Genomic DNA, 132,174 nt, shown 5'->3' with positions numbered 1-132,174 from the left:
AATGGCCAATACGACGGTGACGTTTACCCTCGGGGAAACCGTAGATAACGGTCGCATCCACATTGTGGATATCATGATATCCGCGGGTAGGTTGGGAGGGATGTGGTGTGATCTGCGTGGAGGTTTTGAACGCAATTAATTCCAGACTGTCCTGTGTTTTCTTTAAAAGGAAAGCAGTTGAGCATGTTCCTCATTGAGCAAGGCTATGCTGCAGAGAAAACAATTGACGTAGCACCAACGCAGCAAGAAATCCGTAAGCTGCCCTCTCCCATCTCAAATCAGTCTGCAATCCAGGTTTTTTTCTACAATTTGCTAGACTGTGCAGTTTGCCAAAATATGAAATATAGATACGTGTTTTGGATGTATTAAACGTGTTAAAGGTCATTAAATTACTATCCAGAGACATTAAAGGTGTCGCAGTACGGCAACAAATTTAGTTGCTTGCAACAGATATTGTTCAGCATCTGAGTTTTAGATTTTGATTGCAGCTTCAAAGAGCAACGGCGATGGCAATTTTTAATTCCCTCAGAAGCTATGGTGAATGCATCTTTGGAAACCTTCCGGCGTCTCAGTGATGGAATGGATAACAACACCTGGGCCGAGCCACCCCAGCCCCTGACTCAGGCAGTGGGCGACTCTTTCGCTGTTGTGGTGACCCACCTGCAGTCGCCCGGTGAAGTGATTGTGCAGAAGGTGGAAAATGCCGGTAAGAAGCGTCGGCTCTTTCGTTCACGACTTGAGCACGTATATCTTAAAACCTGCAAGCTTTTGTTTTTGAAGGAGTGATCCAGCAGTTGCAGCTGGAGCTGAGGGAACACTGCTGTCAGGTCAAAGCCCACCAGAACTTCAGGCCAGCCCCCGACACCGTTTGCTGTGCCCAGTTCTCAGGTGCAACACAACACTCATTATTTTATTACTTTTTTATTTTATTTTATTTTTTTTAAGCATGCATCGTCCTTCGAGAGTTTGCAGCACAATGCAGCTTGGGTATTGAGAATATGCCTGATGAGTTATGCCATTTAGGAAGGCAAATGAGTACCAGTAATGCACAGAATAAAAAAAATAAAGTCACTTCAGCCAAGTTTCAGGTGAAACGTTTACATCTTGAATATTTGTACTATAGATTTGAAATTGACTCAAGGGTGAACTCAATCTGAACAATTTCCTGGTTTATTATCAGCATTTCCTCTGATTTTAAGAGTCCGCCAAATTCAAACGCAATATAATGGACGTCCTTCTTGGTGAACTTTAGCTCAGAGGCCGTTGTGTTTCTTCCAGAGGACAAGCAGTGGTACAGGGCGAAGGTTCTGGCTTATTCATCCGAGGAACGTGTCTGTGTCGGCTACCTTGACTTTGGGAACTCTGAAGAGGTGGATTTAAGCCGCTTGCTGCCCATCAGTGCTTCACTGCTTTCCCTCCCCTTGCAGGCTCTGCCTTGTTCTATATCAGGTAAAGTATTTGTTATTTGTAGTACATTTTACATGGTTAGAAGGTCTATTGTCTTTGATTGCTCCTTTATACGGACAAGATCATTCAATTGTTTGCAATGTATTTTGCAGTCTAGCAACTTCTTGTTCTTTTTTTTTTAATGAAAACGACTCGAATAAACTTGTTAACCTTAGGAGCTAAATTTGACTAATGTTATTACATGGCTGTATGAACAAAATGTCCTTTTATCAGAACGTTTGTAACGCCGATGCCCCTGAACGTCGCTTTGTTTTCTCACATGCTCTCTGACATCCATCTTTGGGCTCTTTTTAGGCGTGCAGCCCATTGGGGAACACTGGTCCGAGGACTGCGTGACGGCCCTGCAGAGGAGGTTGTCCAACAGAATACTGTGGGTTGAGATCCAGGGAGAGCTGGAGGGCAAGGCTTTAGTGGCCATGAGCGACAAGGCCAGTGACCCTCAGGCCGACATTGGCGAGCTGCTGAGCTCTGCTGGTTTTGCTGCTCCTATCGCCAGAAGTAGCAAGCAGCAGGCGGATACTGGACAGCAGGGTGGGCACGGTCCTACATTTAATTTCAGTTGGTTGACATTAAAATGAAGGTAATTATCAGAGTTAAGCAGCGATGGTTCCACTTCTCAGAATCGGATCCGACGGTTACGACCGTGTCTGCCCCGGCCTGTGAGCCTCTGGCGTGGTTTTACGCGGACATTCCTTGTGACGGCAAGACGGTGTCTCTGCACATCAGCGAGGTGAAGAACCCTCACGAGTTCTACTGCTACATCGATAACCCGACAGGTCAGTCGGATCATCTCAGAGCACGATTATTGGACGGTTATACAGGGGACACTTAAAAGTGCAACAGTTTTGAGATACTTTTTTGTCGTCCAAAATGCACTCGTCACCTGTTTTATTCAAATTAAATAAAATTCAATATTGCGTAATGTATTCCTTTATTTTACTTTTTTTAAGGGTATTTTCTTCATGTTTTCGTTGTCAAAAATGCATTTACCGGTACATTTATTACCGGAGAATGTGCCGATACCCGGCGTCCGCATATCAGAGCTGATCCTTGGTAGGATTCTTCAGGAGGGAGATTAACCAAGAATTTGTTTGTTGATTTATTTATTTATTTTTTGGGGGGGGGAAACTGTTGTTTCAGATTTTACAAGTATTTCTTCACTTGAAATAAATCCTAATTAAGCTGTTTTTTTTCATGTACTTGTGTTTACAGATCATCAGCAGCTGATGGAGCTGGATGCTGCGTTGAACAAGCACTGCAAGGCGAATACGTCGGCCTTTGAGCCCAAAGCGAAAGAGCCTTGCTGTGTCATGTTTCCTGGTGAGATTGCTCGCTCTAGCTGCGATGCGCACTGCCGGCTCATTCGCACTTGCGTCTTCTGGGTTTCAGTTGTGTGTAATGTTGGTTTCCTCCCTAGCTGATGGACCGTGGCATCGCGCTATGGTGGAAGCGGTCTCTGAAGACAAGGCGGTCGTTAGCTTTGTCGATGTTGGTCATTCCAGACAAGTGGAAAAGAAGTTCCTTCGGTCCATTACGCCCGGACTCCTCACTCTACCCTTCCAGGCTATTTGCTGCAGCCTCGCAGGTATTGCGTACGTGTAAGATGGAAAAGTGTTTTCTTTTGGTTTATTATAGTTGTTACTCTTTAAGTATCACTGAAATTTAGTATGAATTTTATTCTTCCTCAAAACAAGAGCCAGGTTTTTCATCATCTCATACAAGGTGTGTGCATTTCTATTTGGATCCAGGCGCTGAGCCCCTGGATTCGGAGTGGAGCAGCGAAGCCGTGCTGTGGTTCCGGGCGCTGGTTGTGGATCAGCAGCTCTCTGCCAGCGTCCTTTCTGTCTCTGGACAAGGCTACAATCTGAAGCTGGAGACCCGAGGGCAGGATGTGGCAGCTGCCCTAATCGCCGAGCAACTCGCCAAAGCTCCTGGAGGAGGTTCTGAAGTCAAACGGCAAGAAAAAGTCAGTGAGGATGACTTTGGCCAAATAAATGTGCCAATCTCCAATTATGCCGGAGCCCGTCCTCAGGAGACGGCTACTGAAACCGCTGCAACGCCATCAGAGGGTCAGCTGGAGAGTCGGTGTGTGAATGTCATGGTTTTTGTGGTTTGAGGGATGTGATTGAAATGGTTTGCTGTCATCTTGTTTTAGCGCCTTCTTTCCCAGTGGACTGGGACGCGGTGAAGCTGCCTCTCAACAATACCTTTCGACCTTACAACGCAGCTGTCATCAGTCCCTCCCTGTTCTACCTGCTCGTCCCGAACCAGGGTAAGGACCGTCACTCGTGCCTTCCGCCAGGAGAAGATGCAGAAGCGTAAAACATGAGGAATCAAACCCTTGTAATTACCCTCGCCGAAGGGGAGGCGAGGGTGTTGCAATTGGGTCCGTTTGTCTGTTTGTCTGTCCGAGCGCATAACTCAACTAGAAAACGACAATCAGAGATTGCAGACCCTCGCCTCCAAAAGACTATTGGATCTTGTGAGACAGTAAACGGGGCTTCCGGATCAGAGGGGCCAAACCTGCTCTAGCTTGCTTCTCCGGAACGGGACAAGATACGACTACAACTGTAACATATCTGGAGCCCTGTTTGCTGTCTCACAAGATCGAACAGTCTATTGGAGGCGAGGGTCTGCGATCTCTGATTCTGTCTAGTTGTTTCAGTGAACCCGGCGAAACTTCAGGGTGTGATGACAGATCTCGCCGACTACTGCAACAAGGCGTCTTTATCCGCCGCTGTCAGAGGCAGACCAGTTCCCGGCGCTGCCTGCTGTGCCCAGTTCTCTGGTGAGCAGCGTCCTCATGATTCCATAAATACTCTGTATATTTAGTACAAGGGTAAGTTCAGAAATAAACGTTTTAGTGCTGGTCCAGGTAGATGTAGAGACATTTGGCTGACATGACATGCAGCTTCTGAGGCTAACTTAAACTTGTTGGAATAAATAAATGTGTTATAAAGAGATTGGATACTGGCAGGAAGGGGAAACGTCGTCACACTGGTGGGATCTTTATTTAGCTTTCCACTCAGACACATGCAATCTGCTATTATCACATGCCTACTGTCATTCTTCCATCCAGTTTTATACCCGTTTGCTGACTTTGTTTGAGACCCCACCTGCAGTTGCTGCTCACACAGACCTAAACTGGTCATTTTGTGTCTGCTGGTAGACGTAATTACAGAAGCGGGCACAGGAGTGGCTGATTTTTAAACACGGTGTGCGAGCAGGAGGCGATAGCTTGGTGACATTCCACAGCTAACAACAGGGCCCGTTCAATGGAGTTTCCAGCCCTCGGGGTCTCGGTGGCTGAAGGACATCCTGCTCGGGTCATAAAGGCTAGATTTAAGTGGAAGCCTTACATAGATGAGCAACCGAATGCGGAATAAAAAAAATGTATGCATATCACGGCATTTCATGTCTCTGGTTTTCTATCCAAACCCAGTTAAAAAAATCTGAAAATATTTTGTAAAGCCATGAATATACTGACAGTTTTCCTTTGTTCCTTTTTTTGTAGCTGATAATAACTGGTATCGTGCGGTAGTCCTGGGGGTGGGTGAGACTGAGGTGAGCGTCATCTATGCAGATTACGGCAACATTGAGAATGTACCCATTTCCCGCATCGTGCCCATCCCGATGCACCTGCTGCAGCTTCCCTTTCAGATTACTCGCTGCACTCTTACTGGTAAGTCGAGCGGGTCGTCACGGCGTCCTTCTGATGTAACTTCATGCGGGGCTCCAAGAGCACTTTGTAATTGACGCATAATTGCATCCTTCGAAAATGTATTCCAGCCGGTCCTCCCCCAACGACGGAGTTACGTTGTCTGTGTTTATAGATTGAGACTGAAGTACCAGTAGTTACACACAAAACTGAAGTTAATGTACCTCTTATATCACGGTATACCTGGAAAAGTATACTGCTGGAGTTTAAGAAAATAAATATTTCTGAATTCGTGGTCGTTTGTATCTGTATGACTATTGAGAAGTAATTCCTGTGTTTTCAGGTAAAGAAAACTTTCCCGTCGTGTGGTCGGAGGAAATCATTCAGATTTTTCAATGCCTTCTGTCAAATGATGTCTTCGCCACCGTAGAGTCTTTTGACGGCTCTGTTAATGTGATCTCACTCGCGCTGCAGCCTGAGAAGGGAGGCGAGCAAATCACCGCCTCGATCCTGAATGAATTCCAGTCCCGAGCCAAAAGTACCCCGAGCCCGTCTCCCACCCAGAAGGTGGAGCTGACCGACGGCGGCGCCACTTGTGCCTGGGCTGCAGTTGAGCCCGAATATCCGCAAGCAAAGGTGATGTCTGAAAACCAGAAGGAGCCAGAGAACGGAACAGCTAAACCCACCGCAGCCAAAAACCCAGAACCGGCTCGCTGGCCTCCTGAGATGACGAACGCAGCAGCCGAAAACCCAGAACCGGCCCGCTGGCCTACCGAGACGACGAACGAAGCAGCCAAAAACCCAGAACCGGCCCGCTGGCCTCCTGAGACGACGAACGGAGCAGCCAAAAACCCAGAACCGGCCCGCTGGCCTCCTGAGACGACGAACGGAGCAGCCAAAAACCCAGAACCGGCCCGCTGGCCTCCTGAGACGACGAACGGAGCAGCCAAAAACCCAGAACCGGCCCGCTGGCCTCCTGAGACGACGAACGGAGCAGCCAAAAACCCAGAACCGGCTCGCTGGCCTCCTGAGATGACGAACGAAGCAGCCAAAAACCCAGAACCGGACCGCTGGCCTCCTGAGACGACGAACGAAGCAGCCAAAAACCCAGAACCGGACCGCTGGCCTCCTGAGACGATGAACGAAGCAGCCAAAAACCCAGAACCGGCTCGCTGGCCTCCTGAGACGACGAACGGAGCAGCCAAAAACCCAGAACCGGCCCGCTGGCCTCCTGAGACGAAGAACGGAGCAGCCAAAAACCCAGAACCGGCCCGCTGGCCTCCTGAGAAGACGAACGAAGCAGCCAAAAACCCAGAACCGGCCCGCTGGCCTCCTGAGACGACGAACGAAGCAGCCAAAAACCCAGAACCGGCCCGCTGGCCTCCTGAGACGAAGGACGGAGCAGCCAAAAACCCAGAACCGGCCCGCTGGCCTCCTGAGAAAACGAACGAAGCAGCCAAAAACCCAGAACCGGCCCGCTGGCCTCCTGAGACGACGAACGGAACTCATGCAGCATCATTCAATGGTTGCTATGGTGATGGTTTAATGTTTTTTAAACTCAGCATTTTTATAATTTCTGTTACTTTGAATTAAGAGCTGAATTTGGTTTTAACTTACTTCAGAGAAATTCAATCTATTTCGCTTGTAGATTAACCCCTTCATTTGCTTTACTGATTAATCAATGAATAAAACAAATATCTTGAGGAATTATGTGAGCTACATTTAAGCGCTGCAATGGAGGGAGAGTTAAAAGACATTCTGTTTCGCAGAAGATCCAGTTCAGAAGATTGTTGTGCAGGTGGATCCTCCATGCAGCAGTCCTCAGTCTGCTGGTATGTGTGCTGTCAGGCAAGCGCATGATCGCTGACTACCTGAATCTGTGATTGTAGAATATTGATTTTTGTATTTGAATCCCAGAATCACCGACCTCTGGCTGCTGCTTCCTGAGACTGGAGGCGAAGGTCAGAACTGGTTTTACTTGACTTGGCGTTTTAAGAAGCCATGTTTGTTTTATTCGGGTTGGTCAGAACGAAATATCAACATGAAGTCTTTCTCTTGACAGATTGACCTCCTGCAGCGGCTGCTGCAGAAGCAGCTTTCCCTCACGGAGCAGTTATTGGGGCAGAAATGAGATCGACCGAGTTCTGCTGGAGCTTCACGCTTTGTTCAGCACCTTGTTAAAATCAAGCACTGTTTTCTTTCGTTATCTCTCAATGTGGCCTCCAGAAACTTGTTGCTTCGACAACATTGTGTTTGGCAACATTTCAACAAAACTGTTAACTTTTAGTTGTTGTTGTTGTTCTTTTCCCTGATTGGCCACTGTGTTCAGACTTGATTGCGGTCACTTTTTCATTTCAGCTAATAATTCTAGCGAGTTTCATAACATTCCTTGGTTTGAATTTGAGTAATTTGTAAGACTTTAAAGTTGTGTTCATTGTTCAATCTCAAATATCTGGGTCACCGGCCGTTTCATGTTTTTGTTTTTGTTTTTGTTGTTGTTGACCTGTTCTGATCAGATAGATTTTTGTTTCACATGAACGTTCTGTGATAAATGGAGTGGATGCAGTGGTTCTCCTGTATAGCCCTCTTCTGGTTATAAACTATTACATATATTGACTGTGGTGATGGTTTCATTTCGTTTTTTTTTTTTTTCCCATTCTCCAAATAGCTCGTGTAGTTTTAGGCTGCTCCCGTGAGGTGAGATCTTGCATGGAGCTCCAGCTGATTTTGTCTTTTTGGCCTTTTTTGGAGATTGTTAGAAACTGGTTCCTACGGCACGGCGCGCTTTATATACACGGTCTCCAACACATGAGAGGATCGGTTCCCGGCGCAGGTGCACCAGAGGTGGGCCGTGGCGTGGAGGTGGAGCCGCTGCGCTCCGGGTAGGCGCGCAACGCACCAGCGGATGAGCCGCGCCGCAGGAGACGACGGAGCTGTGCCGAGCCGGGGAGGAGCGCTTCCTAGAGGGGTAGATTCAGGGAGTAGCAGCGCTGAACCGCGAATGGTAAGAAATGTTTGAATCTGTCGTGAAAGGAAACGCGAATCGCAGCGCAGTCGAGGATCCTCGTAACTTTTGGTTTTCGGATCGTCTGATAAATGTTTTCCTTTTTTCTTTTGGCTCCTGTGAAAACGTGGAAAATGTAGTATTGCGATGTTAAAACGTAGTATCAGTTTCTAAGGGCTCGTATAAAATATAGATACTTAAAGAAAGTACTTTTCCATCAACCCTTCTTTACGCAGTCCTCGATCAGGTTGACATTTTAAATTAATTACCTTTTTCTTGAGTAAATTCTGTCTCCTGTTGCTTGTTAGGGTCGTGACCTCTAACCCTGACCTTTGACACATTTTAGAGTTGGAAAATAAAAGGCTTGTACTTGAGGTACCAGGAAAACCAGCAGGATTCAATGAGGATACATTTTACATAACTTTTGTTAGAATTTATGTAGAAAAAAAACCATGATAATTTACTAAGGACAGCCTAGATTTTGTTTTTATTCCACTTGTTCTAAGTTATAGTGGAAAAACTAAATGTAGTTCCCCACTGGGGGGGCCGGTGCTTCACTCCTTTGTGTGTTGCAGCGTGCTCGTGCAACGCATCCTCACACATTATGCATACTTGTGTGTGGGCAGGCAGGTTGTGGCTTTTAATCAGATATTTGTCACACAGTGGGACAAAACGTTTCTATGTTTGCTCCACGGTTGATTTTAAAAGCACCTATTTAAGGTGGATCACCCTGAAGTAATTTGAACTGTTCACGTCTCCCAAAGTTTCCGCATCAAGTACAGGTTAGGAGATTTTCAGGTTTTTGTATGAAGTTGGTCCAAAAAGAAGCACTCCTTTTTATAATTATAGACTCCAAGAGTTGAGACACTTTCCCGTCTGCCAACTTCTTCAAAAAACAGATGGCATATCTATGGCTCAGGCCTTTATCCTACCTTGCCTTAAATATCCTACTAGTTGCAGTATAACTGCAGTAAATAGTGACAGGTTTATCCCTTCAGCTCTGCATTTCAGTGAAATTATACATTACAAAATGGCATTTAGCAGAAAAGACCGAACTTCTAGCCAAACAGAGCAAAAGTATTTTGTCTGACAAGCAGAAGGTGTAGAAAGCCAAATGATGAGGGGTGGAAGGAGGAGGCGGACGAATGCTTTTGAAGAGGCAGTGTGTGCCGTTGCATGTGTGTTTAGTGTATGTTTATTTCTTTATTTTTTAATAATCTGCATGCAAGAATGCTTCATTATATCCCCTCCACCAAACCAGTAACTAAATCTCCTGCTCTGGTGACGTGCCGCCGGGTGCGCGGATAGAGAAGCAATAGCCTCTGGTGATGCTTATCTGCAGGCGCTGTGCAGATCTGCATCGCAGACACACAGGCTGCACTGAACCCGGCTCTCCGTCCCGCACACAAATCTATCTGTGTCTCAGGAATACGCAGCTTTATACCTGTGGGGAGGCTGTCGGTGCCCTTTGACCCACCCCTTGTAACACACACACAAGGAATATTATTGCCAAGCTTGTAGCTGCAGCCCCTCAACCTAGATGAACTGAGTAAGGCGGGTGGGCTTCTTGATTTAAAATGTTCAGAATGCCGATGTCTATAATTTGAGGTCAGATCTTTTGTATCCACATGCTAAACCTGTTTTTTTTTTTTTTTATGTCCCGTACGATTTACCAGAAGTCCTTCGAGTGTTTCTATAACTAACTGTGCATTAAAGGGAAAATAAGGCATGCATTATGTTCAAATCCTCGTGTCGACCCACATCCCAGATGAACACGATGACCATCATGCTGTAGAAATGATCTGACACATTCCTGTCCAAAACACGCCGTCTTCCAGACTTCCTGCCCACACAAGCATCAGAAGCAGATGAAAGCATGATACTGCTTATCTCTGTGACTTGGACAAAACACAGGATGTTCCTCATTTGAAGTCAGATAAATGTACGTCTGTATCTGGAGTCCTTTGTACAGCGGAGTTCGTTTTGGTATACATCAACGGCATGAAGAGATTTATTTTATTTTGTTGACCTGTGAGATAATAATAATAATCATAAGAACCACGTGGAACCTGTGTCGAAGTGAAAGGTAGACTAAGGCAAAAGCTGTAGCTTTAGTCTCGTTTTGTCCCCCCCCCCACGGGAGCATTCATTTCACTCCAGTAACTTCATTTTTCACTGATCATATGCTTAATCTGGATGAATGCAGCACATGTTGGAATACTGGTGACTACAGACTGAAAGTGAAATAAGAGTGCGAGTGGAACAGTCCACCTGTAGAGGTGATAATGGAGTAATTTTCATTTTGTCTCAATTTCTCTCACATTATCTCTCTCTCTTTCTCCTATGCTGTATCTCATCCCGTTTTTTTTGGTGCCAAGTGAGAGCTTTATCGTTCCAGGCGTCCCGACATGCACCTTCAGTTCCACCCCTCCCTCCTCCTACCGCTGCTGCTCCTCCAAGGTCAGTTGATTGGCTTTCTTTTAGTTTTGCATTTGAGTGTGTCTGTGGCATTCAGAGCCCTTGGATCAAGAACTGTTCTAATTAATTTCCAAAGGTGTCCATATCAGATGCATTACCAAGGCCACTTGTTATTTTAACCATGCAGGAATTAAATGAAATATGCACAATCGGTCTCTGTGACTGCTTTTGGCTTTGTGCATTAGCATTTTGCAATTATGGTGTTTTATATAATTTTACGCTTTATATTTCAGGACTTTTTTTTTAGGTAGAGTTAACATAGAGAAAAATTTACAATTGCAGATTTGGAAAAAATATATATATTTTTGATTTTCAGAATAGCATAATAATTTAAGACAATGCAAATATGTTGCAAAAAGCAAACAATTTGTTTTTGGGATTTAGCTAATGGGGAAATTTTGTAATTATAGTCTGAGGCTGAATTTATTTAGAACACAATTTTTTTGTTTTTTAATTAATAGTGGAAACAAATTTGATGAACTGTGCTGGCCTTGCATGTAAATATTATACAGTGCATTGACACCATGTTTATGCATTGTTCTGGGTGCGTTTGTCTGACATCTGTGTTGGTTGTTCCTCCTAGTCCAGCAGTGCAGCTCCATGCAGGAGATCCAAACCAGCCATGAGAACATCGTAAAGATCAACTCGGCAGGAGAAAGTGAGTTTGCATCACCCCCACAATGCACAGCTAGTCCTATCAAGGCTACATCAATATAAGCAAAACCGAAAAAAGGAAGGAGTGGAGGAAAGAGCTGTGAAGAAGCAAGCAGCAGCTTGATGTGGTTTGGGGAGAAACCTGTGAAGTCGGTGGTATGGCCTTGTTGATGTGGCGCCTTTTGTAACAGGAGTAAGTGTTTGTACGAGGGCATGCTCCTCTCCTCTCTAATGGACCTCTCCATAATCAGCAACACGCGCTAACATGACAGGAGCGCTCAGGATAATTTGCACCACCAGCAAGTACAAGCACATTTGGAGCAGCAAAAGTGTTTTTGCCCGATAATGTTTTTTAAAGAGTGTGCTCCTGCTCCTGGGAGATGGAAATACGGCTTCTGGCAGGCTATACCATGTTTTTCTCTCATGTTGAACATGACAGGACCTGGTAATTTTAAAATTAAACGTGTATAACTGTCCCCCCCCCCCGATGGGAAGTGATGCAGTGCTCGGCAGCCATGGACATCCTCTTCCTCCTGGATGGTTCTTACAGTGTGGGGAAAGGCGGCTTTGAAAGGTCCAAACACTACGCGATCAAACTCTGCCGAGCGTTGGACATCAGACCAGACAAGGTCTGTTTCCCCTCCTGCTCCTTTCTGTCTGCCTCTTCCTCTTTGTCTCGCGTCGCTCGTCACTGATGCTGCACAAACGTCTATCAGGTGCGAGTGGGCTTGATCCAGTTTGGTTCCGCTCCTCGGCTGGAGTTCGCCCTGGACTCGTACGCCACCGAGCAAGAGCTGCAGAAGCAGTTGAAGAAGGTGTCTTACAGGTTTGTTTCTCCGTGTCTCATCGTCAACCAAAGAATGTAGGGGTGCCTGATTCATTCATTCATTCATTCAGCACCTCCTTGATGTGCTTCACCTGTCAGGTGAATGGATTACGCTCACTGAAACCGCCGGGATTATTTTAAGGGGAATAAGCCTTTTGCATGCGAAGACAAAGTCTGAGAACTTTCACTTCAACGTGTGAAAAATCAATTTTATTTTCTTTGGAGGATGTATGAGCTTGGGATGAAAACAGCTGCAGAAGCTCATAAATCATATGAACCACATTTACTCCAAAGTTGAATTTTTAAATCGATTGTTCAGGTCGGCTTGATGCTCTTAAAACATCAATGAGTATCTTGAGGTCTGGCCTGTTCTCACAGTCTGTGTTGTATAACAGTGGAAGATAAAATGGATCAATGCTGTCCATAACAGAAAAATAAGTAGTAAAGATGGTGTATTGGCGCCTCTATGTCTGTTTTAATTTCAGCACTCATTGCCCTCAACAGTCCAGAGTTAACGGATCTCATTGTGTATAGCTACTGACAAAAGGAGGCTTTCGAACAGATCTAATTCTGCTGAGTCTGACGTGTCATTCTGGAGCCACTTGAGTGATGAAACTTAGCCAACACTATTCAGTCCAAGAACTACAAGGAGAATCCTGGTTTATGTTTAATGCGATAGGCCTCTGTGGTACGGTTCACGCTCTCTAATCGTTCCATCTCCGTTTCCATCTGCCTCCTCTGGACTCCCAGGGGAGGCAGCACTCAGACCGGCTTGGCTCTGAAGTATGTGCTCAGGAAGGGTTTCCCAGGCGGCCGTAATTCCTCCACTGTGGCCCGGATCGCCATCGTCTTATCTGATGGGAGGTCTCAGGGCAACGTGGTGCAAGCAGCTGCACAACTCAAACAAACAGGCGTGGTCTTGTTTGCCGTGGGACTTCGCTACCCCAGGTTTGGTGATCTTTTCTAGCAACAAATCAAAAAAACAAAATCTTTGTGTTAAAAATTTTATTTTTCAATTTCCAGATGGGAGGAGCTACATTCTTTGGCCAGCGAGCCTATAGAGAGCCACGTCTTCTTCGCCGAGGATTGCTACGATGCCGTTAATGGTCTATACACCACATTGACCACCTTCTCTGTGTGTAATGCCACGCCTCAAGGTGGGAGTTTTTGGTAACCTCTGCTGGTTCAAGGCCATCATTACTGCTACACACGCTAATTGTCTACCCCCCCTCCCTGATTAATTATCTTGCCCTGCTTTTTATAGGCTGTCAGGTGGAGTCCTTTCCCTGTGAGAGGAAAACGCTGGAGACTGTGAAAGAGCTGCAGGGGAATTTCATGTGTTGGAAAGGTTCCAAGGGGTATTCCCCATACACATCTCTCTGCCAGCACTATAGGCAAGTGCACACAAATGCAAGAGTAATGCAGATGCTCTTTCTCACATTGACGTTGCATTTCTGATACTCCATCCCTCCATTCAGTGAAGGTTAGGAATACTATTTTAGCACAAAAGTAAAATGTAAAGCGTCTTATAAATCAGGTAATGAGACACTTGACATTTGAAATATGCATTTTGTAGGTACAGCAAGGCATACAAGAGACTCCAGACAGTCTGCCACCGGTCTGTCTGTCCAGGTAACGGCTGTTTCTTTCTCTTCATACGCTAGCAGCCGACTTCCTGCCATTCTCATGCTTTGCTCCCCTGCTCTGCAGATCCCTGTGACTCTCAGCCCTGCCTGAATGGTGGAACATGTGTGTCAGAAGGTCCAGAGGGTTACCACTGCACGTGTCCACCTGGTTACGGAGGAGACCCACATTGTGGTCTGTACACTGTCTTTATATCAGATATTGGTAGGCTTTAGTGGATGCTGAATTAACTTTCCATTATAACCACCCAGCTCCAGCGTTATCGCTGGATTGCTCAGTGGACTTGCTGTTCCTGGTGGAGGGCTCTTCGACACTCACCTTGGAGGGCTTCCTCCGCTTAAAGTCCTTCTTGAAGCGCTTCCTGCAGGCTGTGATTGGGTCTGACAGCCCCGCCAAAGTCGGCCTGGCCGTATTTGGAGGACAAACCAACATTGAAGTGCAGGTGGGCACGTTTCAAGGAGACACGAGGGGACTACTTAAGGCTGTGGAGGAACTTCAGCTGATTGGCGGCGAGACCCGGACAGGCCAGGCGCTCCGCCACGTCACGCGTCACGGCTTTGTGAGCGCGCCGGTTTTCGCGGACATCGCGGATGATCTACCCCGTGTGGTGGCGCTGATCACTGCCACTTCTGCTGTGGACGATGTTTTGGAGGCCTCTAAATATGCACGAGACAGAGAGATCTTCCTGATAGGGGTGGGTCCAGAATACTTGAAAGGACAACTGAATAATATCACAGGAAATCCCCAGAGGACTATGACTTTCACGTCGCCTGAGTTCAGCGCCAAGATCCCTGAGCTCAAGGCTAAGATTTGCAGCGTGGACACACAAGGTACTGTGTAGGACGGCTGTGGAGTTAATTTATAAACACACACATTAAAAAAAACTACAATTGGGTACCATTTTTTCCCCCCCAGGTTGCCCGGGCCAGGCGATCGACTTGGTGTTTGCCCTGGATGCTTCAGGTGGCGTCGGCCTCGATAACTTTCCCACCTTGCTCGACTTTGTGCGCAGACTGACTGCCCTGTTTGACGTCAATCGTGACGTGGCCCAAGTCGCGCTTGTGGCCTACGGGCGGAGGCCTACCACCGTCTTCAACCTGGACGCCCATGACACCGGCTCTGCTGTCATCAGGGGTATAGATGATGCAAGCTATATAGGAGGAACGGCCTCAACGGGTGCAGCTTTGCTCCACATCCACTCCAGCGTCCTGACGGTGACAAAAGGGGCACGGCCAGGCGTCAACAAGGCGGTGGTGGTGTTGACGGACGGTTCAGGCGGCGATGACGCCGTTGTTCCGGCTCAGAAGATAAGAGACAACGGCGTGTCACTTTTCGTGGTTGGGATCGGAGATGTCCTGAAAGAGAGGCTGCTGCAGATTGCAGGTTCGGGGGAACACGTGATCGCCGTGCCTTCTTACGAAGATCTCAAGTACTTTGAGGATGTGCTGGTACAGATGTTGTGCTCAGGTGAGACTATTTAGACTTTTCATAGTTTGAACACCTAAAGGAATCTAATTGCAGAATAGCAGGTTTCATGTTTGTTTGTATCTATTAGAAGCTAAAATGCCGGTTGACCTGTGCAAGCCCAGCCCATGTATGAATGACGGGATCTGCATCCTGTTTGGGAAGAGCTTCCGTTGTCAGTGCCAAGGCTACGAAGGACCACACTGTGAAACACGTCAGTGGCATCAACAATTCTTCCCTCAGTATTTTCTTACCTAATTCCTTTTTTTCTACACCGATACCAATCAATACTAGCAATGGCTTTATGGCTTGTATGTGTTAAAGTTTTCTGACTTTTTTCCCCCCCTGATTTCTATCCAAGGAAGCCGCAGGGCTTCGTCTCGAGGAGACGTTCCGAGGCCGGCTGGTCACAGGACGAAGAGCAGGCAGAAGAAGAGCTACCAGGAGCTCCTGCATCACGACAAACTGCACCACAAGAGATATGCTGCCTGATAACACAAGTAAAAAATAATATTTTTATATTATATATTGGAAAAAGTAACTTAAAATACTGGGATTGGGGTAAATAGAGTGACAGGAAACATGGTTATTGTTTCAATAGCTAATCTTGCAGTGAACTTTAAAGGTGCCTTCAAAATGTTGTTGAATTTGTCAGATATCTTTTTTCTCACAGTTGTGCAATTACCTCAATATGACTCAATTCTGTTTGAATGTGTCAACTTTATACGAAATATATTACTGTATACAGTATTTTTTTGTTTTTTAAAACATTTTTACATATTGCCATCACATATTACAATGTATTTTGATATTCTTTATAAAAAATATACATAACTAAATGCAGTTGTTGTTTTTTTAAGGAGCTTGCTTGTTCCTGTGTCTATGCAGATACATTATTAGTTATATCCTATTTAACAAATGTATGGCCATTTTTGTGGGGAAAAGATTGTTAAATAATACATAATGTAAAGAAAAAACTATATTAAGAAGTAGAATTGTGTCACTTATACAGCTGCTTAACACACATTTAAGTGCTATACTAGAAACTAAATTGAAGCCACCCTTTGTCAGATGAATGTTTTATTACTTCATGAGTGAGAAGTGACTGAAGTTAATCTGCAATGACCTAAAATCCTGAGAATTTTTACCCTGAACCTTGAATTAATCTGAACAGACCAGCCACGCTGACAGATTTAATCTAAACAGTAAAACATTCTCATGAATACATTTCAAGGCAGTCCTGTTGTCAGTACGTTTTTATTTGAATAAAAAGTGCATTTTTCGCTAGCAATACAAGGCTGAATAATGGCGTAAATATATTTACATCTTGGCTATCAGCATATACGAACCAAGCTACAATCCTAGAGGGTACAAAAAGTTTTGAGAGGGGTGGATTTCTGTCTTAGACTTCAGTGGTTTTAAAAGTGTTTTTTTATTAAAATATATTTACGGATCATTATGACGAGCAGTCGTTAGACTGGCCAAAATGAATGGTCCTCAGAGAAAGAGAGAGGAGGAGGGAGGATGATGATTTAACATTCTGGTCTGAGAAGCTTGTGGCTTTGAGAGGATAAAAGGCATTCTGGTTTCCTTCTAGGTGGTGGATTTCTTCTCCCATTCCTGTTGATGCGAAAATCTTGAAATTCACAACATGAATGAATAAAACTAAAGTGGTCTCCCCGATTCATCTGCCGTCCTACCTTAGCTTTCTGCAGGACGTTGCCTTTGGTGGCCATGATAGAGGCGGGTCTAATCTTTAATGCGGATGCAGAGTTGACCGGACAGCCTGCGTCTGCGCTGGTGTTAATGTTGGAGGGTTGGAATGATGATGATGATGATGCTGATGATGTATGGGAAGCAGGCAGGGTTGCTGCTTTAGGCTTGGAGTAAAACGATAAAGCATTAGGTTAATGAAAAAAGTCAAGCGGCAGCCTTGGATGTGGCACATTTACACTTAAACCAGTACACTAACCGTAAGAGTGTCCTGGAGACTGCTGTCTAGTGTGGTTCCCAGTGTAAAAGGCCCAGCTTCCACCTTTTTCAGGCTCTCTTTAACTTCTACCAATCTTAGCTCCACCTCTACCCTACGTTGCTCCGCCTCCCGACACGCCTCCTCATTCTGCTTCAAGCAGGCCTCTATTGAGGCTTGCTGTGTGGGGTCTGAGGACAACAGATCACTGATCAGTATGCTGTCGGTGAAGCAATGCATCACAGGAAGCGAGGAAGATGTACCTTGGCAGGCGCTGAGTCCCTCTTTGATATCCCTCCTCTCTTCCTTTAGGTTTGCCATACTGCTCCTCACTTCCTCCCGCTCTTTTTCCAGGCGGTCGCGCTCATCAGTGTAGCGGCGCAGGTCTGCCTCAGTGCGGTTTTTGCCAAGCTTCCCTTCAACTGCAGTGGGAGAACCTGGGAATTTAATTTTTACCGTAGGTCAAGTTAAATAATTGATATTTATCACAAGATTTGCCAAAGAGAAACAATAGATGCATTAATTCGTTATTGACCTCCGCCCTTCTTTGACCCTTATGTCAAGGGCACTATAGACGACGTAAAAAAAAAAAACTACACAAGGGTTAAAAATAGTTTCTATTGTAAAATAAATCTGCACTGCAGTCTGACGTCAAACCTTTGAATGTAAAGGGTGCGGCATTTCACTAGAGGGAGCCATGGTGACGTAAAATCACAGTCAAGCGTCGAGGGAAATGATTTTAAAACCTCTCTCCGCTTAATTGTAACTGTGTCATTCGCAATATATTGTGAAAAGGGAGTGTGGAGGTGGAGACAAGGATGCTGATTGGCTCGACTTTTAAACAAGAACCCAGGAGGCTCTTTTGTTACATCCTCACCTATGGTATGTGCCTTGGGCCGCAGGGATTGCGGACTGTGAGGGAGGCCAGCAGAAGTCTGTATCGTTAGGCCTTTGAGAATGTGTACCCCAGAAGAAGAGTTGAAGACCGGCGGAATTCCCAGACTGGTCCTCTGGTTTTGGTTTTGACATGTGGTTTTGACTGCTTGTGCTTGTGACTGGGGTGGAGTGGGAGTGTGGGGACGCTCCGGTTCTGGTTTTTTGATAACCGAGGTTGAACTCGTTCCATTTAACACAGTTGTAGAGTTCGGTTCAGCATGGCTAGATGGAATGACCTAAAATTGGTGCGTTGGGGGGAAAAAAACAACAACACAGATCTATTTAAATATGATGGAAAAAAGCAGTGAGAAATAAAGCAAATATGCGCAAATACCTATTGCCTACCTCGTTTATTTGAGATGGCGGCTCCTTTTCATCCTCCACTGTGACTGGGGAATGTCTAGAAGCATCTTTGGCAGGAGGGGATTTAGCACCACAGGACGTATGAAGGAAGGAGCGTACGGGGGCCAGGTCCAGATAAATCCTGTTTTCATTGTCCTGCTCTGTTCCTTCTGAGTCCTCAGAGGTCTTGATGTCTGTTTCATTATTTCCCAGCAAATTGTTATGCTCTGTGTCGGGTAGGTCATTGTCCTCAGCATCCTGTGTTTCCACGGAAGTTATGCAATTAGAAAGTGGGCTGATGAACTGAGCGTGTGTAAAAATGAAACTGAAAACCGAATGCAACAAAAACGGCAAGAAAACGGCAAATATTGCAGAAAGGCTGCATGGTTTATTCCATGAAAAACATACCAGGTAATTTTCAGAATCAGATTATATATATATATAAATATAGTGTCAACATACCTCTGGATCAGCTATCGATGCCACATCATCATACAGCTCATCTGAGTTGTTAGGGATCGAGGGTGGGGTGTCTATGTAGGTGTTTGGCTCTGAATACCTCCGCTGCATCAAGCTGAGAGACGCACAAATGCACAGAGGTGTGGCTTAAATACTTAGCCTACGTATTCGCACACACACACGCCTTTTGGGATCAGTGTTCCATACAGTTAACAGGCATGTGGCTCTCACTATAAAGACGTTTTGGCCGCAGCGACGATGCTGGTGATCCTCTCGGCGTTGACGTAGTCGTACGTCAGCTCCTCCGGGTCCATCTTGCTTCCAGTTTGTGACAGCAAGAGGCCCAGCCAGTGGCCCATGTCTGCAGACGTTTTAGCCTGCGATGCACGTATGATACTATGAGATGGAAAGCAGCTCATGGATTTATGCTGCACACCAGCATAAGCAATGCTGTCGCGTTTTATGACTATTGCTATAGCATAAATTCAGATTTTTTTATCAGATAAAACATTTAATAAAAAGTAATTGTTTACAGGTAAATATGTCATGATAAACTATTAAATCCATATGTATTGTACTTGAGTAAAGTCAGCCAAATATCATATATTAAATGTTCCTCTTAGAAATCTTTTTCTGGTAATACAGTACATAAAAAGTATGAGTTAAACCACATTTAAAATATATTTACATGTATGTATGTGGCAAAAAAAATGGAAGTATACAAATACCAAAAACACTCTACTCAAGTACAGTTTAATAAATGTAACCAGTATATCACACTATAATCAATACCATAAGTCTTAATTTCTAACAACACTTTGACATTTATTTATTCTGTTTCATACCACACATTATTACTTAAGGAGATCCAAACACCCAGCAATAATCTATATTAGAATGTATTTCTCTGTATTCGGAAAGGTTATTTGTATCAGTTGGTACTGGGACTGGGAATTTGCTATTTAATTTGGAATAAAACAAACCATAAACGTTAGATATATAGCCTTCAAGACTAAATGTCACATTCCATTCCAGATGACAAAATGCTCTCTGTGGCAGGGTTGTACTGGAAGCCTAATGAAATAGGGCGTAGCCCTGGTCCCCGAAATCTCAGCACATCCCCACCCTTAATACACACTCACACGCACACACACACTCACACGCACACACACACACACACACGTGTATTACATAGGTTGATTACGGCGGTGAAAGCAGTGATTTCCAAATGAGGACATGTCGGCATTCAGGGCTCCTATAGGTTTTTTTTTTTTTTACAGAAAGGCCGATGTTTGTTTTTCTCATTCCAGACATGTTAGACATCTGAGCCTTTCTCCTAAAAAAAAAAAAAAAGAACTGAAGATGTTTCATCTGAGGCACAGCTGAACCGAGAACAGGAAGCGCGCCGCATTACACCACATAACATGGTCTGTTTTCACTCTCCCTTTGAAAACGGCTTGACCAGCTTCTAACCTTTCAGATCAGTCTGGCAACCACAACCGAATGATTCCCTTCAATTTGCTGGAAAATGTGTTCGGCCATTACGGCCATTGTTAGTCCATTCATTCAGCAATGGCTATTAAAGCATTTATCTTTGAAAAGCATTTCAAAGCAGCGGAGAATTCACAGGTTTTCTACCTCCAGGGTTGCCAGCTGTGTGCCGTCCATGTCGATTCTAAAGGAGTACAGGTGCTCAGGGCTGGGGTCGGGCAAAACGCTGCAGCCCCCCAGGGCCAAAGCCGGCTGGCTCACTTTGTTCTTGCCCTTGTCCTGGTAAAACCATAGCTGCCCGTTCTTGATTAGACACCAGCACATCCGCCACTGGCTGTTCACCAACACGTTGAGATAGCCTGAGGGAAGAAAGCCAGGCATCCTAACCATAAGGTAACAGCCTCTCTTATTTACAGTCATTTATTCAATGCATACAAAAATCACAAGAGACGATCAACATAGGACGATGGATTAGAATATACAGGTAATCCCCGTTTACCTGAGGTGTCCACACTTTTCTCCGGGCTCTCTAATGAGGAAGGTTTCTTCTTACCAATGTTCATGAGGTTGCTGAACTTCAAGCCTGCACCGTATTTTTTCTTCACTGTGGTAGGAATGAGATGATTTTTTTTATGATTAGATTTTTTTTTTTACACAATTCCTGACACTCAAAAATTAATTAAGAGCAGATTCACCATCTTTGCTTTCAGGAGTCTCGACGTGGCTGTCGGTGCTGCTGCCGCTCTCTGAAGCCACTGAGTGTCTTTCGCTTAACTCTCCCTGAAAGGCCGTATCAACAGTTCACGTCATTAATCATGCAAAGCTCGTCTGATCATCGAACGAAAGGGACTCCAAAGTGTGAAAGCTTAAAAGCGTACTTTTGTACAAATCAGCCTTGGGGAGTCGGACACGGAGTGCTGGTGGTCACAGCTATCAGCGGGCTTAGGGCTGATCTCCTGAATCACCTAATGCATAAAGAAGACGTTTATTCCATAATCAAAACTGCATAATTGACTTGATTGTGATAAAGTGTCTACCCGCAGCCACTGCTCTGTCTGCTCCTTGCTCTGCAGAGCCAGCACAATGGCCTCCCCTCCCACCGGAATGATCTTCAGTTTGTGCTCCTTCCTTTTTAGCTGCTTCTCTTTGTAAACCACACTGCAGCCCAGCAGACTCACATCCAGCAGAGGCGTCTGCTCCTTGGAGCTCTTATAGCACTGGCACGGAGAGATGCGAATGCGACATTTACTTGGTGCGGCACTTTTGATTTGCCATTTCAATGCTTATTATTTTACCCACCAGCAGGCGGTGGTCCTTGATGACACACAGCTGTTTGGCCCACTGGCCCAGCCACTTCTTCCTCCACAGGAAGGCACAGATCCGAGCATCCTTCATCAGCTCGATGGATGCCTCCGCTGACGGCCACTGGTGCTGCGCCGACGGCGACTTCCCCCTGGTCACCTCCTCCTCGTCATAGGACTCGTATGAGCTGCTGACTGCCTCGCCGTCATCTAAGAAATGAAATTCACACGGAGGTGTAGCATCGGCACGCAACATACTGTTGAATCAGTTTCCAGTTTTCATGGCTTGGGCCATGAGTGCGAGGATTTGGCTAATGATTCCAGAGTAAGTGGCTTCATAGAAATGTGTGAGTGACGCCATTAAAGTCTCCTGACAGTCAGTATAGTGATGGGCGTGAGCAGCAGAGCCGGAGATCGTGAAGCAGCTGTGTGCTTGAGGATCCCCGCGAGAAGCTGCTGCTAATATTTAAAAATGAAAAGGATAAAAACAAACCTGGCAAGCCAGGAAAAGCTAAGACTTTCCAGGAGGCCGCATTCCCCTCGCAACCGTCTTAAGATTTCTTTTTTTGCGGTCTGGGCTTCCGATGACTAAGTAGACCCTTATAAAAGGAGACTATGAAAAGTCTAAATGTGCAGAATAAATTGTGGACAGGTTGCCGCTGTGCTAAATTTGAGCCTGAACAATTATTTGCCACATTGCTGTTAAAGGACAGTCTTGGTTTTGGTCTCAGCAAATTGTAACGGCTTCTCTTTTCTGCGATTTTATACGGCAGTGCATGAGAGAAAACAACCTCGTTCCTGTTGAGAGTGTGAAACCGCGTGTCCTTATGGTGCAGTTCTGCTCATCATTAAGCAGCTGAAAAACCTTAAATAAATAAATAAAAGCAGATGTCTGTCCTCATACTTTAATGACTCATGTACGAAATTAATAGTTTTTTTGTTTGTTTAAAAAATAAAAATAAATATATGTGAGCAGCAACATGACCTTATTTTTTTAGTTCACCTCGTGAGCGTCCAAAATGACGTGGGTCAGATAGTCACGTCTGTTAAACAGGTAACGAGAAGAGGAATCAGAGTTCTTACCGTTGAAAGCTTCCCCATAGGGCTGAGCCTCCTCGTAATAACTGTCTGAAGGGTCTATACAGGCCGGGGAGGCAACTGCAGGTAGAGGGAACGGCTCCCGGCCCACAATGCCCTGACGAAAAAGGGGAAAGTTTATTGAATAGTTTTGGATTTTTTATTTTTGATATTGAGTATTTTCAACGAGCAAGAAATTGTCCACGTCAATAGTAAGATTGGCCGCATGTGTTCCCCCCCCGCTCCGCCCCGAGCTGCACATGTGGCTAATTCAGCTGCCACATCAGGAGCAAGTAGGGAATTCCTCATGTAACAAATCCTCGTCTGACCCCGCGCAAGAGAGCATTGCATTCCTGACTTCAGCAAAATATGGATGTGTGTGTGCAAGCATATGCAAGTGAGGAGTGAATTATTTGTGTGTGTGTGGTCCCTGTGGCTTTCCTGAAATCATTCAGCAGTCTGGCTTCTCTTCTGTCTTTGCTCTCATCTCCTGTGTGGTAACGACTGTCTGTCTGCTCCTTCTCTAGCGCTACAAACCACCAGACTCGCTGCTGCCCGGCTGCCTGAACAGTCACAATTCAGTTAGAATATTACGTATATTTTGGGGGGGGGGGGGGGGGGGGTCATGGCTAAAACCCCTTTTCCTTCTGTTGTCTTATGTTTCCCTCGTTTCTTATATTTTGCCTTACTAAAGGATGGCTAGTTGCGAAGTTAAACTCCATTTTATAGAACAATAGATGGATGGATGGAATTTACACGAATAAATGAATACATATATGTGCAATATACATCATCAGATAATCATACTTCACTGAAAGCTCACTATCTTTCCATCAGGAAGGTCCTCAACCTGTCCACGTGTCTCAAGTTACCTCACATCTACCAGGGTAGACTCATATCTTGAAATACTAAACATAAAAGAACCAATAAATTCTGTTCCAGTCGTGATGTCTGTCCATCCTTTCCGACATAAAGAGAGAAATTAAGGCGACAAGGAGTCCAAAGGAAGATGTCTATACAGATTATTATACTTATGCTTAAATATTCTGCTCATATTCCACAATGGTAAACAGTGTAGGCTCAGTTAACCTCATCTGATATATCCTCCCACGGCTTTCGTAAATTTCAACATCTCAAGGTATTATTAACCCTTTGGTGGATGTCCAAACAACAAAACACGGAAAAACAAATCATGTTTGTTCATTTAAAATGACTCACAACTAAGGTTGGTCTTTCTTCTACCCCATATAGCACCAGTGAACGGACACGTTTCCAGTATATATATAGCAGATGCAGTAAGCCAGCTTAATGACTGGCATCATGCAGCAGACCAACACACACTCATGGTGGTGGTGGTGACTTGTTTGTCTGATTAGCCTGCATGCCAGAAAGTTGAGCAAAGAAACCATGGAGAAATGTGTGGGACAGAGATGTTGTTGTGGTTTAAGAAAGGGTACAATTAGTTGATTTCTCCAAATCTGCAAAAGCAAAATTGTAAATTTTTATACTGCATTATTGATGTTCTTGCTATTTTATTTATATCTGAGTATTTCAGAGTTTTTAACAGCTTTGGATGCCGAGTTGCACAAAGAGAAATTATTCTGGGACCGGAAACAAAGGAGCCAACACGACTGAGCCCCATAAATGCTTTAAATAAGTTAAGGCAACAGCATTCCGCTTAATTAGCTTATTCAGATGCAGGCCGAGTGTACGCCTTCATATAAACCAGGATGGACAAGACTGGAGTGGAGCCAGCCAGACAATAATAGAAACAAACAAGTCTCCGGGTCGCAGGAATAAAAATGCATCCTGATGACTTTAATAGAGTGCTTTTTATTTCTGAATGTATGAACAATAGATTCTATGCTGTTATATGTGTAATGTTGACGACTTAATATATTTCCTCGACCGTTGAGAAGACGCTTTGGAAAGTTCATGACCTCAGAAGTAAGAGAAACAGCCACAAAACCTCAAGTGCTGAGAGGAGCATCATGAGAAGAAGCGATTCTTCTAAAGAGACTCGCATGCATACGCTAACAACACAAACCGCTCCATGGTGACCAAAAAAAAAAGCTGCTCCGGCATCTGTTATTAATTAAAACAAAGAGTCAGACATTCCAGAGTAGCAGCAGCACCCCCTCCGCTCTGCCTACCCTTATTTTTATCTTTTCTTTTCTCTATCCATTTCACTCTCATCTCCAAAAAGCTAAAGCGTGTTTTTTTTTTTTGTTCCCATGCAAAACGGTAATCCATTCCACAGACCAGCTGGACTGGCATTGAACAGGGAAGGGAACAAGACAGGTGTGTTTCTCTACGTGTATTTATTTCTCCCAGAATTCTTTGCAGTCGCTGCAGTCACTTCGCCCACTTTTCACCCACATAAACACACGCACACATCACCACAGAAACACGGGGTAGAAGCAATGGATCGAGGAGCAAGAACATAAATAACAAAGCAAGGAGAGGGGAGGCGGAGGAGGAATTGGGGTGTGGTGGAGGGGCTTTGACAAAGAGTGGGAAAAAGAGCCCAAAAATGAACAGTCAGAGAAACATGGAAAATCCCTGGTTCCCATGCCAAGAATCTGGCATTGAGAAAACACACACACACACACACACACACAGTGTATCTCAGAGAAGAGAAGGTCGTGACAAATATAATCAGTATTGGAGAACTCTGTATCCTCACTTTTTTGGTAAGAATCATTCATGTAAATATGTATATATATATATATATATATTAAGCATAGAAAGAAAGACAGCATAGATAAAATGACCCCAAAAAAATTGCTCCAGTGCATGGTGGGAAGAAAAACAAAGTCACATGACTGAACACATGCTGTTGTTATTTTTCCATTACAGTACTCTGTCTTCTTGGGAACACTCTAGCCTCCACTAAACCTTTCATATTTTTGGTTTCCACTCATTTTGAACACATAAATGTTTATAAGGGCAAGTGAATACAAATAAAAAAGAATGTCCGTGGGTAAAATAGTCGAGTAAAGCAAAACTGGATTTACAGAGGAAATGCTGTCGCACAACGAAATTAGGAATAATTCAGCAAGTACTTAAGCTAGACACTTATATTGTAATTATGGTAATGACCAGTTGCCTGCAGCCGCATCACCACTTACTATGCATGTCAAGAGTATTCCTCCCCATGCCTGACGCTTGCAAGTGGTGCAGCTGCTATCTATAGCACAGCTCTATTTTCAGACCCAGCAGACAGGACGCAATGAAACCCTCATGGACAAAATATCATACGCCCAGTTCGGGGGGGGGATATGGCCAATCTAACCGTGAGTCACACACCGTTGTGTCGTTTGAGAGCCTGTTTCAGGAAGCAAAAAGTCCTGGGGTCAACAGACCATGGCAGTGCCTGAAGGCACGGGAGCTAACCGGAGTATTCATGCTCAGAATTCAGGCCTTGCTCCGGAGCACAGAGAACAACAAGAAGACTGGGTGAGAGTGAGCGTGGAAGGGAGCTGGTTCACCGTGGAGCGGGCCTTTCTGGCGAGACACAGCAACTACTTCCATGCGCTCTTTCACTCTGGGATGGTGGAAAGTCACCAGGATGAGCTACGCCTGAAAGGAGGTGTGAGTGCAAGGGGGTTCCTTATCGCCCTGGCTGTCTGCAGGGGAGAGTTTCCCACCATCAGCGACCCAGATGCCCTTCTCGAGGCCGTGGAGTGCGCTGCTTTTCTGCAGGTTGCATGTCTGTCAGGGTATCTTTGCGACATAATGGACACAGACAATTGCCTCTTGCTTTACCATGCTGCCTCCATCTATGGGGTGCACGCACTGTTTCACAATGCTGCCCAGTTCCTTTGCGATGCTTTTGACAATTTGAAGGAAATAGCAGAGAGGACAATTCCAGAAGACCTTATAGAATATTCTCAATCGCTGTCTCCTGCTTCTTACATTGCTATAGGCACGCACTCGCCATCACTGGAGATGCTGCACGACTCCTTTAGAGTTGTTTGCTACCTTGACGAAAAGGAGGCCGAGTGGAAGCATCTGACACACCTTCCAACTCTCTGCAGCACCTCCATGGCGGGAGTGGCAGTGATTGACAATCGGCTCTACATCGTAGGGGGAGTTTGTGGTTTTGGGAAAGACGCAGTGGACAGCAGCTTCTGCTACAACCCTGAGACAGGGATTTGGACTACTCTCCCAGGTCCCCAGCAACAAAGGCATGACTTCACCCTGCTGGGTTGCGATGGCCAACTTTACGCCATTGGGGGCGAATTTCAAAAGCGTACCACTTCTACAGCAGAGAGATACGACGTTGAGAAAAGAGAGTGGTCCTTCATACATCACGCACCGAGACCTGTGGCATCGGCAGCCTGCGCTGTTGCAAGGCGCCGGATGTTTGTTTGCTTTTGGAAACCGCCAGACACCACAGATATCTATGAATACATACCAGCAAAGGATGAGTGGAAACTTGAAACCACCATGATCAAACCTCAAAGCTATGGCCACTGTATGGTGGCTCACAGGGACAATTTGTACGTGATGCGGAATGGGCCTAGTGATGACTTCCTGCGCTGTGTAATGGACTCCTACAATATCACAACGGGCCAGTGGACAGCCATGCCGGGGATTTACATCAACAGCAAAGGTGCACTGTTCACCGCAATGATAAGAGGGGACTCTGTGTTCACGGTGAAACACATGCTAACTCTTGAATACACCATTGCTGGAAATGTATGGAAGCCCCGAAGGCAGATGAAAGGATTCCCAAAGAGCGGTTCACTCTGGACGTGTTTACTCAGGCTTCCCAAGACCGGACCAGTTAGACCACAGCTGGATGCAGAAGGGAAGGAGGAACAAATGCCTTTACCAGATCCATCTGAGGGCTTTCTGGATGCTACACCACAACTGTGAAATAATGATAAACTGGAAATCAGTGCCATGCCGTTTTAGGGTTGCTCCACCAGAATATGGTGACAATAAAGCAAAACAAAACCGACAACGTTGTGGCAAAGTGACACAACTGTTCCTCATTTCTCAGCATTCACTTCCACGTGCACTCACACTTGTGCTTGCACAGATGCACATGTGGTAACCGAAGCATTTGCTCAGATTAGTAACAGCTGCTTCTGTAGTTTCTATTAGTAGAGTGTCTTGCATGTGTGTTTTATGTGCACTGAAAGGATGCTCTTCAAAAAAAGACACACACATATCAGGGGCTACTGGCCTTCCAGTCATTATCAAAACACACAACAGCTCACTTGCACACTTTCAGACACACACCTTCCCAGGTCTGTTTCCCCATGAGTGAGTGTGAAAAAAAAAAGCTTCAGGCTTGGGGCTCTTAGGATTTTGGGAAATGTTTCTGGCCAATGTTAATTCTCCAGCAACATGTGTTACCAATATATTATTTTTTATACCTATATATACTGTGCAGTAATAATAATATTTTCATTGTAACAAAAGACCAAATTATCTCAATTTTGCTTAAAATCCAAAAATGTCTTCAGGCTGCTTCTGGATACCATGGAATTTCATGACTTTCCCACATATTTAGAGTTTTGCAGCCCTACTGGGATCAATACTGCTATTACAATTCCCACCATGGAGTCAGTGGCTTAAAATATTGTGTGTGAGCCAAATACTTTCACTTGATAATCCACTCTTTTGGAATCAAGCTCTTAGTCACTTACTGCTCTGGGGGGCGGCAGGTCAGGAAGACTCTTCTGCGGGACAGATATGTGTTTTCTTGCTTTTCCGTTGACCAGGGCATCATCTGTGTCATAAAAACATGAAGAGGGAGGTCAGTGAATACCGGAAATTTCATCTCGTACATCACTCTTGACCTGTTTTAAGTGAGTTTCCAGGCATTAGGGTTAAATAAGAAAAGAAATAATTTTCCTTTTTTATTTAATACGACCTCTAGATGACCTTTAGTGTGCACATATTGTTTGCATTACAGCATCAACATCATTCAAATAAAGGAGAAGCTTCTTGTGGTACAAAATTCTTACAGAATTTTTCAGCTTTTTTTTTTTTACTTCAACTTTTTGTGAATGGAATGGTGATGACATCACTACCAGCACAATTAGTTCCTGCTCAATATTTTCAACCAATACCGATATCAATTCTGATTCTGTCTGTGTGGATTGTCTTATTAAGACGAGGCCTTGAAGGTCATTGGATGTATCTTCTCTTGGTGGATGTTTCTCTTTCTCTGGTTTTACCACATGATCAATGATCAAGGAGTTCAATTTTCACGTCTCAGCCCACACTTTCCTTCTGCCTCTGTGAAAGGAAACCTGTGGCTTTGCTAGCGTCACACTGAAAAGGTGTCTTCGGTCGCAATGCAACCGCTTTCTTTAACACTGTCCAAGCATAACAGGTCAGTCTCAGATGGAGAGGAGTTATGAAGAAACACACAGGAAGTGGGGGGGAGCTGAGGGTGTGTGTGTGTGTGGGGGGGGGGGGGGGGGGTGCTCATGGCAGCTTTCTCAGTTTGCTCATGGGAAAGATGCATCACTTTAAGCATGCACTCAAAAACTCAAACTACCTACTGTACACAATTTTGTTTAAAGTTTAGTTTCATTGTATCGCTCTTTTATCTTTCAAATATGGACACAACGTGAAATGTTGGGTTTTTTTGCAAATTATGATTCATGACCATAAGCGTCTTTGAGTTTTCAGAAAAGCGCTATATAAATAAAATGTATTATTATTATTATTAAATATGTGCTTAAGCTACACCTGAATCTAATGAAAAGCTCACTTAAAAGTACATTTTACTGAACAGTCTAGCGTCATGCAAGCAGCCCTGCAAGGCTGTGCAGTACAATGGCACAATGCGTTGAGCGAAATGCTATCACATGGGTATCTAGAAAGCATAATGCTAATAATGTGCAAATTGACAGTGCCAGCAAAACTCACCAAATTGTGTGATCTGGGGAACCTTTTCTTAAATCCACAGTACAGTTGTTAAAGTATAAAATGCGAGGCTATCATTTTTTTTTTTAATGAAAGACTGATAAATCAATTTTATTCTATTTGTCAAAAGCATTAAGTGTCGGGAATAATTTTTAGTACGCACTTTTGTCTTCTTTGTCTTTCCCACTTATAATGACTTTGTTCATGTAGATGTACTCCTCATCAGCACCTGCAGGGACAGAGACAGCAAAGGTGATGAGCACAGACAAAAGTTCAACTTTGCTGGAACTCAAGCTTTCGTAAAGATCCTATCTTCTGGAAGACAGATTTGTTGATGTCAGCACAAAACGCTTTCACTCTTAGATAGATTAGGAAAATCCAATTTCTGTACACAAAACTCAACTGTATACAATCACAAGAAGAACATGTTGCTCCTAAAGGAATTTTCTTGCAGCACTGACTCCACCTAAAACTTTCATCATGTTTGCCAAACCTCCAGAATTTTTACTCAAACAAGTAGCCTATTGTGCAGACAGATGGATCCATTATTGACAGCCACTTGCACTGAGGCTGGAATTCATTGTGCATTCGTCATAAAAACAATATAGCGCTGTGCCATATCTGAGATTGCACAGCTAAATATATAACACGGCTTCAAAAGAGTGTAAACTGCAATCAGAAGTATGATTTTGTTTCAAATTACGCCTTTTACTCAATATCTGCATTCATGTTCCATTACAAGAAGTCAGAGTGGTTCCAACAGTTTTTAGGTTTATGGCAGAAAAAGGTCAGACAGAACAGTTTTAAAGTCAAAATAAGAAAACATAATTATAGCGACCGTAAAAGCCCAGAGATTAAGGCTTTTAAGTGATTGATCAGCCATTGGAGGCTGACGAAGTTTGCTTTTCACTCCGATGTGAGCAATAATATGGAGAAGAAGATTATGAAACATTATGTTATATACCAACATTGAAGTTCCCTTTTGCGAAAAAAAAACAAAAAGAGACTGCTTTTGGTTTAGCGTCAGCCTTAACATGGTGGAGTAATTACAAGCTGGCAAAAACATCGCCATAGCGTTGCCACATAAACAGTTTGAGTGAACGTCTTCTCTCAAACAATAAACCCTGTGGTTCTGGCGAAGCAGGTTCCAGATGGAACCCGTAACCTGTTATGGGAATTTGTTTGAGGAGCCTTGTTTCACCGAATTTGATATTTTAGCTGACTAAGATTATATTCTAAAAGGAAATCAAACAAAGGTCTTACATTGGGTCGTACTCTAGAGAAGGCTTTTCCTTTGAAATGGATATCGTGAGGTGAAATCAAACAGCAGTGGAATGAAACCCTGTTTTGCCTGTACAGTGAAAACAGATTTTTCAGGGGGGGACTGAGTTTGAAATTCTATTTATATGCTGCTGCTCAAAGGAAGTTAGCATCCCCAGAGGATAAATGCAGCTTTGGAAAAATGATACAGCTTGGAGCCAGGAGAGGAAATGCAGAGAGACGAGTCCAAGACCTGAACATGGAAAAGCACGACTGCTGGGGTGTGTGTCTTAGAGACAGAAAAAGACAGAGGGAAGGAATACCAAAATCCATAGTGAGCTTTTCAGTTCAGAGATGAGCGTGTGACTGTAAAATAACTGAATAAGTGAAGCAAAGACTATAATATAAGACTTTAATCATAATAAAGGGGTTACTTAAAAGAGTAATCTAATAACGAAGTGGATTCCTTGACAGCTTCTCTGAATTCTCTGAATTATGATAAATAAAGCAAATTAACACATTACATAGGGTGCTTTAAATCAAGGCGGTTCAACAACCAGTCAAAACCTTCGGAATGTAAATCATAAATAAACCTTATTTCTGGTTACCCTTTAACCAAATGTAATTTTAATGTCATCACAAATACCCCAACATTAGCAAATATTAATAAAAAAAACCTCACAGAAAATGTCTGAGGTTGCATTTTTATTTTTTAAATAGAAATGATCCGATTTCCAGTTAGAAACAAAGTTTGTTTTAATCTAGTTAATAGTGTACCGTTAACATAAAGACAACTGACTGTGCCATACATGTCTGAGGGATTTAATAAATATAAAAATCATTTTCAAATATCTACTTAAGTTCTGGAGCCTAGCCCAGAAAATAAAAGGCACGGAACACCCTGGACAGGTCACCAATCCATTTCAGGGCAACAGGACAAATGATTCTAACTTCTAACCTCATCTATTCAACTATTATTGCTACTTGCTTTATCCTTTTCTTCAAGGGGTGCCGTTGTTATCAGATAATGCTATTCACTTCAAATTTAAATTGCTTACAGTGTCATGGCCCATCGCCGTATTGTTTTATTCTGCAATATTCCAACATACCACTGGACGCTCCATAGGACTGGAGGAGATCGGCGAGCAAGCCCTTCTGGATGGTGGCATTCCCACTGAGGGTCTCCTTATCCAGGATGAGCAGGAAACGATGGAGCTCCATCAGGAGGTCGTCCAGCACTGGAAGTAGAAGCAGACAAGATCATCTCAGAGGTGTAGCGGAATAAAAATTCAATGTAGCACACATTTCTAAAAAAACTAAATAAAAAACACAGAATTAAATTCAATCATGTTTCCAGTCCAAAATATTTAAACTTCATAGCTGAGACCAGAAAACTTCAAACACTTATCTTTTAACAATGAAGCCAAAAGCTACTGTGCTAGCTATTTAATATCACTGCCTTGCTTTTGTGCTTCACGCTGTATGCCGACATTTAACATGGGGGAGACGCTTCAGAGGTTTTTTTTAAACTGGCAACAGGAAATAGCTACTGAGACTTTATGTCATTCACTCATTACTTCCACCCAGTTGCTATTGACACTTCCAAGTCTGTCAGAGGTTGGTTTGGGAATTGCACTGGTTTAGTGAAAGGTCACGTCTAAGAGGAGGAGGAGGAGGAGGAGCCTGGACCGGAGTCAGCGGGGCCACTGTGGCTTGGGAGCAGCCCCCACACATCCTTCAGGGGTCAGTGCTGAGCTCACAGCCCTTTCGGTGTGGGGAGCTCTTTGTGTCTCCCTTCGCTGTCTCCTGCCCTCATGAATAGGTCCCTCACTACAGTGGGCCTCACTGTCTGAACGCTCCATCAAAAGATGAGGCAGAAGCAGTGGGGGGGGGATAAAGAAGAGGGACATTATTAAAAAGGTTGGTTTAAAATCAAAGGGGGGGGGGGGGGTGTCACACAGTTCTGGAATGTTGGAAATCCCCAACAGAATGCATGCACACAATGTAATTTAAGATCTAATGATTATTTAATGATATCAATAATGAGCTCAGTCTCAATGTCTTGGAGGTTTTCTAATCTGAGATAAGTTACAACTATAAGACGTCAACCACACTAATAGAGTGCATGCACTATTCTTCTTTGGTTTTTGATGTCATTTTTTTAAAGGGTGAAATTAATGTATTAATTAGTATTTATTCATATTTTAAAAATGAGGCTATTACCTACACAAATTGAAGGCTATACTGTTTGTGTTTGGGGATGTTGTTAATGCAGCAAGTGACCCTAATTATATATTTTCCTTATTGGATTCATTTCTGTTTTAATTTTTGTAACATTGCATTGATGTTTAAATGCTGAACACACCAAATGATGACAAAAGCTTTTATTTTGATTAAAATGATTGTATTATGTCGATATGATAAGCCGTCGTATGAGATGGAGGACACAATGACAAATATCAAATCCAGCTGAGGCAGTCTTTGACTTTTTCTTTATTCCGGACATAGGGATGTAAAAAGGAAAGCAGAATCAAACACTACAGAAAAACCAAATGAGCAATGATATCATCATCTGACTCAACAAAAAAAATGCCTTAGTCTCCATTTTTTAAATCGCAATTTCCTCAACAAGGAGAGCAAACGGCTCCTCTCTGCTTGGACTTCATTTAACACTGTCAGCTCGTCATTTTTATGGTATGGATCCTTCCGGCTCAAAGTGATCACTAGCTGGGCCTTGTGGGGGGGAGTAAAGTCATGCCCTCTCCCCTCCCTCCTACGCTCCTGCACATCAAAGACCCTCTGCAAAAGGGGAAATCTCTGCAAACTAAGGTTGGTAAGCTTTGCCTATGGAGATGACGAGAGGTCTTCCCAGAGCTACAAACAAGCTGGGCTGTTTTTAATGACTCCTGCTCAAGCTGAGTCAACTTCTGCAGAGAGGCCCTGTGGTGGGAGGATCTGAACCATGGAAAACATCACTGTTCTGACACACACACACCGGGGATGTAAAGTAATTAAAATATACTTGAAGAACAGCTACTGACTCCTCTGTGTGTCGAAAGGTTGCTATGATGATTAAAAACCACACACGTTTACTTGCATTACATTTCTAATGGGTGTCTGACGGCGAACGCTTTGCAGCCCAGAGCGATCCCAAACATTTTTCCAGCTTCTCCTCCTTGTGTGTTTGCACAAATTGACTCTGATGGCCTTTTGGATCGGAGGACCCTGGGAAACGGAGTCAGCTGACAGGACAGGGAGGTCTGCAGTAGGCAGTCTCTGTAGGCTAAGACTTGGCCAGACGCCCACTCCACATCCAGTGAGTGACCGCAGCGTCCACAGAATAAACAACTCACTTCTGTTGAATGGCCAAAAGGAAGTGAGAGTCCATCATCCAGCGAGAAAACTTGTTTTTTTAAAATATATATATATATATACTTATTTTGTAATCCTATAAACATGGAAGTTAAGGAGAAAATAAAGAGTGAACTGTGCAAAATTAATTTTCTGTTAATAATTAATCAAGCATGAAGGGAACGTCTCTTCCTCATGCCTGAGGTCTTACTTCCTGGTTAATAAATCCCCCCCCCCCCACCCGAGATATTCACTCATAATGTGTTTCATATGGTGATGTGATAAATCGGAATACTAGCAAGGTGTACTTTCAATGTCTGATTAGGTTAAGACATTGGGATGAAATGTCCAGGAATCTCCAACACGTCCACACAGCCCCTTGCGTGCGTGTACAATCTACATATGGATCTGATCATACGTGAATCTTTAACAGCCTTCAAGCACGGCTGATGACCTCCTGGATGCAGTCTGTGTGAGGGAGAAAATACGGTGTTCTTCAAAGACGGAACTTAAGCATGCATGAAAGATGTGATTTTGGAAGAGCGGAAAAGATAGGCAATCTTTATTGGGTTGCATAACAACGAATTTGAACACATTTTCTCCCCAACAAGGGGGGGGGGGGGGGGGGGGAGTCTTGTCAGGATCTTTGCATCATCTCTCTCTCTCTCTCTCTCTCTCTCTCTCTCTCTCTCTCTCTATGCTGCATCAGCTTTGACAATCATTTCACTTTTCATATGAACAAGGCCAGTATGTCTTCTCACTACAATCAGACTTTCTCCCAGGTTAAATGGGTTCCTGATTTAATTCTACCACTTGTTGGTATAGGAATTGTCATTTTATCTAATAAATATATTCATCATGCAATCATGGGCAAATCGTAATCTGTAAAAATACACAACAATGAAAAGAAATGCTGATGTTGCAGTTGGCAAATAACAAAAGCCCCAGTCTTTACTTGATTAACATGATTACAATATTGCTGACTCAATATAAACGCTTGGTAAAGTCATTAAACTTGTTTGCAGCATAGGCGCCACACTTACATGTTGCTTGGCTGTTTATCCGATTGCGGTTTCATCTGTTTGGTATTCTAGTTGATGAACAGCGGTTTTCAGATGCGATATTTTAACTGTCAACTTGAGAACATATGCGCCGACTCAGTAACGCAAAGTACAAATTTGACTATAAAACTGCCACAAATGCACCGATTCCACCAAACATATGCATGTGAAGATCAAAAAAGTGTTCTGCTGCCTTATGCAAATTAAATTATGTTCATGACAAATATCTAAAAGAGGCCCGTTCTCCTGAATAAGGGAAACTCCTTAAATGTTTAAAGTGAATTGGGACTAATGAACCAGTGTTTGAACAACTGGTTTATGCGTTGTCTCAGAGACGAGGTGCATCTGCTGTGGTTGAGGGACAAATTGAGAGAAGCAGAGCTCTTGCAGGCCAAATGTCTGGGATAAAACATGCAAATGGAATTAACCATTGGTCCTGTTTCAATCCACGTAAGTGGAAGAAGGCATGTGATGTGACTGGTTTGTTCCAGCCTGACATGTCTCTGGTGAGAGAGTGGCAGATAACTGGCTGATAACCAGAGCCCGAACGAAGAATCAAACGCCCATTTGATCGGTTTGATTGTCATTGGCAGGCGTTCTGGTCTTTCTCCTTGCAGCGTGCTGGGTTCAGCTGTGGGGCAGGGGATGTGTGGACATGGCTGGATTAAACCAAGCTGTGTTTTGGTGTTATTGCCGTAGAAACCTGTATAAAAAAAAGAGGTGGGGGGGGCAGGGACTCAAATTGATGACTTCAGTCGAGCGGCCCTATGAGTCTGATAGTAACGGCAAAGGAGCTAACGTGACACAAGAGAGAAATAGATAACGAAAGGATTTAACCTGGAAGTGGTGCATTTAAAATTGCAGGTAAAAAGCACAAACAACATATGAAGAATGTGCCAGCCCTGAGCCAGGAGGCAGAAACGGCTCAGTGTGGTTCCACCTCCTCTCCACCGTCTCTTTCTCTTTGCACCAGCCTGCTCCACGGGGCGCCAACCAACACTCTGCAGCCTCATCTTCTAGGTGATTTCAGGTGTGTGTTTAAGATTGCGTGTGGGCCTTAACCAGCAGTCGTTGTAGTGACAAAGAGTTGTGTTTTAATGGCCTTGTTCTGGAGCTTTACAAGGCTGCACGGTTTCGTTTCTATGAGAAAGACAGCAACAGACTTGAAGCAGCTGCTGGCAAAATAAAAACTAACTGGCAATGAATGCCCACTGAGCGGACCACATAAAAGCTCCTCCGCTTGGTTATTATGCCGCCGATAAGTAGGCAGGAGGGCTGCAGGGAGAGTGGGAACTCATATGCCTGTGATTATAAGTGCGTAAACTCCTGTTCTCCTCCTCTATGTACCTCTTCCTTCAAAAGAGCATACCTGGTGAGAAAAAAACACAATGCTGGTCTGATCCTCAGCTCCTGTATCCAATAAACGAAAGCAGCGTTTGATGTGTTGCAAACGATCACAAGAGAAACCCAGAGGGCGCAAGCGGCCCAAACTCACGCGGCGCTCTGCTCCGCTGAGGAATTGAAGGCCGCCTTTCTTTTCATCATTTTTATAGCTTCCTGAATTGCGAACACTCAGCTCACCTCTTTGTCAGGGAGTACAGCTCTCCTTGCATGTATGGGCAAACCAGCAGACCCCATGCCAGCACGGTTGGCTTATATCTTAGGCTTTCTTTTCCTAAACTTACGGGAGGTCAGAGTCATTAAAATCACCTCACTCTGTCGCGTTGTTGTGCCACACCAAAAAGCGTCTTTCGTGCTTTGAGTTGACATGAGTCAAACTGAATTCCTTTTACTCGACGGCAATTTTGATTAGCACAATCTTGGCTTTTGAAAGATACATGTATATATCTACCGGTATATCTATATATTAAATATCTATATATATATAATTGTCGTTTCGCCCACCCTGACCGGTACGGTGTCTCCTGTAAGCTTGGCTCCTCGGGTCCTGGCAGCTTGAGGGTTCTGTATATGTACTGTATATATATATAGTATATATATATAATTTTTATTTTTTCTCTCTGATTTTATTAAATATATGACTGGAGAGCATATGCATATAATAACCTCTCAGTATTGCTCCACATCAAACACATTCTTTTGCACACATGAAGAATTTACTGTAAAAACAAAAGCATTTGTCAAAGCAGGTAAAGTCCAGTCAGTTTTAAAACTATAGCTGCTTGCTTGCCAAATGAATAATAATAATACAGCCATCCAAAATGTAAAAAAATGTCAAAAAAAATGTCTGTCAGCTGCCTCCATTCGTCCTCCATTTGATTTTGGCAGGTTTCACGGGATTGCATTATTGTTGGAGAAGACGGCCGATGCTGGAGGCAAGATATAGAGTCATCATCACGGACTCCTTCCCTTCGCTGGGCGAAACCCAGCTGCAAACAATGGAGTGTATTGAACACAGACACACTGTACCAGAAACGTTTGACTTTGGAATAACATGGAAACTAAAACAAGCAGAGACATTAGGAGGAAGACGCCGATTGATGAGGAGGAAAAAATATAATAAATACTAAAGAGCATCCTGTTGAACGTAAATGTGTGTATTCCCTTTAAGAATATTACACTTCTCATGAATTCTACATGCATGCTCAGTATCATTAGTCACTCAGAGCAAGCACAGCTCCGGGGTGGTTTCACTGATTCGATGATCTGGCAGAAACTGTGAGATTTGGCGACACAAGCTGCTTAAAGTGTTCTTTTGGAACAAAACCTGTGTGAGTCAGGTTTGAGAAACACAGCAAATCCAAAATATTGAACAATGCCCATCCTTGTCACCGGTCTCCCTGCATTTTCCCATGCTTGGCTTCAATGTTCCTCCTCCACTGGCTGCCTGAGGCGATCTGATTCAGTGTCCCGGAGCTCTTGCAGGAGCTGCCAAAAACAGTGCCCTCTCATTCCAGCTTCAACCTCACGGAGCAGCTCATTCTGTGCACATTGCTACTAAAGCAAAGGATCACTATAGAGCTCTCATGAATTGCATCCACATCACGCAGGCTTTCCCCTACTCTCTCTGCAAAATGTATCCGAATTAAAAGTTAAGCATGTTTCAATTGGGACATAAGCAAGTGTAGAAATAAAACTCATGTGGTCCATAACTTCAATTTATGATCCGTCACTAATACAGTCAATGTATACTACGATAACAGCATGTTTTTGGTGGTGGGAGGAAGACGGAGAACCTGGAGAGACACACAAACACGGAGGAGAACATGCAAACTCCTCACAGAAAGGCCCCAAAGGTTGGATTTGAACCTGTGACCTTCTTGCTGTGGGAAACAATTCCTCAGAGTCAAAACCAACATCTTGTCTGAAAATGGAATCCAGATAATAATACAGTCAAATTTGCTTCCAATTAGAGAAGCTGGAACCAGAGAATATTTGACATTATTTCTTGACGATAACCTAAATAATTTAATTTCATCAGGTCTTGTTTCAGATGTAATTTGAATGAATTAAATGAAAGAACGAATCAAAGAGCTGAATTCAGGCCAATCAAAAGCCTCTGCTGCCCCCTCAGAAGTCCCAGGTGCACAGGACACCTCTGTGTTTGGCTGCTTACATTACTGGATATCTAATCTGAGTGCAGTATGGGAGTAAACCGATCGGGCTGTCCAGTCAGCTGGGGAACGGGAATGCCGTGGAAAGACTGCTTCCTTTCAAATTGCGGCGATCCCATTCCAGCTAAACTAGTTGCAGTTGTTTTTCGATCCAGCTGCTTCACCCAGCTGCCTCACCCAGCCCACTGACTGTGGTCGGGGGGGGGTTCTTCGTATGTTGATGGTCATCAGCAATAACACACCTCCCCAGATGTTCTGTCAGCTATAGGTGAAGTGTGCATCATGCCAACCACCCTACCAGTACTAACTAACTGAGTCTGCCCGTCAGGAACTTATGAAGGCTTAGCTCATCCCTCATGAACAAGCCACAGGAATCTGAGGAATTTTTGGAGTACAATGTTGCTGCTATTGGCAAGAATCAGTGGCCACAGTGCAGACTTGAAGGGGAGGCATATGGAGATAACCCTTAGGCTGCATATTCAAATGTTTTTGGTGACACAGGGTGCATCCGATTCATGTATTCAGCAGTTCCAGTCTGGAATCTTTGCCCAAAGGCAGTTTACAATTTAACAAGAGACCCTGCCTAACCCATCAGCCAAGGGATTTCAATCATCTGTGTGAGCCCCAACGAGGAGACCCGTATCCAAGCCTGAATGGGAAGCAATAACAAACACAAGATCTGATTTCCACTCCTTCTACTTGGTGTTTAAAACATGCAAACTACTCATATTCGTCCCAAAAGCATGATAGTCAAAATAGGATTCGTCATTTATATATCCGGAAAAGCAATTAGAACCAAAAAACGAATATAAATGAGGAATGACATGAGCAGCCAGCAGCTGTTTGTCATGTCATTGGCAGAGTTCAAAAGCCTCTCGTACCTTTGTGCTGCTCCATTGCCTCGCAGTTTCACCTTCCTGCCCTTCGCTTTGCGCCGCTCATATAAAACCAAAACAATCCCAGAAGTATTGATGACACGTTTTCAAGATGATAGAAAACAGCCAGAAAAGTTCTCGGGAGTGCAGCGCTCCCGTTTGCAACAATGCACTGACTGATTCACTTACTGACTTCCCCTCCGACAGGCTGACTTTGTGACGGAACAACAGCGCTCTCCTCTTCTTCCAAATCGGACTCGCCGCACCTCCTCCTCCTCCTCCTCCTCCAGCATCCAGTACGCAGCTTGGCTAAGTACTCCTGCAAAGTGGAGGTACCCTCGGGTATCATTCAAAGGATCCCACGGGTATCCTAATAAACCTTTCCACTTTCGCCTCTTAAAAAAGTGTTCTTTTCTTACCGACTAATCCGCGTAAAGTTGTGCGTAAAACCGCAAAAAAAAAAAAAAAAAAAGGTCTGCAGGAAGCCAAACCCCCAGAGGAAAGGCTTTTAACTAAATCTATTAATCTCGGTTTGAAATGAAGAGGTTTATTTAGTGGCATTAGTTTTAATTCAGGGTTTAGAGAAAAAGCGATGCGTTCTGTAAAACGCATGTCCGTTGGAGAGGCGTGACCGGGTCGAGGTATGAGAGGAATGCCGCAGAAACAAGTTCCGGCAGAATGGACATCAAAGTGTTTGGGATGAATACATGGATCACTACAGCTGCACTTCAGGAAATGAAGGTGTTCCAAGCAGGTACACATCACTGCAGTGACGTCATCTGGCGCTGGTTAATTATCAAAGAACCCCAGGTCTCTTTCCAATTTGCTCTAAAAACACAGACACACACAAGAAAAATTGAGATTAATGGCATGATCTCATCAACTCAGTCACAGAGTTGGCCCACCGATGACAAATTCAAAGGAGTTTCATAGAGATGACTTGAAAAGGATGGATGAGATTGACCTGTGTGCTGCATGGAGAGGTGGAGGGATTGTTTTCTGTTTCCTAATGCCCATTAAAGTCTTTCTTGAGATATCTATTAAGATACTTTCATTAAAATCCATTCAAAATGACTTTTTTTATTTTGCACATGCACTGTAATTGATGAAATGTTATCCTTGAACCTGTGCCGATCCGTCTGGACCACGGCACGGACCTTGCCGTGCTCCGAACGGCTCACTAAAAAGTCAGGCATGATGGCTCAGCATGAATTGAAAGCAAGGGTGGTCTGCCCATTTTCTTTTCCAGTCTTCATTCGTCCATCCACAGCAAAAAAAAAAAAAAAAAAAAAAGAAGCTCTTCGTAATCCAGCAGGGGAATTCCTGTTGTGCAGCAGACCTTCGGACGCCCCTGAGCTGTGTGGGTGGTTTCAGGTCAGGTTTTGATGATTTGGGATTGTCATACTTCTCGTTTGTGTGAGACATTGGTGTTAAACAAAAGCGCTAATGGTGGCATAAGAGATACACGCACTTTACAAGGTTAGATTTTCTTGTGTGTCAAAGTTGAAAGTGTGGTTTTGGGATTTGTTCCTTGTTTTCTGCAACTGATTAGAGCACAAAGAGATTTCCTCAGCTGTGAATCAGAGGACAGAGGGGTCACTGACTCAACCCCAGATTTGCACCGGAACCTCCTGGATTCACAGGGATTCTCCCACGTTTGTGCACATGTAAAGACACGTCATCCCCGACCAATCCCCCTGAAAACAAACACAGGTTTATTCAGGTATTTCTCATCTAATCCAGACCAAAATCTAGATTAGATGAGAAATGTGGCCATGCGGCCCCTCTGACTGTAACGTCTGGGAATTTCCCCAAGAACGCTGAATCCACTGACTTTGCTGTACCTCCCTGTTGTTTTTAGAACATTTAAACCAAGAATGTAGGGGACATGGGCTTCAGCCTCACTATAGTGATGGTGCTTGTTTCTCTGCATCCGTGAGGTTGTGCACCTGACTAAACGTCAGGAGGCTATCCCGTGGCTCGAGTGGAAGAGTCGAGATAAATATTGTTCATGTTAGATCAGGTTCAACCTCTGAGGAAAATAAACATTGCGTCTTCAGATTTCTTGTTCAAATGACTCATCTGAAGGCTAAAAAAAAAAATCTTTATTTAACAATTTGAGCCTTTTCCCACCAGGTAAGATTTGTTTGGATAATGCTGCAAGCATTTCAAACCATTCTGTGGCTTGTTAAGGGTAAGTAATGATTCATTAAGTTGTGACAGAATATTTGGAAGTTATTCAATGGGAAATAAAACCCATCACACATTTACAATAGTTGCAGGCATATTCTATGTTCAACGCCTTCAGATAGACCTTTTAGGAAACAGGTTTCATTTTGAATGGTACATATTTTTAAATGAAAATAGCTGAATTGTAAAATATATGATATGATATGATAGATGAAACCGTGTTGATCTTGCATCTGATGTGACTTAGCTTTAGAAAAGGCCAAACTGAAACCTAAAAGAATTTCAAAATCCATGATTCCAAATTCTAGGGACAGTTTTAGAGTTAAGCCATGTAATAAGGCACAAACTATTGCTGAATTATTGCTCTTGGATGCAGTGACATAATGGGGAAACTGAGCTTGCTGGGAGGTTTGGGCACTTTTTTGTGGGTTCGCTCCTCAGAGGAACTGTGTAACATTGCCATCTGTAGGTGCAAATATTGAAGTCGGGACACTCCATATAAATTCATGTTCGAGGTCTGAATCAAAATGAAAAAAAAGATAAACACAGAATATTAATGAGGTTACTTGTAACTTGTAACTTAAAGTGAATTCTTCTATTACAGTGGGTAGAAACCAGTACATTTGGATGCATTATTCATGGCCCACTCTATTTTGAAAATACTAACCCTCTTTCAGAATGTCTGTGTGTCGTCATGCCACTTAGACGGATTATTACATCCAGTCCGACACAATTTTGTATTATTATTTCTAGATGTAGGTTATGAATATTGGTTTGTGTTATTTTTTGGAGGAATCGGATTAGGTCTAACCGGAATAATCACTGTTTATGTCGGTTCTAGTGGCCTTTTTTGACACTGTACCTTTAAATAGAACTTGTCCCCACTGCGCATGCGCAGACCTTGTTTAGTTTTCTCCAACCTGAGGAACTGTCTTGTGTTGCTGCGTTAGCCACATATGTCCATGGCTGCTAGCTAACCCACCGCTGGTACTTCCTGTTATCTTTCTGCAGCTACAGCCGTGCTATTTCCCCCCTGGAATATAAGGAGACGCCGCTCCGCAGCACTTTCAACGACGCCTACTTTTGAAGGTGCTTAAATTGTCGTGGGAATTAGACCAGTAAGACCAGTTCAAAGTCCTCGTTCAGTGCCCCCCCCCCCTCCTCCAGTCGGCAAAGACTCGTCTTCCAGTACCTCCATCGCACCACATCCTGCGTTGAATGCGGCGGACTTCACGCTGGATCCGGGACTTGCTTTTATTTCACGCCACATCCCGTTTGGTTTTGTTTTTTTTTTTTTTCGTCTTCTTCCGTGAAACATCTGGGTAAATTATCACGGCTTGATGAGGGACCGCTACACGATAATATGCGCGTCCCTCTTTTTAGTCTGAAGGGATTGTTTACGCATTAAAATGGCTGCTGAAGTGGCTTTAGGAACGGGACTCTTCTTGAATCAATGTAGTAACCAAGCGGAGGCTAAACTGTAAATAAGCTCCGCAGACAATCAGAACCAGAGCTTTAATCGATGTTCGGGCTTTCTTCGGTTCGGTTCCTCCAACAAGAGGCAGGGCGAAGGGGATTCTTCTCTCTCCAAATATATGGTTAAGCAAGCAGCTTTAATCCACTATTGCTTTTTCTTAGCCATTTTGCTAGCGTGCTTAGTTAAGCCTTAATTTTAAGTATGCACAACCCACGAATATGCATGACTTGGTCATAAAAGAAACCGAGCTGTCTCCCGAAGCAGATCCATAGGCCCCGGTGCTATATGTGTGTGTGCGTAGGGGGGGTGAAATGTAAGCCCAAACTCTTTCTCTTTGGACCGACATTAGCCGCTTCCAGCGACATGCGGGGCATCAACAAATACCTGGTAGCGTGCGTTTTGTTTTATTTCGTCCTGTTCGCTCACGCCTCGCCGGCGAAATCCTGTGACAAGAGCTGTCTGTCTGGGAAATGCGTCAACGGATCCTGCCTGTGCGATCGCGGGTGGGCTGGAGACCAATGTCAGCACTGCCAAGGGAGGTTCACGTAAGTCGGACCCTTGTTGTGTTCAAAAGCGAGCCAAGTGTCATTTAGAATAATGCACGTCGCTATTTTCATAAAGGAGGATAATCAGATGGAGTATGAAAGGATCCGGAAATTCAAATGTCTTGTTTTTTTTTTTTCTTGTTCGAATAGTGTTACATTACAAGTAATTGACATTTAAGACTCTGTGACTAAGTGATCGGTATTTTTTGTTTGATCTGTTGGGGGTCACTGAGCTGAGTAAATGAATAGTCGGCTATTACTGACTTATGCTTGCATCCATTCCGTAAGCCCAGGTAGATGACATTTACCACCGACCATTGCTCCTCGTGCATTTTTGTATGGGATGTCAATCGTTGTGATCTGAAGCCAACATTATTCATGGGTCTTTTAAAATGTCCTGAGTTTAAAGTAATCCCACGTCGCATTATCCATTTATAGCAACTGTCATTACAAAAGTTCAAGCTGCTGAAAGAAATGCGGAACAAACAAAACAACCCCCCCCCCCCCCCCCCCCCCCCAGTGTTGAGTCAGTGATCTTGTTGGTGTGGCCACACAGTTTCATGAAGGGGTTGCAGAAAACCCTTCTGTAATGTCTTGTTATTAGCCGTTTATAAAGGTCCTCTAACGCTGTGACGTACTCCTATGAAACATTGTTTCTGGCATCAGACCCGTGACATGGGCAGGAAGGAGGAGCGGAGGAGCCTTTTTAAGAGATGGCTGATCGAGTCCTCTGGTTTGCGGTGACCGACCTTGGGCTGACTGCCAATTATTATTTTCTTCTTCTTCTAGTGAGATGTGAAAAACAGGACACTCAAAGATACTTTTTTTTGGGGGGGGGGGCTTCCTTTCTGATTAATTTCCGAGCTGCAACTTACAAAACAAAAATGATGAAAGGTAACGGCATTTAATGATTTGTTTCTTTCAGGCTGACGGAGCCGTCAGGATACCTCACTGACGGTCCAATCAACTACAAGTACAAAACAAAGTGCACCTGGCTCATCGAAGGCTAGTAAGTACTTTTATAAGTCAGTATGTTCTAGCGAGTCTGGGACAGCACAGGGAATCAAAGTAAACTGATTAATGCAGTCAGATTACGATGCGTGCTTCTGATGCTCACTCGGCATAACGTAAAGTAGCGACGAGCACTTCTAAGGTTCCGACTGCATCTTAATCCAGTCATTAAGGGAATCTTCTTTTCTATCAAAGTGTGTTGCGGTTAATCCGTATCCTGCATGGTTACTGCTATGCTAATCCTGATTTGATGTGTGGATGGGAGAATTGTACTGAAATGAAACAAAATACATTCAATGTTAATCTGTGAATCTGAAATCTTTGCGTTCATTGTCCCCCCCCCCCCCCCCCCTCCAGCCCAAATGCGGTTCTTCGGCTAAGATTTAACCACTTTGCCACAGAATGCGGTTGGGACCACATGTACGTCTATGATGGAGACTCAATATACGCCCCACTGGTTGCTGTCTTCAGGTGAGCGGTGCCGATGGGGGGGAGTGAAAGATAACGTAGGAGAACCATGTCTTATAGCGCTGTGTAAGCGTGCAATCCAGTATCTATGAACACGAGAAGGACAGCTAGTTCTGTGCAAACAGAGACAATACTTCGTTCCTCTGCAGCGGTCTGATTGTGCCGGAGATACGAGGAAATGAGACGGTTCCTGAGGTTGAGACGACTTCAGGCTACGCGCTACTACACTTTTTTAGTGACGCTGCCTACAACTTGACAGGATTTGAAATATTCTACTCGTAAGTGTGCGGCCTCTACATTTGAAACGCTTAAGAAACTCCTTTTATATAAGCTTACATTATTTATATAATTTTTCATGATTATCCACTCGGCCAGAGCCATTCTTTGAACTTAAATAAATGTTTTAGATTTTCAGTAATGTGTCTGAATTTTTCATAGCCTGTAGTAGGTTGGTTCCCACGTGTATGTATTTCCTCTAACTGGTAATAAATGGTAGCATGCTTCTGGTTTCCATATCATCGTAGCAAACTGCTTTATTTAATGTATCACCTCTGCTAAATGCCGAATAATCACTCTCTCAATCTCCTACAAAAGGTATTAAATGGTGCATAAAAGGTTGGCTAAATGAAAACACCTTTCTGTTCAGGATCAATTCCTGTCCCAACAACTGCTCTGGCCATGGGAAGTGCACGCCCGGCAATTCGGCTGCCAGCAGAGTTTACTGTGAATGCGACAAGTACTGGAAAGGCGAAGCCTGTGACATCCCATACTGCAGGAACAACTGTGGAAGCCCCGACCACGGCTACTGCGACCTCACCGGGGAGAAGCTGTGCGTCTGCAATGAGAGCTGGCAAGGTGAGCGGGAGCCGTGTCCGACTCCCAACCCAACGGGCTCAGATCCAAACCACTGGCTTCAAGCGTTTCTATGGGGATGATTGATTTTTGTCTGCCTATACAAGCGTCCCTCTGTAAGGGGATTATTACATTAATATTAATGCAAGGGAGTTTTGGCAGAGACAGCAGCATCAAAACGTTCACATTAATTGATTAGAATGGAGCTCTGGAGAGTCCATTGCTGCTCCAGTGATGTCTGTTTGGTTTGTTTGACCCCTGCCCCCCCACCCAACCCTCCACAACATTTGGTCAGGTCTGTGGTTTACACGTAATTAGGGAAAATGACTGAATCTGCTTCATCCATGTCTGCACCAATACTGAATTTGTTCTTTCCTGGCTGTAGCCCATCCTTCTACCGTGTTTCATGGAAATCTGGCAAGCAGTTTTTGCCAAATCCAGCCAAAAGATTTCCCAAAATATCCTTGGCATCGTAAATGTTTTACTTGCATCAAAAGAAAACCAATATTTGTTTCTATAATTTGTTTCTATTTTCCCAATTTCAAAACACTTCTGCATTCACCGGTCGGAAACTACTTTTGTCCCGTCCACGTCTGCTGCGATAATTAAGCTTGGAGATATGATTAGTTAGGAGACGAGTGTAAACAGCTGTGCAGCAACACGCTGATGAAGCCCCATGGCGTGTAGTTACACAACGCCTCCAGCTGGAAGGAAACAAATATTTTCATGCGATGCAACTTGACAGAAACACCATAGCGGCCTTCACTGACACAGCTTAGCGGTGTCCGATAAATGTCCTCCTTTATCCTTAAAGTGTGCAGATGAGAATCATTTGTTTTTGCTCCTGTGTTGTAGGTCCAGACTGCTCTCTGACCGTACCTTCAACAGAGTCCTTCTGGATCCTACCGAGCGTCAAACCCTTCGGTACATCTCTTGCCAGAGCTTCCCATAAGGCTGTGGTGCAGGACAAGGTCATGTGGGTGGTGGGCGGATACACCTTCAACTTCAGCTCTTTCCAGATGATCCTGAAGTAAGTCGAGGCTTAGCATGGCCTCGAGCACATTTCCTGCTGGCAGCTTGATAAATGAAGAAACGCCGGATCACGCGACCTTACAGAAGAACAAAATAAAAGCATGCTGTGTTTTTAGCAACACAGGCCAGACAGACATGTGTTCTGTACTAAGTTCCGTACCCACAATCTGTTGCAGCTACAACCTGGAAAGCGGCATCTGGAACACGGTGCCGATCAACAGCGGCCCTGTGCCAAGATACGCCCACTCGCTGACCGCCTACCAGGTAAATGCACCGTTTAGACTCGGCTCAGAAAGGATTTGGATAACGACGACTGTTAGCAGGGGAGAAGGACAATCAATTGGAGTGAAGAGTCAATAAACCTTTGCTCGCACAAAAAGGGGGGAAAAAAAGTGGCTCTTTTCAAAGAGGACAAACTCACGAGCAACCCCTCATGTTTGAATGACTCCGTTTTCTTCCTCATCCTCTTCAGGATGATATCTACATGTTCGGTGGCAAACTGGAGGCCGGCTGGGGGAACGTGACAGACGAGCTGTGGGTGTTCAACGTACCGAGTCGGACGTGGCAGCGAAGAAACCCTGCGGTTGGCCAGCCGGCCCAGACTCAGATCTACGCCGTGGAGGGTCACTCGGCACACTGCGTCCTGCTGGACGGAGGCGAGGCCATCATGCTGGTCATCTTTGGCTACTCCCCCATCTACAGCTACATCAGCAACATTCAGGAGTACAACCTGGGTGAGTCACAGCTGACGTGTCACTTTTGTACGGCTGCTTGTTCAGCCAGAGCGTACATTTTGTTGAGCCGAGCTGAATTTAAAATGACTTAATGGCCGTTCTATGCAGGAAGAAGGATAAAGAGAGTTATGCTTCCTATTTTTAACCTCACCATTCTTGTTTTAAAAGCCGCTGCAGTCAAACTAATTATGGTTGTGGTTTAAACTTGCAATTAGTGTTTTAAAACCGCAGTTTCTAATGTTTTTCTTCCTGAAAAGCTCTTGCTAATTCCAAAACAACAAAGTTCTCAAATGTTTGTGTATTTGAGAAGCAAAAGAAGCCACTTTCACAAAGCAACTCTACATTCGCACCAGTTTTTTGATTCCTTTCAACAACAGACCTTCTGGACGAAGAGAAAATCTGCCACTAAATAATTAAAGCTTCAAATTCGATTGTTCTGATTTCTTGTGACATTTATTTTCTCCTGTTTTAAACCCTTCCCTCGTCAGCGTCAAATACGTGGTTGGTGCCTGAGACCAAAGGTGCAGTTCCTCAGGGAGGTTTCGGTCACAGCAGCACGTATGACTCAAACAGCGGTAGCGTGTATGTGCACGGAGGCTACAAGGCGCTGCCAGCTAACAAGTACGGCCTCGTCGATGACCTCTACCGCTACGATGTCAACGCCCGGACGTGGTAAGTCAACACATAAACGGACAGGAACGCTAAGCGCTCACTCTTCCTGTCTCACTCTTACTTGACTCGATTGTCATGCATATGTTCCAGGTTCATTCTGCGAGAGAGCAGCGTTCCACGATACCTCCACTCAGCCGTGCTCCTGAGCGGCACCCTTCTCATCTTTGGCGGCAACACGCACAACGACACGTCACTCAGCAACGGTGCAAAGTGTTTCTCTGCTGACTTCCTCGCCTATGACATTGGTAGGTCCCGACATCCGCCACAGTTTGAACGGTGACCTCCGGAGCTGTCACTATGCATACCATTTATACGTTGGGGGAAAAAACAACCCGCATCTCTTTCTATTACTCAGAGTCATAATTCTGACGTCGCAAAATGCTGCTGAAGCACTTTTGACTTTCCACCGAAAGAGATTCTGAGGGCGAGAATTAAAATAAAGAATTATCAGCCAATAAAAATACGTTTATTTTATATCCCCCCGTTAATGCACGTGGAGTCGTGACACGACAAGTCGGAATTTGAACTGCTTTTCATTGTTTTAAGCCTTGTCTAAATTGATATAATAGATTTCTTCTGTTTGTGTTTTCCCCTTTTTGAATCTAGCGTATTGGTTTTATTACTAGTTCCTGATTTTTATTTGGAGAAGTTGAATAAATGCTTGAAATCCTCTAAGTGTGCGACTATTGCTCCAAATGTACACGACTTGAGCCTTGCCGTAGTTCATCATGGTTTATTTAGGGATGTAATATTTCATGTCAGTATGGATTTTTCCTTGCTTAGTTAGCTCAATAAAGTTAGCACGCAGACAAATGAAAAGCTCCGTTATATCTTCTCCAGCTTGCGATGAGTGGAGGCTCCTGCCTAAACCAGACCTTCACAGGGACGTCAACCGCTTTGGCCACTCTGCCGCGGTCAGCAATGGGTGCGTTGTTGCTTATCATATGAGTTCCCAACGTCATTTATGTCACTTAGATTCCAAAGTTGGAGTTCAGATCGTTCATAGTATACCCATCAGTCTTTATTCTGCACCGCGTTGTTTACTCTCTTTTACTTTTGCCTTGCCAGGTCCATGTATGTGTTTGGAGGCTTCTCCGGAATGCTGCTCAACGATGTGCTTGTTTACCGACCCCCCAGCTGCCAGGCCCTCTTGGCAGAGGAGGGCTGTGTGAAAGCTGGCCCGGGGGTCCGCTGCATCTGGAGCAGGGGTCGCTGTCTCCCCTGGGAATCCAGCGTGGTCAATGGAAGCCTCAGTAGCGCTCCTTTCTGCCCCGAGAAAGCGGGTAAGAAATAACCTACTTATGTATATGTCAGAGATGACTATATACACGCACAGGGTCTTATTGCTGCCGTCTGTTTTGCCTCTCCCTTTATGTTTTCAGTCACAGTGGATGAGCGGTGTTACCGTTTCTCAGACTGTGGCAGCTGCACTGCCAACACCAATGGGTGCCAGTGGTGTGATGATAAAAAATGCCTCTCTGCCTCCAGCAACTGTACCTCTGTGAGTAATCCAGCAGAGGGCATCGGAGCGCTTCTGGTCCTTTACTCAGAAACATTTTTCTGCAGTTAAGATAACTCTGTTTAAAAAGAATGAAATATAATCTCCTCGTTTCATTATCATTTTGTGTAATACGACATTTTTTTGGTTGTTGGCGGAAGGCATTTTCTCACAATAACTTTTCAAATATTTTAAAACTTTCAGATCAGTCTAAAGCTTTTGTTAACTGCCCCTCCTGCTCTCTCTGACTTTCAGAACGTGAAGAACTTCCAAGAATGTCCAGTTCGGGACGAGCAGTTGTGCAGCAAGCTCGCCAACTGCAAGAGCTGCTTGCTGAATCCCAACTGTCAGTGGGACCAGAATCAGTCAGACTGCCATGCGTTACCCGGTGAGATAAATATTGGACATTGTACAGCTACGGCTGATCGACTATGTCTGGTGACGACGTGTGTGATCAAGACATGTGTGTGGTGAGAAGCGAGCGAGCGAATCGAGCGTGTTGCAGAGCTGGGCGTGCGACAGCCTCCGCCCCAGCTCCTTGCAGTGTCAGCATCCTGCGGTCTCGCTGCGCTACAGCTATAGCTATACCACAGCATAATATACTTACAGTAATTAAACGTTGACCGACTTATGACCGGTCCCTTGGAACCAAACACAGTCATAAGTCATTGAGTATCTGTACTGCTAAACAGAGGGTACGGTATTTGCAGAGTTGTACTGTCCAGATATCATCGTGTAATTCTAACTACGCTCAATGCTTAACTTTTGACCACACTGGGCAGCTGTTCTCTGCCCAGATACAATCAAATAAAAGCTCTGAAAATGCGTTGCGTACTCGGTGCAGAACAGCAGATGCAGTTAGACTATCTGGTTAATGTCGTGGCGCGTTTAGCAGCTAAAGAGCCAGCTATTTCCCTGAGGCATCGCAGACCAAAAACTGAGCTGAAAGAGAGTGAATAATGGATTTACACTCGAATGAATGAAATCTAAATGAACGCTAATGCTGCTTTGTAATTGCCGCCTATATATATAAAAAGAGACACTGATATGCAATTGTTGTTTTCACAATTTATCTGCTATTCCCAAGTGGGCAAAAGCAGTTATTGTAGTGCTAATGATGTAATTATTGTATTTATTTTGAAGGAAGCGCTAGCTGAGAATCCTTTACTAACTTCTGGCATGTCTTGGTCCATGCGTTATCTTGTTCTTTAGCCCAGCAGTGCAGTGAGGGATGGAGTCAGGTGGGAGAGGCCTGCCTGAGGATCAACTCCAGCCGGGAGAGTTATGACAACGCCCAGCACTACTGCAAGAATCTCAACGGAAACATCGCCTCGCTCACCACTCCCAAGCAAGTTGACTTTGTGCTCGAGGAGCTGAACAAGCTTCATCGGCAAGACAAGGTACACATGCATAAAGTAAAGAATCAAGTAGACCAAATATTTCAAGGTGTTTGGAGAAGCTTGTTGATTGGGTGTGCAGCCTGGTGCTACAATGACAGGAGCGAACAGGCGTTGGTTATGCTTGATTGATTTCTGAGATGATCAGTTTTCTAATTGTGTGCCGTTCTGCTAGCTGTCTGATTGCAGCTGTCAATTTAGATTTTTACGATCTGTGTCTTTTCGTTAATATGTTTTTCCTCCTTGGCAACGCCACAAAAGTCTGTTTTGTTTTTTCACTGTGATCCAGGTTCATTGCCAGGCTTTAGTTTCTGCTGATAAATCTGACTGCCATAATCACACTTCATTTATTTTTGTTTTGTCTTGATTGGAAATGGTTTGTTCTTTGCAGCACAGTCGCATCTCTTCTTCTTCTTCTTCTTCCTTTACATCTGATTAAAATTAAGAATCAGCACGTAAAAGTATCTCAGACGTTGACAGACGGGTCTGGTTTAACTGTACTTTTGACTTTGAGTGTAACCTTCCCATTCCTTTGCTTTAATAGGATTCATATTTTACGTTTTCCCATCCATACATTCAGAGAATTGTGAGAGATGGAAATTCAAAATGTGTATGTCAGTTTGTGGTTAGTACAATTTTCAGTCCAGTCTCCCCAGCAATACAGTTGAGACCAACCCATAAATTCAGATCTGTTCATAGTCCTAGCAGCATCATAATTCAGCTCTTTATATTTTATGGAAATGTCTCGCCGCAGCTGCATTTCTGTCATGGAACCAGACGTTATTTTGCTCATACCTGCTGTATCCACGAGGATATCATTTATAGTCAGTGTGTTCCGAATACAACCTTGACATGCCATATCCCGTCATTCTCCCTATCAGATAAAAAGTTGAATCTGGAAGGCAAATCTACATGAGTTTGTAGACCCTTTTCCATGTCTCCACAGGGTCTGTCTCCTTGGGTGGGCCTGAGGAAAATCAATGTGTCCTACTGGGGTTGGGAAGACATGTCCCCCTTCACCAACAGCAGCCTGCGCTGGCTACCCGAAGAGCCCAGCGACTCCGGGTTCTGCGCCTACCTGGAGGAGCCACAGGTTTCAGGACTTCGGGCCAATCCGTGCACCGCCACCGCCCACGGCCTCATCTGTGAAAAAGCTACCGGTGAGAGACTTAAACATCCGCGTTTTATCAACGTTACATAAAATCAGTCTGGTTTGAAAAAAAAGATTCATTCTTTTGTCCCACTGTCCAGAAAACCCCAACCAAAGTTCTCGCCCATCTTGTAAGAAGCCTTGTTCGCTGCACAGCAATTGTGCCAACTGCACCAGCCAGGCCATGGAATGCATGTGGTGCGGCAGCGCGCAGCGCTGTGTCGACTCCACCGCCTACGTCATCTCTTTTCCCTACGGCCAGTGTCTGGAATGGCAAACGGGGGATTGTGTGGGTGAGTGTCCTTTCCAGAACTTCATCTAAAATAGAAAAGAATATTCTGTGGGGCTTGAAAAGTCGGGGGAAATGCGCGAAAACTGCATTTGGCTGAGCTGAAAATGTCTGGCACTCAATGAGTTAAGTGAAAGGTGTTTTTGTCAGTGTGAAAATGGTATTAGCTTCCTGTAATACCGTTATGGATGCTGTTTTTCGGTTGCAATGGCCAATCACTCTCGCTTATAGTCACCTGATTAGATCTCCCCGTTGACCACGCTGCAGATGGACTCTATCATTAGCTGCTTTTAAGTGGTTTAAAAGCGGTCACGCATCAGCAGCTTCAGAGACGCCTACAAATAACTTATGAGAAAAAGGAATAGCTGCAGTACAAGATATAGCAATGTGAGTCTTCTTGTTGAGCGAGGCAAAGACTTCTTTTGCCCAAAGGTCGATGTAGATCTTCACAGTTGGTGTTGTGCTGCACCATAATAAATGAATTACACTCGTAGGTGTGCCAGATTTGAAAGCCCCCCCCATCTCAGATCAGTTTAGTCAGAAACAAATTTAGAGAGCTGAGGGGTCTAGTCTCATTTCATTCTCATTGAGTGCACTGTGGATATTTGTCCTGTCCTTCTTGCTTGAAGGACAGAAGAGGCTGTCCTATAAAATCACTCTCTATTTTCTCTTTTTTGTTTTTTTGTACTCATCTGCTCTCAAAGCTCCAGCCACCATTAACGTACAGGTATTGGATTTTCTCACCTGATTCATTTCTTTGTATTGCACAGAGGAATGTGCTTTATCCTGAGTACAATGCATAAATATAAACATGGGATAAAAATATTCAGGAATATCACTGCCTGCAAGGGGACTTTGAAAGGGATTTAACATGCAGTTTGGCTTTTTCTTGATAGCGATGATAAGAACTATTGATTTACATCGCAGCAGCAGCTCTAAGAAGTTCTACCCATCATGTTTTCATGATTTAGAGCAGCATCTGTCAAGTGTTAATTCTGCAGTACATCAGGCGACACGTCAGGACACAGTAATATCAGATTGCACTTTGTTGTTCATCTGTGTCATCAAGATGTGTCAAGAAAAAAAAGACCCAGAGGGCGCATTTAAAATTTCAGACTGTCAAAATGGAGTTAATTCCTTTCTGGCTGGTTTATTTCCTGCATCACCGTTTTATTTCCCAAAGTTGTGCTGAATCCCGGTAAATAGCGGATGAGGTGAACTGAAACCATTTGTTGATTTATTATTTTCTGCCATTTCTGAGGCAAAATAAAACCAAGTCTAGAGAGAGCTGTTAAAATTCAGACAATTTCTCATCATTAGTTGATTAGAATTTTGTTTAATAGCGATTTCATTGCAAATTAAGCCTTTAGCGACTACTGGATGATAATCAATCTGTGTCTCTGTCACCACAATAATCACCAGCATACTTTGGTCTTTAAAACTACATTTGTGCATATTTTAATGGTGTCTGACTTCACTGCACCCTCTATGAAGAAACAGTAACATTAAAGAGAGATTAAGATGGCGTGAAAGCAGTTGAAGTTGCTGAATTCTTTGCATGTGTATCTACAAGTTCATCTCTCTACTCTAAGGGATACTTGTTGATTATGAAGCATTTGTCATCTGCCGATTTCAGGGTGCTCTAAAAGGCACGTCGAGACAGATGGCCATTTCCATCAATCAGCTTTATAGGCTCTGTGAAATCCATCAATAACACTAGTGAGCGGAGAAACGACACATAGACACAGATTTGTGGCGGCACAATAAAGCGAAAGTAAAATCTGATTACAGGAATACAAATTATATTTCCTCAGCCGGCGACAACGCTGGCTACGGCAGGACTTGTTTTGCAGAGGCAGTCATAATCACCGTGCACTTCATATAACGGCTGCAGGCACCAGATTTATGTGTTCCCGTTCGCACGTATTGATTTATCCGTCAAAATCCGATGTATAACATTTTGCTTTTATGGCAGATTTTCTATTTCAACACGGTTTCCGTGGCGAGGCGAGACAAATTTCCTCATTCAGCCGCTGCTTTTCTCCGAATGTGACGCTCCTGAGAAATCTGCCACCTGCGTCCTGTCCCCGAAACAAACTCAAATGGCTTTACTTTGTACTGATTGCGCTCGCATTGTCACGGTTTTACATCCATTAGCGGAATAGCTGAAGATTTGTGTGACATAAACTGAAGCAAAAGCACTCTGTTTGTCTCCTTAAAATAGTAATGGCACCCGGCCCCATCACTGCCTCCCGCCCTGAATTGTCTGCCTGACAGGCAAGCGGAGACGGCGAAACTTGTCGAGCAATTTCGCGGCCTAAATGTTTTGTCCCCTCGCAAGACAGCATCGCTCTCTTGTGTCTCTGTTTGCAGTGAGGTGACACTTCACACAACACATTCACGCCTTTCATTAAGCTTTTCATGGGGTCTGCTTTTTTTCTTTTAGTGCATTTTTGTTTTCAATACCTCTCTGTCATTCAGCTCTTAAATATTCAGACTTGTATCTCATCCGCGCTCAGATTTGTTGCTCCGATGGCCCAGGAGATAACCAGCTTGTCGTTCCTGGAAAAGACATATTCATGCTCTGAATATAGCGGTCCAGCAATTAAAAGTTAACATGAAAAAGACGTGGAACGATTGCAGCCGACGAAAGAATAGAAACAAAGTCGCAAAAGTTAGATTTTGAGTGTAAATCCTTTTGAAATGCGGTGAAACGGTGAAGGAAACTTCCAAACACGGCACTGGCAGGAAGTATGAAACAGTTTTCTCTCTTTTTCTGCCCTTCGCAGCCCAGAACTGTTCAGGTCTGCGGACATGTTCCCAGTGCTTGGAGCATCCGGAGTGTGGATGGTGTGGAGATCCCAGCAGCACAGGGAAGGGACTGTGCATGGAGGGTTCTTACCGTGGGCCAATGAAGAGGCCGGCCAAGCAGGGTCAGCAGGGCCCATCCCAGGACATGATCCTGGAGCCGAGCAGCTGCCCCAGAGAAAAGGGCTATGAATGGGCCTTCATACACTGCCCTGGTAAGGGATCTACTTCCTGTCCGTCGTACACCAAATGATTATCTGTCATGAGTGTACGTTCTGGAGAGGTTTCTCTGTGAAACTAATCCGTCCCTGTGGAGTCCATGCAACCAAATGCTCTTGCTCCATTTAATGGATTGAAGCTTAAATCCATTCAACCACATCATGTAACATGATATTAGATTCAATACTACGGTAGCTGTCATTTGGTAATGAGGGGTTTTTAAGTGACTTTGGATGCATCAATGGAGTAGTGTTACAAAAAAAAAAGTTAATTCATTTAAAGCTCGGATATTGTAAAGAATAATTTAATAATTTTGAAATGATAAACCTCCGGGTTAAAGTTATACCTAAAGATAGCTCTAATTGGTTGGTTCTTTTGGGCTAGATCTGATCCGTCCTTACTGTGTAGCATTACCCACAATACCGATCAAGGCCCTGGTCACATTCAGTCATTACCGATGCATCTGTTTGAGCTGTAGTCGTCCAATGAGAACGGAGAGGAGATCACCCGATCCCTGCGCTGGCATCAATCCGTAACCCCCACCTCCATTCCTTCTCGTAGCCTGCCAGTGTAACGGCCACAGCACGTGTGTGAACGGCAGCGTGTGTGAACAGTGCCGCAACCTCACCACTGGTCCCCACTGCCAGTCCTGCATGCCGGGTTTCCATGGCGACCCAACCAATGGCGGCAAATGCCAGGGTGAGTAGTTGCGCACCACAGCCGTATGTCTGGAATGACTTAATATGGTTGCTGTGAATGTTTCCAGCCCCCCGGTTGTCTACCGTAATTGATCATCTGTATGAATTTATAAGATTAAACAAATACTACACTAATGTTTTTTTTCTATTTATTTGTACCAGACCAGCTGTCTGCAAATTATACTTTTTATGTTGATCATGGAGCAATACAGCGTCATAACCAACAGATGGCACTATCACAGCTTGTCATGTTTGATCATGGGAAATATTACTCTTTGTTGGTTGACAGAGAAACAAGAGAAGGAAAAATAAAAGCCTTGCTTCTTTTTTTTGTGTGCCAATGTCCACTCTCACTAAAGACTGTAGTGAAATGTCAAGATGAACTCTCCTGACACTGCAGTGAGTGCGGAGCGAATGTGGTGCATGATTGGAAAGAACTGCAGGTGAAGCTGAAGGTCTGACTCTGACTTCTTGTATTTCTGAGGTCAAGTCAGACTTTGAATATACGATACATGTTGAGGTGAAGGAATACGCAAACAGACGCACACATGCAGTGTAAAACATTAACATTTAATGGCAGTTATTACTCTAAACCATATTTTTCAGGATGTGGCGTTGAGGTCTTCCTTCCGCAGTATGAAAGTGTTTTGATTGAGTTTTTTCTTTTTTTTTTTTTAACAATGAAAGTCAATTATCTGCTTCTGCTGTTGGATGCAGAATCCATTTTCTTGAGTGACTGTAACCCATCATTCGTAAGTATGTTTTCAAAGCGAATGCAAATTACCCTGAGTGAATTTGATTTTGAGAATATGCGCGAACATTAGGTTGCAAAGTCTTTTTATTGCATGCATAGAAGCCTGACTTGAAACTGGTAGCGGTGCAAGAGCGTTACCCTCACTAATGTCTTATGGAGCATGAATAGCATTCCTGACAAACTGCACAGAGGCTATTGTTCACACACATATACACACGCACACGCACACACACACCTGGGAGCTTTATGGTGTTTTGATACATCTGTTAATGCATAGTGTATAGCTGCATCCTGTAATATGAAACTACACAGGCAAACATCTGTCAAGTGAATAGTCTTCTTTTAGTTTGGAAGCCTGAGGACCCGACGACTCCAAAGTGTTACCTGAACATGCAGTTAAGGGGCGGGGGGGTTGTTCATTTAATACTTGTTTTATGTACCGTTGGGCCCACAATACAATTTATTTCCTGTATTACTGTCTGTCAATATCAAGACTTGCATGAGAAAAAGGTAAACGCACTCCTGTCACTTGGAATATTAATATGATGTCTTGGGAAATGTTCAGAGAAAGTTTAATATTACTAGAAAAGTACGGTACTCAGAGAGCACAAACCTCCACCAAGCATCTCGTTCCCCTCGTAATTGGATTTGCACCATCCACACCTTTCTAAAAACCATCTTAGTGTTTAACCCTTTGCCAGGTGTCCCACAGTAGCCAAATGTATATCAGAAGCACTCAAGTAACACATTCTCTTACCTCACACATCTATTGCTGCATTATTTGTATTCCAAACAAATACGCCTAGCGGGAATTGTGATGTCCCGTCGTATATCAGATTTGGAACGATCAGCCGTTCTTTTTTTGGAAATATACTTGTTTATCATCTCCCCCAGATCGATATCAATTCCATCTCGGCCTGCTCAGTGCAGCAGAAGAGGTGATGGTATTATAGCACAAACAGCACAAGCAATGTGGAATTGCTAGCCCAGTGCTTTAAAGTGGGGGGGGGGGGGGGGGGGGGGCAATTATTAGCGTGCATATTGTGTGAGTTTTAGATTTGTATATGTTTGTATATTATCTAATCAATATTATTCAGTGTTTTCACCTTTGGTGTACTTGTTCTCTTCGTCTCTCCTCTCCATCTGGGATTTGTTGCCCCATCCAGCCTGTAAGTGTAATAGTCATGCCAGTGTGTGCCAGGTGTTAACTGGCAAGTGCTTCTGCACTACTAAGGGGATCAAAGGAGACCAGTGCCAGCTGTAAGTACTCCACACACACGCACGCGCACATGCACATGCACGCACACACACAAACCTGCAACCTTGAAAAACACTGAACTCCATGTCAGACCTCTAGTGTTTTTGATTTTGCAGCATTTCCTGGACTAGCATTTTATTAGGTCGCCACAGGTCAAATGAGAGAAACTCCATCAATGCTCCAGCTAAAATTCTGGCTGACTCCAGGTGATGTCAATCAAAAGTTAATCTCTGCACCAGTAATCACTCGGAATGGGCCCCTAATGAATCGCTATATATGACGTGTGAAGTTCTGTATTATTTTCTCTATGATTTGAGCTAAAAACTCTTTAAAGAGGAAAAATCAAGATTAACAGCTGAAGTAGAACGAGTAAGTCGCTCGCTTCTGATTTTGACCATTGAACGTGAAGGAATTATGAAAGAATGAGTAATTCTTTTGAAATTAGAGGCCAACAATTGCACTTTAAGTGAAAGCACATTTTCTTTTGAATATATAAAATAAAGCCAATGGCCTTTCTCTTATGGAGGGTTGAGCGTTGTCATGATTCAGCATTATAGAATCAGAGAACCATCGGTTGGCAATAAACTCCCCAGAAACCCCACCTCCTGCAGGATTTCTGCTGACATGCTACATTCGCCCGGTGTACTGTTGGAGGACCATCTCCACTTAGCTGCTGCTTTCCTCGGCGTAAGCAGAAAGGACACTGATGTTTTTAATACCTCTAATGCAGTGAGAGTTATGGAGGGGTCATTGGCATCCATGTGTCAGCACACAAACCCACACATTTACATGCATGCATTTACATTAGCTGTTCTGTGTGGGTGTATAAATATGCATTTTAAAGAATTAGTTAAATAAAAAATAAAAAAAGATTACAGTTCCAAAATTTAGATTTAAATATTATATTCATTTTTATCCTGACCACATCAGCTGACATCGTCTCGTAACTGAAAAGAAGAGTTTTACCAATGAAGGTCATGTTTTTGAAAATACGAGTAAAATTCACAGCGACGCGATCAGAATAAGCAAATTCCTTGAGTGAACGATGAAAAGAACGTCGTGAAATTGAGAAAACAGTAGTTCTAGGAAGGACGCGTGGCTACAGGAGAGACCTCTCCAAAACCTTCAATAATTCAACAGTAAATAATTAACAGTTTGCGCAATTGTCTAAATGTCATGTTAATTTGTGTTACCAGATGGAATGCAATGTGCAGTGCAACGCTGGCGTAGCAGGTGGCTAACAACCTTAGAAACAACCTTTTTTTTTTCTACCCCACAAAATGAAAATTAGGCACCAGAACAGGCTGAGCAACCATTTAGTGGAAGAATGTGCTCATACAGGTCTGCAGACAGTTATGGGGAGACCCGTTACTGATTATTGGCTTACAGTTTAAGCCTCCAGAATATGTTGTTCATTCTGCCCCTTTGACAAACCTATCAGATTAGTGATGTATCAACAGCGGTGACTTCAATTTGTGAAATCGAGATGCGTGTTCATGGCCGAACATTTTCTAGCAATCAAAGCCATTGCTTTTTCTTTTTCAGGTGCAATCTCATAATTGCATGCGCGCATTGACTAGCGGGGCGGATTGTTTACTGTTCCCGCGTTCTAATTAAATTTCTTGTATCTCATTACATGTAATCTGTATCTCCCCGACCGCTGTCAGCCACTCACTCGCTCTCCCATGCCGTTCCCAGCAGTAACCTTTGAACAAAGACCTCTGTGCAAGGATGCTCCTTCTTTCCGGCAAAGAGCATGCACATGCACACTTTCACACATGCGTGCACCGCGACCATCCGGCACCATTAGGACCTCCGAATAATAGCTGCAGTAATGAAGAGAAAGGTGCGTCGGTGCGGAATGGAATTGTTTTTGTGAAACAATTGATGTGTTGTGTTACAATTGCGAGTCAAACAAGAGCAGTTAGGGGATATTTTGCTTATTTTATTGCTCATTTGAATATTTTATTCAGCATTTCTTTGAATCTGGGGGTAACTGCTCAGAAAGTATGCACACAGTACATGTGGAGGACATTGTATGAGTTCATGGCACATTTCTTCTGTTGCCATTTGTGTATATTTTTTTAACTGTTAAAACCCAGCGTGTCCACAAGCGTAGACAGAGATTCGTGTGTAGATCAAATTAAGATACAGCACCAGGGGATCGCCTGAAGTTCAGACGTCTGCACACACACACACACACACACATGCAGGTGTAGATTAAATTAAGATACAGCGAGGTGGAATTGCATGACACCTTTCGCAATGAGTGGCACACGTGCATTCTGCCATCTGCAAGTAGTAGAAACGTCCTAGCATCGATGTTCCGTAAGGTTTGTGGCGCCTGTGGCGTTTGTCCTCTGTGCCGTGGTTAAAGACCAGTATGGCTCAACCGTGCTGGAGCTGGCTCCTCCTCAGTGTCTCCTTTAATGTTATTCAGAACACTGATGCCTGTCTTTCAGGATTTACTTGTTAAGACACCTGCTTTGTATGCTTATATATCTTACTGTCTGGAATGTGGCAAAAATAACCACAGATCCTTTTCACTCTCTAGCTCAAATGCTTCTCCCTCGTGATATTTAACATCAGATGTGTCGCCTCCACCCGGATTGGGGTGATTTTTTTTTTGTGCACCGTCTTTGTCGATGACACCGTCTGTCTGGTGATTGCAAAGTTCCACAAAACAGTGTCAGGGTATTTTTAGAGGGAAAGTCATCCTCATTCATTGCAACATCATCATCAGCCTCCTCCTCGGTGTCGTTCGTCTCTCTCTCTCGGATGGTCTGCTCCCTCTCTGTCCGCTTGTCGTCTCCTGATGTCTTTGTCAAGTCTAACCGGTTAACTGTACAATAAATCAACTGCGGCACAACATTTATGTAATGGAGGTTTATTTTATTTCAGACAGAGAGAGAGGGATGAAAAAAGGGATAAAGAACCCGTGAATCCTTAACATCAACAGATGTTCCTCCTCAGTATTACTGGCTAAAGCAAACTGAACAAATGCAGGTCCTAAAAGAAGTGCACTTAACAGATTTTTTTTCAAGAGCTTGCATAACTGCCAGAATAAAGTTCACTTCCTGCTGTGAAGAATCAGTCTTTGTATTTTCCATTTATGAGGACAATGAAGGTAATTAAGGCACTTTCTCTAAAACCACAAACTTATTTCTTTATTAAAAATTACATGAGAAAAATATGAATAAAGTATATTTGTTTCCTCTGCCATATCCTTTTTTTTTTTTCTTCTAATGATAAGATCCAACAGGTTTTGCGACTAAATTCCAACTATTCCGACGATGCAAGGATGCAGTGTTACTGTCATAAGAAGTAGAACTAGTGTATTTTGCTTCACTGGGTCTTGAAAGAGAAAATCAAAGGGAATACTTCTTTTCTTATTGAGGCATTCAGTGCCCTTCGCATCATTTCAGTTAATAGATCTAACGGTAAAACAACGTTTCTTTAAATGCTTTAGATGTAATCCGTATTTAGACAGCGTAATTAAAAATGCCAGCATGGTTACATTTACGTCCCACGTGCATTTTTAGGAAAATACTTATAATTGCACTCAAAGTAACACAAAGTGGTCTGCCTGAGGCTACGCTTTGTTTTTGTGCCTTCCTTTTCATCTTTATTCCTCTTGCGCTTCAGCAAGATTTCCTTTTTGTGCTAATTGCTGTGAATGGTGCTCACACTTGGTTAAGAGATATTCTTTAACCTCTCTTCAACACCACACTGGATCAGGAACGGATCTGATCTGATGCCGGGTTATCTCTGAAAACGCTCCTATAAATTGAAGGTGTGTTGGCAGTTTTCTGTTACTTTGAATAATTGTATAATAAAGACACATGATTATGTAAGATTGGTCTTTAATTATTTTACCAAGGCCTTGGGGCTTCAGTCATACAAGCAGAACACCGGTTGTCCGACTGAAGCCAAGGGCAGTGAGCACATCTCGCTTATATAGGCACACATTCATTGGTTCTTGGAACAGTAGGCAGGTGTTTATACAAGGGAAACGCTAAGTAACAATGTGGGAGGAAGTCATAATTTCTAAGTGTCAAACACGGAGACTAAGTGTCAAACACGGAGACGCAGTCCAGAACTGTTTATCACGAAAACTCTGCCGCACACGAAGGTCTTTCGGTGAAGCGTGAATGGGAACCTCTGCAGACAGTTATTGTCCTACTAACCGTCCCAGTAGATCAGTTACTTAACATTGTTCAATCTCCACTTAATGATTACTTGATTGCTTTTGCAATTATCAATTATATAATTGTCATTATGCTTAGTAATTATTCTATTGCCAATACAATTTCCCCCTTTGATCACATCTAAAAGTGATCACTAAAAATGAAGAAGATAGGACAGAGAACCAAAAGCAGTGAGATGTCATACACCATACTAGTTGCGGTCTCTGCGAACCACAGACAATTCAAACATGTAGGCAAAACTCATGATTCTCGAATGGCAGAACGACGGCACCAGGAGTTATGCATGAAATGATGATTATAATGTCCTGTATCTTCGTAGTGCTGTCCCTCTCCGGCCCAGCGAAGTTGGTGAGAGCGATGAGCAGGGGCAGGAGGTCGAAAAGCAGCGGCATCAGGAAGGATGGTGTGCACAGGGGTCGGTGGAGTGATGCGTTTTTATTCACCAATCACTCTTTTCTTCCATCAGGGGCGTGTGATGAGGGGTCGGTGGAGTGATGCGTTTTTATTCACCAATCACTCTTTATTTCTGGCACAGCTTCTTCGGTCAGGAGTGTGTGTTGATGGGTCACTTTTCAGCCGTGTGGGTCGTCAGCTGAACTTAGAAGGGATTCCGCCACTGTTGGTGTGTCCAGGACTTTCGTCGGGTGTTCTTTACCCGCACGAAGTCTCTGGATCCGATGTTCAGGCAGGTGCATCTGCTGCTGCTGCTGGCAAGACGACACGTCCTCTCTCTTTGGTCTCAGTCAGTACCTGCGTCAGATTCATGCAGTATTGGGTCAGTGCATCATCACACAGTGTGCTTGGCAATAGGAACCAGTCCAGTGGTTGGAGGTCGTCCAACCAACACCTCAATTGGCGACAACGGATTATGCTGTGGTTTAGTTCTCATCCGTAATTGCATCAGTACCAAAGGTAAACATTTAATCCAGGATAATTCCAACATAACTTCGTTCAGTGTGGCGTTGTTTCGTTCTACAGCGCCACCAGAGTGCGTCTGGTAACTGCAGTGTGTCTTCAGGTCCAACTTGAGTCTGTCACTGAGTTCTGAAAGCATTTTGTTAGTCATTGTTGAACCATTGTCAGATAGAATCATTTTCTCCATCGCTGAAGCACTTTGTGTTTCTTTGTGCTTCAAACAAATTCGAAAGCAACACATCCTCCCCTTTGACACATGGTCAAACCCATGGGTCAATTTAGCACAGGGCAAAAACAGGTTCTGAGGGAGGCACGGCATCTCATCAGGGCCGAGCCAAACTGCAGTAACAAGGGAGGCCCTCGCAGGCAGCGCCCGGTGTGGAAAGAAGATTTAGGGATGAGGGAGACAGACTGACAGTTCCTTATCAGGCCGATATCATGTTTATGGGCAGCCCAGAGTGAGGGGGGAACTCGAGAGAGGAGGGGAGACACACTCCGAGGATCCACAGCAGGGCAGAGGAGCACAGGAGAAGGAGAAACAGCTGTGGAGGGCGCGTCCTCAGAGAAGAGACACAGACAGACAAAGGGAACCCGAACGTTCGGCAGGAGGCGGAGAAACGGACACCACTGGCATCAGGGGCCGACCAGTCAGCGGCCGCCACAGCAGTGTTCACAAAGAGGTCCAAGTCCTTCCAGCAAAGGCCCCCATGTCCTGACACCGAGATGTGAGGAGAAGAAAAGGCGACACCAAAAAAATTGTAGCTGAACAGGATTGAGATTCACCACAACCGCGGTGAACATAGAATTAAAGAACACATCAGTCACAGAAAGCATGTCAGAAATGACAGAAACATAAAAAAAAAGTTTCAAAGTCTAGGTCCGGACCACGAGTCACGTGTGTGGTGCAATGTAGGGCAGAGGCGGACATGACATAATGAGACGTGCCAATAAAGGGCATGACAGAGTTCAACAAGATCCGATCATCAGGTTCATTCAAAGACCAGTTGTATACAAACAAAGAACGTGCAACCATCAGAGAGACATCAGTCAACAAACAGGAAGGGTCAGAAAGGTCAGGAGGCACAGTGTCAGAGCCGTGGTCAGGACAGTCGGGGCGCATGCGCGTCATGGCGGCGAAGCCATTAGAATCACAAAAAGTTGTTTCAAAGAAGGCGTCATGAGATCATGACCAAACGAAAATAATCAGAACATAAAGAATACGTAAAAACTCTGTGATACTCTAAGTCTAAAACATTTATCACAGCTTAGATAGAGGTTTGTGTGTCACAGCATCAGAATCAACTAAACATAAAACATGAATCGCATTCATCAATAACAGAACAACAGGATGCTGTTCATAAGCTTTGTGTTTTAACGTGTATTGCTGCTGTTTGAGCTCATCTCTCTTTGCATCATTAAGTTTAAACATCAGTTGAGCTGTGTGTGTGTGTGTGTGTGTGTGTGTGTGTGTGTTTGTGTGTGTGTTTGTGTTTGCATCTCACGTGAACCGGAGGGCAATCCGTCAGTCAGTCAATCCGAGCCAGCCACAGAGAAGGAGGGACCCCCGCCCCCTCATCCACGACACCGCTGTTGATCACCCCGTATCTTCCGTCGGTCCCTCAGTGGTTCCGGTCACTCCCTCATCCAGCGTCCCCTCTGACCACAATTGAAGCATATGTCTGGGTCTTCGCTCCTCCAACGGATCAGAGCACGTTCTCTTCTTTGTTCCTGAAGATGTCTCCCACGGGACGTCCTCTCACGGGAGGCACGCTGCCTTGAGACATCGAGCGTTGCATGCTCTTTGGAGGAAAGTCTTTTTCTTCATCTCTTTCTTCTTCTTCTTGTTTGACGTGACGCATTCAATCGGTCAGTCTGTCGTTAGCCCCACATATCATGCTCGAGTAAGCAGTGTGGGCTGGTGGGGGGGGGGGCATTGGACCCTCAGTGGAGTGCACCCTGAGGTGGACGGGGACCTCTGGTCTGATGGTGATGGTGATTGATGTCTTCTGGTCGTGGGCGGTGGGAGGAGGCACCCAACCCCCAGTGGCTGGAACAGAGTGACCCGCGGGGGCCAAACTCCAGCACAGTGGAGCAGTTTGTGGAGCAAAGGAAAACAATTAGTTCCTGCATATTGACTTAATATTTCTGAATCAACTTTCTGCTTCCCACTTTTCAGACATTTTTTAACGTTTATCACCTAATATCATATCATATTACATCAACCGACTCGAACCTCTGAGCCTAGCATGCTATCATCTTTTGTAACATAGACCTGAGACATGGTAAAGCGCAGGAAGCAAACAGTAAGAGAATAACAATCACAGGAGTAATGGCTTCCAACAGAATACACATTCTTTTTTTTTTTTTATTAATTATTAGTATTAGTATTATTATTATTATTATTATTATTATGATTAAAGGCACATAGATATTTGTGCCACTATCTCTCCTCTTGAGGCGTGGCACCAGAATCGACAAGGAAGGGAACAGCGACGTCATTAACAAGAAAAGTAATTAATTGAGGGCAAAGTTTGATAAGCTGCATGTCTTAAAAAGGCATACGGGCTATAAACATCACCAGTAGCATTCGCAGGTGCCTGTGGTTTAACCGGCGATGCTAACGTGTGTGTGTGTGCATCTCACTGTCCGAGGGCTGTTCGACGGTCAGTCAGTCGGAGCCAGCAGCGAAGGAGCCCTGGCCACCTCCACGTCCACCACGGCCTAAACCATCACCTCGGAACCGTTGGCAACCATTCCGCCTTTCATTCCACCGTCGTTGGGGACAGTCAGCAGCCCAGTGTCCAAGTTTCCACAGAGGAAGCAGACATCAGAGCCATGGGCCGGAGGGGGAAAAGGGGTGAAGTCCCTCTTTCTGTTATCACTGAAAGGAGGGCCCCTCCGGGGTCCGCGTCCCCTTGAAGGAGGCATGTTGGTCTGGAGCATGGTGGTCAGTGCAGCGTTGGACGACTGCAGGACATCCAGTGTGGTCAAAGCAGATGCAGCTCCCCCCTGTCTGTTTTCTTCTTTTTTTCTTCAGTTTCTTGTGCTTCAGCATGTTTGGCGTGACGCACACACGCAAGCAGTCAGTCTATTATTAGCCCATCTCCCGATGAGACTGGTGTGAACGTAGGCTTGAAGGGGGGGGGGGGCGTCGCAGGCCAGGTGGAGGATGCAGACGGGGCGGTGGAGCAGCCGTGGACGGAGGTGCTGTCGGCCTTTGGCGGCGCGGAGGTGGGGCCCAGTCCTCCATCGGTGCCGGTCCAGAGGGACCCGCGAGTCCCAAACTCGGATAGAGATGAGAAGAAAGGAGAGGAAGAAAGGGATTATTATTAGAACAAGGTGGGGGAACGGAAGCTGCAGGTTTAGAATCAAAATTGATTTGATTAGGAGTTACCTCGGTAATTCTGGCTACCTGATCATTCACTTTAATTTCTGCTTTCCATGTTTCCTTTGGTTTCCCTTTTTCAGTACGGAGGCGGCACTCTGTCTCCCACATTTTAAGGCATTTATTACGTTCCTCCCATGCAGCCAATTCAGCAGTCTTTACTGAATTCTTCTGGAGTAGTACAGTTTTCTCCAGGTCAACCTTACTTCTTAAAACGGCCAGCTGGCGACTACTCAGGCTCCCAGTGTTCGGGAAGCCATGCCGAGATACAAAATGTGGGAAACAGTTAGCACTTTCCTTACCGTATTTCCTTTGCATGTCGACATTATTGGTGATGTCCAGACCACCTGATCATCAGAATCCTTCATTTGTCTGCCGCCTGAAGATCCCGTCTCCGGCGGTTGCCTCGGCCAGATATTCAATACCTAATCAGAATATCTCGGGCGAGCAGTGCACCAATAACCAACTAGACGTCTCTAGTGGCCGTCAGCAACGAGCGCAGTGCCTCGGCCAGATACTCAGTACCTAATCAGAATACCTCGGGCGAGCAGTGCCTCTATCTCCAGCTACCACTTTGTGTGCGTAGCGAGCTTGCTGACGTTTCCCCTTTCTCACTCAGAGGCCCCGGGGGACTTATCACTTGGAGTCCTGAAACACCGGCGTCTCGTCTGGACATCAATACCCTAGCAATTATTATGAGGAAAAATGGAAAGCAGTTAACAAGTGTAAACATTAAATTTTTCTTACCAGTAAATCGTTGGGGGCTTCCTTTTTCTTTTATTTAGACCCGTGGTGGCGACCAGAAGTCAGCGTGAACAGTCCTCTCCCCGTAACACTGATCGGACTCAGAGGCAGATCTGCTACAGATCTGGTGGCCTTCACTGTTCACCCAGACTCCGGCGGCCAGCCAGGGCATCCCACTTCTGACACCAAGTTGTGTTGGCAGTTTTCTGTTACTTTGAATAATTGTATAATAAAGACACATGATTATGTAAGATTGGTCTTTAATTATTTTACCAAGGCCTTGGGGCTTCAGTCATACAAGCAGAACACCGGTTGTCCGACTGAAGCCAAGGGCAGTGAGCACATCTCGCTTATATAGGCACACATTCATTGGTTCTTGGAACAGTAGGCAGGTGTTTATACAAGGGAAACGCTAAGTAACAATGTGGGAGGAAGTCATAATTTCTAAGTGTCAAACACGGAGACTAAGTGTCAAACACGGAGACGCAGTCCAGAACTGTTTATCACGAAAACTCTGCCGCACACGAAGGTCTTTCGGTGAAGCGTGAATGGGAACCTCTGCAGACAGTTATTGTCCTACTAACCGTCCCAGTAGATCAGTTACTTAACATTGTTCAATCTCCACTTAATGATTACTTGATTGCTTTTGCAATTATCAATTATATAATTGTCATTATGCTTAGTAATTATTCTATTGCCAATACAAAGGGACACTCAAAATGAAATGGAGTGATCATTTTGCTCTTAAAGGATTAAGTCTGATTATGAATACTCAACCCTTTAACCCCCACAGGCTTCATGGAGTCTTATCTAATTGACGCATCGAAAAGAACAATTCTGATTGGTGGTTATTCTGAAGTTGGATTTTGCATCTCAATTTAGGATGATGTATCTCCTATAACCAAGTGAGAAGTCATTTACACGAGTTGTTTGACCCACGGAGTCTTTGAGGGATGAAACATGCTGCTCTGTTTCTTTGATAAACAAAAGTTTGAAAAAGAAAAAATCCAATTAATTTTTGCAAACTATCAGATTATATTCCCGTTGTCAAAACGTAAGAGGCTTGATGAGGTGCCAACAGCAGGAGCTAATGTACTGGCACTTGGCGTACGTTGCTCCTGATAAGAGACATTCTAGCTCTCAGTCTGTTAACACTCTTCTTCGTCCTCTTCTTTCCTCTCTGTTTTCTTCACTGCAGATGTGACTCAGAAAACCGTTACCTTGGCAATCCTCTGAGAGGAACCTGTTACTGTGAGTAATTCCCCACTGGACAGCAACTTTGCTGGAGACACACACACACACACACACACATTCCACCTCCTCGAATATTCTTAGCTATCGTCTCCGCTTTTCTCTCCCTCATTCTTATTCTTTCACTCTTCCGCTCAGGGCCAGATGGAGCATTTTAGCACTTAAGCACCAGGGGCGCTTGTTCGGTGACAGAATGACTTGTTGTGAAAATGTCAAACGCATCAGAAGGAGTGAGTGATTGGGCTAATCAAGGTGACGGAGGAGTAAAAACTCCACTTGCAAACTCACTTGCTCAATCACCCACCCACTCATTCATTAGGAAAGTTGACTAAATGTTAGTTTGACTTGAGTGCAAAGTACAGAGAAATACATCAAGATGACTGATGCAGAATCCCGGGTCTTAAAAGAGAAATGACATGAAGTCGGAGGAATGCATGCAACTCCCATTTGTTCTGCGCATGCTGTGTGTGCGTTGGGTGTTTATTTGCCTTTATTGCAGTGTCCTTCACAGTGCTGCAGTACGTCTTTCTTTCAACACAACCACGACCGTCCCCTTTTGAAATGCCATAGCCTGACAGCAAGCTCACTGAGGGGAAGAGGGGGGAACTAACAGCCTGAAGCTTGTTTTAACCTCTGCGCACTAGCGAGTGTTTTTCTTTGTCTTTGTTTCACAGCGTTGTAAATATGACAGTCCTGGCTAAGAAGCCCTTCGCGTTGGATTAACGTTCAGCATTTATTCGCTGCGTTTACTCGCCGACGTCTCAGCATAACTGCTAATCTTTCATTCCGTAAACTGGTCAAAGGCGCGACTTGTGCAATCAAACAAAAAAAACAAAGGTTGACAATTTTGTTGATGCATTACAGTTTTTGTTTGTGTATATTTTATTTCCACACAAATATCCATTATGATCCTACCCTTTAGAGGTAACGATGCAGACCCGTCGGATCTCTAATATCCATTAAAGTTTGAAAGACGCACAACGTGCACTTCTACTGCACAATTTTCCACGCCCACACAAAATGATATCCGCCCAATTTGACCCAATCATCATTAAGAAACCACTTTAATCCACACAGTTGGATTGAGACAAACAGGTCACACTCGGGCTGATTTATTTATTGTATTTTCTAAGCCAAAAAATGTGCCTGCTGGAAATGTAATCATCTGCTGCCACTGATAGAGATCCAAAATGTAATTGCCTACAGTATATAGCTTATGTGTATGTTCAGACTTTTGTACTTGATCAAGATTCTATTCAAGTATTTACCGAGATGGTGCACAGAAGACCCACATGTATCCATTATTAATGAATAATTTAATACTTTCGCCGCAGGGAAAGTTTTCAACAACTTTCTGTCAAGATCAGATAACCCTGCACGTTTTTGATGAGAACATTGTGCATTATTATAGTCATTGGAATTGATTAGAGACATTTTGATTTCACTTGTCCCCATCAGTTAGTCCTTTGCTCTGCAGATTGTTATGATCACAACAGTGTTGTGATCACCTCTGCTAGTGTGCACCTCCCATCTTACTGTATTGTAGAACTACAGGAAGGGGTTTTGAGACCTTTCTTTCCTCTCTGATTTTCTGAACAGACAATCTCTTGATTGACTACCAGTTCACCTTCAGTCTCATCCAAGAAGATGATAATCACTACACTGCCATCAATTTCATGGCATCACCTGAGCAGGTAGATATATCAGCTACACCACCATGTTTAACCTTGATGTTTCACTGGCAATGCTAGAATGTTGCACTCTTATACTGTTCTTTTTACCCTCCTTAAACTATCTTTGCTTCTCTTTGTGTTTACCATAATGTGCTTTTTTATACATTCTTAGGTAAACTGCATTCAAATTGTGGTGTTTTCATTTTCTTCATCCGAAGGCTAACAAGAACTTGGACATGTCCATCAACGCATCAAACAACTTCAACCTCAACATCACTTGGTCTGTGGGATCGACAGGTAGTTTTATAATATGAATGCTCTTATATTTATTAACTTTGTACACTTCTCCTTGGTTCATGAATTAGATTTTATTTGTGGAGCGTGAAATCCAAATTAACATCACAATTTATGACATCCGCTGTCTTTATGGCAAAGATAGAGGCAAAGAAAATTGGAACCTGAAATAGGGCACGGAAAAGCTCACCACAAAGAAACACATTAGCAGAGTGAAGAATAAAAGAAGCCACACAAAGAACTATGGAGTAAGGATTTCCTTTTCCAGGCCAGACAGGCCCTATTTAGTGTGCATCTGGGTGGATCCCATTAATGTTTCACCGGTGCCGGATGACCCCGTCTCCACCACGATGACCAGGAGCAGGAATGGCCACACAAAGATTAGCAAAAATAATTCAAATGTCCACACATTTTAAAGAACCAAATACAGGTATATATAGATTGTAATACATTTATAAGCAAAAACGCTTGAGGTGACGTTGATGGAGCACTGATCCAGATCCAATGGCTGCATGAGACACTGATGAGAGAGACGGATTCCTGAGCAGTCGATGGTCCGTCAAGGATGAGCATGAGTATAGAAAATAATTTGGAGACTATCCCATCTCAATAGATTGAAGTCCATTTTTAATAAACTTTAGTGTTTTTGTTCTAATCATTGTGTTGTAAATATATCCATTACAGCCTAAAAGTACATATTCTCCGTCCTTCTGCATAGAACTGTGGAAAATAGCAAAAATAATTAACAGGTAAAAATATTTTGTTCTGAATTGCTGTTTGAAATATTTTAGGCGACAGAAATAATGTGACTTTGGACAAGTTTATCAGTCTTTTAGTCATGAGTAATATCTCTCTTGTTTAGCGTACACCGTGTCACTTTGGAGTGGATATAATACGGGTGTATTGAGGAAAGACAGCCAAGGACAACGCAGTCGTCCAGTGCCACCGTTTATCTCCCGCCCTCCCCGTTCTCTCAAGTCATCTGCCACTTTCTCCTTCCACACAAACACTGACTATTTTCAGCCACTAAAACACGTTAACCCCCCCCCCCTGTCCTCACCTGCACCACCTTCCCCTTTCGGAGCACTTCCATTAATATTTGAAGTTGGGTCCCCGTTCTCCTGCAAAGATATTGTGTCCCAGAAGGAGCGGGAGCCACTTCACAATCGACGAGAGAGCGAGACGCCTTTGGGTGGGAGGAGGAGGGTGATTTCAATTAAGATAAACATGCTCACGTCGCCTCACTCAAGCTGTCATTTTCAGTCCTTTTGTTTCAGAGCTGTGGTTTGGAATGTCAATGCTGAAGACCCCCTGACATGAGGAAGAATAAGAAATAGCTTGAAACCTTTTAGTAGATGAAATTATTCGACTTGTTTTTTTTCCCACCCAAGGGTTTATGTGAGTAATGTGTTAATTTTATTTCACGATTAGCTTATGAAAACTAGACTCTTTCTAAAGTGAACTCCTCAGTTTTAACTCCTTAGAAATGACACACTGCTCATTAATACTGACACAAACGAGTATTTATAGTGGCAAACATTATAACCCTCGGGGAAACATCCATGGATGTATAATACAAAATTCTGATTCTCAGATATACTAAATGCACATATCAGTCACCCTGTCTAGCTGTGCCTTATCATTGATGAAAATATTGTCAACATGCAATGTATAATTTCACAATAAAGCTCACCGCTGTTTTTGGTCAACCCCAAAGAAGTTTAATGGAGTGAAGACAAAATAATAACTGCCTGTACACGCATTCATGCCATCCCAAATGGCTTGTTAAAACCATTAATGGATTCATAATAATATGCTGCTGCTATCCCATTCCCCGCCTCTGCATGCATGCATGCAGAGGCAGATTGCACTGTGCTGAATATGAACTCTTTGCCCCAACAGCTGGAACGATCTCTGGAGAGGAGGTGCCCATCGTGTCCAAAACTAACATCAAAGAATACAGAGATAGTTTCTCTTGTGAAAAGTTCACCTTTAGAAGCAACCCCAATATAACCTTCTATGTGTACGTCAGCAACTTCTCGTGGCCCATCAAGATCCAGGTAAGTACTGCTGAAGCCCTTGGACTGACTCACACGTTGCACGTTACACATTTAATTAGCGACGGTTGTTATTACTCTTTCTTTTGGAGGCAATAGGTTTTGAGCTGTAATTTTGAATACATATATGGTTTTGCAAACTCTTTCACTCGAGAATTTTTCTGTCTTAACAAAAATACATCCAAGTAATGATCAAACAAAGGCCTTATTACCGTGACCTGAATCCATTTTCACCCACGGTGAGGAAGGAGCACCGTGGTTGCCATTTTAACACTGATTATGAACGTATTGCTGTGGACGTCTTCCCAGACGTCCAAGACGCCGACATCTACAACAAGAAGAACCGTATGCGTCATGACTGGCAGACAAAGTGTATAAATCCACCAGGGGGAAATAAAATAAACAAACCCGCCTTCAGTCATCGTCTGAATCAGCAGCGCCCCTCAGCCCTGTGAACATCTTTCAGCTCATTTCAGCCCACAACTGTCCTCTTTGAGGTCGCTTTCACTCATTTAATAGCGTCACAGCTGATTTCAAAAGCGGTCTAATGCACTTTGCTTTACCTGCCCAGCACCGAACAGAAGCCAGAGACGGGTTGATAAAGCAGAAGTTTGCAAATGTTCATATGAAACTCGGCTCATTGTCTAAGTCTGTAGATACACCATTTAGATGTGAGTAAAGATAGCAACATGATTTTTCGATGATGTCAATGTTATAAAAGCCCTCTAATGGAGGTACGTTGAAATCGAATTAACCCTAAGCGTAATCGTTTGGCCTCGGATCTTGTGAAATCAGGAATGTACGCTCTAAATAAACCTGTCACTCTTCAAAGGCAGCAAAACATCTGTGTAATGAGTGTTTCACATTTATGTTAGTCATGCCACTGAGCATTCCAATTCAGATCACTGGTTCTCATTGTCTACTTAAAAAGGTTGAAAAAGCAAAAGGTGGGAGAACTCTCCAGAAGATTATTGAAGTCTCAATAAAAACCATCAGCCCCATCTCATCGTGCAGCCTTTGTACAAAGTTCTTACCCGATCGATTCTCTCGCTATAGTCAATTAAAGCTAATTGAGGAATAGAAAAGTGGGATACTGTTCTTTTCCTTTGATGGTGACTCAGTGGTTCTGCCTTTTAGCCAAAGTAGTTTGATTTCTGTTCTGCCATTGCTTGGCAATTAGGTTTTGGCAACAGAACCAATGCGTCATCCGCCACTGATCGAGTCGAACGCCAACATAAGGCTTTTGAATATCTGCCTCATCAAAATTCAAAGTGTTGATTGTGCCGCCCATAATCCATTTCTAGAAGCACAATTTGCACCCTATTACCCAACCATACATTCTATTAAGCAGAAGGGATTCAATACAGCTGCAGATGACATGGTTTTGTTTGCATCTAAATGCTCTCCGGGCAAAATGCCTTCCAAATTATGTGCAGTAGATAATTACACGTCTCCACGATGTGGCCTATCAAATGTGATTATTTGCTAGCGCTACATTTAATCCGTCTTTTAACGAAGGTGAAACATGCCTTTGACCCTTTTATTTACGGACCACGCTGATGACGCAAATACACACTAAATGTTATTCGCCTTGTGTAAACAGGATGTTACTGAAAGATGATGAAAATGTATGGTTTGATTGGACTGTGACTGTTTGATTTCTTTTATTTTTTATCCTTGACCTCAAACCTTTAAACGAGAGCATGTTGGTGACCCAGAATATGGTAGATATAAGATGTATGTCAGGGCATAGATTCGGCAGTTGATAGGAAGAATTTATGAAGAGTAATAATTGCTCAAAACTTCCTGCCCTTTTCAATCTGCCCCCCCTCCTCATTTAAGTACATTTTTCTCACAGCACTGACAATCTTCTCTGTTGCATTTCAGCAGGTCTTCATTCAGGTTTAGATTGTTGCCTCTACTAAATGTGGCATCTCTCACAGCATCAGATTTTACTGAGCTAATTTTTCCTATGTTCTGAACAGATTGCCTTCTCCCAACACAACAGCATCATGGACCTTGTCCAGTTCTTTGTGACATTTTTCAGGTAAGCAGGTCGGATAATTCTACAACTTACATTCTTGTTCTAAATTGTTCTAAGTGTCCAACAGATATCCAGATTCTGACTCACACTCCACTCATTTCACTCATCGTTCAGTATTCATTAAGCCTACTGGACCAGCTCTCTTTGAAGTAAATTTGGTTTATGCTCTTTGTGTCTGAGGCTGCGACTCTTTGTTTTGAAGGGGCAAGAGAACCGGTGCTATCAATATGAATAGGTGCATATTACTGTGCGTGTGACATCAGAAGAAAAGGCACAGGCGAACAGGATACAAGGGCTCTTGGTGATTTTTTTTTTTTTTCTTTCCTGGAAGCCTCGACAGAAATATTCAAATAGTCAATTGTGTTCTCACAAAATCAGTCCAGTCAGAATAGGCTAAGAGGATGTGGGCATAATTGAAAAATTGAAGGCTTTACATTGGATACTGACATTTGTATCAGTATCAATGTTGCTGTCTTGCACAGCTGTAGTTATTCATTTTCAAAATGTAACAGTGTCACGGGCCTAAATCCAAAATGACACGCACTTTACCATGACTTCTACACAAATTAACCCACAAAATGACATGTAAGTTAACTCGGATTTAACATTGTCAGCGACTTTCAGTCCTGGCCTTACCAAAAGAGTAAAGTTTCTGTGGTCGGTTTGTTTGACGGTTTTGCCACCCAGAGTAGCAGATGGACTACCGTAGTATCTCTGTTTCTGTCAGGTTTGGAATAGAATGCAGTTTATGCCTGGGGCGCCTGCCCATCATCCCCCAGTCGACAATAGCGTTCTCCTGAAAAGCTGTCACACAATCCGTTATCTTCTGCCGCCATCCGATCAAATTACAGTTAAATAGCTAAATTTAAGATTTTTGTATTTTTTTGGGGGGGGTGCGGGGGGGTTAGGAAATGGGAGAAGGAAAGAGTTTGTTTTACCTGTAAGGTTCACACAGGTACATTCATTGTTTTTACAAGAAACCATTTTCCTCAGGGTCACATCACTGACACAGACTAAAATGATTGCTACTGTTTAAAAAATAACCAATTCACAAGTTATTTCCTTATGTCTCTAGTATTTTACTCCTTTCTCTCAAACCATCCTACTGCAGAGTTTGTGTAACTTCTTTGTGGGGGCTGGTCATTGACACAGTCCTTTGGTTCTTTTTCCATTGCTCTGTATGTTATATTAGCTCTCCTAAATCTTTCCTGTGTTCTTGGTGTCCAGTTCTCAGTGACCCTTAAACTTGGGGCGGGGGCAGGGGGGGGGGGGGGGGGGGGGAGTTAAATGCCCCGATGCAGTCGTAAGATGCTGTGTGGGAGATTTGGAGTGGATGAACCTGCGGGAAACATAATCAGCCTGATGACAAAATGTTAAATCACCCCGCAGGGCTCCCAGACCTCCTTGTGTGACAGATAGAGGGCGAAGACGTGACATCACCAAAAAGCCCTATTTTCTCCTGTTGTTTTAAGGAAGATCAGGATTATATCATAACTGTAATTTATTTATTCTAGAATAAATAATTATAGCTGTATTTAAGCTTAGAAGAATGAACGTGTGTATAATTAAAGGGAGGCATTACACATTGAGTAACCATAGCAGCATTACAGTTCATGAAAAATTCTAAATAAACTAGTTATAAATAAATAAAGATTACAGTTTATTTTTTGTCAAAAAGGCTGACAATAAAAGGAAAACATCTAAGTGATGATTTCTGTCACTTCTGTTGCATGAAAATGTCACTGAATCCCACAGAACGTTGTCCTTCATTCGCTATTATCTCCAAAGTGCCTAAGATGCTGAAAATACTTCTAAAAGAATGAAAGGTCTTTCTTTTTTTTTTTACCTTTATCTGTGTTTTGAAATCTTTATTTGCCAGGGTTCCTACGTCATGGTTCACACAGATATTATTGACTTCTACACAGATCCTGGTCAGTAGATTTACTAGGTGTGGCAGGCAAATTGAAAGCTGATTCAAGCCTAAAAGTCCAACAAATGGGGCCATGAAACCTGAGCTTGTTGTGGGTCTCTGGCGAAATGTAACACAGTTTAAACTCAACTCTTCATGGAAATAGGGAACATGTGCTTTTAGATCTCTTCGAGACATTTAGTTTAATTTCGTTTCCGCCTTTTTTTTTCTCCCCCCAGTTGCTTTTTATCACTCCTCCTGGTGGCAGCAGTTGTGTGGAAGATCAAACAGACCTGCTGGGCTTCAAGACGGCGAGAAGTAAGTCTTCTTAACATGATGTCTCGAGATAGTCTTCTGGAAAGCGTGGTAGGAAAAGAGTTTGACGAGCAAGATTGTGTTTGTTTAAACAGGGTGAAAGATGATGAAGAGATGATTGACAGCAGAAATGAAAAAGATGGGTGGGAAAGATACTATGGAGGAAGAGTGCAACTGCATTGAAACTTAACTCACTGTTCTTAAACCAGTCTGCGTGGTGGTGTTGTTGGTTTCTGTAGGAGCAACCGCCTCTTGAAAGTGAATTTTATATTCTCGATATTTTGTACTAAAATAGTGTGAGGTTTACTCACATCCATCTTGATGACTTGCAGTCTGCTAATGAAGCTCACACAAGTTATTTCCCCTTTGGGGATGACATCGATAATCATGGGATCTGAGTTTTATGTCCTCTAATTGATATATGAAAATAAACAAGACTGATAGCTAGCATGGCAGCGAATCAGTCCTATCCAAAAAATTTAACTCAATAAAATAAATTCTGCCAGGCAGATGGGCTTGCATCACTTAAATTCTGATCACCTTTCCTATCCAATCTTGGCATTCATATCATCTGTTTGTTGCTGCCTTTCAGTTTACAGAAAAGAATGGAGGACGTGAGATTTGAGTTCAAATAATCGGCTTTATCAAACCGCCGCAGCCCAGTACTATTAATGTATAAATCTTAATGTAGAGCGTTTTAGTGCAATTTCTGATTGCTCACTTGTGTTTTGACAATACCAGGTCTTGTACGGTATTAGATAAACTGAATTGGTTTTTGCCAATCTTGTTCATTGCTGAAATGATTGGCTCTTGACGGGGAATTGTGCCCAGTTAATTTGAAAGAGCCTGGGACGACAGCCTTACAATATTTGTCCAAATATGGATGGAAGGATTTGAGCGTAAAGCCATCTAATTCTCACAAACTTCCATCTGACATGAGGACATTGCCTAAATGATTCTTAATGAGGCTTCTTGAGATACAAAGGGCCACAATAAGACACTGATTGAGCCAGATGCCACATGGATATCTGGTACAAATGTTATCGACTTCTTAACATGAAATCCCTATTTGTACATCTGGATTGTGCTACGTCTAAAGGGGCAATTTAAACCACTTTGTTGGTGTAATTTAGGATTTTTATTCCAGTATATCTGACGTGAGTCTTACGTGACTCAGTCAGCATCATCAGTGTCGTTTAAAAATGGCTACAGGAAAAACAGCTTCTAAGCCTCTTGAGGCTTCTCAGAGTTGAAGGAGTAAGGTGCCATGCTGGTAACTGAATTTTATTTTTATTTACTCAATAGCACTGAGCTGATGTTTCATCACATTGACTGGTGAAGAGCCTCCTGTTTCGCTGGGACTCGAAAAGACTTGGTATCAAAGGTGCAGCTCTTGCATTAAAATAATTTTAATTGAGTACAGGTGATTGGGTACACAGTGGGGGAAAGGGGACGAAAAGACGACAGCTGTAAATGCCATGGAGGCGGCGAGGGCTGACCTCATTGAACGTACCTGTGGAGGTGGAGGGGGGGTGGGGGGGCAGATGGGAGGCGGCGCTGACATTTCCCAACACTGTGAAGCGGAGATGTTTTACTCACAAACATGTGAATGTATCTAATGAAGTTCCTGTGTTTTTATCTCCTTCGCACACTCGTACTAACACACAGGTCTACGCACATCACACTCGTTTGTAATGCACTTGTGCACAGACCACTGTGTTTTACTGGCACTCTAAAAGCACTCAGGCATTTTATTGAATTGCATTTACGATTAACGAATTGTTTTCTGTATATATTGGTGTGCCATTGATTCACTCACGCTAAGGCTAAAAGTTTTTCTATGATGTTATGTCACTACCACAGTTTGCCATTTCTTCTACCTGTACACAGCTGTAATTTGTCCAGCGTATATATGTAGTTCTTAAATAAATGACGCAAGTTAAAGCCAATGATTACATGACATTTGCATGAGTAAAGTGAGGCAAAAGTTCACTTCGCTTCTGATTTTCACACATTGGTGGGAAATCTGTCTGCAAACAGCCCTGAATTTAAAAGAGTGCAGGTCAGCGTGTTGGTGAAGAATGGTTTAATAAATAAATCCAAGCATTCGAAGACTCATCAGCAAATTTGTTTTTAGGATTTATTAGCACCCAATCACATCTTTGTTTGTTGCATATACTCTCAGCGTGGATGGCCCAGGGCTTTTGTCTGGTATACACCCTTCATTCCTGCCAGTAACCACTTAGTAATCATAAACATCATATTGTTAAAGACAAGTTGATTGTCCAATTTGCAATCTTAAAGGAACAGATTATTCCACACATAATGTTCCACATGCCCTTTAGCAGATTTGGTGTAGTCTCACATTCTGTTCCTCCCTTGAAGAGCACCAGGCATTGATTGCTATAATTATCTTATCCCACTCTTAATCCCCTGGTCACCTTGATTGTTCCTTGTTGAGTTTAAATTCGCACTCCAGTAATTTGCTCTAAAGTTAGAGAGGATGGAGCGTGACTGTGATCAGGAGTTCATGTAAATAACGCGGAATGATAGCAATAAAGTAAGGTAGGATTTAATGAATATGAAATATTCATTACATCTTTTATGTTGCCGTTGACCTAAATGAATTTTTGGTCCCTAATTAGTTCCTGCTATTTCTGCTCGTACGGAACCACTCAGCCAGCCCAGCCTTACATCAGTGTGCAGTATTCCGTTGCTGCCTTCGCTTTGTGATCTTGCAGCCATTCGTCGCTGTGTGCGTCACATAATGAAAGCGTGCATCATCGCGCAACCAGGTAGTCAAAACAAAGGCCGTCGCCAGAAAACACTGTTGTTGTTTTTCCACTGACTTGACAAACTGAATCAGATGAGACCAGATGAATAAGTGAGAACATAATTAAATGATTTGTGTTCCAAGATTTTTTTTTTTGTATGAATTTAAGTTTCATTTTTAGGATTTTCCAAGACAGCACCCAGAGGTAGAGCTGGTGACCTTTTGAAAAGGACAAAGTGACCTGCTTAGGTGCAGAATACGCTCAAAGGCGTGATGACACTTACCCTTTTACAGAATGCAATGAAGGGAGCAAAATGCAGCATCCTCAAGATGGATATTTCACACACACTTGCCAAATTAATCAAATTGCAAAGCAAGGTGCTGCACGTTCACCCTTATCACAACCATGAATGGCTGCAGCTTGTATTCTTGACAAGATCAACCCCGTCCTTGCACAAATGTTGCTCGGGTGTACAACGTTTGTGTTTGCCTTTTGTCTTTAACTGCATTCCTAGAATCTTTTCTTTTTATAGTTATACCAGTCTATAATGCCCCGACTTCCAGCACATTCTTGATTATTGTTCCGGACACAGAGCAAAGCACCTTCATGACTCACCTCACACCTCATACTTTCTTGCTTAAAATGAATTCTGCAACATGATAAATCGCATTACCGTTATCTGACATTTAGGATGAATGTTGTTTGAATTTGAAGCATTTGTGTTAGAGACCGTAATAGGCTGTGAGCTGTTTTCTTGTTTTGTAACAGCCCGCTGGGCCCTCCATCCTTTTTTTTATCTTTTCGAAAAGGGCAAAACTTTTCATTCTGACCTGTGGTGGCCCAGCAGCTCAAATCTGCAGGTGTGGTGTGGCCGGTTTGATGTTTAATAGTAGAGATGTACAACAATATAACACGGGCCATAAAAAAGAAAATCAATCATGTGATCAATCTCAATTTTGTATGGCTGTTCCCCCCAGCCCCCTCTAGCTTTACCTGCCCGAGGGGAATGTTTTCAGTGTGATTCAAGAAGGCAGTTCTTATTGACTCAAACTTTTCTTTCATTCGCTCTCCCTCTGACTTAGCCTGCACAAAAGACGAGTTGAAAAACTGTTCAAAATACATGCTTCTATTGTGCCTTGCGACCCACAATAAGGACATCATCTGTTCCATGTTTAAACATAATTGTCAGCAGCTGTAATATATTTGTTAATTATCACAGATTATTACCGTAGATCACATGTGTCAAACCTGTCCAGTGGAGGGCTGAGACACTCCAGGTTTTCTTTCCAACCATCTCTCCAGCAGCTGATCTCACTAATGAGTTCCTTCTCTCAAATCAGAGGTGTTGATAATTACAATCACCTGCTTTAGTAGCCGGCTGGAAGGACAACCTGGAGTGTCTCGGCCCTCCACCCTAACCCTGCTGTAGATTAAAATGGTAAAATTTGTTGTTTGGCATTTTGGGGCTTTCACATTTTGAAAGGTTTATAAAACATCAGTACTATTAAGGAACAATATGTTTTTGAGATATTTTGTGTTTGAGGTACTTTTTAATTTAAGCTCTATTAAAAAAACACACATAGATATTTAAAGCTTTATTTGAGAAATTCCTAATGAGTCATTGCGATCCCTGAAATATCTAATCAAGGTTTCCAATGTATCAGAACTCCTATTCAACCACAATTTCCATCCCTTTCATTATATTTTGTGTACACACTCTCAACAGAACTACAACAGTGTGAAAAATGAATACAATCGCCCTTTTGCAAACGCATCTTGTAGATGGAGTCCTTGATATTGCACATATTGATTCAAATAATTTTCTTTTATACAATACTATCAGCCTCACCAGACTTCATACAATTTTTCTAATTGATAATCGGGCTATTGAATACAAATTAATTACATTGAGTGAGTGAGGCTGGGGGATCTATGGATTTATTACTACCGGTAGACCAAGGACAAATTTCTGCTACTTCTGCTTATGCCCTTCAACCTTTTTGCCTAAATTCCTGGAAAGGTCACATGCAGTAGAGGTGTATTTATTGGATGTCCAAGAACTGCAAAGGAGAAGGGCAGGTCAGGTGGCCAATCATCACAGCCGCTTGATGTGCTCAGTAATCTGAAGTACAATTAGATCTTAATGCAGCACACTCAGGCTCATCGCAAGTCCAATACCAATCAGCGATGTCCTTGACACTGAAATGCTGGCCCGTTTGGATATTGATCATACACTACATTGCTGATTAAAGTTTAATGCTAATTGTTTTACAATATCGATTATAGGGGGAGCACGTGAGACAATTTTTTGTTTTATTGAAGCAACAGAATTAGGGCAGCATTTATTTGAAGAATCTTTTAATAGAATTATTTGCATGTTTCTCTGTGAATGTGTGGGAAATACAGATGTCGGCTTGATCATTTAGCCTTAAATTACTCAATATTCAGGTTATAATGCTATTTTTTAAATGTGCAATTTTGCATCATATCTAATAATATATACATAATGTTGGCACTGCTTTTATATTATATACTATGTAAATAATAATATTTTACGCTGCGAGAACAATGAAAATATTTTTCATCAAGTATTTCTCCTCATCGGTCTTCTGTGTGACATTTCAGCAACTGATGAGAGAGCGCCAACAGATGGCCAGTCGTCCCTTTGCCTCGGTCGCCGTTGCACTGGAAGCCAGGGGAGAACAAACAGAACTGTTGCAGCCTACGGTCGACGTAAGTCATCCTCGCACAATTTATTACACAATGGTTTGCCGTTAAAGAAAGTTGTGGTGCAACTGTAAAATTAAAAGTGTAAAACAAAACGATTACCTGATGAACACAAAAAGGTTTTGTCTTAGCTTCATCTTTCTGACAGGTGACTCTGATTCACGTGACTGTAGTAGAGTTGTGATGGTTCCTAAAGATGCAGATCTCATGCATGTTTCCATTTTATTATGTCTTGTTGAGACTCATGCCACACATTATCTTCTTTACAGCATATTAATTGTCCTTCACATTTGCAGCTACAGACCTGCAACACAATCATTTTTTAATTGATGATTCAAAAGGAAATTCTTTCATGTTTAATAATGTCATGATAACTCTGTATTTAAAGGTTTGCTTGCGTGCCTTTTCCCCCACATCAAAAACTTTCTCGACAGCCAAGTTACTGCGTCACCTAGCTCCCAGTCATATAGAAAAGGAGAGAAACCCTGACACAAAGCACACAGCCAAGAAAACACAAACAAACGTGTTTTTAATCCCAAAGGGCCTCTGCGGTTTCAAATTGACATTGGAGGACCAACAGTGTTTTCTCAGCCACGGCTGACACACCTGCTGTTGAGAGGAATAAAATCACTGTGGCAACCGGCAAAGAACCCGTGCAATAGCTATTAGTCTAGCTTAATGCACAGTGAGTGGTATTCGCTGTGCATTATGGTATTGTGAAGGGCAATATCAAGAACAAAAGAAGGGAAAAAGAGCTCTGCTTCGCTCTCCGGCTGCACTTCAAAGTAGTGAGAGTAATCTGAATTTGAATGAATAAAATGTTGGTTATGTACACATTAGTGCGTGCTAATTTGTTACTTTATCATTTATTTTAGCCCCCGAATAACCTAATATGGTGCTCTTTTTAAGCGTGATACTTTAATTCCTCAGATTGACTTACTGAGGCAAATAAATGAAGCATTGTATGATACAAGCCTCACGATTCTGCCCCCTTGATTGGGGTTCATAAATTAATAAAGTATCATATAAGCGGTGGCAAATAACATTTTATTCCAGTTATCAACTCGCCGCATCCAACATTATGATCTTCCCCGTGGAACAGACTCAATCAGCCCTTGGCAGGCTTTTCATTTTAGAGTGCCTACACGGTTTCCAATGGGGGAACGTGCCGGTGTTGGACTGTGTGCAGCTCGTGATCACATGACTTGGCAGCATCTGAAGGTGAACCATACGAAACGAGCCTAATTCTGTTTTATAAAGGTTAATTGGTTAGCATCTGGCATCACTTTGCTACGAAAATATTTGTTGATGTCAAAGAGGACAGTGACGCCACGCTTCTGTGTTTGATTGGTCCGTTTCTACTCTCATTCAATGACTTTGTCCAAGTTATAGCATCGTCAGTGAAATCAAGTTCTATTTGTGTAACACTAAATCACAAGTTAACAAAAGTCATCACAATGCACTTCACATAAAGAGCAGGCCTAGATCTAAATCACAACAGCCTTTCTGGCCGTTCCCTCTATTTTTGTTCCGTCCGAGTAAACCCTCGAGAGACGGACTTTGCTTTTAGTGACCATGATGTCAGCAGCTGTTGGACAGAGACGATCTGGGCCGGAACATTTGGAGCCGAGGCCTCGGTGTCACAGATGTCTCTGTTCACTCTGGCTGGCGTTCAACATATGGAACCGCTACCACACCACCAGAGTGATGGATGACACCTGTCAGAGGGGGAAAGAAAAGGAGATGCGTCGCGTGTGTTTGTGTGTATGCGTGTTTGTGCGTGGATGGTTACGAATGACCGTAATGCATTCCTCACGCCTGATTCATGCATAGTAGAAATGGAGGCTGTGCAAAGATAACGATAGCGGAGACGGTAATTTGAAATGCCTTGATAGAAAAATGGAACCTTATTATTGAAATTGAATGAAATAATAAATTACCGTAATGCTAATTTTATTTTATTTTTTTGCAATGCAGGAATACGCCTGTTATCCGAAAAATTGTATTTATTTCACAGAGAATATGAGAGAGAGCGCGATAGTATCTTTAACTCTGCTATTGTTGCTGCCTTTCATGCGAACAAAGTTTTTGTGACGCAGCTTCAACGCACAACAAATATTGTGATATTCAACTGCATTCTTTGATAAAAGTTGGCATTGGTCATTTAATTGAAAGATAGCTTTGGAATAAATCACATTTTGCCTCTAATTTAGCAACAATAAGGCCTCTACTGATGATATTGCTATTTTTTGTATTGTTCAAAAGACCATTGACTTTGTATAATGTGTCGTTGAAGACAAATGGCTGGATTGACAGTGGATTGAGGTGCGTTTAACACAACAGTCAACCTGCAGCGATGGAGGCGACGCTGTAAAGCTTTAAGCTCTTTGGATTTGTGCGGTGACAGATGGAACACAGAGCACTTTCTCTTTATTGAACCGGTCACTCGGCATGTACAGCTTAACAAGTGTGAGACAGAAGTTTCCAAAGGGTCCCTATCTCTTTCTGGTGACAGGTAAATGGCGCTCCAGGAGGAAAAAAAGAGCTGTCTGCAGAGTAACGTGACCGCAAACAAGCAGATCTCTCTGTAATACAAGGAATATGTTGCTTCACAGTGGCACAAATCATCTCCAACGAAAGACGTTTCTGCCTGGACCAAAACAGAAGGACGTTAATTCAAAACTGTAACGCCAGTTTAGTTTCGTTTTTTTATTCGTGCATTTACAGACTTATACAGCGATGATGCATCTGTTTGTTTCAATCGGACAAACACAAACATGCCAGCGTTACAGGTTTGCATTCAAACGGCTGTGGCGACGTTTCACGCATTCGACCGTCAGTGTAGCTCGCGGTGGATTTGGCGTTAATCAAAAATAGGCAAATTTTACTCTCTTGGTTGGCTGCGGCATTTACAGCGATCCATTAGCAGAGTCATTTAAACGCTCCTGAAATAGCTGACGATTTAATTGCTGTTATATTTCAGCATCTGGTGTACCTCTCCATCATTGCTGTACTTAAATGATGCACGTGGGTATTGTGTTTCGATCATATGTCCCAAGTAACATCGCACATAAAGAATCTGCCTCCAGGCAGGCTTGTTTTATGCAGAGTATTAGTTTTGTGTATTTTCACCACCTTTTGTTTTTGCTTTTTCTTTTGGAGTATTTGGTAAAACTGAGTAATACATGTACAATGATTATAGGTTAGATGCAGCTGGAATCAGGAAGATACTTCAGGAGCGTAGGACTAATAAATGCAGATTTTCCTCTTTTTGAGCTATAGTTTTAAGTATTACTTGCAAAAAATATATAATGTATACATTATGTTTAAATTAAACATACAGTACAGGGTGGACTTTTACAATTTTTATTTGTCTTTTATATTGAATTCCATTATATTGTTGTAGAAGTGTTGACCTTAAATAAATTGGTGTACCGCATTTATCCCCCGCTTCGGCACAAAATGAGTTTAAATAGGATTTAACATCCATTTTTAATGCAGAACTAGCTTATGAATGAATATTTGATTTCCAATATAGCGAGTCAAATTTTTCTTTCCTTTGTCAGTGTCTTGTAGACACACACATTCAGATTAGTGTTTTGTTTTTCATTGTTTTCACATGGTGAACTATAACATATATGGCACCCTGTGCCTGATTGTCTCTCGTCTCAGTCCTTGAGCTCATATTTTTCTCTACAGTTTTGCCTCATCTCCCTTTTTTTTTAATTTGGTCAGACACAGAGAAAAAAAAAGGTCAATGCTTTTCCGACATATTATTATTCCCCAATTTCCATCCCCTCACCTGAACCCCGCTGTGACATTCATTATGAGGATGGCATGTTTTTCGTGCTTGAGACAAGTGGTTTCGGCCATTATCTCCGAGGGTAGGTCACTTGCGCGACACGTGGGTGGGCCGTGTGATGGGGACACACACAAGTGTTTTTGATGTGTGACCAATTGAGGGACACTTTACAAGTGTGACAGACATTAATTTGAATTCAACTTGACATTGACAGCATGGTGGCGCAGTGGGTAGCGCTGTTGCCTCACGGGGGGCCTTTCTGTAAGGACTTTGCATGTTCACCCCCTGTCTGCGTGGGTTCTCTCCGGGTTCTCCGGCTTCCTCCCACCACCATAAAGTATCATGTACTTTGTTTGTCCCACCTTTTAACAAATGGCTGTTCTTACTGTTATGTGTTCAGGATACGTTATATCAAATCTAAATAAACCAATGAATATTGTTCTGTTTCTTGCCCGGTGATTCTGAAAACGTGTTCAAATGTTTGGTGGTTGTTTTATTTTTGGACCACATCTCTTCTCAGGGTGCCCCTAAGCCTGTTGCCATGGAGCCGTGTTCAGGAGGGAAAGCTGGTGTGTTGACTGTCCTCGTGCGTCTGCCCTCTGGACCCTCGGGCTTGCCCCCACCAGGACAGTCAGGTGACACACAGATGCACACCACACAAAGTAATGGTAACACTTGCCATATTTTATATTGATCTGGTTGAAAATATATCAGATTTGTCGCATGCAGTGAGTGTTCAGGTTTGCCATTTAAATTACCTTAAACCCATTATTATCATCGGGGTTAAATCAGATCAGGTCTTTCCAGGGCTCCGCCTCCAATCCTAGGAGAGCCCCACTGTGGTTAATTATTTTAAATTAAAATGTAAATCTGATGTCAGTGTCACAAGTTGACATAGAATAAGTTCAAACACATATACACGCTGCTCAGTGCTTTCTTGTTATTTAGCTAATAATTAGATACCACAACTCGAATGTGAAAAAAAAACTCCTTCATATCCATATGTGCTGATTTTGAGAATTGAGAATAAATATTTTGGCATCATTAGAGTGAGTCTCATTTATAACCGTTGCATATGGAAACTTTCTGTGTAAAATTTATGATCTATAAAAAACAACTTTGCTGGCATACAAACATTTTGAAGAAGGATGGGAGGGGGTTGATGAATTGAAGTCATATCGTATAATGACACCTCTCACATATTTAATTTCCCTTGATGTCAAAGATTAATTAAAGATCCTCCTTATCCTGAATATATTCAATCCAGCAGGGCATGTTTTTTTTTCCTGGGTGCTTTTAGTGAACCATCACTATTCCTTCAGTGTCTGTCAGTTTGAAAAGTCAGGAGCCAAATGAAATCTGTTTGAGAGTTATTGCTAGGATTATAAGTACATGCAACCCGTCACATTAAAACTCCAGTTACTCTTAATGTCTGATGCAGCCGCTGTCTACCTGCTGCCTCACGTTTCTTGCTGCTTCCTCCTTTCTTTAGGAATCATTGTTGCCAGCGCGCTCATCGACATTTCCCAGCAGAAACCGACAGACTTTAAGGACAAGTCCCTGGCTCTAAAGAACCGAAAAGCACTTCCTCCCGCACACCAAGGCACCTGCGTATGATCGTCAACTCCATCGGCTCCCTTATTACACCACCCGAGGTCGCAACTGTTCCAACACGCCAGTCCCAGACCCGAGGCAGTTTGTCCGGAGACGAGACACGGCTTCGTGCAGATGATTCCATTGAAACTTGCCAAGTCCCAAGAGCACAACCTTTCCTTGACCTTTCCTGCCCCTTTGCTCTCCTCCGCATGAACGGGCCTCTGGTCGGTTCACGCTGGGCCCAGTCCCTCGCCGTGGGCAGTCGTGTCATGAACTGCAGAGAGGAAGCGCACGTGATCCTTGACGATTAATGAGGCGGCTCTACACCCATTGGCGCTTCAGTCACATCATCCGACCGAGCGAAAAAGGAGGGCGGCCGTATGTTGTGGGTTTTATCAAAGTGATTTCCTTTAAACTGTTTTGGAAGTGTAACAGATGGTTTCTAAATGGCCAGTCCATGCTGCCTCCGGACCTTCTGGGTTTTTTTTGCTAGCCAACAAATTAACACAATGAGTTTATATGAGAACCTGACTCACCTTCACTGTATGGACTGAAATCATTTAGCCTTTTTTGTATGTGAAGCTACACCCTAAAGTTTCTTTTTTTGAACCCTCCATCACCAGATGATTGTGCTTTGACATCCAGGGTCTCATGTCCAATGTGTCGCTGAAGCTAAAGTCTTAAAGCTTCTGATCTTGCCCTTGGATCGGTGTGGTGGGTGGATGTGCCGTAAGAGAAAAATGTCAGTATAATAAAATAAAAGACCAGGGACATTTTGCTCCTCTGGCTGTTTACTTGCTTGTTTTCTAAGTTTTTTTTTTAAAGAGTTCTTTCAAGCTACAACTTTATTCCCCTTGTTGTGTACAAGGAGAAATGTTACCTTTTATAATGCCATGGCTTTCCATCAACTCCCAGCGTCTTGTTGGAACAAATGTGAGTCTTTGTTTCTCTTACCTCTTGTCAGGTTTTCAGGGCATTGGCAAGAGATTACTTTTCTTTTTGTTTGTTTAGGTATTGTCACCTGTTACTATTATATCTTTTGTTACATTTGTGTAAAGAACATCTGTTAATATTTTTTGTTTTTTGATATTTAACAAATTCCTCCATACCGACGGTTTTCCTGTGATTTTGCTTGACGTAAAATCACTTGATTCAAAGTCGAACCTTTTTGAATTTTCATTATTTAAGGGCTGCCTGGGCATTGTCTTTCTGTTACAAAATGGCCATTGTGATGCATTTCATCAGGATAATATGCCAGTTAATGTGTTAATAATTTGGTTTTCTCAAGTTAGCTCACAACGGTGCCGTTACGCAGGAATCAAGCGCCCCTCTACTGTGAGGGGAAATAAAAAGTGTTGATAAATTGCATATCGGTATTCTTCATTGTATTTAAAAAAATGGACAACATGCCAGAAAATAAAATAAAAAAAACACAGAACTCTATTTTGTGCACTGTATTTTTCTTTGCATACAGTATTATAGTAGTGGTGCAAACCTAAAAGCTAGTTTTGTTGAGAACAAGCATCGTGTCCTGGTCTGAAAGGAAGAAGTGGGTTCTAAAGCAAATGTATGAAACAATAATCTTGAGTCAAAGATTTGTTGCGACCACAATTGGTTTCCGAGGGTTTTTGGTCTAAGCCGACTTTGGTCATAAGTCGCCACGTTTTAAAATACTGTGAGTACGGTATATTATGCTGCGTCATGATTCTGTAAATGACGAGGAGAAAGAGACAATGTCCTCTCGCTAGACATCGAGCGTGAGGCTGCGGAAAATGTCTCACGCACCATTCGCTCACTCGCTTTCTGGTATGTCATAAAAAACACGTCGTAAACGGACAAAAAACACCAGGAGTGCGGTCGTAATGTCGTAGAGTCGCATAGGTTGTAAGTCGTCGAACTGATTCTCAAGTTAGTCTTATTAAACTATCTCTCAAGACCTTCTATTCAGGGTTTGTATTTTACACAATGAAAGTAATTTCAAATGGATTTTATGCCATGTGGTTAAAGAAAAAAAACATCTCGCCTTCAACTCTCTCATTTTGAACAGAGGGCTTTATGGCCCAATCCTTCAAACAAGAAGAGACTCTTCATGCCCTCTGCGCACGTCTGGCATGTCAAAGGGAGGTGACATGTGTTCTTAAGATTCCATTGTGCTTGGCAATTTCAGAGCACTCCTGCCTGCCAGGTCTGCTTTTGCGAAGTCATTTGCCTCTCCTCCCTTTTCAGCGATCAAGACAACGGACATGAGATGCCCTCAAAATAAGCAGCCCTTATCAGCAGCAATGTCTGCCGTCCCTGCAGCCGCCGTTGTAATGCGAAGATTAGGGAATGATGAATAAATAGAACGCAATTGGACCGAAAATTTCAGGATCCAGATACGAGTCCCAAACATGATTTGATGCAGAAGCTGCAGAAAGTGACTGAGGCTTCATGCCAAGATGTTTTCACGTCAGGAAGACAGACTTCCATCGATTCTGTTAAGAAATTATGTTTTTCCCAAAATACTTTTCTTTCTGAAGATTCTATTAATATTAATATTTCTTAATTATTTTAAATAAATAGATTTATACGTGCGATTACAAAGGTAGACTCAAAAATCTGTGTGATGAGAAAATGTGAAAGGACATTTGAGAATTCCCATTATTGATTCATGAATGTGAGTAAAGATTAGCTAAGGTGTCCGCATTATGTCGCTGGCCCTTTACGGTTAATAGAAGTGACTGCTTCTGATGGTGAGATGCAGAAATTCTCAAAGAATAAACACTTAAATTCCTGCACACGCGTCCTGCACAGGTTCTTCCCAACTGCTCATGAATTCATGTGACTCCGGGGGCCAGCTGTTAAAACCTGTAGCTGAAAAAAAAGATCCAGCAAAGCACTAAAGTCTGAAAGGCTTTTGACCAAACAAGCTGGTGGCTGTTCCAAAGTGTAACTGGCTGTTATTTTTCAAAATGACAGCTAAGTGAACGGAGGTCACCGCAAAGTACTGGAGAGGGATGTGACTGCTGTGCTGAGCCTGAATCAATGCTGCCAAATTGATGTCTAGTCTGGAACATATGACGGTCAAATTGTCTGACTGCTTCAATTGTAATTTTTATTTCCGTGTGCTTACAGTCGGCTATTCATGTTTTCCTTTTTTTTTTTGTCTCGGGTCACATACAGGATGTCTACATAATACAGATATTTATGAGTGTAGCATTCAGTGTTCTCAGGCGACAAAGTCAAATCAGAGTGCATCAGCGTCATTGCATATACCCTCCCTCTTACAAATGAGGCCTGTAATGAAGTTTCTTTCTTGTCGCCATGACAACGTTGCAAAAATGTTCCTGAGATTAATTGGATAAGCAGAGGAGACTTTGACTTTGTCTTTTGCGTGAGTCGCCACAACCGCCGGATAGCGCTGCTTTAAAAAAAAAAAAAAAAAAAGTGATTCACGAGACAATATGGCGCTTTGGTAGGGTCGGTTGCGTGCGTAGGTCACAAGCGTGCAGATCGCAGCCACGAAAAGACCACTATCCCTTTTTGTTGTTTTCCTTATGTGCCATCGTATAATATGTGAGGAAGCTTTCCTGTAATCCTCCCGACAGACAAATGCACAAACCACTGGATGCAAATAAAAACGTGACATGTTGCTCTATGAGTGCTGAATAATTACAACGAAAGAACTTCTTCTTGAAAAGTTCCTTGATGTCATTAATGTTGTAATTTGATGCTATATAAATAAAGCTGACTTGAATCGCCTGTCTGTTCGGCTCTCTTCCATGAAGGTCAAGACGACTGTGTCGGGGCCTTTAAAATGAAATCGAAGACCCTGGCTTGGCAAACATGATTGATAGGAGGTCAGACAGATGAAGAGGCTGCAGTCTTCCGCCCTCCAGCGCAAAATGAATGGCCTTCAGATCGTTCTAGGAGGCAAGAGCAGATTCTCACGTGGGGGGGAGGGGACTCATTAGATTGATTGAGAACAGCTGGCGTCTTATCCGAGGTTGCCCTTTGCAGAAACGTTACTTTCCAAGGTGCTGCAATGTTGGCAAAACAGCACGACAGAGCGCTTTAAATAATCCGAGCCATCAACCATGCTGTTACGTTTCCAGATGGTCTCAACAGGTTGCGTCCGTTTCTAACACAAGGCTGTGATTGGTGCGTTTCTTCAACATAAAGTCCTCCATTGTTCTAGTGGTTTGTGGATGTGGTCCATCATGACAGTAAAATAATTCCTCATCAACAATGTGGCCTCCCCCCCCCCCCCTCTGATTAGGGTTTGCCACAACAGAATAGGCAGATTAATTATGGAATAAATCATGTTTGGCTGCAGCTCTGCTTTACAGCTTCCAGTTTACCGTCCGTTTCGGTTCATTATGACTTAAGTGAGCAAATACTTTGAAGGTCAACACAGGTTAATTTGTCTCCCTCCAGTCCGGACGTTAAAAGCGCTGTCATGTTTTCTCCAGGCGATTTTCTTAATCCTTCCAGGAATTTAAAAAAACAACAACAATTTTTTCAATCCTCCCATCTTTTCAGTTTATGGTTTGGGCTTTAACGAACAGCTTTGTTATCTCTTATCTTTGCCCCCACCACCACCCCTGTGCTGCAGAGCAACAGGAGCAGCTGAGGATAACAAGGACTATTTATTGTGACAAGCTATACACTTTGACATTTGGACACGGCAACAGAAGAAGGTAATAAAGTTAAATATCTGCCGTTTCTCCCCATTAATGGAAAAAGGTGAAAACTACATAATGATAATAATAAAGTGAGGTCAAAGTTGCAGTAATTAGATGTGATTTCTGCCAGGCGGCGCTGCTATGATTGGACTATTTTATCAGCATTGTCTTTTTTAGTCTGAGCCCAAGATGAATTTTTGGATCGAGAAGACCTGCAGAGGGTAATGCTAGTGGGAGGGGGAGTCTCTAAACTCTCTCCCAGTCCTTGGGGCTTTATGGCACGGCAACAGTAAACCTGGAGAGCAGTAATATCTATCTTGGGTTTAATGACAACTATTATCTCAAGGCGACTTCTGCACTTTGCATTCTTAAAACCTCAAGAGTTCAATTTGAATGGCGCTCCCGTCTACAAACAGAATATATAATCTGTATACAAGTCCCATGAACACACAAGACTTGTGAAATATTTGCATGTGGTGTTGTGGTTCTTTCTTATCAACTAACAACGGTGACTATGGTCATGTCAACTCAAAATTTCTATTTATCTGGGAACTAGTTCCAGTCGGACTTGACTTTTAAATTATATTAATCTCACTGTTTCTAGTTCCCCTATTGGCTAATCAGTCAGCTATAACTCTACTCTGCCAGACAGCCAATCAGAGCAATTCTCCAAATGTCCCAATAATTCCTCTAAAGTGAACATTTTCAATCTTTTTTTTTCTTCTTCTATGGTCTCAAATGATCCCAAGGATTCCAAGTAAAATCTGTTCAATCACTACATTTGGTCCTCTATCAATTACTATGGCTGCTCGTCATTGCTATCTCATGCATAACAGAGGAGGATATGTTGGCCCTTTTCTACTTTGTGACAAGTCTAATAAATCTCAGGCCTTCTCTCTAGGTCAAGTATCCCATCAGTGTGCCAAAACAGGTGGGCCATATTCTCGGCGAGACGTGTCCCCATCCTGTCCACTGAGCCGTCCGTCCTCTGCGCGCCGCGTCCTTGCCCGCCTGCATCTCTCCGCACCGGGACAGATGTGATCTGACTGACAATGGCGCCCTTTCTGCTTGGCGCTTTCTTGTAATCCAGTCTTCCAGCTCGGTAGCGGTTTTGGGCACGTGCGAAGCAACATCATTATTTTTGGTTTCATGCATGCTAGGTCCACCACACCAGCACCTATCGAAACTCCACCGGTCTCTTGAGTCAGTGGAGCTTGCTGGGTTAGTGTCCGTGGCTCTCACTATGCTCGCCCTCTTCTTCCTCAGATCTCCTGAGAGCTTGATGATCCAGACTTCCCATTAGAGGCCGATGTGAACCTGGTGTTTTGGGATAATTCTTGGTTATTGGTTGGATGAGAGGGATAGAAACAATGAGTCAGTGACTGACGTTATGTATGCCGTCACGGTCGAGCACCAATGCAGAAAAGTTAGAGATCTCGCCCGGAGTGTAATTCCAAGGAGAACCGCCACTGTTCCAACTAATGAAACGGTTGAACTGACAGAGATGGAAAAGGAAGGATATGAGTCAAAATCCGGGCCAGCTTGACTCACCGTTCACCTTTTTTTGTATTTAATTCTTTTATTTCAGCTGTTTGGCAAACACTGAGCAAAAACATTTCAACGTTTTTGCCAATTTCTTGGACATAAATGCAGCTTTCTAAATGCTGTTTATACATTTAGATCAAATGAGATAAACTTTTTTTTATGTGGTAACACAATCTTTCCTAAAAAGAAGTGCGTCACTGCAGGCTTGAGTTTACAGGAATCAGACAAAGCAGTCGTTTTAACAGACACTTTGCACTTTCCAACGCCAGGGATGGTGAAAAACAAGCTTTCAGCGTTCATTATGTTGTACATTCTTTTAATATCTTGGCAATTAGGGTGTCATTAAATATATAATAACAACGTAAGTGTTTACTTCTTTTCCTCCATTTCCATCGGTAGTAATTGCTATAGCAATTAACGTCTGCTAGCTTTTGTCTTTTGGCATTAGCTCCCCTTGAGGAGTATGTAGACATTCTTCATCAACCCCTCTCCATTTGTTCTCTCTCTCAAGAAAAAAAATCAAAAAAACCCCGACAACAACAGAAGAATAATATCAATTCTTTTTAGCCATTAGAGACATCTTGGAAATACTGCATGATCTTTTTTTCTTTTCTTTTTTTGCTGTTCCAAATAGCCCGATGGCACCCTAAATACCGTCGAAGTTAACATCGTTGCACATCGCGCTCAAAATATAATCACACAATGGAGCCGTGTCCCCGAGAATCGTAACCCCGTCACGTAGAAATCACAGCTGAAGCTGAGAGGCCTCGGACATCAGTCGCTAACAAAGACTGTGGGAAACATCACAGACGATATTTTACAAGCTAACAGCTGCATATTGTAACACAGTGCACACAACATGTGTCATACATGTACAAAATGTTCAGAGGGGATGCGATAAAACACAACCACCATAACAAACAAATAAATCTACACATGAAGAGTTTTCTTACTTGCTTCTCGCCGATGCTTTTCTAATCTTATTTCTTATAATGTCTCTGAAGTGTGTTAACTGTCCATTTTACGACACTTTTGTTTTTTTCTCAAAATTTGGTTGAACTAACGATTTACCATAAGGACAAATCAAAGCACAATTACACAGGGAATGATCTGGATCCTCGAGATGCTGTTGGGCGCACTGGCAGTCCGTTCAGTCAAACGTGTGCCGACTGCGGATGGATTCACACGTTTTGGTTTGACTCCAAGACCAATGGTGTTCCCAATTCTTGAAGCCACCAAGAGGCCAGGTGAGGAAACGAGCTGCTTTCTCAGCAGCAGCAGCAGCTCCGGATCAGTCTATTTACAGTCAGCTATAATTCAGTGCCGTCTGGTTTCGCTGCTTTCCAACAGAAATGCAAGTACTTTGGCAAATGTCTAAATGGAAATGAATTGAATCTCTTCTTGAGACGTGTGTCGATCCATAAAGAAAAAGCTACAAAAGCTCAGTCTTCAAGAGGAGATGCTCCCGGCGCAAAAGCAAAGACCAGTGCGAGGAACAAACAGGAGGGGTGTAAGCTGGCGAGTTCAGCTGTTGAGCTTCTGGCGATGGCGTTTGAGTCACTGGACTCATCCAGTTGGTGGTTCTGAGGGAAAGGACGATGGAGTTAGGTTAGATATTTGTCATTATTCATGCAGATCATGACATACAAGGCAGAGGTTTATTAAATGGCAAATATGGACACACTTATCATGATATACAACATTTGTTGGTGCAACGTTGAATGCAACGTAAAGATTTCTTACCACACACACAGCAGCGTCCACCGTTAGATTTGACACCAGCTTTTGGGCCTGTGAGGAATAAAATGAGAGAAAAAGGCAGAGAAGCATAAACTTTTTATCCTTTGTCAATGTGTTTGCCTCGTTTTCATGATCAGACTGGCAGATGGTGCTGCAAAAAAAAAAAAAAAAAAACATCCAGCAAGCTGATTCTGTCTGACATCTTTCATTTAACCAGACTGAGTGCAGTCAAACGTTGTCTGGGCCCGGAGGTCGGATCGTTTTACAGTGAAACAAAGTTGAGCAAATATTACTGCTTCAATTCCCTCTGCTGCAGCTCTGCGGAGAAATTCAGATAATAATAGGATGTATGATAAACTGCTGCGGCATGGACTCTTTACGGACCTGCATGTATGATCCAACTCCTAAAGCGAGACGCGAGTGACTATAAGTGTGTTCTCTTGGGCCAGCTCAAGGCTAAGTTCAGTAGAATAAAACCTTTCAATGTTACCCTGCCAGGAAAATACCCACATGTATTCTATGCACACACACATAAAAACAAAAACACAGTCAGAGATGCATAGATGGAATGCAGAAAATGATAAAGTGATGCTACGGTGGTTTGGGAACATAATAAACACTCCATTTGTTGTTTCTTAAGTGGAAGGAATATTCTATAATCCCATATTCTGGAGAAGAATGATTAACTGCCCTATAGGAGGTTTTTCCTCTCGGAGGATGTTCCCCCTGGTGATAAATCACATTATATCTATTAAAAGCCAATATGATAAATCGGGTCGCTTTAAATGTATGTGATATCATCTCACTTAAAAAATATACCCCCAGGAAATGTGTTGGAGGAAGCCAAGAAGTTCTACCTATAGAATAAAGCCAAACAAACAAACAAACACACAAAACCTTATTTTAAAAGTCAGAGAGAGCACATTAAATGTTTCTCTGTAATGGTTAGGTTAGAGCTTTCTAATCCATGGTGTTGTTATTGTTGTTATTCGCCAAGGACGTTATGTTTTTACAGCTGCAATACGATCTTGATGGAATTTCCGGGGAATGTTGGGAACAATACCAGGAAGACTTGATTCAATTTTGGTGATGATCCGCCATTACTGAAAGCGTACGTTTTAGGAATAACTTCTAAAATAATAATAATTTCAATGTGAATCCAATTGCTAAAGGTTTGTTTCCACGGTTAATGAATCTAAAAATAGAGATACAATAAATGTAGGTCAACAATTTGTTGTGGAAATTCCAATATAGGGAGACTGAGATGCTTTTCTAGTTATAATACTGACTGCAGGTTTTGCCATTGCAGGTTGTAGCTGTTAAAAGCTAAGCGTCATGGACCGGAAATCTAAATCTGAGGAGCATCTTTGATAGCTTGTCACTGTACACACACACACACACACCCCTGTGGGTCTTTCCTGAAGTTACTGTGGCAACCAATTAGCTTTGACATGACAGCTTTGGAAACTCTGACGTCTCATCTTTCTGCCCAGAAGGGGGGATTCTTTTGATACAACCAACCCAGACCCATCAAGGTGACAGAGCCAGGCGTCTGACACTCACACAGAAGCTATGAAGAGATCTTTCGCCTGATGTTCAGGGCTCAATTTAACAAAAGAAAAACAAACGACAACAAAAACCTGGAAATGTTACAAAATATTTGGTATCATTAGGACTTCCAGTCCAGAAATGTTTCCACCAAAGAACAACTTTGCACGTTTTAGTGCAGACAACAGGCAAAGCCACTGTCTGCAAACAAATTTGCAGTTGGACAACAGGATGTTATGAAAATTGAAACTTGTCCTTTGCGGTGCATTTGTGCCCTTTTGTTGCTGTTAGCATTCCAGTAGAGTCTCTTTTATAGTTTATATTGTCTGTTCAAGCATATGACCTCTGCAAAGATGCAGACTAGATTATGATGCCAACATGTTGATTGTTTTAGTGTATATTTTCTCTTTAGAGCCATAATTGTGTCAAATTAAATTAAAATGAGTACTTTTCCTATCCCTGTTACTTCATATATACAACAATATCACAACCAAACACTCTTGTTCTGAATCGTCACCTGTAAGGTCCCACAAATGGGATATAATGAGTCGCCATCAAGATCCAGTTTGGTCACATCCGTCAGTGAATCCAGGGCATTGCTGGTTTGGTCTTTACCCCTCCGAGTCATGCTGGGCTCCAGTACAGTAGGCTGAATCGGGGGTTGGGGTTGCCAAACTCCAACATCAGTGCCATTCCCAAATGCCTGAATGGCATTTCCTGCAGGAATGCACTGATTGCATTAGTGGAAAGTCTTACACATATTCAGAATTACTGTCTTGCTAGACTCATTATGACCCTGAATGCCCTCTGAGCTGCATTTTTAAAATCTGCTCTGAATGTCTAAAACGTTTGGAGATATCTGTCCTTGACTTGGAAATAAGTGCAAGCCCAAAATATATTTTTTCAATTCCTGCCGAACACTGCGTATAATTGATACTTTATATAATTGGTTAGGAGAAGAAATGGCTTGACCTTTCTTAAGAGCCTTTTTAAAAGCAGAGTCGCCATCTAATAACTATGATTCACAAAGCAATGAGAAAATAAAGTGCTTGGACTAAGAAAACGTGAACAATTATTAACGCTATGAAATGTTCTCATCATGTAACATTTAATCGAAAAAGGCTTTCCCTGTTTGTCGTTCTGATCATAATCTCAGCAAAAGCAAATTAGGCATGCATTGTATTCAAAGCAATTTAGCGTTTTTATTTATTTTGATCTTTGAATGTGGAAATAGCGCTGGATGGCCCAGCTGAGTGGGGAAAAGAAAATCTAAATAAATGCTCATGAGATTGTTTCAAGCACCGGAAGTACACATGATTGTTCATCCTTCGACTGTCACAACCTTATTTCTCAAATCCAGACAACATAAGCAGTCAGTTTGACCGAATGAGGCATCTCTGAAACTCACGCAAGCATCGATTGTTGGTGAAAAATTCTGTGAATCTTTCACATTCTGGTTTGCTGTTCCCGCTGCTGCTGCAGTCGCACCACGGCGACAGGCTGATGCCGAGCAATCGCATATAGTTGGGTGTCATCACCGTACCTGCGGCGCAAAGGAGGAGAAAGCTACTGTTGGTTTATGAAGTTACACTTTCAGATTAATAACACTTTTACAATCTAAATGCTACACAAGTAATATGTAGAGCGGTGCATTTATTATTTAGCGGTTTTATGGAGAAAAAGTCCAACCCCAAATGCATGGATTATAAATGTCGAGGCTGCAGGGTGGCAAAAAATCTGAGCAACAGTTTCAGATAAAACACAAGTTTCACTGGGTTTCTGATATCTTTTTTGATTAGCACATCAAAATCTGAATACATCTTTATTTATCACGAAACGCTTTCCAAATTAAATGATTCTTCAACTTACCAATAAGGCCTGAGTAGGACAGCAGACAATCAGCATAGTTCTCCCTCAGACAGCCGGATATGGAGCGAGCTTCAGGTTGACAGTTGCTGAGGAAGTCTGCCAACCTTGACCTAACAACAGTAGATCCAAATTATAAATCGATAAATATAGATTTTTATATCTGGAAATTGTTTTTACAATTAACATAATTGTCTGTTTTTCTTTGTTATGATATATGCTTAATGCTTCTGCAGACAGAGAGTCGTCAAAATATATATTTATGCAGCAGCAGCAACAATTTAAATACAATCTGACGGCATCAGGCATATCTCCCTCCTGCCTTCACCTGCAGATGTAGTTGGTTTTGCATGCATTCTGCAGAGACAGACAGTTAGGCGTGTCTTTATCTTCGTAGGAGCAGATGGGTACGATTGTTTGTCGCCGGCGTTCTGCGCATGCTGTTTGATCCCCAGCTGGACACGAGCAAAACAGCATCCCGTAGCTGTATTTAGTTGGAACCTTTTTTGTTTTTTGGAAGGGAAATGGAAAGAACAGGTTGAAACAGGGAGGGAACAAACTTTCACTTTGTTTGAAGCTCCCAATAGTATCTACTAAAATGTTTGCTCCCAAGCCATTTAAAAAAATATCCAGTTTCCACTTGCACCAGATTTAAACTTGAGACTGTCAGTAACAACCTCAATCACTTCAACATTTGACACCCGGCCGGCAGAAAAGCAACAGACAGCTCTCAGAATTACCATACTTAATTACCTTGTCAAAGAACTGACGTAGCGCCTTGTGGCATTTGCGCTTGTTGCACACCTCCGAGGCAGACACCCTGCTTGTGCAGGGATTGATGTAAGATGAGCGGTATTTCTTGCACGTGTCATTCAGGTTGCACGCCTTGGCAGCGTTCAGACAGTTGTTCTCCTTCGTGGACGCCGGTTCGGCTAAGAGAAAAAGAGAAATTTCACATTTCCTCAGGTGGGCATTGCTGTAAATTACTGAAACATGCACTGTTGAAAATACACTTCTTTATTCCATGAGCATCTTCTCTGTTTCGGGACGCATACGCCACCTCGCCAACTGTATTCCGTTCTCAGAACGCCTTTGCTTTTCATCATCAAACATCACAATGTTTCTCACTTGTTGCAGCAGACGTCTTTCCTGTCCATCTTACTTCTGCACTGAGCAGCACAAACTGTATCCACAGCCTTGTCGCAGAAGAATAAATCCTGTAATTCTGCCTTTTGAGGTGGAATTGACGCTCGCTGCCACGCTCTCGTGCACCACAGAATGTGCTATGATTACATCTGAATACATACTTGAACCTTAGGTTAATCATGTATTACAGAAGCCATTACTTACATCCGACAATTGCCTGGAGACAAGTGCCCCCCCCACCCATATTTAAAAATTTACTTTATGGTTTTAGATGACAACATGCTTCTATGTATGTATGTATGTGTGTGTGTGTGTGTGTAACAGATGGCCCAGTGAGTAAGAAGGTTGAAGCTTTTTGTTACAGTGTGACTCGACAGAGGCGCAGCAGCCCATGGCAACAAAAAACCTTTACGAATAAGAACATTTTTACATTAATGAAACCCATTGAGGGTCATGTTTTCACAGTTTTGGGATTTATTTACAAAGCCTGTTCCACTTCCACTGAAGTGAACATCCTGGGAGAATCAGAACATTACTGATGAAGCTTCATTTAAGTCTTCCATAAATGAGCAATTATGCAAAATGATAAAATTATGCAATGTGCAAACTATATAAATGGACATTTTAAGATTGTCAAAAGTCATCTGTATATTTTTCTGTGATGTTTGCATTATGTAATCGTGTGTGCTGAACCATGTTTTTTTAATTAGGTTTAAAAAAAACAACTTTTACCTGTAATGACTTTAATTCTGCTGTCATATTTCTCCATTAAAAGCACAGAAATGCACATCAGCATACAAGACCCGTCCTTCTATTCTATGTGACAATCTTGTCCAAGCATCTCTGACATCCAGAAATATTCCGGAACACAGCAATATGAAAATAAGAACGTAAACGCAGAAGAAAAGTATGTATGTATGAAATACGAGCCAGTTTTGAAGGAAATCTTTACAAATATCTCAAAGAATACGCACACAGTCATTTTTTAAAAAGACCTACAGGTCTTAAAAGTCACGACTCTTATTCAGCCTTCTTACGTTGCAAGCCCTAAGCAAGACCTCCATGCTGCCCTTTACGAAGACTGAAAAACAAGACAGTGGAGCAAACATTGGAATCTGACTCTTCGACCTTTGACAGGGTGATACAAAAGACTTTCTGTCAGCCCTCTCGGGTTCAATATGGTCGAAACGAGAAGCTGCTTACGGCTTCCTGAGGCGCAGCATGTACTAATGTCCTTTCAATATGAACATGTATTAGAATAAAACAGACACCCAGAGTTTATAGAATTACTGAAAACTCCAGTACTGAAAATCGTATGGTTTTATTATACAGTCTCAAGATAATAGACCAAAACTGTCCTTCGAAACGTATCGCTGCTTTACTTAATCCTCCTGAACCCCTAAACCATCTATTTAGTGCTCTGTGTTTCAATCCTCATAATGGAAAGAAGGCAGCAGTGGTCAGAGCCCACTCCTTCGTGGCATCCTGCCCACCATTGGGCCTCCTGCCAGCGCTGCTAAATCCCCGTCTCAGTGTCTCAGAACCAGAGTCCATTTATTAAGTGCACCAGAGTAATTAGCCAAATCTCACTAAATTCCCATCACACCAGCACTTCACTCCCTTCACTTAATCCTCCATGTCTCCTTCATCCTGTATTTGTTCTGACAGAAACGCATTAAACCCAGTTTGGGCGTCTCCTGCCACATTCCGTATGATTCTGATATGAGGTCACAAGGATGCTGATGCCGGATTACAGGCGTGTGCCGTGGATGGAAGGCCACATGCAAAAGGTAATAATGATGGTAATTCCAACTCCTAACGATGTTGGCCTCCGGCTACTGAGGAAACTCAACCACTAGTAAACAGGGTTTGTGTGGGTTTTACTGTTTGCAGGCAAACACAGGAAGTCTACGTGGGATCTAGCAATCCCTAGACCGAGTGTGTGGTTTGGGATGAGGCAGAAAGTCTCGGTCTAAGGTGAAACACACAATCATTCTTATTTTCATGTTGCATCTTTATAGCAATCTGAGTGACGCAAGGAAAGCCTGACGGTGATTCATGTGCAAAGTGATTTGCGCATAAATGAAGGTGTCGGTGCAGCAGCGATGCACGAGGTATGAAAAACGGCAAGTGGTTGCAGGGTGGAGCCGTATGACATCAAGCGATTCCATAACACTCTTATGCTTGTTAATATGCATGATAAAGTTACACTTTTTTCTCCACTTCTCACCGTGTGTGTAAAGTTTTAATATTTGATCATGCAGTGTTTAAAATGAATTTTAAACTTCTAATCCACAGCTTGCGTGTCCATTATTGGATTTTGCGCTCCCACTGGTGAACTCAGTTGGAATAAATTGAGTTATTCCGTGGTTCCAGAGGGGCAGAGTGAAAACAGAGAAGTGTGTGAAGAGAGATGCCTGCAGATGACTTGCTGATGCGGCTGAATGCACCTTTGTGTAAGTCAGATCAGCAGATTAAACGTATTTCTAATACTTATGGCCACTCAGAAGCTCAGATGCACAGTTCACATATATGTGCCGGGCCAGCAGCAAAGGACAAAGACCACAGGTCTGCTGCCTATAAGGAAAATATAGAATTATCATTGTGCTGAACTTCATCCATTGTTCACGAACTGGACTGTCTGGCAGAATCCTGATGAGCTACAAGGCCAGATTTGTAAGCGAGGACAAAGATGAGCCAATGGTGGAGCTTCAATGGTGATATACAGTATATATATATATATATCCCTTTGGGATTAATAAAGTATTCTGAATCTGAATATTCTCTCCATGAGAGCGGTTATTTTCATGTAAATTGAGGAAGTGCCTGGATAGCCTTTTAAAAACGTATGATGTTTGTTGCTCTCAAACTGAAACCATTAAAGCAGTTAAAATGTGCAGCCTATAATGGTTATAGCATAATGAGAACATGAGTGGCGGCAATTTATTGATAGAAATTGAGTGCAGGAGGTGTGTCTGCTATGGCTATATTCATTAAAGCGCTAACACTGATTTATATTGATGTATTCCTGACATTCGTTTTAGCTCCGGATGCAAATGCTCATTTCAACTATGCACTTCATTTTCAAAGGAACACACACGAGAAATTATTGAGATTTCCTTGCAGGAATCCACACTTTTCTTAACTCCTTCTCCTACTCCTGTAGAGATGCAAATCCTAATGTACTGCCAAGTCCATCTGGAATGATCTGAAATAGTCTTTAGCTCGGTGCAATTAAGTAAAGACCTTGAGCTTTCCTTCATGAGTGCCTCATTTACCAAAATAAATGGTGAAATTTAACGTTGCACTTGGGCATGAGGTCCTAATGGCTTTTTCTTTGCAGGAACTTCTGTATTTTGTTTGTGTTGCATCTGCAAAAGTCTCCCCTTGGCTGATTTATAAATGACACGTTGGCTTTTTCTGATCTAGCAGTTATTGGCCTGTAGGTTTGCATTAATAATGGAATAAATAGATCATAAGTGCAGCTTTCTGGAAGTTGAAGAACTAAATAGAGCATTCATGGAAGCTAATTATGGTGTGTTTGTTTTTCATCCGTGTTAGCAGCGTGGTTAAGTGAATGCATTGTTTCCAGCGCATTTATAATTTCGTAGCCCACGACAATTGTTCGCATTGATCACCACATTGATTTTTCTCTTGAGATGGACAAAATCCTATACCACTGTGGAGCTGTGTCCATTGATTGGTTCAGGCTCTCTCTCTCTCTCTCTCTCATGCAAACACATATTGACAATGAATCTGTCTGTGAATAGCTCTTTCTCTTTACGCACCCTAAATCAAAATATTATTGCGTGATGGAAGAAAGATCGTCGTCGGCTTTTCCTCACAGAGGAGACGTCTGGATGGATTCCAAAAGGACACGGTTTATGAATGGTTGTGAATCATGGAAACGTCACAGAGATGCTCATCCTGAGGAAGCATGAAGGAGGTCCGTACCAAAGGTCTTTGGGAAGATAGCGTGCAAAGACAATTGTAGACCGGCCACATATGTAGAAGCAGAGCGGGCCAGAATCAGATTGAATTAAATCTATACATTAAGACCTAAAAATAGTAGCAAAATCCCTTCTTTTCCCAATGACAGAAATGATAAGAGGAATTATTATGGGCCTCCTTGTGCAAATGCTTGAGAAGGAATCTCAACTCGATGATCACAGGCAGTGAACCAGAAATGTGAAACCTAATTCACATTTCTAAATTAACCAGTTTTGACATCCAAACCTCACCAAATGGTGACCTTTTTAAATCACTAATGGCACGATGACCAAGGTCTGGCACGCCTGTTAATCGGTATGCAATAACCATTGCTTGGAGAATGTTTCAAGATTCATTTCTTTGCTGTCAGGCGATGCAAATGAAGTTGGGACGCAATACTGCAGACAGCGTCTCGAGGTTGTGGTTAGGCCCAACTCAGATCGGCCCTTTCTGCATATAAAGCCTTCCGGGACCACCTTTGGGAACTCGACAGATTCAACTCTATGGATCATTTCTCCACTCCTGAGTCAAGACCTCAATGATTCCCAAGGACTCGGAAGAGATGAGGAAAAGGAAACGGCGGTGTGGCCAAGATGCTTCAAGGCTGCTGTTATGCGCTGGCTTCCAGCAAGAAGTAAATACCAAAGCGACATAGGTCAGTGTTAGTCCTTCCCAAAAAGACGATGATCCGCTAATTGTCCAAAACAGCCTGGAAACATGGAAAAATAAGTTCCATGATCTGAATTCCCTAAGAGACTCAACCACATTAATGCAATATACTCAAAATCACAGCACGCCATCGGTGACCTTATATATTTTTTGAAAGGCTGTAGAAGACGAGGATTTCATTGAGTCTGCTGACGAGCCAGTTTGATGAGTGGGCCAGCCTTCACCCTGTCCGGGAATCCTTGAAGGCATCGCAATAGTTATCCGTCTTTCCACTGTAAGATGCGAACAGTAACCAAGGACCAGGGTCACCTTGAAAAGCACAAGAAGCCTCACATCTTTATATCAGTGCAGTTTGTGCTGTTTATTTCAGTCTTTATTATCCTCTGAAACCAGAATAGCTGGCTGCCAATAAATTGATCCTGTCCTGAGGCCTAACAATACGATAGACAAGGGTCATCGTTTTTTATTTGTTAGGTTTTTTTGTGTGTTTTTTTGTTCTTTTTTTTTGCCGTAGAAAGCTAAATACATTGTTCACACACCCCTGCAGGATAATGTATAGCAGTGCGCAAACTGTTAAGAAAAAAATATAAATCACTTAATGGGTTAGGTATCAGGAATCCATTTGCCATAAGTGACCTCATTCCTGCCTGAAACTAAGCCAGGCCTCAGGCAAACCTAATGTGAACTACAGCATGTGAGCCAGAATACAATAATCCATACTATATCCCAGGGGTGAACTGCTAAGGCAGGATGCTCCCAACTCTGATAGCTGAAGATAAATGTTTGTCATTACCTCTACCAAGGAGAATATGGTTTTTGGAGAAAACTTTTGATTTTGATTAATAATAATAATTCCTGCATTGTTTTACATTTTCCAAAAGCCTCATGAGTGGTCGACCGATTTTAGACGTTCATTTCTCTTCTGGTTCTTCTTAGTCTCTCATTTGCTAGACCGATCTCAACGCTAGAGAGCAATCCCAACAATCCCACCACATGTTTTCTTCACTCGCCTTTTGAAAGACAGTCAACCACTGGGTCATAGTGGAGCAGGAGCGAGAGGGGCGGGCAGAGAGATAATCAAATGACCATTTTTTCCCACTTAAACAGAAGATGACAGCGTCCGCCCTCCGCCCGCCAGAAAGGCCAACTCGGAGAATGCCAGAGAACTTGACTCACACATGGTTTGTGTTCAATCAGTGCTACGCTCTGCAGACAACGGTTACTTAGACTGTGATAGATCACATCAGACCGACTAGTTGTGTGCTCCCAAGTCCACCTGCACCCCTTTCGGCATTCTAGGTGCTGAATGTCATTTAGAATCTCCACACAGCAATTACCAATAAACATTTCTTCTCAGACTTTCATTCAGGCATTCAGCACATACTCTAACTTAAAAGGATGATTCATTGAAAACAAGCATATAAATGCTACTTCCAGCACCAGCACTGTGAAAGTGGGGTGGTGTTGGGGGGTGGGGGGGATGCAAACCTCTCATCATTGCTGAGAGCTGAAAGTTAAATATACGAAATGACTCTGCTTTGTGTATGGTAGGTCACAGCGGCAGATAAAAACGCTTTTGTGATGGATAATGGGGGTTGAAAGCCGCAGCCCGAAACCAGAGAGCAGCAGAAAAGAGCGCTTGTCAAACTGTGACAGATTTGTTGAGGCGATTTAGGAACGTAAACGGTGTTTAAAGCACAGCTGAGTAATGATACCGACAAACAGTTAATTAACATTGCACGTCCCAAAACATTTTTTTTTTTAAGTATACCATCTTACCAGCAATGATGGGGGCCAGGCGGAATATATCTGAGAGGCGACTGTTGACTGGTTCGTATGGAGAGTATTCCAGCAGGTCGTTGCCTGTGAGACAAACAAACGATTAGCAACAACGTGCTGGGAATTGTGCACCATGTCTGTTATGTGTGGGGCGCGGCTGGATGTTTCCTCGTATTCCATAGCATATGAACTATACTGAAGGGGGTGTTGGGTAATCCCTGAAGTCCAGACATATGAATGTTTATTCTGTAAATATGAATATGTTGTAAAGTAATTACCGATAGAGCACATGGGGGGGGGGGGGGGTATCTTTGGTTACCTTCAATTTAGTATTTCAATCTCATATATTGGTTTATACTTCAACAGCCACGATCAATGTTGGATTGTATACAAAGTCGTAGAAAAAACATTGGGATTCTGAACTAAAATACAAATTTGCAGTACTTTAGACTTTCAACAAAGTGGTTTTGTACTACTTCATATTGATGGGACCATTTCTTTGCAGATTCAAATTTCACATAATGCATTATTTAAGATTTAATCAGTATTAGATCAGCTTTTATCTGCAGTAAAATAGACTCACATCGACTCGCTACATCAGTGAAATACAGCCCTGCGCATATTAATTGCATTTTGAGATGTAGCAATGTTATTACGCATGCATAACATCTCCATAAACTGGGCAAATTCATCCGATATTTTAGTGCAGTTTAAAATATACATTTTGATGCTTCTCCAGCCACCACTCATCCATACTGCGCCTTAATAATAAATCGAATATGGGTAGTTCACTTCGGTGCATTCGTACCCTGTAAACTCTGAAATATGCTCCAAAATATCCGGAGACAGTTCTTCTCCTTCTTCATGCCTCTTCTACACCTGCAGTTGTAAAGGGAGCTCTGCTTGACGGCTTCTATCGCGCTGCGGCACTCGCCCTGCGCCTCGGGGCCGGTGACCGCGCTGAAGTTGCTCTCCCTGCCCGCCACGCACTGCCTCATGGTCCGGTACTTGGTGCTGCAGCTGGACTCCTTCAGACACTGCTCGCTGGCCTTTACGCAGTCCAGGCGCACCGGGCGGGAGGGCGCGTTATCCCTCAAGGTGAGCACCGAGTCTGGGAGTTCAAAATGAGTCAGAAAGATTCAACGTTCACTGCGTGCCTGGATTTGTTTTTTTTAATCAGTTCAACGCAAACTTTTCTTTTTTTGGGGGGGGGGGGGACGCTTAATGATCACAATCCTGCCTCCATAATCCTCGCATTTAAAAACAGAATGACATTAAATTCGACAGATGGAAGCGCTACTCACCCAGAAAGGACACCATGATGATAGAAGTTGTTAAAAGCATCGCGTTTTGTTTTTGAGAGATTTCCCACGCGATCTTAGACCGGGATTCTGGGATTAAAATAAAAATCAGTTGTCAGACGGTTCTGCTTTTCCACAGGCTGCACATTATGGCTTTCATGTGGCGACGCCTCCCGCACATCCAACGAAAGAATCCCAACTCCCAGACCTGGAGGACGCGCGGAGACGCGCCGACGCGCCGACGCTGAACAATCCGCACCTCACTCCGCTCCCGGTTGCGGTTCTGTCTGGTCCGACACCGGAGCTGCCGAGGAAGAAACTTTACAGCCGGGAATAAAACTTTACACCCACCGGTTCCAGTTTATACAGGAATGTACTTAACTTTACGCGGCTTCACATCCCGGAACGCACAATAATGCCCAACAGCTGTGAGAAAAAAATAATAATTCCAGTCAGCAGGTGGAAAGACTGAAGCAACGGGGTCTGATCCGGACTGTTGTTCACTCTGATGAAGAACCGAGGAAGACTGAACGAGTGCGGGGGGGGGGGGGGGGGGGGGGGGGGGGTGACGTCATGCGACCATGCGCACAATAACCCCAATAAACCCATTCACGTCCACAATTCACATCAAACTGCTCAGACAGTCAAAACAGATGGATGGCCAGCAGCGAGCAGGTTACATCTGTGAGACCATGAGAACTGGACAGAACTCACTTATATATATATATTTAAAAAAAAACCCGAATAATAAATTCTACGTTTATAATAGTCCATAATGTTTTATCTGCCTGGCTGCGGGCATGAGAATCCAAATATATCTACTATCCAACAGCCACACTGCAGTATTTATAAGAGTCTCAGTATCTAACTGAAGACAGTTTTTGTCCTACATTCTTAAAAAACTATCGCCTGCAGCACTTTAAAGTTTCAAGGTATTTTAATCCTTGGAATTCTGAACTGAGAAACAAAAAATATATATATATATATAGAGGAGGGGAGGGGCATCTTTATCTGAAATTGCAGCTACCATATTCAATTTAATTCCTTTCAATTCAATTTTATTTCTATAGTGCCAGATCATAACAGAAAGTTATCTCAAGGCACTGATCGGATGGTTTAGTTTGTGTAGTTGGCAAAAGTTGAGGTCGATAATTCATGAAAGAAAAGAAACATCGTCCTCAAAAAATGTGTACAAACGTGTTGCTATAACAGAATGTATTCTCTGATAGCGATGTTGTTGTTCAGCCACTATATGTATGTATTTGTTAAAGTATTAGCTACCTGCTGACAGCTAACACGTGCATGTGAAAAGAGTTTACCAGCAACAGGAATTGATTGGCAAATGACTGATTAATTAATTAGGAAGGCCCAGTCGATTACATTAACATCGCAATATAAACTTATCCAAATATTATTCATGTCACGTTTCCCACCCTAAATCCAAGGCAGGCTCATAGGCAGCAATTTCTCATGTTATTATTTAGAAACTGAATATTTTAGTGCTTTAATGTCATATCAAAACATCTCCATTGTGCATCAATCAGCTCTCATTCCGTTCTAAAAGTATTTCTTCTTTTCAATGTAAATCCTTCAGTTCAGCCTGTTAGACTAAAAACTCCACGCCTCTCTGCAGATTCGTTTTTTTTCTCAATATCAATATTCAATCTGTTTGAATTGACACAAAATACATCTATTTAGAAATAGCATGCAAATGTTGGCTTGCTCTGCTGTCATCTAGCACTATTGCTCAGTTAGAGCATATTTACGACAAAACCCAAGCAGTGATTTAGAGTTATAGTATTAGGGCAGTAATTGATTGCAGCCGGCTGAACCAGCGATGGAGGTGAGGAAGTCATCACTTCTGAAGCTTCCATGGACAGTAGCTGGTGCTGCATTTCCTGCATATGATATGTCCTACTTAAACAAATGGAAAATCTATACCGAATCAGCAACAGGACGGAGACTTCTGCGCAGCCTCCCTCCCTGACTCATTCCAACCGGGGCTCTTTTATTGCCTTGCAAAAGCTCTCGCTCAGCATTATTCTTCCTCCACCCTTTATGGGTATCATTCATTTGAAATGTCCCCCAAGAACACCGACGCCTTGGCTGCACATAGGAACACTCACAGCGGGGAAATTTACGATGGGGTAATCGATATCTTTGTATATCACAAAATCAACACTAACCAATTACCGGGTCCCTCGGCCAGTCTCTGCACTCTGACGGGATGCAATAACTCTCCTCATTTTTAAAGGATTAATGACTGGTTAAAGGCCCAGTCAGTCATTTTGCTGATCATTTTGGTCACAAGTATATTTGCATATACTGTATATATATATATATATATATATAAAATCCAAGCCTTGTTCAGTAGTTGAGGAGTATTTTACCAGTCATTGCTTATTTAAACAAACCTTTTAAAGGCATCAGACTGCTAAAGTTACATGAAGCACAGATAAGTGTTTTATAGAATCTAAACTCCCTGTGAGCGGCAAAGGTTGGATTTAAAAGCTTGTTGTGTGCTTCTCCCAGAATTTCAATCTAAGGTCAGCTCAGTTTACTTTTGGTCCCATTGCATTTTAATGGTCTTCCTGACAATGACAAGTAGAACATCATCCAGAGAAACTGTCAAACCTCTCCTGCATCACAATCTACTCGCCTTTCCATCTGCTCACTATGTTCCAAGCACCCAAATCGCTGTGCCAAAATATGGCTGTGGCCGGCGTACATCTGTGCCATGGGGAATATGAGACTATGAGAGCGGATGCTGTGTATTTAGTCCTATTTTGGCTCAATATAGTCTCAATAATATTTTTGCCAAAGCTTTCAGAGCGGCGTTTTGTGAGCAGACTGAGCATATGGATTGTCAGCTTGTACTCTCATTTATATTTGACAAGATGTGTCAAATGATTATAGAGGAGGCACGAGGGAGAACTTTTTACTCATACTTTAAACCTCTTATTGTGAAATGTGATAACCTCCAGAACCTCCGGAGAATGAACTGTAGCAACAGATACAAAAACTATAAGCAAGATTGCATTTTTTTATGTTCTCATGCCTTCCTCGTCTTAATTCTTTGATCAGAAGTCTTTTACCTTGGAGAGCGAATCCTAATCCTTCTTAGGCCACAGGAAACTAAAACCTTCTTTTTTTTGGGGGGGGGGGGGTGCTGCTGCAGTGTTTTCCTCTTAAATATTTCCAGATCCTGGATTCTTTGACATAAACGACATAATATGTTCCCTGATCACTCACCAAGGTTAGAATGGCTCTTCTTCCAGTCCCCAGTGAAATAAAGAGACACCACACTGCCATCTACTGGAGAACAAACACTCCAAAAGAAGGGTGTTAAGTGGTATTTCCGAAACTGAGGCTCCTGTCACACGCAGGTAACACAAAAGATGGGGGGGGGAGAGATACTGCTGCTGCTGCTGACTCCATTTCACTACAGGTTCCCGTCGGAAAACTGAACCTCTGATTATATTTCGAGCCGCAATCGTTTGCATATAGACTGTCGAGCTATTTTGACTTTTATTTTAATAGTGTAGCTGCATAATCCATGATTTACTTTATGAACAGTCAGCATATGGTCGCGCGCATTGTACACAGAATAACCCCAAATTGTTCCCCAACCAGCTGGCATTTGGGAGCGCAAACAAGCAAACATGATGACTAAATTACTTTGCAGCACGGCTGTGCTCATTTGGCAATTATTCTTGTGTCAGCAATTAGCGCAACGCATTCTATCATGTAATGTTATCATATGGCAAAGATGTGGCTCCCTCGCTGTGCACAGCACGCAATATACAGCGTGTGCGTGCAGGAGCTGCCGTGTTTGATATGACCGGCAGGGGTCAGTGCTGTTCCACAATTAGAGGCAATGCAAAAAACAAAAAACAAAACTGGAATTCAAAGGCTGCACTGGATTTCATAACACCGACGTGGGAATAATCTTAAAAATGGTGCTGAGTGTCATTGTCTCATCACCGCAGATGCTCCAGGATAATTTATCCATCATGTAATATTGCATGATCTCGCAAGCTTGACTATTTTGTATTTTTTCTGCATGCTCTCTCTCCCTTACTTGGTTGACAGCTGACATGTCGGAGCCAGCCACTCATGTGGAACTACCTCTCTTATTCTATGGTTTCCATTCAACACAGACAGTGTGTGGGCAGAGCCACAGTCCTGCAGGAAGCACCGCCGGGCTCCAGGATCACACGAAGCAGGTTGTGTTGACATTTGATGGTTTTGTCATACTATATATTTATATACTGTATATGTTCATTTTTAAACGGCCCATTTCCAGGTGGCTGCTGCACCATGCTGATGCTGCTGTTGTGTCCACACTCCACACATGCCCTGCAGGGTTATCTGGTGAGGTGAGAGTCTTCATCTGCAATGCAAGGCTTTGTTTAATAACCTCCCTTTCTGATGCCTGAGCGGTTCTGGTCTCACATACGTTGTCAGCGAGGGAGAAATACGCATGCTTGTTATAAACTGGCTCCTTTCTTGTGGAGCAATTTTAACAAGCTGTTAACAAAATCTCTCATTTGGGATGCTAAAGTGGTTATGTAAGAGGTATTGTCTGGGGATTGCATATCATTTCACAGTCATATTGCAATATTTAAAGATTCTGTATACATAATGTCACTGAAAATCTATGTGCATCTACGCTTTATGGCTGCTTATGCTACAGTAATTGCAAGTGGGAATGCACTAATTCTATTCATTCACTGAGCATAATAATAAAAAAAAAACAATGAACATTGGCAATCATTAAATATTAAACTTCCTGCCATCCCATTGGAAGTTCATCCTGACAGTTACGTGCGACCAGAAACACGCTGTCCTTTTATGTTGACATTCATAATTGTCCAATTTATTCACTGCTTTTTTAACTTACTGCAGCATGAAAATATCAAGAAGAAGAAAAAGACACTTAAGTAATAATCCGTTAAGTCGCTGACGTTTGGTGCATTTTAAAAACTCGCTATAATAATAACAGCTTTTACTACAATTTAACATAACTGTCTTTTATAATGAAGGCTAGAACAACAATTTCTTCCTAATTTACCCCTGGAAAAGATTATTTAAGCACAATGCACCTTCCAGAAAATACACAGCACAAAAAGGGAGACTATAATGAACTTAATTGCGACCATGTAACGTGCGTCACTTCTTTGCAGGCTCCTTGAATATCGTCCGTGGCTTTCATCCTTTTCCTTTACTGTCATTGTGTCCCCAGGATCTCCACTTGGTATTCCCAACCACACTCCCAATTATCCTTGACGTGGTAACACACTATTGTGACACGCAAAGGCGAATTGCCACACTGTCTAGAAACAGATCTCCCTCCGACCAACTTTCCGTCTGCATATGGATCGAGATAATGCCTTGAGAGCCTTCGTTATTTGTCAAACGGGAACAGCTCCTCCAATATTTGCATTTTTATTATTCGCAAATCACACCGTGCAGACTTGAAATACCATTCATGAAATGTTTCTCAAGATGACGAGAAAAGCCGGCTTCTCCTGCAAGTCGCGATAATAACTTGTTCCAGGCCATTTGATGTCATTCAAAGGCGGACAAGTGAGGTGAATAAGTCCGCTGGCATACAAATCAAACCCAAAACAAAACCCACTGCGCCGCCTCGGCAACAGTCTCGCAGTTAACCCGCTAGAATAACAGTGACAGAACGCAGAGGCTGCATTCCAACTTGAATCTATAACCAACACTCCAGCGGTCAACCCATTTGAGGAAGAAATTACAACATCTTGTATGTCACTGACATCCTGCCCCTTTATAAGCCAACTAGCCGCAAGCGATAGAAGCCGCTACTACCTCAGACAAACCTTTACTGCTTGCTTTGAGCTCTGTCCACAAATCTAACTCATCGATTTACCAGGTAGACTTAAAGGTGGCTTTGCCGGCGACTTCTGCATCCAATTTCCACCTCACACTTGATCTTTTGCAGCTCTGCGCTACTGTACCTCTGCTGCATCACGGTGAGCTTTCTATTAAAGCAACTTTCATCAGAGAACTTGCGTCACTTTTTTTTTTTACTCAGCAATTTCACATGAAGTAAACCTGCCTAGAGAAACATTTGTTATCCTCCAAAATGTTCTCCCAGCAGCGGAACCGTGATAGAATTTAACCTTTACTGTCTTTTCAATACCTCGATTTGAATAATTTAGTGGAAATAGCTGGCTCAGTTTAAGGTGCAATAAATATGCAGGAGTTGCCGAAAAACAAAACAAGAGTCATGCAAAGCAATTCCTTTAAATCGTCACTTACGACCTCATACTGGAACAGTGTGACAACATATTTAACCACACCAGCCCTCTGCCTGTGTTGTCTTAGTGTTCATGTTGAGGATGTTTTCAGCTGTCAGCCTTTTAGAAAACGGTGTTCACCCCCCAGCAAATAACAGCGTGCAGCGTGTGAACATCCTTAAAGTAGTGGCTACCCCGGCTACGTCGCCGTCTCCATCTGTCAGTGCTTCACAAACTCTGTGGGTGTCTCTTTGACTGACAGTCTGACTGAACCACACGCACACACGCGCACGCACACACAGCAGAGAGGCAAACTGTGGACATGGGAACGCCTGTGCTGCATTCAAACGCAATCTGGAAATCCAAAACCCTCCTGCAGGGTTGTGCGCAGGTTGAGGCATGCTTCGATTCAGAATCTAAGCACCATGAAACAAGCATCTCTTTCTCTCTAGCATAGCTTAAACGTTTCAGTCAAACTACAGGAAGACGGTGACGTGAAACGACGCCCCGTATCTCCAAAGACGTTGCTTGACAGCGTTTAGTTATTTTGTTCAAAGCCTCTTTGCAAAAAGACATTGTCCTCAGAATGATGAGTTTGTTCTGAGACCACTTACTTAATGGGCTTTAAAGGGGGCATTTAATTTACACCTTCTGGGTGGTGAACCTTGAACCGTTGGGAGGATAATGTATTAATCTTGCAAGCTGAGTTGAACAGAGGCCCTGCTATATGCCTTTGTGGTGCGTTCAGCCGTGCAGCTTCAGCAAGATCAGCACACACTGCAAGGCATATATGAGGCTTCTCACATGGGAGCGTTTTGCTTTTTATTAGTCTTATATATGAATCAATACAAATTAAGCTGCATGATTTCAATGAACTTGTACTCCGCCTCTCTCCAAAAGGTCATCTGGGATTGCAACCTTGCACAGGATGAAAAGTTCAAGAAAATGGATGAATTGTGATTGTTTCCTTTTTTTTTTTTTTTACATTTAGTAAAATTAAAGCATTGGAAACTTACAGGACACTACATAAATTGAATTGGGTGTTAGCATCTACGACCTGCCTGCATATTTGTGAAGCTACGATTAATGCTGGAGGGACATCAAGATTTGAAAACACATGCTGCCAAACCAGACGTCCTTTTCAGGCTCGGTGTTATTGATCGTAAAAACGAGTCACAGTCCGTGTCTCACAACCGCACGTCTTCAGAGTAAAAGAGTCTGGATCCTTTCCTGTCACCTCCTGAAAAGTTATGGTGTGTTTGTGAAGCAATAAATACAACAACAGAGACCTTGGACAGCTGAGACATTGCAGTCACACACCACGGAAGAAGACGAGACAGGCTTTTGCTTTCAAATCTTCTCAAATGTCTTCTGAGTGTCATTAAAGGAGAAAGAAACACAAACCTGGTCAATGCTTTTTGAAACCATTAAATTGAAGGTTTTCTTACAGCAAAGCTAAAATCCGGACCTGTCATCAATTTTTCAGACACTGTCAATCAAGCTGGAAGGACATCAGCGAGAGGTTCCGGGTTCAATTCATGGACGAGCCCCCGAACTCGTCAGGGCCCGGCTTGTAGGCCGTAACAAATGAGAGAGATGTAGGCAGGGTGGCTCCAAAAACAAAAACGTTTATTTCACAAGTTCAATCAATAAAAGGCAAGGAGCACAAGAACAATAGACGGCCGCACCCACGTCTGTGATAACTGCTGCAGGGGTTGCTGATTGCCAACACCTGGTGACTGGGTAGGCGGGGTTAATTAGCCTGGGAAAAGTGGCCAGGTGTTCCCAGTCACTTGATGTCATCAACACAACCCTCCCGTCTGAGGACCTGCAAGGCAGAGCAAACACAGTCCTGGAAGCCCTCTCAGTCTGAACATTAAATATCTTTAATTTACATTTTACTTTTTTTTTATTTTATTCACAGTGGTTCAAAAGTGACTCAGATGTGTTATTGCAGGTGAACGGACCCAAAAACGTCCAAGATTCAAATATTGAGTGAAGACAGAGGGAAGAATTGGAGGTAGTGAGCTTGAGACAGGCAGTGCTGCGAGCAGTTTGCAGGAAGAGGAGGGTGAGGATGATCCATTGGCTTACCTCAGAAGGAAGATGAGCTGAGAATAGCGGCGGATAGCGAGCAGGTGGGCAGGTGGCCGCTGGAGCTGAGCAGGCAGGCTAGCAGGTGAGAGTGAATCCGAAGCACCGGGATAAACGATGTTAAGCTGATGATGTGCAGGTGGGCTAGGAATGACAAGAAACAAACAAACAAATACAAACAGACAGACAGAAATGGGACAACAGGACACAAGGAAATAAAAACTAGTGGATAGATGCAGCTGTGTGATAGATGGACTGATTGTGGTAGAATATAGTCTTATCTAAACTATTCCAGCATTGCTGTCAGCATTCAAGAAGGTAAATAATACGTTTGCTAAGTTTTCTGACTTTAAGACCAATTTTTGTTTTTGTATTCAATTTTTAGCATTTTAAACGGACCTGATTTTTGGACAACGGCGCTCATCGATTCCACAGAAACAACTCCGGTAAGTAATTGACACGCAGAATGTCACCATCTCCAGAGTGAATGCAGAGTCAGATTTAGCATCGAGTGTGAAATTGAGTCACAGCTTGTGCTCCACAATCTCGCCCACACAAAGACATCCTAAAAGAGAATAGATCGAAGCCATATTGGAGGACATTACCATTTTGCCAGGCGGTAGATAGCTCATACTATCGAGGAGCTGAATTAATGAAGGCAGTGGAGCAACTCGCAGGTACCACAACTGTGACTTGCCTGGAAGCTCTGCCCTCTCTGTCTCCAGTGCCTTCAGCCAGGGCCATGCAGACTTTATTGGCTATTGTACTGTGTTGCCCTTTTTGTCCCGGATGGATGAGGTTCCCCTGTGGACCAAATTAAGGCATAAGAAACTATATAATTAGAGGGTAGTTTTTGCTGCTGGAGGAAATCCTTCCTTATTTATTTATTTTTTTCCTTTGTTTATTTCTCCCGTGCCGTGCTGGGGATTTATGACTTTGCCTTAAAGTTTATACGTCTTATTCTTTATTAGCCTATAAGATAAGTAGTGTAAAGAATGCCACATAGCGGCCGTGCTTTCGCTGATAGCTTTGACCCCTATGACGACTGCTTTGAGCACTTTTAGGTGTTTGTTCTTCTAGTAATTTTCTCAATACTTTATTTAAAATCCAGTTATCAATGTGAAGTAATGCTGCAGTACAGCTGCTAAGCAGATCTTAGCATGACTTCCCACTATGGCAGATGTTTGTCCGTGATGTTTGGAGCTCTGGTTGCCACATTCATATATGTCTTATCACGTTTGTCCACGTGGCCTTTTTTTCGGCAAATAATGATGCAATACAAATTCAGTGAGCTGTCGCTTATTTCCACAAAACTATCCTTTATTTACCAAGCTTGTTTGCTTTAAGATAAGAAGAGCGGGAAGGACTATCACATCCTGTGACTAAAAATAACTCGCAAATAGTAATGTAAATAGAGAAATGTACGGATCTGGCTATAGACTAAAGGACTTTCTAAACATTTAGAAAAGCCTTTTCCATCCACGTCACCCACCCTTACTGTAGGTTCGACTCGCATGAGCATTACCTTTAGCCAGTCTTGCATATTATATTTGCACACATGCCTGCATATTTTAACAGATGGCAGTAAACTCAGCATCAGGCAACACAGCATCTTAAGAGCGATGGCTCATCAATATGACTGACAAGTGTTGGGGAAGAATCCCTGCTGAGGAGGTAGACGCTGTGACCAGACAGGTGTAGCATTGGCAGTAACTTCAATACTACTTCCGTCTTTGCCGGGATAGCATTGGATAGATTAGAAGGCTCCGGTTTTGGATGAGAGTCAGTCATAGCATTTTACACTTTTGCGTGCGACAAAACACTGAGCGACTCTTCGGTACCGGAAGAGAGGATGCCTGAGGATGCCTGTGTGGAATGACGGAAAGCGAATCACTCCCTTGTTCTTCATCCAGGTAAAATCTTCAGGTCTATGCTGACAAGCTAAAAAAAACAACACGTTTGTCAGCAGCAAGAAGAATCAAAGGAAAGAAATGGAGAAGGAATGATGAATGGACTCCCTTTTCTTTTGGGCACCCTTTATTTTGTTCCCCTTATATTACCATTAATGAGATATTGAGGTATTTCTTGGGCAGTTTCTTGAGCAGCCACATTTGGGTGTCGCACATGATGTCAAAACCGTCAGCATCAAAACCAAAAATGTAATTGATAGTTCTTTATTATTGCATCTTTCAATTTACATTGCCATAAAATCCAAACGGATGCACCTTGTCTCACAAATGTCATCCCCTGACACTGATTAATTCTATTAGCACAATCGCACCTATTCTGGCATCACGGATAGCATCGGGGACGGCATTTCGGCACTAACGGAATGAAGCAAAGTGACATTTTTGCAGTGAATGTCAGCTGAGGCATTCCGTAAAATGTGTGGCACGACAACTGCACGCGTCTTTGTAAAAGTATTTAGGAGAGTAGCTTGTGATATTCTGAACTGCCGTTCGGTAAGTAGGGAGTCTGCGATTTGCTTTTGATAACAGGCGTGAACTGCAGAGACTGCAGTGTAGCGGATACAGAACATAAATCAAACAACAGATAAAAGATTCTAGATACTGCCAAGTTCAGGGGATGACACTTGCTACCTGCTGAGACTGCAGAGCGCCGACTAGAATATTGTTGAAAGGTGGCTGATTTACATACACCCGATGGGCTGGGACCAAACATCTAGCCCTAAATCGTTTGGCTCTCATACCTGCAGGATTGTGAAAGCTGCTTCAAAACATTGGCTTTATATTACAATTATGCTAATTAAATTAAACAGAGTATTTCAAAGCAAAGCTCGATGGTTCCCTCACACCTGTCCGGCTTGGACGGGACGTTTGGTGGATGCTGGTGCAATTCAGCATCACAGGCGCGGCTCTAAACCGCATTTGTCTGCATTCCAAACTGCTCTTTACGCTCTACGTCAATTTCCTGTATTTCTTTTCCTGCAAAACCAAAATTGATTCCTTAACTGATAAGTATATTAAAGGTTGTCATGGACCTATTGCTTTGCTGCACAATGTATTTGTTTACATTTATTGGTACTAGGAGCCAATATTTTCTGCGTAGTTCAAGATGTGCAGGAACTCGTAAAACATGAGACGCTCCCTCAGCATTCGTTTCAGCTATAGACGGAGTATTTTTTTTTTATAGATCTCTCCAGACGCAGCCCGAGATTCAAGCAAGCATTGACTGATCTGCTGCAGCATACGCTCTAATTTCAATCTCTGTGTGCATGCAGCATCTGCACATGCTTGGCCAATCACTCCCCCCATCCTCCCTGGCAACATCTTTCCCCAGGGGAAGCCTCTACTCAGCCCGAAGCGGCAGATCCCTCTTGCCTTCTTTGCAGAATCTCCTCGGCAGTATATTCACACAGAACGCCTTAAGTGAAGGCGCAGATAAAATGTGGTTGAATATGTCATCATCCATTTCGTCTTTAAAGGTGGGATTCCGATCTGCAGCAGCAGGAGTGGCGCAGCAGTTATAGTGGCTTGGCTTTAGCAGACGCCAGTGATAATTAAGATTTTATGCAGTGCCACAACTAATAAACCCCATTTATGCAAGGGTGGAGTCGCCTCCCGACGCTTCATACAATTCCCATTCAGAGTTTTAGAGGAGTGGAGTGTTTCCACGAGATGGAAGGCAGTGAAGCACAAAGCCAAACTATCAAAGAGTCAACACAGTCAGGCAGTTTGGGGTCTCCAGTGACTTACTTGTCAGAATGTGCAACGAAAATCATCCAGACTTGCCATCTTCACACAAAACACACTGCTCCCCCTTAGATTTAGATTTGCCATGGCTTAATTCCTTCATGCATAATAGTTTGTCCTGAAAAACGTAATCTCTTCAAACTGTATAGTATTTATATAATGCAATTAATTGAATGTGGTGTTACATAAGTGCCGATGCTGAAATGGGAACGAGCTTGCAGATTGGATAAACTGGTTTTTACAAGAGATCCCTGCTGCAATAAGACGCAGAATTCCAATTTATAGGGGACCCAATAAGTACCAAATTAAAAAGACAGGCTGCATTTTAAGTTAAAAGTTTGTATTTTGCAAAGCCCTGAAGTTTGCATTTTCCATTGATCTTCCTCGTCTGGAACTTCAACCCGTTTGTCAAGATGTTCAGAGCTTTTGGCAACTGCAACAATCCTGGAGCTATGCCTGCTGCACAGCAAACAATGCACTTAACAATGAGGAGACTACTGAGGATTCAGCTGATTTACCCGGTTATATGATACATGCATTATAATCACATCATATTGGAGGAGCTGTGCCTGCTAAATGATGAGAAGTTCAAATCCGGGGCATGTGGCTTGCAGATTCAAAACAGCGCTTTATATCTGAGTGAGTATTTTGCATAGCCAGTGTGTAATAAATTACCTCATTTACTGTAATTGTCACAATGTACGTGACAATTATTTAGGAATAAGCCTGTTATGTGAATAGGGGACTCAGAACTTTTCTTTCAACCCGGTTTAGATTCTTATTCTGCATGTGGTATATAAAAAAAGATAAAGGCACACAACCCTAGAGAAATGTCAACTCCAGATTTATGTTTTCATAATCATCCACGGCAATGTTTTGGCCTTGTGGCCTCTAACATGCTGAGTGTTGCTTTGATTTGTCAGTCCCCCCCAAAAAGACCCCGCCCCAACACATTCATGCTAGGAAGATGTTCACAGTAAGAGAGACTGTGTGCAGACAGACAGTTTGGGTTAGCAGCATGGCTCGTATGCCAGAAATAGGAAGGACAACATGTCGAGCAGCAACTCAAATCTTACAACAGTATTAATCCGAGAAAAGTGCTCAAATTGTTGCCGTCGCTCTTCGCTCCCCTGCAGTGCTCGGCTCAGTGTTTCCAATTGGAGCGTTACAAGGTCAAAGTCTAGATGACAAGAATAAACGTTCTTACGTTCATACTTAAACCCCCTCCTCATGATTCGAGTGTTCAGTTAAAGAGCGGCTTGTCCTGAAGGAGGATTAAAGGGTAGCTAAAAAAAATATGCAACATTAATTATTTCATGCCACATGTTTTGATTTGCCCATAAGCTAAACATGCCTGGAGGTTATGCAATTAATTAAACAATTTTAAATTAATTTCACTATTACCTACATGTGAAATAGTTTTTTTGCAATACATATTACATGGAGATGTAAAGATCAGTGATTGACTGCTTGATTTTATGACTAAATACATTAAAGTTTTAAAGTATTAAATCAGATCCTTAAAAAATGGTTTACAGTTTCTATATGTGCAAAGTCAGGCTGTGGCTCGGGGCATTACAATATAAACAGCACGTATAACACTCTTGGGAAACTGGCTGAGAGCGGGTTTAAATTTCTCTAACGGCAGAATATACTGCCAAGAGATATTACATCTCGCACCATCAATCTTCCCAACGAAAACATCTAATAACATAGTGGGAGTCCATAATGCGCTGCAGAACTTGATCGTCAGTATAAAGACGGTAATTCAGATTAGTGGTAACATATAAAATAAGATAGAAATGACTTTGCGTGGTATCTGAGTGGACATCTGACAGAGAATGGCCTCTCACACTTTACTTTTAAAGCTACAAAGGAGCGTATTGAGGCCAAAAGATGCTCAAATGCTCCTCCTATGACAGATAAGTCCCGGGGTCTATAAATTGATAAATGTCTCTATCACGCCAGCACTCAACTGTTTGGCTGTCTGCGTTATTCCCGCTTGGGCAAAGTGCAGTTTCTCATCTGGAAGCGATGACTGTAACACATACCACAGATACGGGGAGCAGGTTAACCGGCAGTCACTGCTCTCCGGCCGGCGTTCAGTATCCGCCTGCTTGTCAAAGATAGCGGCGAAAATATAAAACTCTTGGGTATTGCCAGTTTCACATATCAAGTCCAAAGCAGCGTTAAATCAGAAGATGATATGATTTTAACTATGGCTGCAAAACCATCGAAAGACAACTTGGGTATATTTTCGTTAGATAAACCTACAAGACCTCAGCTCATAAGGGCACGCCGTTATCAGTATTCTCTTCTGCTCATGACCTATAACAACTCCCGTCTTGCAAATTACACCCTCAGAAGTTTCAAATGGCACATTGACAACCCCCCCCAGACGGCTCCCCTAACTCTGACCGACTGCCACTTGTCCCAGACATGAATTGGCACTTAAAAAAAAAAAAAAACATCAAACAAATAGAAAGCAGGACTTTTCTGTTTTTTGGTCTGCACAGATGCTTCTGTACCTGCTGAGAGCGAGACAACAAAGGGTCGTGGGACGCTGTGGAGGTTTTAGTGGTGTGGGGGGGGGGGGGAGTAAGACGCTCTGCTCAGAAATGTCACATCTCTGGTGCTTCATGCCAGAGATGCAGCCTTTATAACCATGAATGGCATCATTTCATGACATGCCCCTCGTTGTGTGTTTCTCCCCCCCGATGCGAGTCTGGATTGCGGCGTGTGTTTGCTGTCAGGAGAGCAATGACAGAATTACAGGTGATTGGTTTAAAGCTGGAATGCTAAAATTGTTATTTGTGGTCCTCTAACAATGATGCGCTAAAGACATCATTGCTAAAGACTGTAATCAAGTGACTGACCTTTTCGACACCGTACACATCTGCGTGGTCACAATATAGATCTTACTTCCTGCTCTGACGGGATAAGTCCTTCCAGTTCATATGTCGCCACAGCAGGGTTTGATCCGGGTAGAGTTGCATTACTATATGCTTTCTCCGTTCGTCAATTTGTGGAAAATGTATCAGCAGGATATTTATGCCACACACTGACATGAGCAAATTCAATCTGCAGCCAACTGATTGAGCAATTTGCTCAGCAATTGAGCACAATAGGCCATCAATATGTAGGAATACTAATGCGTGTAGCAGACCCGGGAGTGAAAAGAAGTTGCAAGAAGAAAAATGCTGCGATGCGACGTTGTCGTTTCCAACTGGTTTGTAAACGGTGTCAAAAGGGCGCCAAAAGCATCATTTAGTCAGAGCTGTAATGCTTTGTTTAGAGTGTTTGTTCGGAGAAAAGCCATTTCACCCTGAACATTGAACAAATTAACAGTCATTATTTTTTTTATTTACGAGTTTAGACTTGTCGTAATTGAATTTTGCGATGTAGACTTAAACACACTGGTAAGATGAGGAGGGCAAAGAAGGTCCGGTGTGGTGAAAGTGGGAGGTAAATCTGAATTAACTAGACTGGAAAGGCTGGTTTCTGAGCGTCGGAATATAAATGTCTTTAATTGACACAGAAAAAGAAAAGGGGAAGTAAGAAATGAGCGATTCAAAGCAAAGAATTGTGTCTGATTCCTTTGCCAATATTTCAAGCTACAAACTGAGCAACAGATTCAGCAAATGAATGGTTAACACTGCTATCATGCAAACACAGGCATATGGTGCTTTTAGGAACCGCACATCTCACATATGCAACATAAGGACGGACGTATTGTTTATCCTGCTGTAAGTTATTATTACCAAAAGAAAATACATCAGATTCCACCTGGCCGCCTTGGATCTGAAAGTCGGACGCGAGGAGCAAACGTCTTTTTGCTTTCACCACAGTGTCCGCCGGGAGGGTAAATGGTTTTCGATATAAATACTGAGCGGACAAACATGAAACAAGACATACAGGACTCTAACACCGCAAGTGAAAATAGGTTACTGGGGATGGACATGCCCTCTGATGGAATGAATAATGTAACATAAGATGTTAAAAGAATCTCCTTTCTGTCTTACTGCAAACACTGTTTTACTCTCACTAATTTCCAACGTGGCTGCCCCACCCCCCACCCCAGTCTAAAACTAAGTTACGCTCTGAGGCAGAGGAATAGTATCAATGTTTTTGTATTATTTAACTGTTCTGAACATCTGCTGGAGTGACCATTGACATTGGGTGCAGGGTGATGCTCTTGCCAGACATGTGCTTGCATAAATATGGGTTACAGATGTAGCTTATATTACAGCGATATGAGGGAGGGAGCTGCAAGGCCTGAAAATGCAGAGAGATCATTATTGGAGGGCGGTCTAAGCACCCGACGCAGACGTTGACATAAAGGTTTTAAAATAGGCAAACGAGTTTCCGAGACAATGTTTTTTTTGTTTGAAAAATATTCTAACTTTACAATGGTTATCCAATGTCCTCGAATAATGGCAATAAAATATTGTCTTGCAATTGCTGTGAAATGAAGTTGACATTCATTGGGTGGCTGGTGGCAGGGATTTCTTGGAGTCTAGGGCAGGTAGGGAAAAAGAAATAATCATCTCTGCTCCGGACTTCTCCCACACCACATCATCACTCTCTATCAAATTAAAAGGCCAGAGTCTATGTCCTCCCCCTAGAGTGTCAGCCCCTCTTGTCAAAACCTAACAAGTCATTTGCTGAAGGTTATTGTTATTGTGTGACATTTGATCTGAGCCATGATATTAGCATAATGCTCTGACCACTTTCTTAACCTTTAGTCACCTGTAATTTGTCAGATCTTATTCATGCCCGTATTACACACTGCACCGAGCGTACTCGCGGTAATTATAATGGCTGCTGGACACTGCAGCTAGACATTTTATATTTAGACAATATAAGGTAGAACACACCCGGATGAAAGCCATTTTCCTGAGTTTCTCCCATAATAACCCAGATGCTTATTGTAATAAATTGATGTCAGAGCTAATAATGGTTCTGGTTAGTGTCCACGCTGCAGTATACGAGTACAAGAAGCTATCACTGACGTGTGAACCCTGCAGCACTTTGCTGTGTATCAGCCATGTATTTCGGTCTTCAGTCTATAATGGCGTCTTGGAGACGTGTTAACCCCTTGCTGACACGTGCAATGTCAGGTGGTGCTGCAGCTCCAGTTGGCTGTCACGGTGTCATGTCGCATCTGCTGAGAGAGAGCAGTGATTAGCTATCCCTTTGTGTACGCATTATTTAAATGTTAACCTTCAAACTGCAGTTCACACCTTGCATTTAAAATCCACCTCTACATGCATCTTGCGATCTCTTTTGATCAGCTCGAACTTCCTCTCCTCAGCCACGTTTGTGATTCAAAGTTAGCACAAGCCTTTGTTCAAGGCCAAAACCCAAGTAACTGCATTGATGCCACGCTGCATTCAAAATATTAATACATATTAATAAAGCTCTTGCTGGACTGTCTGTGCTTTTGCAGTCATATATGAATCTGCTACATAAAATTGGCAGTTTGATGATGAGAAAATCTGCAGTGTCGAGGGTGCACTGCAGTGCTGTCAAAGCTCCTGCTTGAAAGACGCTGACACATTTGCAGTGGATCACTGTTTAAGAAAGATCATTTTGTGCATAGTTCTGAGCTCCCCTTGGTTATAGGCTACTGCTCAAGGACACCCATTAACTCTAAGAATGACTCAGAATGCCTCAATTCCACAGGCAACATATCGTTTACATCTCTGCATCCCGTGTGTTTTTAGCACGACTGTGTTTTCTCCATCTTTCAATCCTCTTATTTTACCAAACACCCTGCAAGAATCTTGCACACATACATACATGACACTAGTCACTTAAACCTCTTATCTTTATCAGGAGTTTGTTCAGCTAGTCTGGCCTTGAGGATTCCTCCGGCAGTAATTCCTCATGTTGTCCATCTCCTCTTTGTTTGGGGGGGGGGGGGGGGGGGGGAGGTTACATTTCTAGTTGCCATCTAAAATATTGTTGTTGTACGTGTAAAGAAGGGCGAATGCATCCTTGAAACCACCCACTGAGGTGGCTTGAGTCACATTCTGTCCAGATGTTGAAAGGATGAGGAATGCGTCAGTCTCCGAAGATAAGAGCTAAAATAAGATAAGAGATGAGACCATTACTCATCTCCAGTGTGACCGTGTCGGTAAGTGGTCTGGGGGAAGTGTCGTCCACCAGGTTATGTCCCTTGTGATGACAGCAGCTATAAAGTTTCGCTATCCTCCGCCCTGCTTCACTGAAATAGCAGGAAAAGAGCAGATCCAGAGATTAAACACAGACAGAGTATTGCAGGTTCATCTCGCATTTAAATAATACGTGGATGCGAAAATGTGACTTGAATGATTTGTCATTATGAGCCTAAAACGTTTGCAATCATGTTTGCGCTAGAGTGTGAATTGATTTTAACTAGCAAGCTATCTAAAACAGCTGTAGCTGCACTTCCACAACCCTGAACTGGATTGCTTTATGCATTTGCTCAGTAAGCCAAAGACAGGTCGCAATTACATTTGTCATCTGGTTAAATGCGCAAATGAAAGTCATCCCAATCCAATTAGGGTTTTATAGGGAGGTGTGACACCTGCGATGGCAAGTTTATATAGGACAAATGGCACCAATGTTGCCATGTGGAGCCAGCCAGTTGAAACAACTATCCAATTCCTAGCACAATGTGTTTCATATCCAGGTGTTATCCAACTCAGGTGTGAAAAAACCAAAGCAATTCCAGCAAATGTGGAAATACAAAGAGCCACAGATCAATATATCAGAATCAAGCCATGACCTTAAAAGGGAGGACACAACTTGCTTAAAGTTATGATTGCATGGTCTACAGGAGCGTTTTGATGTTGGACAAACTTAATTTCAGACAGACCTGCTGCAGTATGTGCAGTTTATAGGACAGAACAGACTTTGCTGCAGGCCAGCTGTAGGGTGAATAAGACGATACGGAGTGGAGAGAAACGACATGATAAAAGCTTAATTGCATGGCTGAGAGCAATACAATGAATATCAATGACTGACCTTACAGACGTTTGTCACAGGTGGGAATAAGACAATCTTTTAGCTACGATATAAAGACTTCACCGAAGAAGAATGTATTTCAGCAAATGACTACACCAGTATCTAAGGTCGTTCTCTCACTGAACTCCCTTCTGCCCAGTTGTCTGAGGTATTGTTGTGTACAATTCCAATAATTTCATCAGGATCCTTTCAATGGTCTCATCTTGTGTGTGCAATGTGGCGGCACAATAATCATTTGGATGTCATTACCTTTTGCAGGGAGATAATGGCATTAAAGCCTTATGATCCCCATCCGGCAGAAATCACCCAGAACAATTGCTCCTCGGCATCATCCTTTGTGGTTTTCTTCAACAAATAAGATTATTTCTGCCTCTTGAACATTTCTCAGAGAAAACACCCACATCCCCAGGCATGAAAAGAGAGACGTATGGCAATCCCACTGAAATGTCTATAAACTAAGACAGTAGGCTTAGGGATTTTCGGGGGCCAGTTATTGACTGTACAGGTTAGAGAGCGCAGGTCACCCGAGCTTATTTGAGAGGACTTCATTCCACCTGTGGCAAAAGCAAGGAGGTTGCTTATTTTGTATTTGCGGCGAACCACAGTGGGACATTCGGCATTCTGTCTCTCTCTCCTCCGGGATGACTCTTCATCACCTCCCTGGGAGCAGAGGTCCAGTGGGTTAAGGAGGATGCATCACAAAAGCGGAGGATATGTGCCTGTATGAAACAATACTTGTTAAGGAATTATGATGATTAATGTCGATGTCAATTACATATCAAATGGTGAGATGTCCATTGTGCTCTACTGATTGCTACACAGAAGGTCATTAAAACCATGCTTGACAACAAGGTGGTTTAAAGAGCCTATATGTAGGAGTTTTAAGGTTAAGCCTGTACAGTCAGAAACATGTATATGTTTTCTGGGACAGACATGTATTTAAAATGCCATATCCACAAGGACACATTCAAGTGTTTTTACTGACGGGTACGGATATAATTGCTCCCTTAATGTCACTTCTAAACACGATGTACCGTATGTAGGTCGAGCAGCTCGCATGGGACGAGGTACATTTCCTGTGAAGACAGTAACTTTGACATTCCCTGTGACAATAGTGTTTGTGACGAATGTGGAAAATGTTGGGACAGTCATCCTAATGGTAGATGTATATCAGTTTCTTGGTCTCAAAGGAGAGATGGCGGTAAAGATGATGGAAGGAGAAGCAGCGGGGAGTGCCTGAAGTTACAAATGGTCATAACTGATGCCTGGGATTATTAGAGGAGTGCTGCATCCCCCTGCCAAGTCCCAACAAACCTTCTGATTAAATCTCGCCACGCTCAAAAAGGTGCACCACCAAAAAGGCTGTTCTCAGCGCTCTGTTGTGGGGAAAAGTGGGACATGCATTATGCATCAAACTCATTCCCTGCTCGTCCACCAAAATCTGTCTTGTAATTTATTCAGATCTAATTGATAAATGTTGGAGGAAAAAAAGCACAATCTTGGAATGATGAAGGATGTGACAGTTTCATGGTAGACTGTCAAGAAATGTATGAATGATTGACAAGAATGGTCCGAATCCCCATATTTCAAAGTAAAAATAAAATAAATGGTTCTTTACTCTTGTGCTAAATACAATTTTTTTTTAATGCAGGCAAAGAAACACTGGTGAGAAAATGACCTTAATGGGGGACAAACATCTGGTTGTATAGTGGATACAGTAGATGAAAGACAAGAAAAGCCAACATATAAAGATCTTTAATGAGGCAATGTTTGCTGCTTTAGCAACCGCTAACTGCTTCCACTCTTTGATCCAAGTGTCAACCTGTACGACACACACCATTAGTGTAGTTTTGAAGTAGCTACAAGGTTACGTTTAACTTCTGAAACCAGTTCATTGTGGTTTCATTTCCTTTTCAATCTTCTGAAATGAAAGAAGGGTCAAAAGATGCAAGAAATTATTATAGAAGGGAAAGCAAGTGTGAGAGGATGCAGGTCAGTCAGGATGCTCTTAGGGGAAATAAGCAGCAGTAACAGAAGTGCAGAGAAGGGCTTTATGATTAATCCAGTTTTATACCTTTGTCTAACAGCATAGCACAGATAATTAGATGCTGTCCCCTGATATATCTTAATGTACAATAATTGAATAGCCTCATTTTTAATGTGGCAAATCTACAGTGGGCGGTCACTTCATGAAACCTTTGCAGCACAAATGTAGTTCATCTATTCTCTTTAATATATATGGGTGACTGCTTATTAAATAATGTATATTTACTTTCTTGATGACATTGGCACTACTCTTCTGATTTGTTCATTACATATTTAGAGGTTTAGCATTGCTTCACATAACGACCCCACATTCAGGGCAAAATCAGCAAGCCTGATTCTGAGAAATAATATGAAAAAAAACCAATTGCATTTCTTCAGTTTTCGCTATTTGTTTGGTATTGGTTTGGGAACCTCGATTCCTGCAAGACACTGCACATGGTTGTCGCTAAGAAATACACCTGTACAAAAGTAAAGTTCAACTCACTGGGCTTTAAAAGTCTTTGCTCTTCTTAATCTCAGAGACAGCCAAGTTGCTTGACGAATTCCAGCAGCAGAACTCCTTTAACACTAGGAATGAAAGCGTTCATGCCTATTTTCCAATTTAACTATTTCTTTAAAAGGAGGTAATTCCATATTGTCAGTTATCCTGACTTCTAGCTACAACTGGCCAACATGAGGCCATATGGCAATAAACTGGCATGGAGGCTAAAGCAACTAATCAAAATGTTTCCGTAGCGAGCAGAGTAAATACTTGGAAGTGGACCTGCTGGTTCCAGCCTGGCATTGAACAGGCTGAACACAGCCTGGGCACAACGGTTGGTTACACTAGCCCCTTTTCGTTTCTCCTCTCTTTCTCTGTCACACAGATTTTACAAAAACCTTAAAGAGAGAGAGAGACACACAGCCCATGCCTCGGGCTTTACATGTAGTAATTGACATTAGTCTCAATGTATATAAATTGTACAAATTAGTAAGCTTCTCCTGTGCGGTGAAAGCATCTACCAGTGTGAAAACGGTAGACTCACAAGCTATAAATGTTGCAACATCAGCGGCTTGCTGTCGACGTGGCGGTTGGCATCGTAACCTCTGAGCAAGATGCTTGCGGTTTTGAATTGTATCTTTGTTCTTTGTTTGTTTGGTGACTGGTTAGCCTCTGTGTCTGTGTGTTCTCCTTCTCCCTCCACCATCCAGCACGTGAAGCTCAGGCCAGCATGAATCTTTAAATCCTCCTTAAATGCAAATGTGATGCCTTTGATTTTTTTTTTCTCCTCCCTGCTGTTCAGTCGGTACATGCAAGACTGACAAAGCACCACCATATATGATTTAAGCCATACATAAAAATCCTCTTGTGTGTTAGGTGTGGTTTTTGCAGAGAAAAATGTATGATTGCCAAATTCAAGTAGATAAAAATGTTTGCCTGCATAAGTTCAGAATGTATATAATTGCAAATATTTCATTTTCACTGGTTTAACTGCTGAGTGCAGTGAAGTCTCCTACTTCACTGCAAAGACCAATTGCAATCAATGTGTTCTGGGGGCTTCAAGTATTAGTATATACGTGCAATGTATCAGCCTAGGAATGGCTTCCAAGCTACTTCTCTAAATCATGCTCTGAGGCCCGCCTCTTTTTTCATGGAGCACAAAACACATATATGAAAGCAGCTTTAACATGTCAGACTCAGAAGTACTTCTAACTGGATGGGGGATTTAAATTTAAAACAGGCAGCCAGACAAAATTGAGAAGAACCGTTGTGGAAGAATTGCATCTAAATTGGACAATATGATGGAATATTACAAGAAAAATCTGTTATTTTCACATTTGTCCTTTTTAGAACAGTCCGATGAGCTGGAGTTTTCACCATGACTCATTTATGTGCAGCACCACAGCCATGCATCTCAATACTGTAAGAATATAGAGCTATGGATAATGTGTCCTATAATTCATAATCTAAATGTGATATATAAACACCATCGAGTGTATACAGGCCTGCCTCATGCATTTATAAGAGGCAAAATTCTGTGTGTGCATATGGAAATCGGAACATTGATGGCTTAGTCTGATATATTGAGACAGTGCTAGTTTACCGGGACACTTTCACGACACGTTTGACATGTTCACTAATCAGTTTATAAAAAATACACCGACTAACAACTGAGATAAATACTTTTGTAGTTTGAATTACAAGGAAATCTCATGATGATGCGACATAAGTCAACAACAACACATTGAGTGAAAGCTCTGTTTTCCATCTGTATGCT

At 42.8% G+C, this 132,174-nt stretch overlaps 6 protein-coding genes across 6 annotated transcripts in view; 4 read left to right on the top strand and 2 right to left on the bottom strand.

Moving 5' to 3' along the window:
* Positions 1-7,381, top strand: part of tdrd1 (tudor domain containing 1) — a 9,425-nt gene extending 2,044 nt beyond the window's left edge. Inside the window, exons 8-24 of the mRNA XM_068754857.1 lie at positions 1-86; positions 170-253; positions 530-706; positions 781-888; positions 1,279-1,449; positions 1,762-1,998; positions 2,088-2,243; positions 2,680-2,787; positions 2,885-3,052; positions 3,216-3,536; positions 3,623-3,739; positions 4,133-4,255; positions 4,982-5,149; positions 5,469-6,659; positions 6,895-6,957; positions 7,043-7,086; positions 7,188-7,381. The exon at positions 1-86 is cut by the window's left edge and continues 80 nt beyond it. Of these exons, the coding sequence (XP_068610958.1) occupies positions 1-86; positions 170-253; positions 530-706; positions 781-888; positions 1,279-1,449; positions 1,762-1,998; positions 2,088-2,243; positions 2,680-2,787; positions 2,885-3,052; positions 3,216-3,536; positions 3,623-3,739; positions 4,133-4,255; positions 4,982-5,149; positions 5,469-6,659; positions 6,895-6,957; positions 7,043-7,086; positions 7,188-7,256 (3,391 nt within the window). The 3' untranslated portion in view covers positions 7,257-7,381. The remainder of the gene's footprint in view (positions 87-169; positions 254-529; positions 707-780; positions 889-1,278; positions 1,450-1,761; positions 1,999-2,087; positions 2,244-2,679; positions 2,788-2,884; positions 3,053-3,215; positions 3,537-3,622; positions 3,740-4,132; positions 4,256-4,981; positions 5,150-5,468; positions 6,660-6,894; positions 6,958-7,042; positions 7,087-7,187) is intronic.
* A 3,156-nt stretch (positions 7,382-10,537) lies between these two features.
* On the top strand, positions 10,538-15,687 carry vwa2 (von Willebrand factor A domain containing 2). Its single transcript, XM_068754716.1, has 13 exons — positions 10,538-10,589; positions 11,191-11,265; positions 11,757-11,890; positions 11,978-12,087; positions 12,838-13,035; positions 13,111-13,244; positions 13,352-13,481; positions 13,664-13,719; positions 13,798-13,905; positions 13,983-14,561; positions 14,647-15,198; positions 15,287-15,409; positions 15,557-15,687. Exons 1-13 carry the CDS (start codon positions 10,538-10,540, stop codon positions 15,685-15,687), a joined length of 2,382 nt encoding a protein of 793 aa, XP_068610817.1.
* A 752-nt stretch (positions 15,688-16,439) lies between these two features.
* afap1l2 (actin filament associated protein 1-like 2) lies at positions 16,440-39,808 on the bottom strand. Its single transcript, XM_068754282.1, has 19 exons — positions 39,793-39,808; positions 32,034-32,162; positions 29,828-29,893; positions 28,434-28,516; positions 22,777-22,888; positions 21,692-21,903; positions 21,430-21,609; positions 21,271-21,357; positions 21,088-21,172; positions 20,892-20,996; positions 20,540-20,751; positions 19,133-19,278; positions 18,905-19,016; positions 18,446-18,700; positions 18,042-18,336; positions 17,428-17,601; positions 17,168-17,355; positions 16,896-17,075; positions 16,440-16,815 (listed from the first exon to the last, which is right to left on the bottom strand). The coding sequence occupies exons 1-19, from the start codon at positions 39,806-39,808 to the stop codon at positions 16,789-16,791; spliced, it is 2,664 nt and encodes an 887-aa protein (XP_068610383.1). The 3' UTR covers positions 16,440-16,788.
* On the top strand, positions 26,050-27,734 carry LOC137909851 (kelch repeat and BTB domain-containing protein 13). Its single transcript, XM_068754283.1, has one exon. It carries the CDS (start codon positions 26,137-26,139, stop codon positions 27,652-27,654), a length of 1,518 nt encoding a protein of 505 aa, XP_068610384.1. The 5' UTR covers positions 26,050-26,136; the 3' UTR covers positions 27,655-27,734.
* A 4,008-nt stretch (positions 39,809-43,816) lies between the features above and the next one.
* Positions 43,817-88,625, top strand: atrnl1b (attractin-like 1b). Its single transcript, XM_068754344.1, has 29 exons — positions 43,817-43,998; positions 44,924-45,007; positions 45,367-45,480; positions 45,627-45,755; positions 46,124-46,332; positions 47,185-47,359; positions 47,538-47,625; positions 47,834-48,095; positions 48,584-48,767; positions 48,858-49,012; positions 49,608-49,692; positions 49,836-50,050; positions 50,150-50,268; positions 50,521-50,653; positions 51,478-51,665; positions 52,609-52,822; positions 52,914-53,105; positions 55,891-56,124; positions 56,690-56,827; positions 58,747-58,840; positions 69,289-69,341; positions 70,941-71,035; positions 71,233-71,311; positions 73,211-73,368; positions 75,351-75,412; positions 77,558-77,636; positions 83,033-83,140; positions 87,457-87,571; positions 88,429-88,625. The coding sequence occupies exons 1-29, from the start codon at positions 43,817-43,819 to the stop codon at positions 88,551-88,553; spliced, it is 4,068 nt and encodes a 1,355-aa protein (XP_068610445.1). The 3' UTR covers positions 88,554-88,625.
* A 7,558-nt stretch (positions 88,626-96,183) lies between these two features.
* On the bottom strand, positions 96,184-108,823 carry gfra1b (gdnf family receptor alpha 1b). Its single transcript, XM_068754443.1, has 10 exons — positions 108,784-108,823; positions 108,288-108,590; positions 107,480-107,563; positions 100,649-100,827; positions 100,224-100,396; positions 99,899-100,008; positions 99,438-99,572; positions 98,547-98,746; positions 96,485-96,532; positions 96,184-96,324 (listed from the first exon to the last, which is right to left on the bottom strand). Exons 1-10 carry the CDS (start codon positions 108,821-108,823, stop codon positions 96,184-96,186), a joined length of 1,413 nt encoding a protein of 470 aa, XP_068610544.1.
* Between the last annotated feature and the right edge of the window lie 23,351 nt (positions 108,824-132,174).

Source organism: Brachionichthys hirsutus, chromosome 21, assembly GCF_040956055.1.
Source record: "Brachionichthys hirsutus isolate HB-005 chromosome 21, CSIRO-AGI_Bhir_v1, whole genome shotgun sequence".
NCBI lineage: Eukaryota > Metazoa > Chordata > Actinopteri > Lophiiformes > Brachionichthyidae > Brachionichthys > Brachionichthys hirsutus.
Note: the sequence above shows the minus strand (reverse complement) of the source record. Positions and strands in the feature narration are given on the sequence as shown.

Bases quoted from the DNA above. Each gene is read 5' to 3' on its own strand.
- vwa2 (XM_068754716.1), top strand. From the start codon at position 10,538: ATGCACCTTCAGTTCCACCCCTCCCTCCTCCTACCGCTGCTGCTCCTC. The intron at 13,482-13,663 runs GCAAGTGCACAC...TGCATTTTGTAG, and splicing joins TCTCTCTGCCAGCACTATAG to GTACAGCAAGGCATACAAGA. The intron at 13,720-13,797 runs GTAACGGCTGTT...CCTGCTCTGCAG, and splicing joins CCACCGGTCTGTCTGTCCAG to ATCCCTGTGACTCTCAGCCC.
- gfra1b (XM_068754443.1), bottom strand. From the start codon at position 108,823: ATGCTTTTAACAACTTCTATCATCATGGTGTCCTTTCTGG. The intron at 108,591-108,783 runs GTGAGTAGCGCT...TTGAACTCCCAG, and splicing joins CATCATGGTGTCCTTTCTGG to ACTCGGTGCTCACCTTGAGG. The intron at 98,747-99,437 runs GTGAGTTTCAGA...GCATTCCTGCAG, and splicing joins CACCAACAATCGATGCTTGC to GAAATGCCATTCAGGCATTT.
- afap1l2 (XM_068754282.1), bottom strand. The intron at 20,997-21,087 runs GTGAATCTGCTC...TTCCTACCACAG, and splicing joins GACTCCTGAAAGCAAAGATG to TGAAGAAAAAATACGGTGCA. The intron at 18,701-18,904 runs GTATGTTGACAC...GTGGAAACACAG, and splicing joins CATCGATAGCTGATCCAGAG to GATGCTGAGGACAATGACCT.
- atrnl1b (XM_068754344.1), top strand. From the start codon at position 43,817: ATGCGGGGCATCAACAAATACCTGGTAGCGTGCGTTTTGTTTTATTTC. The intron at 47,360-47,537 runs GTAAGTCGAGGC...AATCTGTTGCAG, and splicing joins TCTTTCCAGATGATCCTGAA to CTACAACCTGGAAAGCGGCA. The intron at 48,096-48,583 runs GTGAGTCACAGC...TTCCCTCGTCAG, and splicing joins CATTCAGGAGTACAACCTGG to CGTCAAATACGTGGTTGGTG.
- LOC137909851 (XM_068754283.1), top strand. From the start codon at position 26,137: ATGGCAGTGCCTGAAGGCACGGGAGCTAACCGGAGTATTCATGCTCAG.